This window comes from Ictidomys tridecemlineatus, chromosome 6 (genome assembly GCF_052094955.1).
Source record: "Ictidomys tridecemlineatus isolate mIctTri1 chromosome 6, mIctTri1.hap1, whole genome shotgun sequence".
Classification (NCBI taxonomy): Eukaryota; Metazoa; Chordata; class Mammalia; order Rodentia; family Sciuridae; genus Ictidomys; species Ictidomys tridecemlineatus.
The window spans coordinates 121,280,651-121,424,829 of NC_135482.1; positions in this window are offsets into that span (position 1 = coordinate 121,280,651).

The following is a 144,179-nucleotide window of genomic DNA, read 5'->3' on the forward strand; positions in this document are numbered from 1 at the left end:
ATGAAAAAAAATGTTCAACATCTCTAACAATTAGAGAAATGCATATCAAAATATACAAAGATTTCATCTTGCTCCAGTCAGAATGGCAATTATCAAGAATCCAAGCAACAAAAAGTGATGGTGAAGATGGGGGGGAAAAGGCACACTCATACACCATACACTGCTGGTGGGACTGCAAATTGGTGCAACCAAAATGGAAAGCAGCATGAAGATTCCTCAGAAAAGTTGGAATGGAACTATCATTTGACCCAGTTATCCCACTCCTAGGTTTATAATCTAAAGATTTAACAATATTCTACAGTGATGCAGCCACACCAATGTTCATAGCAGCTTTAATCACAATACATAAACTATGGAATCAACCTTCAACAGATGAATGGATAAAGAAAATGTGGTATATATACACAATGGAATATTACTCAGCTATAAAGAAGAATGAAATTATGGCATTTGCCGGTAAATGGTTGGAACTGGAGAATATCATGCTAAGTGAAATAAGCCATTTCCCCCCCTCAAAACAAAGGCCAAATGTTTTCTTCTGATATGTAATTCACAATGGAGGTGGGGACTAGGGAAGAACAGAAGTACTTTGGATTAGACAAAGGGGAATAAAAGGTAGAAAGGGGGATGGAAATAGGAAAGATAGTAGAATGATTGGACATTACTCTCCAATGTATATATATGATTACACAACCAATGAAATTCTACACCATTTACAACCAGAAGAATGAGAATTCATACTCCATATATGTACAGTATGTCAAAATACATTCTACTATCATGTGTAACTAATAAGAACACATAAAAAATGACAAGAAAAATAAGCAAGGAATTATATATTTAAAAAATCAGATGATAACTGTATATTATAATAACACAGCAGAAAAATATACCACATAGGAATCAGAAATTTAAAATTTCTACATCTAATCAACTGATTAGATAGGGATGAAGGGAGAAATGGATTAACTAAACAATCCCTTTGACGAAGCTCCCCAAAATGCAACATAAAAGATGTAAAATGTAAGCTTATAGACAAGGAAGACAAAGTGAAAATATTTTCTATACACCTAATCAGAGGTCCAGAAAGAAATAAAAGAAAATGGGAAGGGAAATATTTATAGAGTTTTCAGCCAGTAATTTTCCAAACCATAAACAATAAAAAGAAACAAGGAAAGGAGAAAAAATAACCACCAAAATCTAATGGTATGATTAGATAAACTACCTGTTTAAAAAGAGACAAAAAGGTTGACAGGGAAAACTGTTTAGTACTAACAGATTGTTACCAAAGGGGAAAAAATCTATATGGCTACATTTCTGAAAGGAAGAAACCAAGTCCCAAAGTCAGTCTAAAGCAATATTTCATAATTAAAAAGTTAAATAGACATGTTAACACATGTAATTAACTACTGGATGTATACAATTAAAATATTGTATGATTTAGGTGTGTTAGTCTTTTTTCAATAAGATTTTAAATTCTAGACAAAAATAGCATACAACTAAAAAGAGACAAAATTTAAGGTAAGTATGTGGTCTGGAATCAACTATTTACCATTATATTTTGTTCATTATACATACTGAAACTGATAACATCTAAGAGTTTGAATAAAGTATAAATGGAAGAGATAGGTGAAATAAATAAGTGTAAAAATAAATAAAAGTTTTAGAAAAAATATAGTATAAGCAAACTGGAAGTTCAAAGTTAAGTTAGTAAAAATTAATCTAAATTATGGTAGGTATCATTAAAAATGAAAGAAAACCTAAATTCTTCAGGAAAAAAAATGTGGGCAGAGCAAACACAAAATAATCATTATATGATAGAGACAATAAAATATTAATAATTTTAAAATTTGAAAATTATAGAATGGATGTTTATATTAGCAAATACTAATCTAAGGAAAATGTATATCTAAATTAACATCAGATACATACTCTTTCAAACAAAACATGCAATCCAAAATGAAAATGATTACTTCCTTATGATAGAAATTTAATTATTCATCCAGAAACTATACAATTCTACACTTGAATGCAACAAATAATTTAGCTAAAAATATGTGAAACAAAAACTGATAAAACTTTAAAATTAAAAGCAAACACACAATGATAGTAAAAAACTTAATGCAACTTAGTATTAACTCAACAGACAATATATAAAAACCTGTGACAATATCTGAATAGCATAAATAAACATCATCTAATGGAAAAATTGAACATGCATCCAACTCAGTAAAAACACATGGTTTTTCAAGGATACTTGTTTAATTTATAAAATTTGACTTTGTGGGAATATTTACATTGACTCAATACACAATAAATAATATCATTTGTTGTTGTTGTTACTGGGGATTGAACTCAGGGGCACACAACCACTGAGACACATGTCAGCTATATTTTGTATTTTATTTATAGACGGGGTCTCACTGAGTTGCTTAGTGCTTCGCTTTTTCTGAGGCTGGCTATGAACTTTTGATCCTCCTGCCTCAGCCTTCCAAGCTGCCGGGATTACAGGCGTGTTCCACCTCGCCCAGCTAAATAATATCCTTGAATTGTATTTTCTTCTGAAAAAAGCAAGGAGTTAGAAATCTGTTAACACAATTTATAAAACAATTATACATTTAGAAATTTCAAATTCATTTTAAGATGGGAATAAAAGTTAAAAAGAAAAAAATGTGAAGTATAGCAATTTGAGGTATAATGTAAATATCACATATCTAAACATTTTATTTTACACATCACATAAATTAGTTGTTTGGTTGGTTGGTTGGCTCGTTTGTTGTTCACAAAGAGTGAAAGCATTAGCCCTTGATACATCCTGATGGTTAGTTCACACGGCTGCTTCCTGGGAAGCCTCCTTTGCTCATCAAGGACATTTATCTTTCCTAGATTAACTAAAATGTTTTTTTCTATAGTTGAACTTTCTAAGACTTCTTAGGGGACAATCAACTGGCCTATCTTCTATGCTCCCAAAGTTTTGGATTTCTGAAGTCCTGGTTCCCACAAAGTTGTACAAAGTTTATTTTTTAATCCACAGTAGCTGTTTTACCAAGTTGGCTGCAATATCTTTAGCAAAGAGACCATGACTTATTTATCTTTCTATCTACACTGCTGAACACAAGTGTTTGGAATCTGTAATATTCAATAGCAATCTGTTGATTTACAGAATGAAATATTCTTTGTTTAAAAAGAAAAAAGAGAGAGAGGGGAAGTGATAAAAATTGGTAATTGCCCAAAGTCTAGGCTACAGGTTAGTTGTTTCTGAATTATTTTTATATTAAAAAATCTGTATACCTGTGCACCAAACTGTCAAAGCCATCGGCACTGGCAACAAACACATGTGAAGCTGGAAAAGGGGGACAGGGTATTTCCAACTGGTGAGACATTAGACTTGAATCTAAATACTTGATTTTAGATCTATCTATCTATCTATCTATCTATCTATATATATATATATATATATATATATATATATATATATATATAGCTTTGGCCAAGTATTTTGGTTTCTTTACATCCCATTACTTCATCCATAAAATAAACATGTTAGACAAGATCTTATTTGCAATCCCTTCTACCTCTGAACTTCTATACTTCTACCTTCCTTCTTCAGTGCCTGGCTCATATCTCTTTAGAAGTCTCTTTGAAACTGAACTTACTTATTCAGGCCACCTACAAATTTTCTAGAAAATGTACTTATTATTTTATACCATTAGAACAATTTTACCTTCAAAATTTAGTTGAATAACTAAATGGCAAATTCTGTCCTATTTCTTAATTTTCATACTTGTGAACTTTACTTCCATTCTGTGCTATTTCTTCACCATTCTGGAAAAATCTCAGCTTCTGGTATTTTTAACTTTTATTTCACCACAAAGATCATCACACATTTCTGAATCTCTCATTTCATGTTGTAGTGCTAACCAAAAAAAAGAATTTTTAACAATAATTGCTATGTAAATGAAGTCCAGGAGATTATATTACTAACTATATTTATTACAAGGAGCAGGGTAATTAATTTTATTTCTTTCAAAATAACAGAATGTATTCTATGTACATAATGAAAATATAATCCTAAATTAAAATACTGAACTAATAAATGTAAAATTAAGAACTCACCTTTCAAAGCCTATTAAAATCAAATAAGAGAATGACATCAGTGAAAATTGACAGAAATATTTTGAAAAACTTCTCTTCCATAGAACCAAGAAAACACTGGAAAAAATTAATATAATCAACTTTGCAGAACTTTGGAAATTAGACTAGCAGCAATTCATGGAAATGTGCATTCAAGAAAAATTGATGCATCTCAGTCTGAACATCAAACTTTGTGGCATTTAACTTGCTGTATTCCTTTTCTTTCTCCAGCTCCATGGTATTCTTTCAAACAAAAAGCTTGGATTCACACTAAAAACCAACAACCTGGCAGCTACAGCAGGGGAAAATGAGATTGAAACTCCTTCAAAGTCTAATTTCCAGAGAATTGTCATAATTTGAATTATCTGGGGATTCTTCATAATATCTTACTCACAAAGTGTTCTTTATTTAACCCAGGGTAACCACTCCTGCTGGGGTATTTGTTGAAAACAACCAGAAGCAATTGGCTAACATTGTGGCTGTCTGAGGCGATAGATAATTGTTGTGGCAAACAGTAGATTTAACAAAAAAAAAAAAAAAAAAACTTTATAAGCCAAGCCAAGAAGTGTGATTCCAGAGGATACTTTGAAATGTGCCCCCCAAATAAAATCAATTAAATTTAAAAATAAATAGATAAATGAAAAAGAAGACTTCATGCATGTATAGAGCTGTGTACATGCTCAGTTAAGACCTGAGGAGGTCTGAAGCTCTCATCGATGACTAATTTGAGGATATGCATAAGTAACAAGCAAAGATTAAAATGAAGTTGTAAAACTGCATGGCTGAGTATAGAAGATTCGCTCTGATATAGACAAAAGACGAAAACAGAGAAATGTATCCATTCCAGACATGGAATACTAGAATATTATTAATAATATGGGATATTATGCATAGATATATTCAACCATTTACTGACCACTAAGCTAACTGGGCATAAAATCTAGTGCTCATATACAAGAAAGACAGGTTTTATACACAATTAAATTTGAAGAATCATGAAACAAGGAACAAGAACAAACAGCACCAATGACAAACAATAGAGAAGGAGGAGAATCTGATTCTAAGAGTAAGGCAGTGGTAATGACTACATCATTTTGTTTTATTCCACCCTATTTGAGATTAGCTTTACTTTGCAAAATTACCCTTTGTAAAGTCAATCTTTGTGTGTTTTTTCCCCTTTCCCAGCATTGTAACTTCTAAAAGAAAAAGAAAAAAAATGTAAATGGCTGATAGTAACTATTAGAGTAAATTATTCCAGGAAAAGGGGACAGAGAAAAATATTGGTCCCTAGGCCTCCTAATCAGTAATCCTTCTTCAGAATTTCTACACTCTTAAAATTTGGTGGTCTTCACATAACATCAAAGTATAGGCCAAAAACTTGCAAATCCTATTCTCTAATTTAAAAAATAATAATGTTTAATTTGCACAAAAATAATGTTTATCTAAAGAACTACAGGATATTCCCTAGACAAGGTGATTTGCAATCATAGGAATGTTCAGACTGCAGATAAAAGAAAATGTTCCCTGAATGACTAAGATGATCTGGGGTGACTAGATGTGTCTGGAAATGCAGTTTTCCTGTACATTAACCCACTGCTCTCCTTTCCTCCTCATAAAAATCTATTTATATATACAAATTCTTTGAAATGAACATTAGGATAAGGTCTAGCCATTTTCCTGATTAGGTAGCTTAGAAAACCTGATTTCATTCCCAATTCATCTCCTGAATATTAGCTGTCATTCAGTAAAAAGAAATGAAATTTGATTGACAACAAGAGTGGCTAAGTTAAATTATTTTGAATGTTCAATTTGTAATAAAAAGTTACAAGATATGCAAAGAAACAAAGTATAGTCTGGAGACAAGATGGTGAGAAAAACAGTCAAGATTTCCCCTAAGGAAACCCATGTATTGAATGTATTAGGAAAACTTTAAATTTGCAATTTTAATATGTTCAAAAACTAAAGAAAGCCATATCTAAATAACTACATGAAAGCAAAAGAAACATTTTGTGTCATAAAAAATAGAAAATTAACAAAGAGAGAGAACTTATAGGAAAGAACCTAATAGAAATCCTGTAAATAAAAGGCATAATAAATAAAATGAAAAATTCACTAGAGCTTCAATAGCAGATTTGAGAAGGCAGAAAACTACGAACTTGTAGATTGGTCTGCTAAAATTATCCACCCTAGAGAAAAAACTAGAACAGAGTCCCAGAAATTTGCCACATATATCAAGCTTACCAACATATGAATAGTAGAGGTCTCAGAAGATAAAAGAAGAAGTAAGACTATTTAGTGAAATAATGTCTCCAAACTTGTCAGATTTGATTAAAACATTAACCTGCACATCCAAAATGTTTAAAGACTCAAAGTAGGGAAAACACAAAGAGATTCTTATCTGGGCATATTGTAGTCAAATGGTCAAAATCCAAAGATAAATCGATAATCTTGAATACAGAAGAATAGATGTGACTTGTCATATTCAAATAATCTTCACTAAGATTAAAAATTAAATTTTCATTAGAAAACATGGAGGCCAGGAGCCAGTGAGATAAACTTACTTAGTGTGTTTAAAACAAAAACTCTCAATCAAGAATTTTATATGTAACAAAAATATCTTTCAAGTAAAAAAGAAATTAAGTATATCTAAGAGAAATAAAAACAGATTTTATTGCTAGTTGTTAGAATTTATTGATATGCAATAATTCTGAAAAGTGAATTTCTGCTATAAATAAAAAGACATAGATATTACCTCAAATCCATAAAACGAATAAAGTACTAGTAAAGTAAAAATATAGGTAAATGAAAAGACAAAATAAATGTACCTTTTGTTTGTAATTCTTATTTTCTACCTGAATTAAAAATTAAATTTATAATTAATAATCATACATCTGTGTTGATAAATACACAATGTGTAAATATGTAATTCATCCATAAATAACAACACAAAAGAGAAAGAAGAAATAGATATCTTCACTATATAGGAGAAAAAATTGCTTATTATTGAAATTAATAAATAATTATTTATTATTTATTAATTTATTATTTATTATGATATTAATCTGAACTCAACTGTTCTAAATTAAGATGTTAATTCTAATACCTGGTGAAAGCAACAAGAAAATAACTTAAAAATAGTAAAAAAAAAAAAAGAATGAAAGAAACAAAATAGTTCACTATAAAATATCTTTTTTAACCAAAGTAAAGTAGTAGTGAAAGCAGAGAGGGGACAAAGACATATAGAAAACAAAATTTACAATAGTAGGCAAAAATCTTACCTTATCAATGATTGAATTAAATGGTAGTATATTTAAAACACCAATTAAAAGCAAAAATATTTTGTTCTTTTAAGAATATGGCCTTACTTGGAAAGAATAAAAAAGTAGTTCAGATATAATTATTTAAAATGTGGTCAATCTGAAGTAGAGTGTGTCCTTAATCCAATTTGACCAATATGTTCATAAGAGATGAGACAAACAGACAAAGAGGTAATACAACTGTGAAAGCAGAAAATACTCACATTGCCACAGGCTAAGAAATATTTGGGGCTGAAAAAGGCAATTATGGGACAATAATGATTCTAACAACATGTTGATTTCGGATTCTCTGGAATGCAAAACTGTGACAAGTTAAATTTCTGTTGTTTAAAAGTTTATGGGAATAAATTATGGCCACACTAGAAAACGATTACAACTAATATTAATTCTTTCTTAAAGTCTTATATTAAGAAATAGAGGAATAAATTTTTAAACTAATTAATTAAGAACAGTATTGTCCTGATACCCAAATCAGACAACAACACACACACTCACACAAATACACACAGTAGATCATGTTCCTTAAGAACTTAGACACCCACAAATTCACATAAAGAAAAAAATCCTCCAGAAAATTCTAGTAAAGTGAGTTCAGAAACATACAAAGTGTATTATACACCCATAAGCAGGTGAGTTTTTTAGTTTTGTTTCCATATATGCAGAAATGATTCAACATAAGAAATTCCATAAATAAAATACACTAAATAAAAAAGGAGAAAACATTATCATTTCAATAGATGTAGAAAACAATTGGCAAATCCAATCCCTTTTCATAATGAAAATATTAATTTCAGATTAGAAAGGAAGAAAAACTAGAGAGAGATACTATGCTCATATATATTTATATATACTCATAGAAATACACATACCTATACAACCATTAAAAATTAATGAGTACAGAAAGTTTATAGGATACAATATATAAAAGTAAGTTATATACTTCTATAAAAAATTTGTTTCTCACTAGGTAATATTATAAGAAATGACAAACTCCAGCTCTATTTTGCTGTTTTGAGAATTTGATTAATAAAACCAAATTCTTTAAAATATAAGACTAAATCAGAGTCTCCTCTAAATATATAAAACATATAGTGGTTTTTATATCATCCCTAAATGGAGTGTCCCAGATTTCTATCTTGGACTCTTTTTGCTACCTCTATTCCAAGCCACAGTGACGTCATTAGCATAACTTTTTACAGTGTCTCCATATTAGTAACTTCCAAAACTGTATTATCAAATCCAACTTCTCCTCTAAAAATCATATTTTCATGTACAGTGACATATTGTTATCCCCAGTTGTATTTCAAATAGGCATATCAAGGCTATGGAAAAAAGAGGTCAGAGTACCCTGGGATACTTTGTTAAGCCAGAAAGTAAAGAAATATTAAAATAATGATAGCACATCACAATGACACAAGAGCTGGTCTCCTTGCCCCACCAAAGACCTATCTTAGATAATCTGACATCTATGCATTTTCAGTTCCAGGAGGAGAAAACAGAGATATTGGAGATATTGAGTTGTAGGAGGGGCAATTTGTAAGAATTGCCAAAGCCCTTTGAAGTATGACTAAAAAATCATAAATCAACAAATTCAAAAATAAGATATCCACAAATTTCCAAAGTGATTTTATAAAAGATGAATATAACAAGAAACATCATAATGAAACTGCTTTAAAAAATTGAAATCTTTTTTAATGTACACAGACATACTCCATATAGAACAAGAATAACTATTGACTTCTCATAAGAAACACTGAAACTCAAAAGACAATTGAATATCTTCAAGTTATTAAAGAAAATAACTTGTCATTATAAACCCATATCCAGTGAATATATCTTCAAAACTGTAAATGACAGAAAACAATGAGAGACTTTAGGTCTAAATAACTAGTATTAAATGAAATGTTAAAGAAGACTCATATCTAAACAAAGGAATACCAGCACCGGTAAATATGTATAATAACAACATTTTCCTCCCTTCAAAACCTTATAAAATATAATTAACTGTTTGAAGAAAATACAGTAATTCCAATGGATAAAATTTATGTCATGTGTAGAAGAAAAATGTATGATAATTATAGCAACACAAGGGAGAAAAAGAGTATTGTAAGGTTCATGTGTTACATATGATGGTTAATATTATTTGAAAGTAAACATTGATCATTTAAAAATAGTGTAAATCCTAGAGCAATCACAAAAAAATTGAACTGGTGTGAATAATAAAGCAGAAAGCATGATAAAAATAGAATAATAAAAATATTTAATCCAGAATAGGGAAAAATGAGAGGTTAAAGAACAAAACACAGATAGGACAAACAGAAAACAGCAAATGGTAATCTTAAACTACCTAAATAACTATATTAATATAAATACAGCAAATGTATCAATTAAAAGATAGTGAGTCTTGATTAAAGGATTAAATAAGACCTCACTGTGTGCTATCTACAAGAAATACACTATAAATATGAACAAAAATGCTGAAAATTTAGGAACAAATATAAAATAAAAGCTGAAGTGCATGTATTAACTTAGATTCTGACTTAAGGAGTTTACCTGAGGGAAACTGGAACATTTTGTAATAATAAAGGGTTTAGTTAATCAATAAAAACATAACAGAATAGCATATAGACATTCATCCTTCCATTCTTCATTCCTCAGGGATACTTCATTGTTTTTCGTATCAGTTTCTCACATGAGCTATATTAATTGTATTTGATTGTTTCCCTCTTTTAGAATGTAAGCTTTTTAAAAGTAGTTACACAAATCCTTTTGCTTATTTTGTGTCCTCACCACCATATTAGTGCCTCAAATATAGAGTAAGTCAATAAATATTTGTTGAATAATTGAATAAATACTTTATTTAATTTGAAATAATATTAAGATCATTAATTTCATAGAATCAAACCATATTTTTTAATATTTTATTTTAGTCATAGTTGGACACAATACCTTTATTTTATTTTTATGTGGTGCTGAGGATCAAACCCAGTGCCCTGCATGTGCTAGGTGAGCACTCGACCACTGAGCCACACCCTCAGCCCCTCAAAACCATAATTTTATGATATATTTTTCAAACACTAAAATGATGAACTTCAATATTTAGAAAGTGTATAGATATAGATTATTATATGTGAGGTGGTAAATATAATTTGTTGTTTTCAAACAGTGTGACTATTCACTAGCAATATATAAAAATAAACCAAAAACCAAACAAACAAACCAGAACTTGGAATGGAGTGATAAAAATGATGTATGTATTGGAACTCAGCTCTTGGACCTTGTCGGGAGCAACACTATTAGTAATTACTCGGAGGCAGATTGTCTTTAAGTGCAAGAGTATATTAGATCACGCCAATCATCAAATATAAACGGTTAATGCAAAAATGTTGGGTGTGCTGGAGCACCCCACAAGCATTCAATACACACTAATTAAATACTATATAAGCAAATCACACAATCCTAGGGCAACCACAAGTTATGCGACATGCTTTCTCTTAGCCAAAGAGCAGAAGTTGCCCTTGTCTGGTGGTTCTCTCCAATGGCTGGACATCAAGGAATGGTAGAGTCACTTCAGGGTCAGACAGCAAGGAGGCCAGTCTCATCAATGTCCTTGGATAAAACTCTTAAAGGTGGCAGGACAAGCAATTTAAATACAGTTCCAAGTTGGTGGTGTACGTTGGTGATTGGTTACACCCAGTGAAAGTCAATGTCCATTGGTTATATACAGTGAGGTGATATAATTGCACCTGAGCATGTTCTTTGCACATGTCCATGGAGCTGTGCTCCTTATCAATTATAACCAGTCATTTCTAAGCATTCTTATGGCTAGTGCCCCTTATAGCTCTTTATCAATTGCAAGCAGACATGACTAAGCAGTTCAATGGCTGCTGCTCCTTATGGCCACCAACTTAGTGAGTCCCAGCATGTCAAAGCATGTCTATGGCAGATGCTCCTTGTAGACCTGATTTCTATAAGACCTAGAGCTGTCTAACTGAACTGTCTATGATTATGGGAATATTATTTATCTGTGTTATCTAATATGATAAACGTTAGTCATATGTGTCTATTAAGCACATGAAAGGTGAAACTTAAACAGTGAATTTTATTCAATTTTAGTGAATTTAAATAGTTAAATATGGCTATCTATTAATCTAAGTGTTTATCCTAGTTATTGACACATGCTACATTTTTCTTACTGCCTAATTTTTCTTATACTATTATACATAGGTAAAGATTTTTTTTTTGTTCTGGACAGATACTTTTTAGGTAGCATTTATTTGTCTTGATAAAAATGATTTACTTAATATCTATATTTCCCATTATATAACAGCTTGAATCTTTCTCATTTATAACTTTTCCACAAATCCTGATTCTTTGAACTGTGTCTGGGTTACAGAAGTTGCCCCAAGAATATTTGTTGGATTGGTGAATCCACTAATGACTACTTCACTGCCATTACTATTGAGGGAAAGACACTCCATTAGTCAGGCATGTTTATCTCAGTGCCACAGGTGGGTGAGTACAAACTAAAAAGCCTTAATTTGCCCCACCTGGGCAAAACATAATGGGTTCAGATAAAAGTTTCCAAGAATTAGTGAACCCACATTTGTTGCTTGCCACTCAAAAAGACCATCACAACCACAAGATCAATTCGTTCAGACAAACAGAAAGATTTATTTGGAAAATTAGCAAACAAAAAGAGATGGAGGCTATCACCAACAAACATGATCTTGCTTAGCTGTTGCAGATAAAAGCAAGACTTTTATAGGAATTTTGGAGGAGACATCAGATAGGAGGTGCCATGGTAGTTACAAAATTTAGGAGGCCTGCTTTTTTGATACACAGATAGCTGTTATCTGTAGTCACGGGAAGTTCTGGGTTCTTTAAACCTGAAGGAAAGTTACCGAGTACAAAGTCTTATGATTCATGTAATTCGAGTTCCTTTTTTCCAAGAATGTCTAACTCTGTATTTGATCATTATGGTACAAAAAATATTCTAAGAGACTGAAAGGTAAACATCCCCTGGAGAACAGGAAAAGGTAACGGAAAAGCGACTCTGGCCAGACAAGATAGTGAAATGCAACTTTTCACAGAACGGTTTAGTCCTTCAATCAGAGTGGTCATTCACAATGCTAGTGGGAGACTAATAACACATTGCTCAGCTGCATGACCTCCCAAATTAGTGAATGTTTGAAATCAACTAAAAGTATGTACAGCTAGAGGTTTTATTTAAGTTTTTCCTTGGTGAAAATAAGGGTCTTTGGGAGATAGCCCTAATCTAAAAAATCCCTAATATAATAAGAGGCCCTCTGAAAGAAATCCTTTTCCTAAGTTTATAAAAGTATTTAAAAATAAGATGAAAGAGAATCATATGGCAGCTAAGTCAGAACATATACCTCAGTGTGAAAGCCAAAGAAGCATGCTAACTAAACTCCAGAATTGGATAGCATTGCCCACCCACCTTTGCTAGTTCTTATATGTGGGTAGACAGTACCTAAGTAAGACTCAGTAGATAGATAGTGGATTGTATTCTCAAGATAAGTTTCCTTCAAAGTAGAACATGAAAGAAGCTGAGCGATCAATGTCCAATTTCTGCATCTCAATTAAAGGAACCAAGATTATTTATGATAATTGTGCTATTTAAGTGTTTTCTTAATTGTGTACTACATCCTCAGCACAGCACAATTATTAAAATGAACTACAAGTGAGATTCCCAAATAACTACATCTATGTCAATAAGTGAATCGTCTTCACAAGAGGTTTAAATTTTTCTATTAGTATCCCCTAAAGCCTTACATAAAATATTTTAGTAATATTCTGAATGTGATATTTCAAATTTAAGGTGCTTTGGAAAATAGGAAAGTATTAGAACCAATTAAAAGTGATAGCCAATGGGAGAGGCAGTGTTACTGACTGCCTTGAAGTGAGAGATGAATGAGGTGAGTGAAATAAAGTTGATAAATGATAATAGGGACATCAGAGGTTAGTCTGGCAGGGGAAAAAAACGAAAGAAAATTTAAAGAGGTATTGCCACAGAACTCAGCAATTCTCAGTTAAAGAAAATGGTGTCTAAATTTCCTTTTCACCCTCTGATGCCTGTGAGAAAACTCTTTTCCTCAGTAAATTCTGATAATGAAAAGAGGAAGATCTAGAAGATTCTGTTTTAGGGCTTCAAAATTGGGGCACATCTTTCCAGAGAAGTTAGGTATAATAAGCAGAAGAGACAAGGGAGGAAATTGAAGGCACCAATCACTCAAAAGACATACATGAATCATTTACTAGCCTAGTGAACAGTTTAAGTGCTTCCTCTAGGAAAGCAACAACTCTGAAATGGAAATGGGATGTTGGCCTAGAGACAGGGGAAGAGGGGAAAGAATGGAGTCAACATGCAGATACTCCCCAGGTATAGAAGCAGCAAGCCTGTTAGCATGTGGCCCATCTGCGTAGAAAGGATGATGTCTCCAACTTGTGGAAAAAAGCTATTTGTGCTATTTTTTAGCAATTTCTAAAAAATCTAATTCAACTGTTAGCCTTGCTAAAATATGTTTACCATTAAAAAATAATTATACTTTTAAAATGTATCTAATTATATAATTTTGGTTCCTAAATTTATGTACTTCAAATTTAAAAAGTCTAGTATACAGCAGCAGAAAACACTTTAGTTGAATTTAGAAAAATAAATTAAGTCTTCTGGTCCATTTCTCTCTTATTCTTTCCAATCTTATTTATACTTTTTTCAGAATACCCTGAATGAAATCTCTTCCAAAAGATGTATGCTATTCAATAAACTTAAATAACCAAGATACTTACACAATCAAATTAAAAGCAATTATACAATTAAATTAAAAGAGGGGTGCTGGGGAATGAAATTAATCAAATTGGGCTAAGTGCATGCACAAATACATAACAACAAATCCCACAATGTTGCATAATTTTAATGCACCAAAGAAAATTATGTGTGATTTTCATCTACTGTACTGGTAAATGTAATAGAAAATTTGGGTTAAAGAGAATATGTTCAAAGAGGATTTTTACTTAATTCAGTAAATTTGCTTACTGATGGGAATTTATCATTGACTAACTGACCCAAAGACAGACAAAAATAATAAAATTAAGCATAAATATGAGAATCGGAGACTTCAAGGTCCGAAAGAAGTGCTAAGATTTCTATTCCTTTTCCTTCAGTTAGTACTGCACTTGAATAAGCTCAGGTGCACAGATATGCATGCATCTTCCATTCTAGTGTGGTCCAGGGAGGGAGAACTCATACAGCTTTCCCCAAGCTATCATGCTCTGTCAAACTCTCTCAGGATGCAGTAGGTTTCTCTTCCTCAGAGGAACTCAAGTACATCCTGGCTGAGCCACTTCCACGGATGGGAAAGAAAGAAAAAAAATACTGAATTTTCAGGGTCTAGTTATCAAATCACTATTACTATAGAATATGTTATCATTTTGAAAACATTCAGATAATTTGAAACTTTGTCTTTAAATTCCTCAAGAGCAGAGGAGGTTTCTTTTTCATTTCTGTGTCATTTGTCATTCCTGTCATCCTGGCAGGAACAATAGTTTTTCAAGAAACATTTGTTGTCCTAAACAACTGCGTCACCTTACTTTGTGGGAGCCCTAATCTTCTCAACATTCATGAAGAGATTCCTCAAATCGGAATCTATGATATCAATGAATAGACAAAACAATGAATATGTAATGAGAAAAAGCCACACAAAATTCCAAACATGGAGATTGTTGTAAAATTGAAAATGATATGGGAATATGATAGATAATGTTGCTACTACCACAAATGAGGAGAATTTCTGTCCTAGAACTCTCCTTCACTCATCTGGTTCAGTGTCTCCTGTCCAAAGGTGTGTGCTCTGTTGTCATCAGGCTGACTTAGCATAATCTTTATTTCTTGGATTCATATTGCCATTGGGCATCTGAAAAGACAGATTTCCATCAGGTAATGTATACCCTATGCCTGTCTTACCCTTGTACCTTGGAAGCAGATAGCTTGTTTTGATTTTACTGACTCACCACTAAGTGTTTTCTTTTGAGTCTCAGATGAGACTCTGAATATCTGACTTGATGATGGAATTAGGCTATCGGAAGAGAATCTATGTATTTTGTACATGACAATTATATAAGTTTGGGAGATCTGGACAATGCTTTAGTTTGAATATCTCCATCAAAACACATGTTAAAATTTAATTCTTACTGTGAGGTATTAAGAGAGGAGAAATTAAAACTTAATCCAAATATGGCGTTTGAAGGTGGGACCTCTGGGAAGAAAATAAAGTCACATGAGATCATGAGGGTAGGACGCTAATCCAATTGGACTGTGGCTTTATAAGAAGATAGAGTGGCACGTGACACCCTGAACCATCTTGGTCTTCTACATAATCTCTGCCAATGAGCAGAACCTCAAAGTATGTAGCTGCCCATTCTTGAACTCTCCAGCTTTTGGAACTGTGAACTGAGTAAACCTCTATCCATCATAAATTAGTCTTTGGCATTCGGTTATTGTAATAGAAAATAGGCTAAGACATGTAAAAGAAAATAGGCTAATGACCACTAGGAGTTTGCAGTGTTTTCAAATTGCTTCAAGTCCCTAATTAATCTAGGTCATACTGAGGTTCATTGTATTTATTATATCTTTGCTGTAATCTATTCTGCTGAGTCATCATCCCTTCATTTAACCTAGATGCAATGTGCAACTTAGTCTACCCCTCTTATCTCTATAGATAACAATTTTATAGCTCTCACTTCTTTTGGAATTAGAAGTCTCCTTTGCATGCTATAACATTTAGGACTGGGAGAGAGACCTGTGTCATATCATAGAAACCAAGATATTCTGGATTGTGGAAGTATTTAATTATAATTGTGATAAGGTTAATATAGGAAAATTAAAAGGAAATTAAAATGTGAATAACAGGAGACCAAATCAAGACAAGAACTTGAGGATATGGTCCCTGAGTCTTTAGCATTGAGCATGGAAATATCCAGGCAAACTCTTTAAACCTAACCTATAAAGTGGGGATAATACTAATTATTTCCTGGTAAGTTTCTTCTGAGAATTAAAGGAGAAATCGTATAATGTAAAATACTTATAGGATAATAAGTAATAGGCATTACTCTCAAAACTTCATGTGTAATGAGTTCCTTACATAAGAGTCCCAGATGAGGAAGGTAGCTGGAAAGTGGTGGACCTGGATTCAAACCAAGAAAGTCTGGATCCACTGATCTATGCTCTCAACCATTACACTGTCTTGTTTTCTGCTTGCCACAGTGATTAGGACACATTAAAAATTTTATAGACATTAGCTATGGCACTTAGTGGATTTTTGTCCTTGAAAATATAACATATTCAAGACTATCCATTCTTGTCAAAACAATCCTTTCTTGAGCTGATATGCCCTCTTTAAATATCATTTGCCTTTCTGCTTCCATTCACAGCAAGTCTACTAAAAGAATAATGTACAGCCATATTCTTTACTCTCACAGAGCACACATTTTTAAATTAATTGTATTGAGGTAAAATTAATGTACAAAAACAATTAATCATTTTAAACTGAAAATTTCAGTTGCATGTAGCACATTTACAATGTTATGCAGATGCCATCTCTATTTAGTTCCAAAATATATTCATCACCCCCAACATAAAATTTCCTGCCCATTGAGAAGCTAGTCCCTATTCCTCCTTCTCCCTGGGAACCACCAATCTACTTTTGACTGTATCGATTTACCTATTCTGAAGATTTTATATAAATAGAATCATATAACAGGTGACATCTTGTGTTTGCCTTTTTAGACAGTATATTTTCCAGTTTCATCCATGTAGTATCATGTATAAGTTCTTCAATCTTTCTTATGGCTAAATAATATTCCATTGCATGAATATTCCATAATTTGTTTAACCATTCATTCACTGGTGGACATTTGTGTAGTTTTCTCATTTTAGCTATTATGGCTGGTGAAGTTGTGAACATTTGTGAACATTAATGTACAAATAATTGTTTATATGTATACGATTATTTGAGTGTACACTTAGTTGTGGAATTGGTGGGTCTTAAGGTAGTTCTACGTTTAACTTTTAGTGAAACAACTTAACTTTTTTTAGATTGAGTCATGTTTGTTCCTTTTCTGTTTGGATTTTCTATGTGCAGAATTATCTGTGAATACATTCAGTTTCTGTCTTCCTTTCCAATTTGGAAAGCCTTTTCCTTTTTTTCCCCCTGCCTAATTACTATGAGTAACACTTTCAGTAATAGCAGATGCAAAAGTGACATTATTATCTTTTTTTTTCCCTTTCTGATCTTGGAATATTTTCAGTCTTGAGTATATTTGCTGTAGGTTTTCTATAAATGTACTCCATCGGGTTGAGTATAGTCCATTGTTTTCCTAGTTTTCTGAAAGTTACTTTTACATCATAAAAAGATTATTAGGTTTTATTCAATTCTGTCTATGCATTAACCTAGATGATCATGTGATTGTTTTCAATATTTTTCTAATAAATTTTGATTTTCTTTAGATAAATTCTGAATTCTTCAGATAAATCCCACTTGATCATACTGTATAATATTTTAATAGTTTGATATGTTTGTTAGTACTGTGTTGTGAAATTCTGTATCTATATTTATAAGGGATATAGACTTGTAGGGATTTTATTTCTTGTGATAACTTTTCCTGTCTTTCATATTAAAGTAATTCTGGTCTTATAAAATAAGTTAGGAAAAGTTTATTTCTCCTTTCCTATATTTTGGAGACTTTTAGAAAAACGTATGTTGATTAGTCTTTTAATGTGATCCTGGAACTTTTTTTTTTTTTTTAGAGAAGGTCTTATATTACTGAAAACACAGAAAAATTAACATTTGTTCTTCAATCCACCAGAAAAGTAAGGTCACAGGGCACAATTCTACTTTAAAAATCGGCAGCAGGGAAGCAGATACAAGGATTCACAATTTAACTGGCGCATAAACCCACAATCAGATATCTCTGTGGGATCCAGTACTGGGGTAGGAAAATCTGAACTGCAATTGAAGTATGAAATATAAGAACTCCAGGTAAAAAATACATAGAAAGTCCTTCACAGTTTTGTGAGTTTTACCTCCAAGCACCTTAACCCATTCTCATAGTAAATATCAGAGAAAAAAATCCCTTATGTTTTCAGCAATGGGGAGGTCAGTGGAAGGAAGGAAGCATTTGGAAATGTTCCACAGCATTCCGTTCTTCTTAATAACACCCGTCTTCAGGACTAATTATTTAATTATTTTGTCAGAGCTTGATGATTTTATCAGGGTCTAATGAAGGGAAATACTAGCCCACACTGGCCATCCTGAACCTCAGGTGGGTGGGGAGAAACACTGGTAAGTTCACAGACCAAGAGCACAGGCTCACCAAAAGTCATAATCATAGGACGGCAAAATGATTCCAGGCTCCCTACATATGACCACCCCATCATTAAAGGCCCTTTACACTTGTTCAATTTACCCACTGCATTATGCCATCTTTCTACAAAAAAATTTTATAAGGCATACTAAGAGGCTAAAATCAGTTTGAAGAGACTGAACAAGCAACAAAACCAGAGTCAGATGTGGCATGAATGTTGGAATTATCAGCCCATGATTAAAAAAAAACTATGTTTAATAAGCTACTCTAATGGATAAAGTACACAGAATATAAGAACAGATGTACAATGTAAGAAAAGAAGAAATACTAAGAATAAAAGAAATTAAATGCTAGAGATAAAAAGTGCTATAACAGAAATGAAGATTGCCTTTGATGGGATTATTAGTGACTAGAACATGTCTGAGGAAGGAACCTCTGCCCTGAGTATATATTAACAGAAATGTCCAAAACTGGAAAGAGAAATGAGGAAGAGAGAGGGAGGGAGGGAGAGATAAGTTGGGGACAACTACAAAAATATACAGGTAATGGAAATACAAAAAGAAAAAGACAGATATAAGAACTGAGCAACAATTACAGCAATAATGACTAATAATGTCCCTAAAATTAATTCATACATAATACAGGGTTTATTTGAAGAGAAGTTACATCTATGTGAAGCATAGTCCAACTTCAGTAAATCAAAGATACAGGGTAAAAATCATTGGAAAAAATTTAGAGGAAAAACAGCTTACCTATATAAAAGGCCAGAATTACATTATTATCCTTCTGAGAAAGCATGAAACTAAGAAGAAAGGGGTATATTTAAAGTTATAATAGAAAAAAATCACATCTTTAATTCTGTACCTTTTGATGTTATCCTTTAAAGATAAAGGAAAACTAAAGACATTTCCAGACAAACAAAAATCATAACAATTTGTTCCCAGTTAACCTGCCTCATGAAACTTATTAAAAGTTCTACAGATGGGGCTGGGGATGTGGCTCAAGTGGTAGCGCGCTCGCCTGGCATGCATGCAGCCTGGGTTCGATCCTCAGCACCACATACCAACAAAGAAGTTGTGTCCGCCAAGAACTAAAAAATAAATATTAAAAATTCTCTCTCTCTCTCTCTCTCTCTCTCTCTCTCTCTCTCTCTCTCTCTCTCCCTCCCTCCCTCCCCCCCTCACTCTCTCTTTAAAAAAAAAGTTCTGCAGAGAGAAGGAAAATTACATAGGTCAAAAATTTGGATCTCCATGAAGAAAGGAAGGCCCTGGAGGGTTAATAAGAGTAGGTAAAGAAAAATTGGGGTTTTATTCTTAATTTATTAAACAGATAAAAGTTTATACAAAATGAAAACATGTATTTGAATACAAATTCTAATATATTTTAATATTCAGAATGATAACAGTGATACAAGGGATAGAAGAATAGAAATTAAAATATTTTGTTAATATGAGGTAGAAAATGGGGATATACAAAATGTTCAAATAAAGCAAAAAAGGTAGAAAAATGTGTAGAAGACAAAAGTAGGTACAAAGAACAAGGGCAACAAATAGAAAACAGTAACAATGTAATTTTGATCTAACTATATGATTACTTAAAGTCAATGATTAAAATACAATAGATATTTTTCAAAAGATTGTCATGGTGCATCCAAAAACAAAAATCAATCCTATGTTACCTAAAAGAAATTCAATTTAGATATAAAGAGACATATGGATCAAAATAAAGCATCAGGGAAAGATATAGAAATAACAAAAAAATGTCCTATTTTATTAAATTTGACAATACAAAATATCAGTTAAGAATGCTTTTGAGCTGAGTGTGGTGGCACATACCTGTAATCCCATTGACTAGGGACTCTAAGTCAGAAGGATTGAAAGTTCAAAGCCAGCCTCAGGAACAGTGAGGTGCTAAGCAGGTCAGTGACTCCCTGTCTCTAAATAAAATACAACATAGGGTTGGGGATGTGGCTCAGTGGTCAAGTGCCCCTGAGTTCAATCCCCAATACCAAAAAAAATGCTTTTTAAATGCTTCAATATAACTATTAATACATTTAAAACACAAGATGGAACCAGGCATGGTGCATGCACCCATAATCCCAGCAACTTGGGAAGCTGAGGCAGGAGAATCACAAGTTGAAGTCCAGCCTCCATAATTCAGAAAAGCCCTAAACAATTTAGTAAGAGTGTCTCAAAATAAAAAATTAAAAGGTCTGGAGATGTGTCTCAGAGGTTGAGCACCCCTGAGTTTAATCCCCAGTACCAAAAACATTAATAATAATAATAAACTAAAACAACAAGGTGGGCTTAGCAGATTTTTACAGAAGATGTAAACAAATGAAACATACAACCAAAAACAAATTAAAGGAAATAACAAGGAAGATAATAACCAGAAACTACTACATTATGGCATGCAAAAAATATTCACAATATCTTTTTGTAAAAAAAATGAGACACAGATCATGCATACTTCATGAATACAGTTTTACAGTGTATGAAATTTTTCATGTATGAAATTCTATAGCATGAAATATACAATTATGAGTATATAAAAAGTCTGGGATGAAAAAATGTAAGTTAATAACAATTATTTCTATGGATGTTTGATTCAAATTTTCTCACATAATTTATTTCATTTTCTAAATTTTTCTTAATGTTTATATGTAATATGCATAAACACAAAAAATATATAAATAAAAGCCCCAATTTAGAAATAAAATTCTATGAAGACTATTACTACATGTAATGATTTTTCAATACTATTTGGCCATCACTCTTTAAGCTGTAAGAGCAAATAAGGAAATGAATAAAACCTGAAACCACTGCATCGACCAAACCTGTACAGAAGAGGAATCACTAAACTAATGCAAGTCACAAAATTTAATGCCAAAATAAAATATTTAATAGTTGTTAAAAGCTTTTCTGCCAAATTGAAAGCCATAAACACAATTCCAATAAATGGAACAGGGTTCACAGAAAGCATCATCCTTCCTTCCATACAATGACTTTCAAATCATCCTAGATTCGGGAAATGCAGTCTCTCATGTGTGCATATCCAGGAACTTGGCACTGCACATATCACGGTTGGATATCACAACTTGTTTGGTGATTAATCCTTGCCTTTCTTGATTCTTTCTGTAGGCTCCTTTAGTGGATTTCAACAAAAAAAAGATCAAATTCCCATACTTTCACAGCAGTCATACATTGGACAGCAGGCTTTTGATGAATACACAGTGTTGGCACCTTTTTCATAGTCCGGAGGGACTTTGTTAAGTATCTTTTTTTCCAGGTGGGCTTAAAGAAAATCTATGGTGAATCCCAAGCCTCTTATCTTCTGCTTCAACTTGACAAAGACCAAGCTGGATGGTTAAACCAAGTCATTAATTGACTTCACTTAAACACCCTACTCACTTTTAGTGTTAAAACCAGGCAAAATGCAAGTAAATGTGTTTGAATGGAAAGTTAGCAATGGTTAATAAAACCTAATGATTACAAATGACATTTAAATTATATACTCAGAAAAATCATCCAGTTTCACTTCCTTTCTTTTCATCTTTCCTAGTTTCAGAAAACATCATGTGCACAAAATAGGATAAAAAGCCCATGGCAGCCCAGTGCTCTAATTTCCTACAGCCAAAAATGGACTGAAAAGCTCCTTTCTAAGGCCACACTTTGCTTTGCAAAAAACTCAGCATCAACCACTAATTAGAGAAAAAGATTGGCAGAACGCATTTCAAAATGGTTATACAGTGGGGAAAACTCTTCTAAAAAATTGTCTAACTACTTTGTCTTAAGAACTAATCTAGAATAAATTCTTTCATTTTTGTTTTCTTTTTTAGTCCTGACTCCATAGGGCATTCCTGGTTAGTAAAAACCTTCCAGTACACACACTTATTTTGTCCTAAAATAATAGTAACCAAAATAGATACAAAAATAATGTGTAAAAATAATGGCTAACACGAATTCTACAAGAATTTCAGCTGTAATTAGAATGATTTTTAAAGGCAACAAGCAATATAAAAATTCATAGCACATGAGACACCAGTGAATATTCAGTGGCACTGGGTACATTAATAATGTTGCTATTGCTCCAAAATAAAACTCTATACCAATTAAGTAATTACACCCTATTCTTCTAATCCCTGGCTCCAATCTATTTTCTGTTTATATGGATTTACCTGTTTTGAATAATTTATATACATGAAATTATGCAGTCCATGAACTTTTTATCAGGCTTCTTTAATTTAGCATAATGTCTTTGAGTTTCATCTGCATGTCATGCATCTTGCTGATAGTATTGCATATTATGCATATTTCACAGTTTGTTTCTCCATTCATTGTCAATGGATGTTTGAGATCATTCTACCTTTTGGCCTTTTGTCAGTAATGCTTCAGTGAACATAAACTTATAAGTATTTGCTTAAATGTCTGTTTTCAGTTCCTAGGGGTATATATTGTGAAGTGGAATTCTGTTTGACTCTTTAAGGATTCATAAAGATCCAAATTATTCCACATTCTCCGCATCTTAAGCAATACTTGCTACTTTTTTTTTTTTAATCCTAGCAATCCTCCGGGGTGCAAAGTGGGAATCTCATTGATGTTTGATTTGCATTTGCACAATGACAAAAGGTGTTGAACATCTTTTTAGGAGCTTTCTTTTTGGCCACTTGTATACCTTCTGTAGAGAAATATCTATAATAATCCTTTGTCTATTTCTTAAGTATGTTTTTGTCATTGTTGAAGAAGAAAATCACACAACCATCTCTTTTGACAGAAAGTCAGAAAAAGCATTTCATAAAATTAAAAATGCCATCATTATAAAGGCACTAAGAAACCAAGAAAGGGGCACTTTTTCAACATGATAAAAAGCATTTCTGAAAAGTTCATAGCTAAAATCCTGTGCAATAGTGAAAGTCTGAGAGCTTTCCACCTAGGTCAGGAATACTATAAGAATGGCTGCTTTTATCATTGCTATTCAACATTATACTGAATGCAAGCAAAAGCAATTAGACAAGAAAAACAAAATGTCTCCAAATTGTAAAGGAAGAATTAGATTTACTTTTATTTATGAATGAAATTATGGTATATCAAATACCAAAGATCTAATATAAAATCTAGAGTTAATAACTGATTCAGCAATTAGTAATGTAGGAGCTATAAAACATCAATTTTCCATATACTACCAGGTATCAGTATAGAAAGAAAATTAAGGAAGCAATTTCATTTATAATATCACATAAAGAATAAAATGTCTAGGAATAAATTAAATCAAGCAGGTAAAAATTTTCTATACTAAAAACTGCAAAACATTGCTGAGAGAAATTAAATAAGAATTAAATAAACAAAAAAGTGCCATGCTCATGGATTAAGAGACTTCATCTTGTTATGACAGCAATATTGCTCAAAGTAATCTACAGATTCAAAGTAATCACTATCAAAATTTTATTAGAAATGGTAAATAGTTTTTTTTTAAATTTACATAGAACTGCAAGGGATCCTGAACAGTCAAACTAATCCTTAAAGGAAGAAAAAAAATTGAAGGACTCACACTTTCCAATTTAAAAACTTGTAACAAGCTACAGTAATCAAAAGTATGGAATACTGGCATAAGGATCGACATGTAGATCAATGGAAATGAATTGAGAGTCTAGAAATCAACCACACATCTATGACCAATTGATCACTGACAAGGATGTCGAGAACACTCAGCAGAAAAAGAATGGTTTCTTTAATTAGTGGTGCTGGGAAAATTGAATATAAAACCTAGAGCTAATAACAGATGCAACAGTGTGCAAAAGAATGAACTTGGTCCCCTATCACACACCTTATGCCAAATTTAACTCAAAAATTCATCAACAGAAATACAATAAATACAAAAATTACATGGAGAAATATTCATGACCTGGATTTGGCAATGGATTCTTAAATTCTGACACCAAAAGCATGAGCAAAAAATATAAATTGGACTTCATAAAAATATCATTTACTTTTATATTACCAAAATGACTAATAAATATATCAGTAGTACCCTTAAAACTATATCAGGAAACTAAAAGAATGAACAAACTACTTTCACTTAAAACAGAAATTAACTTAGGCACTGTCAGTGCTTTTTCCCTATCACTTGTACTGCACTGAACTATCAAATGCCTATATCTGTTTCTCTATCTCTGAAGGTATTTCATTCTAAACTGTAGGAAGCCACTTTGGTCACAGCAAGACAGACTGGAAGTAACAGGGAATGAACATTCCTGGGAGTAGCCTTTAATCCACTTTCAGAAGTTGGTGTTTAAATATACTGGCTCCATTACCTCTTGGTAAAATTCTGACTCATGTGTTTTGCAGTATGCCCAGAATCTCTGTGGGGTTAATCTTTAGTTGCCTGTGATAGTAGAAGACAGCATAATGCACATTTTATTGCATTTTATTGACTGCCTTCTCTTATCTATATTACTTTCTCATTCCTCTTATCATGACCTGGACTTCCCTAAAAATCCCCATGCATTGAAATATAAATCCAAGCATCAAAATTTACAGATGTTAGAAAACCAACAGGAGAAGAAGACCTAGATTTCAGAGGATGATGTGAGACTGAGTAGCAACTGCTTTCTTGTTCTAGACTCATTGGAGAAAATAACAGCCTAAAAACCCGGGAAACATATGATTTAGAAACAAAGCCTTTGGGATTGAAGAGTGAATGTCAGTGTTGTGCTGTGTGACTGGGACAAAAGAGAACATGAACTTTTTGCTTGTATGTTGTACTCCAAAAAATTATAGCACATGCCCCCAAACAAAACAGTCATATAGCTATACCTACAATCAGAGTTCGAGATGTGTAAGGAGAGGTAGTCATTTGACAGAATAAAGTCCTCAGCATAACACATGACCTTGTAGACACAGCACTCCGAAGGTCCAAAGTCAACCACATATACAAAGCCTGTTGTGTGCGCTTAAAACTAATCTCAGCATCTCCAACTGCTTCTCTCTTTTTAACTGTTCAAGGATGCAGATGATGGGGCTGAGAAGCATAAAGCTCAACAAACAGAAAATACAGGAAGCCTCCATTCCTAACCAGACTGAAAAATCAGGTTTCTCCTTGCTTCCTAATGCATTTACTCTCACAGTGCCCTTTCTGCTATGAAGAATTCAAGAAGCAAAGAGACTTATTCTTAATATGGGCCAGAATTGAGCAATAACAGAAACTGAATTGAACTGTTGAGGGCTGGGGAGGAAATCAGGTATTCCCTTCAAACCCAACCTTCATTTTCATTTTTTTTATAGGAAGAGTTTCCCCAGAATCAAGATTTTTCTATACCATCTCCCTTGACCAAAGAAAACCTGCATTTTCTCCACCATATAAAAGTCCAGTTACACACATGCAAACACCATCAAGAGATAATAGAATGTTTAAATGTCTTTGGTTTCAAGTTCTGAAGAAAAAAAATAAGTAGTCACAGAGAGTTTATATAATCTTCATGTGAATTCTCAGGGTAGAAGAGAGCCCTGGGTCTGGGCCAAGCTAAGAAGTGTTGAGTTCTCAAGAATGACTTGGTTGGTCAGGAGGGTATGATAGTCTGCGACTAAAGCGGTTTCCATAAAGTGTTCATTGGCTCAGCTAGAACAGTTGCCTTCCTGTTGGCAAAGAAGTCGTAAGGGAAGCAAAATGTGAAGACCCTGCTGTTTCTCCCATCCATGATTGTTTTTCTTTGATTTGTTTATTATGTCAGAAGGAGAACTCTCCAGATGGGAGCAAGGGACAGAGTCTAGACACCAGTTATTGGCCTCTGACTGGTGGAAACAAGTCTGCAGCGTCTAGTATTTTTCTCCTTTTGGACTTTCCCTCTCAATTTACTACTTGTTTTACATTGCAGGCTCTGAAATATTAAATGATTTTGACACTTAGAATTACTCAAAAGCTCAAAAGATATTCCTAACTGTATTGGGAATGGCTGCTCCCTTCTCCCACAACAGTTACTCTGGCTAGCTGCTGCATCAGGAAAGACTGTGGGTGCCATCACTTCTGTGCTCTGTTTTCCTGGTACCCCTAGAATATGGGTAGCTAGTAAGCAGTAAATAAGCCAGCAGTTTATCACAACATACCAAAAAGCAGCTATTTCTCCCACTGACAATCTTCCCCAAAGATTCTTCGGGACTTTAAGTTGTTTTTCTTCATCCATTTCATAAAATTTTATGTTACTTTGCACACATAAGATAGTAATCCTAAAAGTACCAATTCAGCAAAGCAAAGCAACCTCAGTGGATTGACAATCAGTTTGTAGGACAATACCTAAGTCAATAATTTCAGGTTGTTTCTGTGTGGCCTGGTTGTTGTCACCACCCTGAGTTCACCTCTTACCACTTGTTGCTTACACACTGGGCTCAAACACACAGGGCTCTTCCAGTCTCTCCAGCACACCAGGTGCTTCTTGATCCCAGCTATAGACACAGGGTACTTTTGATGCCTGTGGTACTCTTCCAAATTCTTCATACACCAAAGGTGTATTTAGTCTCCAGGTCTTGACTTAGATAACACTTCATCAGGAAGCGTTCCTAGACCTCTGGGATTGGGTTGAGTGCTCCTCCAACCTATTCCCATGGAGCAAGGTACATGTCACCCCATATCATATGTGCTTAAGCTCTACAAGAGCAGGGACTGAGCCAAGTGATGTATTTCTAGAGCATGACAACATGTCTAGTACATAGTATGTAACCTCATAGGAGGTTGGGGAGTTTCTGTGTTAAAAACGTTCTCATTGAAGTATAAAATAGAATCTCAATGTTTGTGTCACTATTATATAACATTATTATATAAATATTTCCACACTTTAATAAATTTAACACTTTTTTGTTTGTTTGTTAACAGGGAATGAACTCAAGGGCACTTGACCCCCTTACCCACATCCACAACCCTATTTTGTATTTTATGTAGAGACAGGATCTCACTGAGTTGCTTAATGCCACACTTTTGCTGGGGCTGGCTTTGAACTCTCAATCTTCCTGCGCCACTGAGATTACAGGTGCGTGCAACCATGCCTGGCAAATTTAACACATTTTTAAGCCACTGCAATCTGACAAGAGAATAAAAATTAAATAAGTTAAACTGGAATGAGGGAAGGCCCAACAAGAAATGCTTGTTGAATGAGTGAATGAATAAACCAGAGCTATGGAGGAGTCATTTTCCAATGTCTATTTGCTCTGGGTGGTTTTTACCTAGTTTCATGAGTTCCTTCAGTGTGAGAAATCCTCTCATTATAATGATGTATGTTATTATTTCCAAAATGTTAGTTGGAGATATTTTTACAAAGCCAAGCAAAAAAAAAATTATGGTTAAATAAATTGGCCAAATTCTGAGTTAAAAAAAATAAAACATGTTTCTTTATTGTAAAAATCTTCAAACCTTCAAAATTACTAAAGGTTGCTCTAAAGAATGATCTGAGCTTGCTGGGGCCAAAGAATCCTTTTATAATCTACACATTTACACTATAAATAGTTCTTGGCTTTCTACCCTATTCTGGGTACTGCTTATGACACTGAAGAGAAACAGTGACCCAAGGCGTGCCTGTTCTCAAAAAAATCTAGCTGACCAGTGGGTGGATGAACAATAAAAAGCCAAATGAATCCATGATCAAACAAGCAAATAAGTAATGAGAAATCATTCCATTGGTGCTACTAAGAAAATCAAGTGTTCAATGCAGTAATGATGGGAAAGGGTGGTTTCTTTAGGAAGAGGGATCAGGGGAGTTTGATTCAAGAGGCAAATAAGATGAGAAAAAGTCTTTAATGAAAAAATCTGAGGGAACAGTGCCACAAATAGGGACGAGCAAATGTGAGGATCCTGATGTAGAAGGAGTTCATTATATTCAAGAGCGGTAAGGAAGTCGAGTGGGGTGGATCGTGAGGAGCAGGAAGTGACGGGAGGTGAAGTCCACCAGGTAGTACAGGGACATATGGCTCCAATTAAATATTTATTAAAACAGGAAGTCATTAAAGGATCTTAAACAGGGGATGTATGACCAGAAGAGTGTTGTGTTTCTTTCTAAGATCATTCTGTGACCTTTCTGTCATGTGAAAATTTATTATTATAGAATTGAAAGAAGTGTCAATTAGTGAAATACAAACGTGAGTAGCAAAGAGGAGCCATGAAATCATCAGAAATTATGCTGACATGAAGAAGCAAGTTGTAACAACAAAAACAATACCGATCACACCTAAAGCGGTAACTCATTTAGAGGAAGAGACAAGTTTCAAAAAGAAATGATAAATAGCCTTTTGGACTGTGCCCTTAATAAAGAGAGTAAATTATATGAACACTCTGGGAAAAGATTTAAATCTCTTGCTGACACTGACAAATACAGTGAGAACTCATAACACACTGCTTCCATGAGGGAATGTGTGTTGTCAGTTCAAAGAGTGTGTAAGATCAGTCATGGCTGAGGCACACTCAATATGACTTGAACTCTTGTGGCTCATATTATGTGAAAGAAACTTGATAGAGGATTACCCTAATTTAACAACAATCCTAAAAATCTAATGTTACCAGTGATGCGTTGGAAACTAAAGGTAATTTTTCCAAATGATTTTAATAATGCTGGGGGGAAGGGAAATGCTGAAAGATTCTTTTTCATCTATTTTCTCATAGAAACCAGTTTCACACAAAAAATGTTATATATGACAAGGCAAAGAACAAACAGTCAAAAACATTAGGAGGAAAAAATAAATGTCATGAAGGTGGATTACACAACTAATGAACCTTATTTGCCTGGATTTTATGATCTTTATAACCTTTATCAACTTTTAAAATTTGTAATTTGTTGTGTTGTTTCTTTCTCTCCCTCTCCCTCCAAAGTAAATTTCACTTTTGTAACAATTATATATTTGTAATTTTATATTATTTTTCTTGAAGAGGGCACTGCAAACCTGTGTCCATCCTTCATTGGGCATAGGAGGCAACCTAAAATAGATGGTGGGAGAGGGGTAAAGAGGAATAATAGACCCAAAATAAATAAAAGGGATGAAATAAATCCCCATTTTTAAAACTTAAAAATTTTTTCAAAGATTTAAAAATTACTTCTAAATTAAGAAATAGGTCAAAGAAGACAACATAACATTGGAAAGTTTAGCATGCATTTTGAAACTGTTCTGGAACAAAGACCACTCTCTGTTTTATTCATTGTGATGTTAACTTCATATAATGCATTATGAAGATAGTTCTAATCTTATTATTTAAAAGAATATGTTGCACTACAATAATGTTAGTAAAATTTAATTAATAACATTTAGTAAGCTCAATTTCTTAAAATATATTTCAATAAGTACTAGAGAAAGTATCGTCTGAATGCTTAGAAATTTTATTAACATTTTCTCTGAAAAAATATACATAATGGAATTACAAGTTTTTAACACAAAAAAATTAAATGCCATCTCTGTGTATTGAAATGTAGAGATAATAATCATATTTCAAAATTTACATTTATTTTTTTGAGTGATATAATCATTGCTTCAAAAATCAATAGGTACATAACATTTTAAAACAAATATATCCCTCCGTAGCTGTTTCCCAGTTACTAGTTTCCCCTTTTTAGTGGAAACCAGTGTTGTTTGTGTATTGTTTTTATTTTTGTTGTTGTTGCTATTGTTGTTTATTTTGTGGGGCTGGGAATGGAACACAGGGCTTGGCTAATGCTAGGCAAGTTCTAGCCCACTGACAAACATTTCTAGCCCAGGACTTTTTAAAGCATGTCAGAGATGTTCTACTAATTCTAAAAATGTGTACATAAATATACATGCATACATATACATGATACAAATATTACATGTATATATATTATGTATATGTACATTATATCTGTTATGCTTACTTTTCCACATTCTCTACCTTCCTTATTTCACTGAACAATATGCAACAAATTATTTTACATCAGTGTTTTAAAGTTCAAATTGATTTTTATGGATGTGTTGTAGTACATAAGATAGATAAAACAAGCTTCTTATTAATGGATATTTAGGAAAGACTAGGTTTACTTACTATTAAGATATATAAAAAATTATAATAATTGAAAGGGGCACAAGAATTCCTAAGAGATCAATAAAACAAGTCGGAAAGTAAAATTTTATATTTTTGGCAAATTTCTTATTAAATTTACTCTAAAGTGTTTTACTTTAGTCTGATATGGCAAATCAGGTGTTTTTTTTTGGCTGTATATATTATGTATATAATCTGTACCCACATCCATTTCAAATGCCTTTACTTATGCAAGTTTTTCAGTTAGTTCTCTAGAATATTTCTAAATATTATATTACACAATATGCCAATAAATAAAATTATAGCTTCATTTTTTCCAGTTTAACTTATTTAATTTAATTTATTGTATTAAATTTGCTGGGCATGGTGATACAAACCTGTAATCCCAGTGTTGCAGGAGGTAGAGGCAGGAAGATTGAGAATCAAAGCCAGCCTCAGCAAAAGTGAGGTGCTAAGCAACTCAGTAAGAACCTGTCTCTAAATAAAAGACAAAATAGGGTTGGGGATGTGGCTCAGTGGCTGAATGTCCCTGAATTCAATTGCTGGTACCAAAAAAAAACCCAAAAAAGTCTTAAATTTGTTAAAATGTTGAATAACAGTGAAATATATTACATAATAGTGCATAAACATTGTGATTCTATTTTATACTTCAATGACAACATTTTTAATACAGAAACTCCCCATCCTCCGATGAGGTAACATACCAATAAACCTATTGCAGGTTTAAGATATTGTAAAACTAAAATGCATTTTAGAGTCAGACATGGTGGCCCACACCTCCTAAGGGATTCCATTGACTTGGGAGGTTGAGTTCATCTTTATTATCTTAGAGAGATCCTAGCTCAAAACAAAAATTTTAAAAAGCGGGGATATAGCTCAGTAGTAAAACATTCCTGTGTTAAATCCCCAATATTGCAAATAAAACCAAAAACTTACTGAACATCATAATTAGCACCACCACTGTAGTGGTGTAGAATATCAGTTGGTTCTCAATGTGATCCTGGAGCTTACTGGGAGCTGTGACTTGGTACCACTGTCCAGCATCAAGAAATAAAAACTACATGTTGTTAGTTCAAAATTTGAAGTACAGTTTCTATTGAATGCATAGGGCTTATGCACACACCATCATTGTCAAAAAATCTTTTGTTGAATCCCTGAAGTTGGGAGCAATCTGTTTTTCCTTGTTAATCATGAGGCTAACTCTAGAGTTATTGTAAAGACATTTTATCATATCGATGAAGAATTTATCTACAGTAGTTCCTCATTATCTGTGGAGAGAGATTGTCTCAGGAATTAGCAAGATCACACTCATTGCAAAATCATGGTGTAAAATTGGAAAGTCACGTGGGAGATTGCACAGGATTGCCTAAAGAGATGCTTCTCAGGGTTTATTTCACCATGATGAGCTTCCTAGGTACTCAGAGGCCACTGCAGCCATGGTCCAAGGGGTCCCAGCTACTGCTCGAGCAGGCAGCAGCCCTTGATATCATCCACTTGATGCTGGTTCTACAGAAATGCAGGATGCTGGAGTTCAGCGGTTATAGAGGCTTCCACCAAGATTCCAAAGAAAGGTATGAGACACTAGGCAAAGTGTGGTAGGTTAGGAATCCTGTGGGCAGCCCCCGAGAGGAAGGAAAGCAAAGCTGCAGTAGAGACCCATAAGACTAAGAGATGCCAATAGTGTGGACTGTCTGCCAAGGAAACTTGCTGGCTGTAGATATAACCAGGCTAAAAGAGAGGCCATATTGGCTGCAACCTTCATGGCCAAAGGGAAGGAGCTGCCTAAGTCCTTTAGAGATGATATCACACCACCATGTGCTAGAGGTGAAACACAGGATACATTTGGCTGTTAAGGTCTTGATATCTTTCTATGTCCCTATTCTTCTCATTTGGAATGGGAATGTTTACTTTGTGTCATTATAAATTGTATGTATGCAACTTGCTTTTGGTCTTTTATAGGGGCTCACAACCAAGAGTTTGCCTTGAGTCTCAGAGAATACTTTGGACTTGGACTTTTGGGAAATGCTAAAACTGTAAAGACTGTGAGGACCCTTGGAGATGGACTGGATGCATTGTGCACTATGAGATGGACATGAGTTTTGGTGGGCAGAGGCAGAATGTTATGGTTTGTTTGAACAGTTGTCCCCAAAACTCCTGTGTTGATGCAAGAGGTAAAATGTGGAGATTATGAGAGCAGTAAGCTCATCAATGGATTAATCCATTTGCCGAATCAGTAATTTGAAGGACTCACTGTGGTAAGTGTAGGCATGGGGGGTGTGACTGCCAAAGGTGGGTTACTGGGGGTATGCACTTGGGGATTATATCTTGCCCCATGGCGCTTTCTTTTCTTTTTCTGCTTTCCAGCTACCATGAGCTAAGGGGTTTCTCTTTTCCAGCCTTTTCAGTAGAATGCTCTGCCTTGCCTCAGGCCTAGAGCAGTGAAGTTGGCCAACCCTGGGCTGAACTTCTAAATCTGTGAGCTCAAAATAAGCTTTTCTTCCTCTGTTTTTGACAGGTATTTGGGTCAGTGTGACAAAAAGTTGACTAACCCATCAGACCACCTAGTGTTTTTGTAGAATTCTCCAGTCATCAAGAGAGTCAGACCTGAGCTATCTTCTCAGGAGGGGTGTCAGGAAATACTAGGCCTGGGTGGCCTTCCCTTGCTGGATTTAACAGCCCCCACAATGAAGGACACCCAGTCCTTTCACCACGAGGATCCATAGTCTCTTTCTTCCTTTCAGTATTTTGCCTTGGTTGTTTCTAGAGTTTATAGCTATATTTAGCAGGGAGTAGTAGGAAGAGAGAAGTCAACATCCACTTGTTCAGTCAGAATTCCTTGAGGAAACTATTGTCCAACACCAGTCTTTTTATACTATTATTTGGTTAACTCATTTAATATTACATGAAATTGCAGCACACAAAAGTGATGTCATTACCATCTTTCAGTGACAATAGATTTAATTAGGAAGACATTTTTACTCCTCCTTTAAAATACATTTGATTTTTTAATGTCATCTTCCACTCTGTAAATCTGGAATAAACGAAATGATCAGAGAAATGAATAGGTTCCATTTGTTTCTAAATGTTAGTGATTTTGGCTTTTTTTTCCTAAAACTTATGTATCATTACAGCTGGGTAAATCGGCTTTTGAATTCTTACTTTGCTAGTAAAGAGCTAAAAATTTCCACCCTCCATTTTTTTCCTGTGTGAGTAGTCCCTTTCTGTTCATATGATATCCCATAATAATTTTGTTAACATGGTGTCAACAATGACCTTATATGCCTCAGCAGACCAGATCCTCATAGTGAGTACTCATATTTAGGCTTCAATAGCATTAAAATATTTTCATACTTGATGGTGCCTAAACTTATTGGGCCATGAGTGGAAATCTCAGTATCCTAGGGTATGGTTTTTTTAGTTATGTAGAAGGGTCACAAATATGTGTACTAGGGTGGAATATATGAAGACAAATGAAGCTTCTTTATTTCTGGGGAGTGATATAATTTCTCAATCCGATAAACTTAGTCTGATCCCATTGTTTAAATAATTGTTGAGGTAAATCCTCAATGTTCCATAGCTCCAACTCCTCTCCAAGACAACACATAGAATGTTGTAGCCTTGCAGTAACACACATGGCCAGGGAGTGGGTCCTACAACTAACTGCATCCTATTTTCCAGTGTCCACAGTATGGTGGGGGATCTGCTCGACCTGGGCCTACAACCACTGTGGTCTGCCTAATTCCATGACCGTCCAGGTATTTTGGTGACTCTCTGTACAAAAATCTGTGGTCCCTGCCACCTATCACATACTCATAGCAACCTGCACCCTTGGTCTCAAGACCAGATTACTCACTCCTTCACCATTTTTTGCACAGATTTTTAAAATGTCCTGTACACCATATGTAGGCAATAGCAGGAGCCCAGTCATATCCCTGTCTTCTTTGCCTCAGTTCTTCTGCAGATAATGCACCATGGTGGATGTCACCAGGAGCACAACTTTTACTGGAACAAGCAGCTGCCCCGCTATTGTACCCACTTTTGAGATGTCCTTAGGTTTTTATTTGTCTTTATTTCTGGGGAGTCTTTATTATCTGCAAATGTCATCCATCCTGATGAAGAAAAGAAATGAAAGGTGAAGACTTTCTATCTTAACTTTCTTTTCTTCTTTCTATCAGTTTCCTGAACGTAAAGAGATGAAATGGTAGGGCAACCCTTTATTCTGTTTATTATGGTTGGAATTTGAAGTGTTCTCCAGATTCTCCTGTGTTGAGGCTGGTCCACAATACAGCAATGTACAGAGGTGAGGCTTGGGGGAAGTGATTGGATTATGAGAGCACTGACCTCATCAATAGATTAATCCACTGACGGAATCATAATTTGATGGACAATTAGGAGGTGATGGAGACTAAGGAGGTAAGACCTATTTGGAAGAAATGGGTCATTGTGGGTAAGCCCTTGAGAACTTGGGGATCCTGTGCCCAGTTCCTTCCTCCGTCTCCAGTCTCTCCCTCTGCTTACTGACGGCCATGGGGTGAGCATCTCTGCTCCAGCATGCCCTCTACACCATGATTCTTTGCCTCACCAAAGGCCCGTAGCCATGAGGCCAGCTGACCATAAACTGAAACCTCTAAAATCATAAGCTAAAATAAATCTTTCAACCCTTAAATTGTTTTCCTCAGATATTTTGTAATGCCAATGGAAAACTACCACACTTCCTGTGTTAGGAGGTAGCCTCCTCAATTTAATATTTTCTTCCTTCTTCGAATGGATTTCATTCTTTGGGACTCTCATTCTTTAGGACTTGTTCTTACAAAGTTCTCTTACCAAGAAAGACACGCATACCAGAGATGTCCACAGCATGGGGCCTGATCCCCATAGATGCACTCACTGTGTTAGTTATTTTGTTCTGTCCATTTGAAGCACCCCTTTCCCACATTCTATGAACTAATGAACACTATCAAAATTCTTGTGCTCATTTAATGTTGTCTGGGGGTGGGTGAAGGTATATGCATGCATTTCAACTTTAAAAGCAGTGAGAATTTATAATGAGATAAAATTAGCAACACCAGATTTAATAATAAGACATACCACCTTGTCATTTTCCTGCCATAGGAACACTGGAGACATGTTCAAACATTGATTGCTATTTAGTATCCAGTTTTCATAAAGTATTTTACTGTCATCCCTAATTAATTCTACCTTTCAACAAGAAATTTAGGATTGGCTGCTATTGTTATCCCATTCATACATGTCAGGGAACAGAAGCAGAGAGGCTAATTAAATGACTTACCCTGATACCCGTCGGCTATGTTGGCAAGCCTGTGTCTTTACAGGGTTGCTGGCACGGATGCCCCAAAAGATCAAAATTTAACCAACCCTATTCCAGCAGGGGGCACCAGCTCCATTATAAATTTGGATACGCCCTAGCTGTCTGCTGGTACAAAATCTTACAAGATGGTATACCCAAGAAGAAAATAGACTTTAAGGGCCATGGACATGGCAGGCTTTCCCTATATCTCTGACACAGAATATAGTTGAGGGTTTTAAGCAGACTTTGATAAATCAACAATCACCTTCCTACTATGTTTTTTTAAGGTTCAAAATGGGGGGTCCTTACCCCCAAGGTTCAACCCATTATGATGTCTAGAATCCCAGTTATACTTTCATTCCTTTGGCTCTTCAGAATTTGAAGTCTCATTTTTAAAAGGCTGTCATAAAAAATCTGTAGGAAAGGCGACTCCATTCGTGGATATGTTGCTTTCAAGGCCTAGGGAATTCTTAGATGAGAACGAAGCATGAGGAAGAAGTGTGGTTACAAGGACCAGCAGGAGGGTCTACAAGAAGTTTGATGCAGGAAAGCCAAAAATCAATTTCCTGCTTCACACTCTTGCTCTGGGTTGTGTCTTTTAGGTTTATAAGTTCTAAACTCTTGCCTCTTTATATCCCTTAGGCAATATGGTTTAAAGTAAAAAACAAAAAATTAGACAGAGTTGAATTCAAATTTGGGGTCCCTTGTGCCAAATAATATTTTAATAATATATAGGAAGTATTTAATAATACTTTGAATAATAATTTGAATTTTTCTGTCCTTCTGCTAAAAAGAAGGCTCATTCAAATAGCCTGGAGAATTCTTTTTTAATTTAGCATAAGAAAGCAAATTGATAAAATGAACTCATCCAGTATCATAAACAAACACAAGACCAGTGCTTCTCCATTTTTAATGTGAATATAAATCACTGAAGGATTTGTTGAAGTGAGGATTATAATTTTGCAGGTCTGAAGAAAAGTCTGAAGTTCTGTATTTCTAACAAGTTCTCAAGTGTGGCCAATGTTGTTGACCCCTGTCGAATAGGTATTGAGTGGCAGGATGCTAGAAGACAAAAGACAAAACCCTCTCAAAAGAAATCAGAACCCATTATCTTCAGCTTTCAGAGAGATGTGGTGTTGAAAGCATTCTAGAAATCACCAAGGTACCCTGTCTCTTTCTCCCTCAAGAGACCATTTTTAAAAGGATTTCATATAAGCCAAGGACTTGAATGCTTTCAACTCCAATTTAAAGGTGGTGTCCGATGAATGGATTGCTTCTGGTTCTTCTGGAGAATGAAGGAAACATGAAAGTCCCAAGAGACATAAAGACTTTCTTTTAAATCCTTTTATGTCTTTTCCAGTAAGACAAAGATGCAAAAACTTGAGACATCTATTTCTTTGAGGGGATTGTTTCTTATCTAGGAAAGTAACATAGCAGATGCTCAACATTTATTTTGTTTTAAATGTAATGGAAATGTATCCTAAATAGTTCCTTGGACCAAACTAATTTAAACTAAACTCCTATAAATAGAGTCGATAGATTGGTCTAAGGAAAAGGGTGTGGGGAAGAAGGAAGAAAAATGCTGTGGATGGAAGAGGAAGAAAACATTTATCAAACAATGCATAACCCATGTTGTGCCATGTGTTAAGCTTGGTCTTCCTAACAGTTCAATAAGTGGATAATATTAGCTTTATTTATACAGATAAGGAAACTGAAGCTTGAAGAACTCAATCTATGAGTTTGCAAATCTCTCCTAAACCGTGGCACTGGGTTAACTCAAGCTCTTCAAATTCTGACTCTTGTACCCTTCTCATTCTTCTAAAAATACTTCTTTTAAAATGAACAGACACAACTTTCAAGGTGCTCCCATTTACCAAAGACTAGGATATCTGACATTTTTTTAGGCTATATTTCAAGAATTCCTTTTCTGCTGTCTACTACTTTCACATCTTTCAGATAAAACCTGTCCATTTTTGTATAGTTTGGTATAGTGTCTTTGTATCATTAAATTGTGTTTAAGAACATACATATACACATGCTTACACAATGCAAATATGTGAAGCATTCGTAAGCTCTTTTGTTGAGCTAAATACCATGCCAGGTGTGCAGAGCTAAAGTGGGTGAGGAATATTCAGACAGATCTCCTTTCTATATGGAGCAGAAGTTGATCCCTAGTAGCTTATAATGGTTACAAAGGGAAAAAGTAAATTTTTTTCAAACCATTCAAAAACATTTATTCTCTCTTCTCACCCATCCAAGGTCATAGACCAAGGAAAGGCAAGTTTTGTGCTCTAGGAGTTTGACTCAGTTACAACATGGAAGTTGTTGCATCTAAGCTGTAACATTTCCCTAAGATAATGGTTCTTAAACTTTAGGTTGTATCATCATCACATTTCATATTTTAGTCCATTTTCTGTTTCCATAACATCACACATGAGATTGAGTACCTCATAAAGTAAAGAGGATTTCTTGGCTTATGATTCTGGTGGCTGGCTATAGGGTCCAAGAAGCATGGTACTAGCACTCTGGTGAGGGTTCTCTGGCTGAGTCACAACATGATAGAGAAACAGAAAAGGAATAGGCTGTGTATAGAAGGGGTCAAGCATGCAGGTTACCCTTGCTTTGTGAGAATCTGATCTTAAAAGTACCACCTCTGTGAGGTCAGCATCAATCCCTGCTGAGGGTGCAGCCTTATGGTCTAATCACCTTCCACTATGCACCAACTCAGCACCACCTACTAGGGTCCAAGCTTCCAGTATATGGGTCCTATTTGGAGGACTAACGACATTCAGACCACAGCACCTGTTAAAACATAGATGTGCAGACTCAATCCCTAGAGTTTCACACTGATGAGTTTGGGGTAAGAACTAAGAATCTGCCTTGCAGACAAGTTCCCAGTAAATGCTGATGCTGCTGATCTGGGGACTACACTGAGAACCAAGATCTGTGTTAATTTGTTCAGTGGATGAGATCCAGCTTTGTAATTATCCCCACCCCCCCAAAAAAAAATCAAGTTCTCAAATATATACATCTGCTTATATACATTGTTTTCCCAAAAGAGAGTCCATGTTCTTAATTTGATTTTCAAAGAGGTTTTTACTCCCAATGGTGAAAAAACAATGCAGTTAGCAGAATAATTAAAAACCTGAATCATAAAGTAGGTGACCCAGAAAGCATTCATCTTAATGTTATTGTATTTGACATTTTCTGGAAAAGAAATTAAAATTCCCTTTGGCTTTATTCTTTGTGTTTTTATTATTGGTAGAGGAAAAAGTAAAGATATAGATATATATATATGGAACAGGACACAAACACAGACCCATAGTCTTTACACAAGAAACACACATATATTTGGGAGGAGTTAGTAGTTTTAGTCCTTATTGTGGAAAAACAAAAAGGGGGTATACTCTTCTTCTCCAGCTCAATCTTTAACCATCAGCCTATTTCTGTCTTTATATAGTATAAAAATAATCTGAAGAATTTTTTGAGGCAACTTTACCCCAAAAGACTGTCTCCTCCCAGCAATGATGAAGTCTCCTCTTCTATATTTCTATATTCTTGAGGAATATTTTAGAATTTGGAATCAGTCTACATGACAAGTCTGTGGGGATCTCTAAAATAAGGCTACCTCTATGTATGTGAGTATGTGTGTGTGTGTGTGTGTGCACGTGTGTGCATGCGTGTGTGTGTGTGTGTGTGTGTGTGTGTGTGTTCCAACTGGATTATCAGCAGAAACCAGTGTATATGAATGGTCTGTTCCTGAGTCAATTATATTCCTTTGTTTAGAGGCTTGGAAGAATAAAACCACAGCACCATCCAGTACTGTGATTTACACCTTGAAAGTACTCCAAGTGGACCAACCATGTTGCAATTCAATACACAATACAGAAGTTGCCTCTGTGAGAAAAATAAGAAGGAAAAAGAACCACACCTAAGTGTGGAGTGTTAGGGATCATGCTCTGTAAAGTAATGGTGGACAATGGTTTAATAATCATTTCTTCCTCTGCTAACTTCAATAAGCAATATAATTCTAGTCTACAAGCTCCTTGATGATAGCACAGCCATTTCTTGTGTACTTTGGTCTCCTCCTACTTTCCATTCTGGTCCTTGACAGGCTGCAGATATAGTACAGAGGCAAAAACACCCTTGGATGTTTCATCTGCTTCTGTTGTTTTATGCCATCTCCAAGCCAATATCTTCTACTATCCTTCTGTGCCTACTTACAATTCTTTGGCTTAGAACTGGTTTTAACAACGTGAGAACTGCATTGTTAGGCAGTTGCATCATTGTGAACATCCTGGAGTGCACTCTTACAATCCTGGATATTCTAGGTCAGTCACTCAGTGTGGCCTGTACTGTGCACAATCACATGTGCTACCCTTTTTTACCACTGGCAGCACAGTAGGTCTGTCTGTAACAGTGTCACCATAAACACATGAGTAATATGTTGTGCTACAACATCATGATCTCAGTAGGGAAGAGGAATTTTTCAGCTCCATTAAAATCTGACGGGAACACCATAGTATATAGAGTTCATTATTGACCCAAACATTGCTATACAGCACATGGTTTTATATACCCCAAACCTTTGGAGTTGCAATGAAATTGGGGGTCTTGACTTTGCTTTTGCCCCTAAGCATTGTCTTCAATATTCTCTTTTCTTCTTGCCTGATGATATGACCATATTTGTCCCCTGGGAACTCATACAAAGATCTTGGAACCATGGTACTGGTCTTAGCCCTGTCCTCTGCTGGCCCAAATGGAAGAATATGCAAGAGAGAAACAGAGCCTCAATAGCTAATAAGTAACTGCATGTTTTATTCAGCTTTTTCACTGCTGTGACCAAAAGACCTGACAAAAGAACAATTTTAGAGGGGGAAAAATTTATTTGGCACTCACAGTTCCAGAGAGCTCAGTCCATGGCATTCTGGTTCTATTGCTCTGGGCTGAAGGTATGGAAGAACATCATGGCCGAAGTGTGTGGTAGAGGAGAGCAGTTTAGGGCATGACCACCAGGAACAGAGAAAGAGAATCCGCTCATCGAAAGCAAATATAAAACCCAAAAGCATGCCCCCAATGACCCACCTTCTCCAACCAAACCCTTCCTGTTCTGTAATTAACCCAGTCAATCCCTGTTCAAAGATTAATACACCAATGAGATTAAGGCTCTCAGAACCCAATCCTTTCACTTCTGAACTTTCTTACATTGTCTTATACATGAGCCTTTGGGGGACACCTAATATCTAAACCAAAAAACTGCATGAGAAGAGTTTCATAAGAGATGAAGGAACAAAGAAAGGAAAGGAAGAGGGAGGATGGGAACATGAGACGCTATAAGGAAAGGTACTCCAGCATGCCTGGCTTATCTATCACCAACAAATGGTGATAGAAAAAGCCGGTAAACAAGGGTGGTCACAGGTCCAGAGCTGATATCCACGTGTCTCCTTTATCCTGTTTCTGCCTCTGCTATTAGATTACAAATTATGTGGAGATATTTACATTGATAAACTTAAAAAGGTATTTTTATAAAATCTTTGTACTTTCATACTTCCTAACAAGGCTCTCCATTCTATCCCCAAAAAGTCATTATATTTTGGTCATTTTTACTTAGATAAGTCTTAGGATAAATACTTTTCTTAATCAATGACCTTTGTAAATGTTTGTTTATCTTCTGCTGCCATTCACAATCACTTTGGGACCAAAAATTTTAAAAAATGAGGTTGATGATTCTCTCAATTCTCATACTTGTTCTTGAATAGTAAATGTTTCCCATCTCTTATCAGAGTTCATTTTATCAGAGTTCATCTCATTTATTAATCAGAGGAGCATCGTTGAAATACCAGATTGCCACTGGTGACCCCTTATGACTTAGAAAAGTTCTAGCTATTAAAATAAATAAATAAATAGACAAATTTTATTCATCATCTAATCTATGAAAATCACAAACAAAATGTGCGTGTATATGTGTGTGTCCATTAACAATGATATGGAATTCATAACTTCATTCTCAGCTATCCAAATCTGTTGATTCCTGTGGTGTATATGGAAAAAGATAGGATCACTGGAAATGCTACAAAGAATTTTGGAAATAAAATTTTAACTCAGGCTTTGACACTTACCACACATGTACTTTTAAAAAGCTGCATTACATGATGTTACAATTAAAAGGAAAACATCAAAACATGTTGTCACATCCAAATTTAAAACAATAGGCCATGTCTTATAGCATCTGCTTCAAGTTAACTGCAGATGTGAAATGTTGATAGAAATTATTATCAATGGTGGGTGTTTTGTACTTTACATAATATCACAATGTACTTAATTGCTTCAGACATATTTTAATAAATTTGATCTTAATCCAATCAGGCAGAAATGTTCTAAAAAAATTTATGTAATTGTTATAATACCTGAATATTCCCAAGTAAAGTGCTTTCAACAGTGTCTTTTATCTATAAAACTTTGGTGTTTGGTTTTTAGATAATCTATACAAATACCATGGACCTTATAATATAAAGTGTTTATTCTATTTGAAGAAATTTCTACTCCATTTAATGCAAAATCCCTAAAAGGATTTTGGGAAAAGACAAGAGAGGAAGACAGAAAGGCCCTTTTGTTAACATATTTGCCATCAAAACCTGTCCATATCTGATGTGACAGAGGTAGATCACAGCAAAACAGTCCAATTACCTAAGGCACATTGCTGAGAGAATCTTGGGGCTCCAGATGAGAGTTCTAAGAAAAAGCATGTTCAGGTCACCAGAGGGTCAGAGATAGTTTCCTATTAGCCTGGGTAACTAATGAGAGCTCAGAAATAAATACAAGTAAAAGAAATAGGTAAGCATCGATGTTGATGAAAATTGACTTTGCACATAATAAAGTACTTCATAAAATGAAACAAAATTAAAGAAAATGCCACCAGGTGGGATGAGACATGCTTCTAATCCTAGCAACTCAGGAGGCTGAGGCAGGAGGATCAAAAGTTCAAACCCAGCCTCAGTAACTTAGCAAGCCTCTGAGTAACTCAGTGAGACCCTGTCTCTAATAAAATATAAAAAAAGGGGGGCTGGGGATGTGGGTTGGTGGTTAAGCATCCCTAGGTTCAATCGATGGTACTAAAAAAATAAAATAATAAAATGCCATTATCAGTTCACATCCTCAATTTTAACTGAAAAGAACAATACATTAAAAATAAAGCATGTATTATCACTTGGTTTCTTAGCCTACTCTAACCAACAAGGTAATCACTTGTGACAATATACATTTTAAATAATTAAAATTCAGTGACATTAAAAATTAGTTCCCAGTTACACTAGACACATTTCAGCTAACTAGCACTGACATATGACTCACAGCCACCATATAGAGAGCACAAATGTAGGATATTTTCAACATCGAAAAAGACCTACTTGATAGCTCTTCTCTAAACATTTGCCTGGAAGATATTCCAGGGCATATAACCTGGCTCTAAAATTTCTGATGGAGGAAATAGATACACAAAGTACAGAGGAAAAATGTGTTATATAGAAAAGTTAATCCGTGTTCAGTGCCAAAATGAGCAAAGAAAAAATACATTTATATGGAGATGTACAGAACATCTAGAGATTCATCTAGAAGACCAAATTCTTGGGGCGGGTGGCGGGGGGAACCACTAAATCATCTCCTGCGTGTGTGTGTGTGTGTGTGTGTGTGTGTGTGTGTGTGTTGTAAAATACAAAGAGTAAAAATCATCTTTTTAAATCTTATGCTAATAAGACATTATTTAACTATTGTCATTTTTAGTGTTCAATATAGACTTAAAGTCAACACTTCTCAGAGTGAAATGATCTGTGATACTTGGTGACAGGCAAAAGTACAAGGAAATAAAAATTTATGGTACAAGGCATTAATTCAAATTTAGTTTTTCCTATTTTTCTTTCAGTGAGAAGATAGTGAGTCTCATCACTTACAGGTTTTTTTGTGTGACTTATGATGACAACCCACCTTAGTGGTTCAATGCACCATTAAATTTTATCTCCAGTATATTCCCCACATGAAACCTAAATCTCTATTAAGCCCCGGCAATATAATGCAGTAAATTTCTCCGGAGTAAGGATCACCATTACATCTCTGTAGAAAACATCATTTTTTCCACATATGAAAATGGTTAAACTAAAAATTTAATGACTGAATCTAGAAAAGCTCCTTTAGGCCATAGAAAATGAGTTTAATCTGTGAATGTGATTTATGGCTGTCAGAGCACCAAACTTCATCATGCAGCCATACCTCACAATAAAATGTGCTGTGGTACTTGCCCTTGTTAATGATGCCTGTCTTTGTCCTATGGGTGGCATTTAGTACCTTGGTGATTCTCTCTGAGCTGCAAGAATATCTATATCCACCACCTATCAAGATTATTGACCTGTGACTGAAAAATGGCTCAGAAGTAATGTTGTTCTACCCTTAGAATTAAAGCATTTTATCTCACCCTGAAGATAATGTAAAATACAGAGGGAGAGGGTGAAAGGATTAACACAATGAATTTAACAAGACAGCTACTTAAATTAAGTCACATACACACCCAATTAGCCCATGTGCTGGGAACTACAGCCACTTGCCATATTGTCGGGTATGTAAATTTATAACAAATTTTCATCAAAGAACAAATATCGTGCATGCTTTCAAGGAATTTGGAATATTTTTGTTATGGCAGGAAATGCTGATATAAGGGAAGGCCGAGGGACATTGATTTGATTATTTATACTGCCTGCTGAATAAGTGAGATTTAATTTAAACTAGGTATTCCAATGATTAATCAGGATTTATGTGATCTCTTAATCATTTTGATATGTGTTCATAATTTTCATGAAGTTAAATATACCAGGAATGAATAAAATATGGAGGGAAATATCTTATTGAAACATCAAAAGCAATATGAGCTAAAACACACTAGTTTAACACATCCATAGGAAGAGGTATTTAGAGATGATCACTAAGAATTTCCCTCATTAATAAGTTCACGAATTTCTAATTTTGATATAATAATAGCTGTGTCTGTTTCTTATTCCTTCTAGTAGCTATCTATCACTAGGAAACACATTAGTGCCCTAAAACTTAACACCCTAAAATACCACTCATTTGTTGACTTCTAATTGTCAGGAAAGAGGGTCTGGCTAGCAGAGTTCTCTGCCTCAGAGTTTCTCACGAGTCTGTGATCATGAGACCATCTAGAGTCACAGCAGTCTTGGGGTTTGACTGGAGTAATATTGGCTTCCTGCCTACCTTTTTTTTTTTGTAGTTGTAAATGAATAGAATGCCTTTATTTTATTTGTTAATTTGTATGTGGTGCTGAGGATCCAATGCTATGCAAGTGCTTTGCCATCCAGCTCCTATCGTGATGATTGTAGGCAGAATTCCTGTCCTCACAGCCGGCTAGGTCCAGGGATTCATTTCCTTCTGGCTTTGGGTCAGAGGCCACCCTTAGCTCCATACCATATGTCCCTCCCCATAAACGAATGCACAGGGAAGAGCAGGGAATATACACCAACAAGATGAGAGCTGGAATCTTTTGTAACCTAATTTCAGAAGCAACATTCCATGTCTACTATATATGTTAGAAGCAAGTCCCTGGAAAATAAGAGGATTGAATGATTCCAGCACCCTAAAGGAATAAGTGAGACGCAGACATTCTGACTCACATAAAGAATGAAGAAGAAAGCAATGGCTGTGGGTAGAGGTTCGACTGATTCAGGAAGTTTCTGTACAGTGATCAGGTGAAGCGTATCCTATAACTGCTGGATGAAGTGCCCGTGAGAGTCCAAGCTAATCACATGACAGGAAAGACATTGGCACACAAAAGATAGCTTTGGGAACCCTGCAGCAGAGTTAGAGCAGATGTGCACAAAGGCTAAAGACAGAACAAAAAAATATCACAAAGGTGGGATCTCCATCATAATAATGTGGCGGGGGGAGGGGGGACGGCGCGGTGGGCACAACACAAAACAGACAAAACCTGAAGCCAAGAATGAGGAGAATAACAAGGGAAAAAAGTCTCCATTACATTTCTGAAAAGCTGTAAAGAAGTAAGGCAAGACAAGAAATTAAATGTGTCCATTTGTTTTGATAACTAAGAAGTCATTAGAGACTATTAAGAAGTACATTTTCATTTGCTTAATGGGGTGGAAGATAGATGGTAATAGGTTTAGCAGCAAATGCAAGGTAGCAAAGTGAGACAGCACATACAGGCTGCATTTCAAGCTTAGTCAAGACAGGATATTGGGGGTATTTTGGGTAAATTGTTGTAAAGTGTGCTGGCAAAGTGGTGTAAAATCATTATATTATTCTTTCTGGAAGACAATGAATATTGACAGCTTCTCATAAGCCCAAAATTTCCTATAGAAATGACCAAGGGTATGTGCAAAACAACATGGATCAATACTATTTTAACAGTGGAAGCCTACTAAAATGCCTAACTGTATACAACATTTCAAACAAATTTTTAAAGTCTTACATGTAAGTAAAAGGAATAATTTCTACCTGTCTTAGTCAGTTTTTTTTGTCAGAGTGACCAAAAGACCCATCACTGAGGAGGAAAACTTAATTTGGAACTCACAGTTTCAGAGGTCTCAGTCCATAGGTGGCCAACACCATGGCTATGGGCTTGAGGTAAGGCAAAAACAGTATGGCGGACGGGTGGGGTGGAAGAAAGTCCATATGACTATCAGGAAGCAAAGAGAGCTCTTGTTCACCAGGGCCAAGATATATAACCTAAGGACATGCCCAGTGACCCACCTCTTCCAGCCATAACCTACCTTCCTAGAGTTGCTACCCAGTTAATCCCTATCATGCGACTAATGCACTAATAGGTGAAAACTCTAAAAATCTAATCACTTCACCCATAAACTTTCTTGTATTGTCTCACACACAAGCTTTTGGGAGACACCTCATATCTAATTCCTAACACTATCATAACAGAAAAACCCTGAATTCTCAGTGCCTTAACAAAGTACAACTCTATTTCTCCATCCAGTCACTAACGGATAAAGTCTGACAGAGGTTCCACCCTGTTCCATAGGTAGAACCCCAGATCATTCTCCTGTCATCATTCAGGCACACTCCGAAAGAAAGGTAGATTTCATAATGCTTTGTCATAGTCTCTGATGGAGGAAAAAGATTAGTAGGGTATGGTCACATAGTGTGAAAGAAAACATTAAGAAATTATTTAGTGGGTCTTTTATCAGCTTTTTCACCACTGTGACCAAAAGACCTGACAAGAGTAACGGGTAAGAGAAAAGGTTTATTTGGGCTCAAGGCTTCAGAGATCTCAGTCTATAGATGCTGACTCCATAGCTCTGGGCCCAAGGTGAGGCAGAACATCACAATAGAAGGGTCTAGCAGAGAAAAGCGCTCAAGACATGGCAACCAGGAAGCAGAGAGAGCTCTGCTCACCAGGGACAAAATACAAACCCCAATGTCATGCCCCTAGTGATCTATCTCCTATGGCTACACACGCTACTTGCCTGCAGTTACCACCCAGTCTACATAATTTCTTATGTCCATAAATGAGGACTGATCTTAGGTATGCATGATGCATGATTTACTTTGTTTCTCACTATGAGCCAGGATCTTTCTGAGTCAGATAAACTCAAATTTTCCAGTTTCCACACAAAGAGCTCCACCTGTTCTTTTTCTTTGAGGAAAAAGGACATCTGCTTTTTATACTTTCCACTTTGAATAAAGAGTACCTGCCAATGCTCCCAACATGTAAATCAATTGATAAATAAGTCTTAGATACTAATAAAGGGAATACAGTGGACTTCACACACTGCAAAAGTGCTAGAAGTCCACCTCTCCTTCTCTTTACTCTCTAATGTCTAGGACTTCTTCCGTTTGCTCCTTGAAGAAAGGTTTTGCATATTCTGATGATATATACCTACCAATGTTTATAGCAGTGCAATTCACAATAGCTGAATTAGGGAACCAGACTAGGTGTCCCTCAACAGACAAATGGATAAAGAAAATATAGTATATATACCTGAAGGAGTTCAAATCAACCATAAAGAAGAATGAAATTATGTTATTTGCTGGTAAATGGATAGAACTGGAGAATATCATGCTAAGTGAAATAAGCCAGATTCAGAAAGTCAAGGGTCGAATGTTTCTTCTCATATGTGGAAGCTAGGGAGAAATATGAAATATTTTGAAAAGAGGATCTCAACAAAATGGAAGGAAATGGGGAAGTAGAAGGAGGAAATCAAGGGGAGGGAGGAGGAATGGGAAAGAGAAGAAACTGCAGAATAAAATTGACCAATTTAATACCACAGTAAATTACACTTTACTGCATAAATATAATGCACCAATGTCAAAATTATATTAATATATGGAATATCAATAGAATAGAGGAAGGAGAGGAAGGATAGGGGTTAGTACTGGGGATTGAAATGGAGCAAATTATGTTATATGTGTTTATGAATATACCAAAATGAACCCTACAATCATATAAAACTATCATGCCCTAATAAAAATACAAATTAAGAAAAGAAAGATCTTAAGCCAGTCAATGGGGAAATTTCTTTTGTTGAAGCCATTAATCAGGGAGTGAATCCATTATTTGACCATGAATATTCCGCAGGCTATTAATACCGATCCAGGCATGGTATTCTGTGTTACCAAAGTGACTAGCTGCTCTCAGTAAACTGCTGCTATATCACAGCTTGTGCATGAAGAGTTATAAAGACCACAAGAAGTAAGAAATCCAAGCTGTGCCAAGAGTACTTTGAAGAGAATTATGATGGAAGTGTTTATTAAGATTTCTGATAAATAAAATACCATGTATGGTATGGTGTATTTGTGAATTTGAGCTGTTTCAGGCCAATTTTCATTATAATCTCACATGTGCTTACCAGCTGACCCATATCTCAAAATCATCTGCTGGATATTACTCAGATAGTAAGAACATTCTCCTGGGATGGGAGTGGGGAAACAAATCAGTTTCCTCAAAGTAATGTCAGTATGTGGGAAATTTACCATAACCAGAGGATTGTCAAATACTTATCATTAGATAACCCTGGTTAATTGTGTATTTGAAGCAAGCATGGGATGAAAAGTACTAGTGTATTCATAAGTGCCACAAAACACACTAAAAATTATCTAGAAGCACATTGGCAATATTAAATGTGGCCTCTTTATAAACTGTGAAATTATTGCCTTGTAGACACTACAGAAACCAATGAGTCCAAATTTTATGGGAAAAGAAACATCAGCTAGATGTCTGATTGGTAACAGTTGAGATTTTGATGGAAGACTATTAATTCCTGTCAGTATCTCTTTCAGACAATTATAATGCAGCTTTTACTGTCAATTTTGTATTATTTGCTAAATAATGTTTCCTTTTTAATTTACTGTGTAAAATTCATGTCATAAAGGTTATACCAATTTAGAAAGAAAGTAAAGGGGGAATTAAATCAGTTCTTCAGATAATTTAGGCTCCAATCCTATGCACCAAGATTTTTCTCTGGTGACCTTCTGATCAAATAAGTTAGGGACTTAACTCACACAGATAAAGCTTCAATTTTTCCTTTCATTTTGTTTGGGTAAACCATAGACATTATATTTAAGAGAAGACAGACATAATTTCCTGCTATTCATCTAAGGACAATTCAGGCTTAATACATGGAAGCAACATTTTTTAAACAATCACTTAACAAACTAAGCACTTGCTAAACAAAGATATTGACGTCTTGTAATTACCATGGGCTGTAGTCTGTCCCTTGTTGGAGCTGTGCACATCAATCTTAGTACATCTCCATCTTGCTTCCTATATATAAGCAAAGCTAGAGGAGCAGAGGTAAGCAATACCTAGTAACTCCTTCATGGGCTGTGCCCCTTAGTGCTCTGTCTATTAAAGGCAACTGGTTTTGAAACCCCATAGGCCCAACTTGCAAAGACAAGGAAACTAATCCAACCTATAGACATGGGCACTGATCCACCTTTCGAGGTCAGCAGCTGCTCCTCTCTGGTCTTGAAGACCAAAGCATGGGACCATGATGATGGGTCTGTGAGCACAGCATGCTTCACTCTTGCCACCATCACAACTCTAACAACCCAACTTCATTGTTGAAGATATACATTTCTATCTGATTATTTATGAGAGGATTCAGACAATTGTCTAATTTGGGTGAGAAACTCAAACTTAAGATATCAATAAAAGCCAGAGTTCCATGCTCAACAATCCACTTGATTAGTTTGTGAGCTCCCTCAATCTGTAGGAAAACAGGGTAGGGATCCATATATTCTGTAATAAGCCAAGAAAGTGCCAGAGTGGGTAGTAAGGAAAGCCTCTGATGGAATCACAATACACCATCATCAATGTAGTAACGTTGCACTGCATTCATTTGACAATATTAACCCAACTCAGTGGGACATTCTTCATTTGGCCAGTTGACAGCTTCTGCTGGCTTCTTAAATTTGAAAGATGTATTAAATTCATACCGATTGAAGACACTGGCAAATTACTCCTGACACTGTGCAATTTTACTCAACGATATCCGGAGAATGTGTCAGCAAGTTGGGTACAGTCACTTGTGAAAAACACTCTACATTCAAATAGAAAACCAAAACATATGTTACGCTTCTTTTGCAACTAGACATATTTAAAATTGCATGCTTACACATGAATATATGAATCTGGATTCCCATGTCTCTATAGTGCATATCCCACTAGAAAATGTAATCTTTTTAGATTCTAGAATCACTAGGGGTTTGGGAGAAATTTTTTTTTTAAAGCATTTTGGCTCAACTTGGTATTCTCTATAGCTGTCTTTTACTGACAGACAAGGCAGTTTGAGTGATTTTAACATCTTATGTCCTGTAGCCTGTTCATTCTACTAAAAGATCTGCTTTCTTCACAGCCATAGACATAGCTGTAAGCAAGTCTAACCACAGAAGAAATTTTAATTTTTAAGCAGCTGATGAGATGGCGATCTGTCTTGGTTGCTGCCATAATCTTCCATTTACAGCTGACATGTTTATTCTTGGGCCTTTAAACTGTGGCCCAGAAAACCATGAAGGGAGGCTGGTTATAAATGTTAGATTTGATTGGAAATGACATTTCAAAACAAACATGCCAAAGTGCAGCCGAGCATTCTAGTGTGCATCTACTCTGCATTATACACTGCTGTCACACAAACCCACAGACACACAAATGCTCACAGGACATTCTCCTTTGAAATAACACTACACTCATGCATACAAACACCCAGAGAGATGCACACAATTACCATGTGACTCAGTAAGAAAAAGGAGAGTAAAGTGAGCCCTGGTCAAGCAAAGGGGGTAAGGAAGGCAGTCAGCCCCATCTTCCAACATCATGAAAACATTTTGTAAAAACAGAGAGGGAAATATTTTCCCTGAAAGAATGGCTGGGAGGTCCCTTTTATATACCAGTCAATTCTTTGATGAGAAAATAAATGAATGAGAATAATAATCATAAAGGAAGGAATTATTTTGAAAAGAATATATAGTAGACACAAAGCAATAGAAACCAGACTGGGCTTACTGCCCAGAAAATCAGGCAAACAAAAACAAAAACTGGAGGAAAAAGAAAGAAAATTAAAGAAAAGGGGACATTTAAAAGGCATAGTTAGCAAACTATGGGAAAAAAAGGAAAACAACATAGGAGAATGTATTTAGAAAGTGGGATGACAAGGGACATCAAGAACAAAGGGAGCAGCAAGTAGAAAAATAAGAAAATACATCTCTTTCTCCATAGCATTCTACCTTTAGGAATTAGCCATTATATCAAATATCACTCAAAGAAGGAAATAACTGAGTTGGAAACACTTAACTAAAACTTTTTACACTCCAGGCCTGTGTTCATCACTACCTTGTCTGGGGTTCTAGAAGGACACATAGCTTGTATTTAAGTTATTTAGAAGATAACATTTCTCACTTTTAACCTTTTAGCATGTGTGAAAAGTGTGTGTGGGGGGGTGGGGGCTGGAAGACTTAACACTGGGAAAGGAATATTTTTGCCAATTTGTTAATATTTTCCAACCATTTTAAACCTTACTCCAGGGTGTCATTAGCTTCTTTTGCTTTCATATTTCTTCCAGGATCTCCTTTCCAGACAACACACACTCTACCACATACCCAAAACATTCTTCACAAAACATCAGCTAAGTGTTCCATGCAAACCTTGCACCATGGTTTGGAGAGCTCAGTCCTTACATTTTATTATGGCCATGTGTCATGCATTTAATATTAAATGCAATGTTTGGAGACATTAATTTAGATGATCCCAGTTAGGACTGAGTCATATGCAGGTGAACAATCTGTCATCTTAGATAAGCACATAGAAGGTTCAGCCTTGGGATGCAAAATAGAAATTTAAATCAAATAAAAGCATTGCCTACATTGTGTCTAAAGTAATAACTTTCAAATGAGTATGTTCCACTTTGATTTCACTTCATTTATTTGTTATTTTCTGGAATTCCATCATCTCTCAAATGCAGAGTTTTTCCTTTTTATCACTTTTCTTTAATTTTCACTTATTTTTTGACTTGATCAAACAAAGTGTATACATTAGACTGTATCTGCAAGAGGTTTCCCTGGGATAGTTAGATGGAGATAATATTATAACGAAACAAATTACCAAATGACCAATTTAGTCTATGGGGCTGTGGGCCTGGATGATAAACTGGTGAAATACTAAACTGCTATAATTGGGAAGAATTTCTGATAATGTTACATAGGCAGAACCATAAAATGTATGCTTTTGAATGAAGAAGGAATTTTTCTGCTCGGAGTCAAATGGGCTAATTCAATTCTTCCTGTATTAAAAGGAAAGCAAAGTATAAATTTTACTCTTCTAATTGTGGGCTGCATTCCCAGAGAACTCAGATTAGGAAGCAAGAGTGGACCTGAGGGATCAAAACTGAGGGACCAGAGATTTACCTATAAGCTAAGAAGTTGGTCTGATGTGATTTCATGGATACCACAGAAGATATGAGATTCTTGGATCAGAGACAAAGACTGTTATTATTCACAGCAAAACAGTAGCTGATATGTCAACATAATTGCTTAAATTCCCGAAGACCCAAGTCCCACTTGAGCATGGAGATATGGGACAACCATCCCCACACTGGTTGTTATTGCAGAAAAACTAGACACAAGAATGAGAGGAACAGAAGGAAACATCATTAACCTAAAAGACATAACAACATAATTTATCTAATATTAATGATAGGAAAAAATGAAAAAAAAATGAACAGAGCCTGAGGGACATAAGAACCTATAACAAAAGATCTAACATTCTTATTGGAATCTTGAAAAGGTGGAAGAAAGAGAGAGAGAAGCTGATAAGTATTCAAAGATAAAATGGTTGAAACTTCCCCAACTTGGCAAAAAACTATAACTTACATTTAAAGAAACTAAGAGAATTCCCAAAAGGATAAATCCAAAGAAATCTACCCCAAGACATAGCATAGTCAGTTTCTGACAAATGAAGAAAAGGGGAAAAGTGTTTTAAAAATCAATAAACACCATTTTTTCCTCAAGGAAAACACGTAACTTCAATGATAGCACATTTCTCCTCATTGTAAACTATGGAGGTCAGAAGGCAGTAACCCATCTTTCTAATTGTCCTGAATAATCAATCCAGTGAAAAATATCATCTTCAGGAATGAACAGAAACCAAGGGACTTTTAGGTGAAAAAAAAAAACTAATAGAATTTGCTACCTGTCGATCGAACTTTAAGACTAAAGACACATTTATCAATAAGTAAGAAATGATAAAAGAAGGGATTTCAGAACATTAAAAAGGAGGAAAGGGGGTTGGGATATAGCTCAGTTGGTATAGTGCTTGCCTAGATGCATAAGGCCCTGGGTTTGATTCTCAGCACCACCAAAAAGAAAAAGGGGGAAAGACGCCACACATGGTGGCCCACACCTTTAATCCTGGTGACTCAGGAGGCTGGACAGGAGGGTCACAAGTTCAAGGCCAATCTCAGTAATTTAGTGAGGCCCTAAGGTACTTAGTGGAGCCCTGTCTCAAACGCTGGGGATATAGCTCAGTGGTGAAGCACCCCTGGGTTTAATCCCCAGTACCAAATAAATAAATAAATAAATAAATAGGAGGAAAGAATAAGAGAGAGCAAAACTATGGGCAAATACATTTCTTTCAACTTCGAAGTTTCTAAATAATGTTGAAGGTTATGATAAACCTTCTGATGTGGTTCTGAAATGATGTATAGAAAATATTTATGACAAGTGGAAGAAGGCAAAGGAATGTAAAGAGATGTAAGAATTACTTTTGTTAATATTTAATTGATTTTATTTTTTAAATACGTGAGAGTGGAATGCATTGCCATTCTTATTATGCATAAAGAGCACAATTTTTCATATCTCTCTATATAAAGTATGTTCACACCAATTCATGTCTTTATACATGTACTTTGGATAATGATGTCTATCATATTCCACCATCATGGCTAACCCCCTGCCCCCTGCCCCCTGCAGAAGTAAGGATTTCTATATTTAATTTGAACTGTTAAAATGTTAACACCAATAGTCTGTGAAGCACTATGGAAAAATCATAATGGTATTATAAAAAATGTTGCAGTGACCCACAGGCAGGCAAGAAAAAGAAAAAAAAAACAAGTTAGAACAGAAGGAACATAGTGGAAAAAATAATAAAATATCAGACTTAAGCCCTAACATATTAATGTCACATTAAATGTAAATGGTCCAAATACATCAATTCAATGACAAAGATTAGGAGAACAGACTTGAAAACACAACCAAACTATATTTTTTCTACAATAAATTCTATCCAAATATAATAAGAATAGCCTGAAAGTAAAAGAATGGATAAAAACTCTATTATGCAACTATTAATCAAAAGAAATCAGGAGTGGCTATACTAATATCACATAAAGTAGGCTACATAGAAAAGACAGTTAAGAGTCAGAGAAGAAAATTACATAAGTACAAATGTGTCAATCCACCAAAACAGAGCTATTCTAAACATGTATAAACCAAAAAATAAGGCTATGAAATACATGAAGCAAAAACCAATAAAACTGATGAGAGACATTAAAAAACTCACATTGAAAATTGGAGACTTCAATATACCTCTCTCAACAGTTGATAAAACAACTTGAGGTATAAAAAAAAAAAAACCTACCAAAATCTAAACGAACTCAAAAAAATCATACCAACCAACAGAATATCATCGATGTTTATAGAACACCTCATCCAGACACATTCTTTACCAACACTCACAGACCACAAGAGACCATCAACTCACATACTACAAGAGACCATCAACTGGGCCATTAAATAAACTTCAAAATTTAAAGGAAGTCAAATCATACAAGGGTGTTTTGTGACTATAATGTCATCAAATTGGAAATAATAACAGGAAAAAGCCCCAGATATTTGGAAATTAAACAACATACATTTCTAAAAATTCACAAGTCACAGAGGAAGTCTTAAGTGAAACTTGAAAAAATAAGTTTACCAAACTGAATGAAAATAAGAATATAGTGCATCAAAATTCATGGGACATACTTAAAACAGCACTGAGAAGAAATTTTATGAAATTAAATGCTCATATTAGTAAAGAGAAATATTTCAAACAAATAATTTAAGCTTCTATAGGACCCTAGACAGACAGGGAAATAAACCCAATGCTATCAAAAGGAAGAAGATAAGAAATCAATTAAATTTAAAACTTAAAATTCAAGATAGAATGTGAACACTTAGAGTTGATTTGGATTCGGAGGCTATAAATAGCAGTGTCCAACCATGATCTTCCTTCTGCCTTACATAAAAGATAAAGGGCACAAAGGAGACCATGTTCTGTATTTTTAAATAATGATTCTATGTGAAGTATCATCTTTTATACTTTATGTAATCAGAAATAAAGTTCTATATTACATTTTTATATGGTAAAAGTGTAATATAGAACTTTATTTATCCTATTAGTTGATTGAATTACATGTATCCTCACTTAATATATTCATGAGTGAACTATAAAAAAAAAAGTCTGAAAATTCAGTTTATACCTTCCTAAGTCTGGATCTTGAATGTCCCCCAAAGGGCCATGTGTTAAAGGCTTGGTTATCAGCCTGTGACACTAGTAGGAGATAGTGGAACCTTTAAGAACTAGCACCTTGTGGAGTAAGTTAGATCACTAGGTGCATACCCTTGGAGGGTACATTGTGACCCAAGCCCCACTCACCTCCATTTCTCTCTCTCTCTCTCTCCTCTCTCTCTTCACAGCCGGTGAACAGTCCTCCTCTGCCACACACCCACACCACAATGCTGCCACCCCAGGCCCAAAGCAACAGGGCTAACCAATCATAGACTGAAACCTCTGAAACTGTGAGCCAGAATAAACCTTACTTCATTTTACGTTGATCCTCTCAAACATTTTGTCACAGTGATTACCTGACACACCTTCTATCATGGAGGAATATTGTGAGAGGATGTGATGATGTACACATGTGATTCTCTTCTTTAAATCTTTGTTAAGATTTTTTTTGATGCCTGGGTTGATGCCATGAGGTTGTACATTCAAACGAAAGAACAAAATTCGAAGAAAAATGAGGCATATTTGGCATGAATGCAATTTTGTGAATTTTTTCAGCTTGAGGCATATCCCTCATGGTACAAACCTTGCCATTCTGCCTTAGCTTTCAAATTCTCACTTATTAATATGCTCATTTTAATGATGACAGCATCATTAGAGACTTTTGTTTTTTTGAGGCTGTGTCAGCATTATTTAAATATTAGTTTCACTATGAACGTATTCTATCACATTTTTTCAAACAGTTCCAAAATTAATAAAACCAATGACAGCACCACTGTCACAGCTGCCAGAAAGGGGACTCTATATGTGTGAGTGCATCAGCTCCTACACATTGCAGTCATGACACAAAGTTTCCAAAACCCAACCTGATGTCAGTTAATGGATGATTTACACTTGCAAACTTTTAAACCACATAAAATTATGCAACTGAAGTAAAGATAAAGTATTATTCCTAACCATATTAGAAACTGTATTTATTAACTTTGTAATCTAAAGGTTGAAGTGAAATCTACTTTTATTTCTAATACAACAAAATAAAAAACAATGCAGGCTTTGGAGAGTACCGACCTGGGTTAAATCTCAGCTTTAGGTACTGCATCGACTGTATTTGAAAAGTTATGTAAACTCTCTAAACTAGGATTTCCCATCTGTTAAAAAATAATAACATACATTTCTGATGCTAATTTACTGTACTAAGTAAACTAATTTATTTTTTCTCATAATTATCCTCTCAGTAAGGTCTGTTCTGCCATGGGAGGAAAAAAATACAAGATTTGGAGCAGTGAATTGCATGTGGTCACATGAGTCATTTGGATAAACCAGGATTTGGATCTAGGATGTCTGATTCCACATCCTTTTCATGAACCACAATGCTCTGCTGTTTCTCTAACACATGATTTTATTTCTCAGATCAAATGTGGTACTTCTATAAAGTATCCTGCAAGTACCTGGTAGATAAGAGCTATCCATTATTAATAATGTTACCTGTATTACTCTTAGTATTAACAATATTTGCATGTACAATATTCCTAATGCCTTCTGAAATGAGCCAATGCCTATACTTATCAAATGGTATTTTGGTTTCGATGTGGTATCCCTCTAAAGCTCATGAGTAAGGCAATGCAAGATTTGGAGGAGAAATGATTGGGTTATAGCCTTAACTTAATCAGTGAATTGATCCCTTCTGGGATTTAACTGGAGGCAGGTGGGGTGTGAATAGAGGAAGTGGTTTATTAGGGGCATGGCTATGGGGTACATATTTTGTATATGGAGTATGGAGTCTCTCTCTCTCTCTCTCTCTCTCTCTCTCTCTCTCTCTCTCTCTCTCTCTCTTTCTCTCTCTCTCTCTCTCCTTCCTGATCATCAGGTGAGCTGCTTTTCTCTGTCACACCCTTTTTCCATCATGTTCAGCCTCACCTCAATCCCAAAGGAATAGATTCAGCTGTCTACAGACCGAGATCTCTGAAACCTTGAGTCTCCAAATAAACTTTTCCTCCTCTACAAATGTTCTAGTCGGTTGTTTAGGTCACAATGGTGAAAAACCTGACCCCTAAAACAAATGGTAATCATCCTGTAGCCCTTCTCAAACATAATTGAAGTAGTCAACCATAAATGTAACATAACTTGTCTTGATGCGGCTTGTGCTCTTCATTTTAAAGCTAGTCCTAACCTGATTCCACTTCTGTTATTCTACCTCTTTTGTGACACTTTTGACACTCATCACATTCCAGCTCAGTACAGAGACGTCTTTATATTGTATTAGACATGAAGATCCTTAAAGGTAAAAGAGCATGATTTTATTAAAACTTGCCAACGCTTCACATAGCACTACCCAGAGTAGTCACACTATGAAGACGTGACGAATGAATGAATGGTGACTCTTTCTAGCAACATCTAATTTTTTATTGTCAGGAACCAAAATGTCTAATAAAAACATTACTCACTGGGGGAAGCAAGGATTTCACCACATCTGATTTTTTATAAAGTGAATAAAATAATTTTTTAAGACAAGAAAGCAGTTTCATAACCTTGGAACAGCATATAAAGGTAAACATTTGTTGTAATAAGAAAAGAAACATGGCCTAAAAATGCCTGGCTGCTTCCACAGGCAGAGTGATACAGAAATTAGAGGATTTCTCCATGTGTCACATGTTTTGATGGAACTGAAAAGAAGCAAACATCCAGACAATTTTGTGATCAGTCCATGAATCCTTAGCCTCAATGCACAGAGTAAAATGACCAAGGCCAGAAACTTTGATGGAAAATTAAGAATGGAACAGCCAAGAAACCACTTCTCAGATGCCTATGGCACTAAGTGTTTCCAAGAAATTGAAGTCTATATCAATTATATTATATAGTGATGTATGCATATTATTTAATACACCTGAGGTTACAATTCAAAAGTTAGAAACAAATGTAAGAAATAAATTCCAAGTGCCTTTCACAAGAATGTTTGCTTTATGTGAGTGGAACTTGTATTTCAACATTACAGTGAATTCTTAATTCCAAAGTCAGTAATTTGAAAGATATTTTGTGATTATAGGTTCTAGTATGACATAATACAAGAAATAAAATTCCTAGACCAAAAAGGCCTCTTGTTACATTTCTTGGCATGTACTATAGAGAGCATTATAAAGATCAGGGATAGAGATTAATAATTTTGCACATAGGACATAAGCAACAAAGATTAAAGTCTGTCCTTTATTTCTCCATCCAAAGGTACCAGAAATCACCCCTACAATATAGGCAGTTATGTAGACAGAAACTGATTTGTTCCAGCCACAAAACCCTATTAGGTTCAGCTCCAACTCAGGCTGTCAATAAGTCAAAAACAGTACATGTGGTGTCACAAAATTAGTTGTGCATGAATGATTTCATAATTTTAATTACACTAATGATGCATTTTGCCACATTTATAATGAAATGATCAAACAGCCATGTGCCCCCAAACCTTTTGTAACTTACTTTTATAAATTTATTTTTGACAAATAATATATGTACCTGTTTATGGGGGTATAGTATGATATTTTGATACATATATTATTACTGATCAAATCAGAGCACAATTAACATATCCATCACTTCCAACATTTATCATTTTTTGTATTAAGAACATTCGAAATTTTGAATGTTTAGTTATTTTAGCTATTTTGAATTATTATTGATAACTAGGGTCACCCCACTGTACAATAGAAGATGAGAACTTGTTTCCACAGATTGGAAGAAAATAATTGAACCTGACCAGAATTACAAGTTTACTATAGAGAATATGAAGAAATTCAAATAACTCAATAGAAACAATATAAATAATTGATTTTAAAATAGGCAAAAGACCTGAATAACAAACATTTCTCAAAAAATGTACAAATGGTCAATGAACATGAAAAATGCTTGATATCCCTGTATTAGTTTATCATTACTATAATGAAATATCTGAAAAAATGACTTATAAATAAAAAAGGGTTATTTTGGCTTTAGTGCTGGATGTTCTAGTCCAAAACTGGACGATCCCATTACTTTGGTGCTGAGGCAAGGATAGCACCTTATGACTAGAGCATGTGTTGGAGAAAACTATTCACACCTTAACCCAAGGAAAAGGGGAAGAAATGGAGTCCCCCCAATTACTTTCCAGGGTATACACCCCATGACCTTGGGCCAATCTGGAAGTCCTTATTCCCTAAAGGTCCACAGCACCTCCCTCCAGTGCTACCCTGTAGACTAGTCCCTTAACAAGTAGGCTTTCCAGAGACACTCAACGACCAAACTACAGCAATCACTTACAATTAGGGAAACACAGATTTCTCAATCTTTAAAGCATCTCTTCTGTTTTCTTTACTTCCCACAACTTCCATCACAAGTCTTGGCCAATTGTGATGGTTCCTAGCTCAGACCCTAGTTCAAGAGTTGTCCCTCTACCACCAAGATCCTCATGGTCTTGGTGACTTTCCTAAAACATCACCTCATTATTTCACCTTCAACCTAAAACATTCAAGTGGTTCCTCATCCATTTTAGGACAGACTGCATTCCCTGAGTTCCATATCAATTCCTTGGCCTCTGCCTGCTTTGCATGTCTTTCTTACTTCCCTGTACTTCCCTAGATGGTGGATACTCCAGCCATACCAATATTCCAGTAAAACCTAGTTTTACACTCTTGAATTCTCTCAAGATGTTACTCTGCTTGTAATTCCTCTCCAGCCTGGAAAATATCTAGTCATATATTAAGGTTCAGTTGGAAGTGTTTGTTCCTCTTTGAGGTTTGCTGGATGCCATCTTCTTCCAGGTGGAACTCAACACTCTCATCTCTGAGTCTACTCTATGTCTTATATTTACTTCCATAGTTTCTGTAAAGTCTTACTTCATTGGTGTTGGTATTTATTAGTATATCTACTGAACAGTATGACAGGAATATCATCCTACCCGATGGCAAGAATGACACTGTTCATTTGTATTTATCATACATATAAAAGGTGAATAGGACCTATTTTTTGAATAAATAGATACTCCAACAATGCACCAAGTCAAACCTCTAAATCTAATTTCATGACACCCCTTTTCAATAGTGCTTGGTGCACTGGTATTTTAGTATATTTCAATAGATCTTGCAAAGTCTGATAAAATTCAGAAGTTTATGCTAAACAAGTGTCAAATCCTTCCCATTTAAATAAATTTGGAGCCTTTATGACCAATTAGACTGTTCTAGAGGTTTGGGTGGAAGGAAAGTCCTTATTTCCTCTTGGAGGGAGTATAACAGTAATCATGTATTCTCTTTTTCCACTGCCTCTAGTAAGTCACAAGGACACTAGAGGCTTTCCAATTCAGTAGAAAAACACTCGACCAACTAAACTACCTAGAGAACTTGGAGAACTCCTTGCTGGTATGAGAACTGAAGGGGAAACAAAGTAGTAGACCTTGTTATTAAACTTATAGTATTTTAATAGCACTCTATAATGTTCAAGAGCAGCGGTGCTCAAAGTTCGGTCTTATCATGAGATCTGGGAGGTTAAATCATCTTTATACTAATGCCAGGGTACCATATATCTTTTTCATTTTACTGACTTTTGCACCAAGGGTACAAAAATTAATGGATAGAATTTTTGGTTCTTGGGGCTGAGGATGTAGAGCACTTGTCTAGCACGTGTGAGGCCCTGTGCTCAATCCTAGGACTGCCAAAAAAAATGCATTTAAAAAAGCTAGATGTTATGGTTTAAATATGAGGTGTCCCCAGAAGCTCATGTGAGAGACAATCAAGAAAGTTTCAAAGTAAAATGATTGGGTTATGAGAGCCTTAACCTAATCAATGCATTAATCCCCTGATAGGAATTAACTGGGTGGTAACTGTAGGCAAGTGGGTATGACTGAAGAAGGTAGGTCAATGGCAACATCCGTTTGGTCTTTATATTTTGTCTCTGATGAGTAGCTTTCTCTCTACTTTCTGTTTGCCGTCTTCTGAGCTGACTTCCTCCACTACACCATCTCACCATGGTGTTCTCCCCCACTCAGGCACAGAGCATCATAGAGTCAGCCTCTATGAACTGAGCACCAAATAAACTTTTTGTCCTCTGCTATTGTTCTTGTCAGGTCTTTTGGTCAAAGCAATAAAAAAGCTAACTAAAACAATAGAATATTGAAGAAAGAATTAAGATTCAAGAAGCAAAAATAAACAGATTAATCATAATAAAGCAATGATAATCATATATACATATCAAATTAAGTTAAAATAATTAACAAATATAAATATAATCATAACAATAACAATGGCTTTTTATTGGGGGTTTTTTGTTGTTGATGTTATTGTTTGCAATTTAGTGCTGGGGATCAAACCTAAAGTCTCAATCATGCTCGTTCAGACAATGGCTATGAAGTGATGTTTAGGAGGGTCAATAAATTACATGCACATCTTACACTAAGCACTGGACTATTTAACAAATAAGACAAAAGAGTTGGGAATTGACAATCAAATATTATTTTTATTACTAAAAACAATTTTTAAAAACTTGATAATTAAGAAAGTAAGATAGAGACTACAATAGGTTTTTGTATGCTGAACCCAAGAATTGTACCTATCCACTATTGTAATCCCTCTTTCCCATGGAAAAGGGAACAAAATGGCCCTAATTTGGGGAAGCTAGATGCCAAGAGGAGGAAAGGAAGAAACAGTACCCTGCACCCTGAGCTCCATTCCCTAGCTAACTAGTAGGTAAGTTGGATGAGCTGATTGGTGAACATGGGTCAGAGGTGTTACAGATTGAAGTACCTTCCATAGAAGAAAATATTAGAAATGTAAACTATGTTATTTCATTCTGAAAACAACTAAATTGATATGAAAAATTGTGCTCTATGTGTGTAATATGATTGTATTTCATTCTGTTGTCATATAACAAATTAAAATTTAAAAATAAAACAGAAATGAGAAAGAAAAAAAGTCAGTCAAGGGACTGGGGTGGCTCAGCGGTAGAGTGCTTGCCTTCCACACATGAAGCACTGGGTTCCATCCAGCACCACATAAAAATAAATAAATAAATATTTTTTAAAAAGTAAAAAGACTACTACACAAAATTGAGATAATAAGAATTTAAGCCACATCATATTAAGATCTTGAAGGAAAAGACTCAAAAATGGGAGGGAAAAAGTTTGGACAAATATAAATAAAAAGAGGAATAATGTAAATTCAATTAGTCCATAAGGAATATGGAATAAAAGGAATAAAACACAAATAAAAAAAAGACTTGGTATATAAATATAGGTAGGTAGGTAGACAGATGTATGGATACTAAGTGGATAGATAGCAATAGTGATATGTAGACTGATCTTTTGATAATTTTAATACGTTGTATTACACATTTTGTATTGCACTCTCTTAGCAGGAAGTCTTTATTATTAAAGAGATTTTCAAAAGGTATATATAAAATATTACTATATTTCAGAAAAAGAGGCTATTAAACTAATAAAGACTAAAAATTCAATATTTTTTTATTTCTATTTTCTACATAGTCTAATCTATTGGATACTTCCAATAGATTGGAATACTGAATTTTTTATTTGATTTATTGTATCTTTCTTTTTAAATTTGTTTTAATTAGTTACACATGACAGTACAATGATCTTGACATATCATACATTTGAATCAGATAGGATATAATTTCTCATTTTTCTGAGTGTACAGGTTGCAGAATCACATTGGTCATGCAGTCACGTATACACACACAGCAATAATAATGTCTATTTTATTCTGCTGTCCTATAGACATCTCTCAAATACATATTGCCGAATTAAAACTGCAGCCAAAATACTGAATGTTATCAGAGGAAATTAAAATATCTCTAATTTATAAATATCTGATATCAGAACTAACCCTCATGCTTTAAATAATGCCAGAACAATAAATGACCACAAATACCTGAAGAATATTCAAAATAAAGGAGATGAAGAGATGTGAGAATGAAGTTCATGATCTTGGGATACACTGCATATTAGAAAGTGTTCTTATAAAAGAAATAATTGAGACAAATGATAAAATTGATACAGACACTGAAGATTATATAACAATATTGTATCCATGTCGATTTTACTAAATTTGATAATATACTTATTCTTGTTTTAAAAAAGAAAAGAAATACTGACATATTAAGATATCAAGACACATAATGTATATAACCCACTTTCAAAAAGTTTTAAAAAATATGACATATAATGGGGCAGCATATGTGTGTGACTATATATATATATATATATGTGTGTGTGTGTGTGTGTGTGTGTATTATATATATATATATATATTATATATATGATAAAAATGTGATAAAAACAACTCATCTGCTGAATCAACTAGCCCTGAAAATGGATGGTGCTGGAGCGTTGTACCATACCTGGCCATCACTGGCAGTCAGAACACAGGGGACCTGGACAGGGGCCAAAGCAATTCATAGAGCCTATGCCGTTGCTGGTGAGCCCTGAAGCCTAGGGCACCCCCCAGGTGGAGCTGCTGCAGGTACAGATCTTGGTGGTAGTAGAAAATATTTAAATAAGAACTTTGAAGGCTGAAGTGGAGAATAGTTCTGTGACAAAAAAAAAAATGACCTGTAATATAATTCATGTCTCTTTCAACTCTTTTTGATAAAGTTTTACACATAAAAATTTTAACTATAATATCATCCAATTTTTCAGGTTGTTGTTTATTTCATATTTTTTTTGTTTTCCATTTCTCTTCACAAAGTTACACAAATATGTTCTTTAAAATTTTTAGCATTTTATGCATTACATTTTAATATATAATAAATCTGGTGTGTGTATATATATATATATATATATATATATATATATATATTTTCTGTGATATGAGATGAGGTAGGTATATTTTACTCTCTTATAATTTAAAATCCATTATTCGAGATTCAAGGGTGGAAAAGATCAACTGGAGTAAAAATTGTTTAATAAGGTATTTATAAAGGTAAGGGCAAGGTTGAGGGTAACTAACAAATTTTGTGAAGCATCTTTCCTTCTGTAAACTTAGAAAGGTAGGAGGTGAAATAAGAGAAAGCCATTATGAAGAACTTGTAGGAGAAAGTGACCTTGAAGTTATTCCCACCAAAGCATGTAGAAACCAACTCACAGTCTAATAGAGTCTTACAGGGAGGAATAAAACACCTAACTCTACTCTTGTGTATTCTAAGTTTATCTCTTTGGTGTCCCTTTCTAATGGAACTCAACAAGAAACCACATAACAAGGGGACTTACCATGCAACCTACAGCGTATGTCTCACCAAAAGGTGAAAGATGGAGAAAGGAGCCAATATGGCAGCCATTGGTTACATGAATATTTGAAATGTGTCTAGTATGTGAAATGTGTCTAGGCCACTGAGTGTTGAAATGTGTCTAATCTGAATTGAGGTGTGCTATGTGTTAAATAGACATTAGATTCCAAAGAATTACTAGGACAAAGAAAATAAACATGAAATACCTTACTAACAATTATTTTATTTGCAAACTATGTTGGTAATCCATTGGGTTAAATGAAAATATATTAAAATTAATTTCTCTATTTGTTTAAAAAATTAGGAGAACAAGGTAACATTCTGTATCTTGACAGTAGTACTATCTATCTATAGTTATTTTATATTTGTGTGATCAAAATTCATATAATTATAAAACTAAATGGGGTAAATTGTACCATATATAAATTATATCTGAACAAATATGGCATTAAAAAGAATCTAGTTCATGAAGTGTTTTAACAGTATTGGGCATATACTAACCACCTGATAAATAATGACTATTATTACGATTCATTAAAACAACCAGCATCAAGCTCTTTCATAGTGGGGTAGGGAGGGGGAGCATGGGAGGAATAGACAAACTCTAGATAGCACAAAGGGGTAGGAGGGGAAGGGAGGAGGCATGGGGTTAGAAATGATGGTGGAATGTGATGGGTTTGATTATCCAAAGTACATGTATAAAGATATGAATAGTGTGAATATACTTTGTATACAGAGATATGAAAAATCGTGCTCCATATATGTAATATGAATTGTAATGCATTCCATTGTCATATATAACAAATCAGAATTTTTAAAAATGTGACAGAACATTAAAAACTGGCAAACATGAGTTAAGTGTATATGGGAATTGATTATTCAGATTACATAACTTTTCTTTTTCAATTAATACAAAGCTTTAAAATGTTAAGACGGTTTACAATAGAGTTAGTGATCATTTTAAACTTTAAGGCACATGCATATTAAGGTATTAGGAGCTTTCAACTCATGAGTGAGGATATCACTATATTTGGAATAATGAGCATTTTTTGGAGAGGGAGAAAGAAGGAAAGAGATAAAAGATAAATACAAAGAAATTTTCAACTATCTTTTCTTTCATTTAAAAAAATGATTAGAATAAAAATTAACAAAATTCTTACAGTTAAATCTGGGTGAGAAATCCTTATGTTATTTTCAAAGCTTTCTATGTGCTGAAATTTTTATTATTAAAGATACATTTTCAGAAATTTTATACAAACACACACACAAACTACTACCATACTTAAAAAAAAGTGATTATAATACTAATAAGGAGACTAAAACTCCCATACTAACACAGTTCTCAAGTACACGTTGTTGAATGAAAACAGGTACAGATAACTACACGTAGTAAAATCCATTTGAATCAACATTTTTTAAAGGTTCATATGAAAGAAGAAAAGTGCCCCATGGTAATGTGTGATGTCAGATGCACCACATTTTCTAACGTTATTCCCAAATGTCACTGAGTACCAAGAAAATATATTGAGCAACCTTTAAAAAAGTTCTTCCCAGTGACATTGAGAACACAAAGGTGGGTATACACAAGCTCTTCATTCATGGAGTGTGTAAATTAATAACAAGCGATGAGGAGGTTCTTCCCACAATGATTGCTCTCACCTTAGGAGACTTTAGTAATGAACATGCTAAAATCTTCCAGTGTGAGTGTGGAATTAAGGAGGTTTAATTTGGCTACAGAACTAGTCATGGACCATAGGATGGCCAAAGGGAAATGATGATACATGATCTGATTTTGGTGAGATCCACATCAAGGATATAAGTGGATAAGAGGAAGCAAAATAAAATAGCAGATTCTATCAGTCATGGCTCCAGAACAAAATATACAACAATCTCCATGGGGAGACTGAAAGAGTTTCAGGAAAGCAGAAAGAGATAGGAGGACCCAGAGAAAATGGCAATGGGAAGACTCTGCCACCTAGGACATCAGGGGGGAGGTGGCGTAAACCTCCAAGAGCAATAGCCCTGGGAAAGGGGCAGTCGTCTTGGAGCTTAAAAAAATGCACTTACTTTCCAAAATCATAACCTGACAGGAAAAATCTGTACAAATGAATGTCTAACACTCTCGCTGCTCACCAGCCAGTGCTTCTCTTTGACCAAAATCTGACCATGATGTTACTATAACAGAATGTGTGAGACTGGCTAATGTATAAAGAAAAGATTTCTTTCCTACCATTCTAGAGATTGGGAAGTCCAAGAGCATGGTTAGAATCTGGTGAGGGCCTTCTTGCTGCTTAACAACATGGTGGAGGGCACCACGTGATAAGGAGATGGGAGTGTGCAAACTCAGGTCTCTTCCTCTTCTTATGAAGCCACTAGTCCCATCACAGGAATCCTCAGGACCTCCTCCTAATCACCTCCCTGAAGCCCCACCTCCACATACCATCAACATGTGAACTTGAGGATTAGATTTCTAACGTGAACATTAGAAGAACACGTTCAAATCATCGTATGGGAAAAGTGGAAAGTGACCAATACGCAGGTGACCCTAAACTCCACCTGGAGGTCCCAAGTAGTCCGTTGATTGATTATTCCTGGACATTAGCTTGGGGCAAGGAGATAAGAGCCAACTAGAAGTGAGGTCATAGACTTGGCACTTTTTTAAAAGTCCTAGTCCATAGATGGCCTGTGGACTGTACTCCACACAAGGGATAGATGCCAAAAAGAAAGCCAAACAAACAACAGTCATGATGGTGCAGAACACACGATGAACAAGTGCCAGAGGTGCTGTTCTCGTAGATGTCTGTATGATGATGCTCCCTGGTCAGTGCAGTGCACCATCTGTTTGGTGGCACATGGGAGACTTGCTAACTCATTACCTAAACTATAAGAGATGATCAGATATTAGGGAAAGATGAAGGATGCTTTATCTAGAAAAATTTTCTGATTTTTTTTGTGCTAAAAGTGAATAAAGAAATGAGCAGTCTGTAGTGCTCTTGTTATCATTAATGATCTCCAAAGGCTACATAATAGAATGTTCTCATAACTTAAATGTGAGGATTTCTAGTTAAACTAAAATCCTTCTGAAACATATCACACTAGGGATCATTATTCCACAAAAGGATGATTTCAGGAATATATTATTTGCACAGAAATGCTTCTAATTCATTGTTCTTGCCTTAAAAACTAAGGAAAAATTGACTTAGATTCAGGTTATCTCCCTAAACCATGACTGCTAGAAAGCAAGAATGATCTTCTTCCTTAAGTATCCCCAAAGTACAATATTGGGTTAAAAAATAGGTCATTACTTAAAAAAAAGATATTTTAAAAATAGAAATAGCTGTTCCCTTAAAATTTGTATATAGAGAAAAATATTATATTTTTGTGTGTATGTATAAATATGAATGTACATATGCACTCCCTCTCTTGCACACACACACACAGCCACACACACACCCTCAGTATTCAACCATACTTCTTTCTTCCATAAATAGTTGAATGGCATTATGAATGCTAGACACTGGGGAACAGACTCAGAAAGGCCTCCTGGAAGACTTTGTTTATCTAATTGGATGATAACAGCAAGTCACTTGAACAGCCTGGGTCCCTACAGAGCTAGTTATGTGCTGTCCAAAACTGAGACTCCACGTCATTTAACTCAACCTTACTGGCTGTCACTAGTAAGTGACACCTCCCACTCATTCTGGCTACAGAGCTAGTTGAGGAATAATAGCTCTGAGTTATTTATGCTTTCTGCTTCATTGACAACTCTGTAAACTTAGAACGTTTGTGAGTTCAGTTTTGATTTTATGGAATTAAAAAAATAAAGAATCCCTGGCCTGCTCAAAATTCATATGTTGAAACCCTCATGGCCACTGTGATATGTTAGGAGGCAAGTCCTTAGGGAACATGGAGTTCTTGTGGATGACATTAGTGTCCTTATAAAAGTAATCAGAGAGAGCACTGGTTCTCTTTCCACTATGGAAGAATACAATCAGAGGACAGTAGTCTGCAACCTGGAAGAGAGCCCTTGTCAGAACCTGACCATCCTGACACCCTGATCTCAGATTTCCAGCCTTCAGATCCATGAGACTAAAAACTTGTTGTCTACGCTATATGGCTATATCCACACGATACCTTGTTATAGCAGTTCCAACTGACCAAGGACAACTGAGAGTTGAGGTATTTATGCAGAAGAAAGACTCTGAACCCTGGTGTATTCCAAATGCCTTCAATAAATGATTATTCTAATGAATGGTCATTAAACACACACGAATTGGCCAACCCATGGTAGCTGCTGGGGAGAGAAACCCAGCCTCAGAGACACTATGTTCAGAGAATTGAGAAGCCAGGATGGCAGAGATATGAGCCCACACCATCTGAGGTCTATTATGGGGTGCAAAGGAAGTAGAGCTGGCACCTCTCTGGGGTGGTAGCAGGGAAATGGAGTAAAGAGAAGGAAGGATGCTTAGTCTAAACTGCCACTTCCAAGCTGGGTAAGAACTGGCAGGTGGACACAGAGATGCACAAGTGTCCGGAAAAAGTGTCCTCTATGTGTAAACACTGCAAAGCCTGAGAGCACAGCAGTTTGAGGGGAAAAGGGAGGTGAATACAAGATAGGCAGGGGTCCTACTTATCCTGGATGAAGGGTACTAATATCTACCAGCAAAGAAATGATAATGTTTCCACTTGAAAATTGTCCCCATATCAGTTGTTGAGGCCCCTCGCTATCAGGTAGATCTACCACAATTTTAACCATCCAGTCAGGGAAATATGACAAGTTATGAGCAGCACGGCAGCTTACAGAGCTACATTGTACATTCACAGGTCCCGAGATAGGTTATGTTCAGGCTCCAAGGCAGACTAGTAAGTGTTATTATCATGATTTGAATCAACAGTTTCTTGTAAAGATATATATGTGTATGTGTCTGTGTCTGTTTTTCAAATGGAACAATGCTGAATAATGCATAAAGAAAACCCATACATGAAGTCTCACTTTAAATGTGTTCAAATTTTTAGAAGGTGAACATAAAGTGACACTTTTTTTTCAGTTTCCCAGAGCAATGTGGCTTCAGAATTTAGAGGTGGTTTATAAGATTCTGGGGCCATGCACCACACCTATGGAATTGGAATCAATGGAATTTGATGCCAGATCCATATTTTAATGTAAGGATAATAAACAGTGAATCTACTTTTAGGCCTCAAAGCCTTTGAGAGGCACTGAGCAGGTGAATTCTACTGAAGGTCTTTAGTAGGTAAACTGCTGACCACCCCCTGTACCCCCACTTCTCCCAGGAATTTAAGGATAATTCAAATATGACTGTGAACTGTCATGAAGGTCTATAGATAGCTTTTCAGTTCCTCCCAGATCCTGAGGCATTAAAGTTCTTTTGTTTGTTTTAAAGTATTTCAAAACCTTCACCCACAATTGCAGTGAACTGAGGGTCAGAGAAGTATAAGGAAATAGGAATTACAGATGTATCAAACCCAAACTAGTATCATGAGTGTACACACACATACATTCACAAACACATGCAGGCACATATGCACATGTCTACACACAAATGAATATGTACACACATGAATGCATACATGCACTTTTTTTGAGAACATGCCACAGAAACACAGAAAACTAGCCAAAAGTCACCATCTTACTTTCTAAAATGCATCACATTTCTTGTATAGAAGAGGGAAGCAACTGAGCGTGCCACAGTTATCACAAGTCAAGCTCAGTGTTTATTAAAACCTTAGGAGATTAAGGCTTCATAATTTGCCAACAGAGGTTAAAAAAAAGAGAAAGAAAGAAACTTATTCAAATGCCTGTCTGGGATCTTACAATAAAACTCTCAGTGCAGTCAGTACCTGCTTTGCAGAACAAAGCAATAAAGGGCATCCAGAGATATCCTAAGGACCCTGGTGTGAGGGGCAAAGCCAAGTCAAGCAAAATGAAAAACAGAAGCATCTTCTGCTCAGATCGCAATCACCCAAAAAGAGTTGCAATTGCTATGCTTGTGAGAGTGGCAGGTTTGGAAAACGTGTGGAGGGTTAGATGGTGGGAGGGTAGGAGAGTGAGAGGGTGGGCAGGTAGGCAGGTGTTCAGGTGGGCGGTGAGGGTGAGGAGAACAAAACAGAAACAGGGACACTCTTCCTGAATTAATAAAGCCAGAGGGCACTGGGCCACCACTGAGTGGCTTCTCTCAGTTGACCTGAGTCCCATTCTCCCGGCCCAACCCCTCAGCAAGGAGGGCAGACAAGGGAGAGAACATGAAGGAGGAAGAAGGAAGGGCAGCACTGAGTTCAGAGGGACCCACTACTGGGAGATGTTTGAAAGTTGAAAACCTAGCCAGCAACTCTGAAAACCCTCTCTTTAAAACAGTTCACAGCTTCACACAGAAACATACCCTCAGGGGAAAACAATGCTAAAACTGGAGGTGTAAGAATAAGACAGAGGAGCCTAATTAAGCAGATCACAATCTGTTCCTTGCCTGGGGTCACCAGCAGGCCACTTCTAACCTTTCTGTGAAATGATGCTGGGGAGCTGGGGAGGAGGGGAGGGAGGGCAGGAACCAAACACTTCAAATAACCCTCCCCTGCTCTAGTTCTCAATTAACACATTAATTAGGAAACCACTGGAATTTCAGCTTTGCTGGCTCTTCAGTCAGTCTCCTTCTACTTAAAAGTTTCTGAGATGCTGACACCAGCCTGGAAGATGGAACACCTCTCAGCTCTGCCAGCAGCGCATGCGCTCAAATGGGCGAAAAGTCAAATGCCTAAGATTTATATAAATGAGGGCATTGTGTGTTCAAAAGGAGATTGGTATGTTTGATCTTGGCCGTTGTTGATTTACCTTTTCCACATGATAACATTCATTAAGTCAGATAAGTCAATGTTTGTGTGTTCCCTTTCCATCATCAACAGGTAACACAGGGGCACCCATCCCAGTGGGTGTAACTTCCATCCATTACCAATGAACTGAGACAAAAACAATTTTCCTCCTGCACCACTACCTGAGATTCCCAAAGCATCTTGGTTTGTGGATTTGCATGGCAAGTTCAAAGGACTAAAGGCCATCAAGAAAGGAAGCTACTTAGTGAAAGTCTCCCAAGATGTTTCATGCTTGACTCTAATGTCTAATTAAAATCTGTATTGACCCAGAGCAAAGTTGCTTTTATGCCATCTCTCATTTGTTTATAGCCCTGGACCTGAAGATCCTCAATAATTTGTAAAACTGGTCACTTTTTATAACCCCACGCTTAAAATAATTTAGTGGTGACTGAATAGTGTTAATGAATGAGTCAGTTGGATTTCCATTTGGCATTTTTTTTAATCAAGCTGAGATATTTTAATGAGCTACTGCCATTTTCCAGGATCATTGTTAATTTAAATTAAGGCGTCCGTCCATTTCTCCATACAGCCCCTAAGGTAGTACCTATGACTCATCAGGTAGCACCTGATATCCAGGGATAACTGGTCTACCACCTAATAGACTCTGGAAGGAGAATAATGAAGAGGCACGCCAATAGGACTCACTCTTTGGTAGAACCTTGCACATGTGGGTACACCTTTAGTTTTCCCCCAAATCTTCATCTTAGAGTTGCAAAAACTATTAAGAAGTCAGAACATTAGCTATCCAAATAGTCCTTTAAAAAAATTCAATCATCTATATTGAGTTCTCCATTAAATTTCAAAGCTTCCGAACATTAAGCATTTTCTTTGTCCTTACATGTGCCCTTGCCTTCATTAAACTGATATTATTCTTATTCTTGTTTTTTGTTTTTTTTTGATTAGTTCCCCCAGGAGACTGTTGACTCCTAAAGACAAAGGACCTTTATTTCTCATCTCTGTGTCTCCTAAACTAAAGGCAGTACTTAAAGTAGTGCCTGGTACCAAGATTTGCTGAAGTGAATTGGGGCTGGAACCAAAAAAGCAGGTCTTCTGATGACAATGGGGACTAAAGAGAAGGGGTCTTCAAGTAGAAAACAATAATTTTAAAAAATGCTCCCAGGTTTCCTTCTAATCCAAGATGTGCATAGAACACAAATTATTCTGATTACATAAGTAGGTTAGGGTTGCCCACCTTTCCCACAGGCATAAAAATTAGAAGAGGAAAAAAATTATGATAAAGCGAAGGTATGACAGTGTGTGGAGCTGAGCAAGCTGATCACTCTACTCTCTTGATTCCACTTAATCCCAGCAAATTGCAATTTGCAATCTAGAAACATATGTGTACCTCTTTTAGGCCCCAGACTTTGTGAAATAAGCCAAAGAATAATTTGAGAAAGAGAACTGAATCACAAGATTTAGGTTCTACATTTAGTTCTGCTACATGACTTCAGGGAAATCACTTTATTGCTTAAGGCCTCAATTTCCTTAAGAATAGAAGAGTCTGGATTATGTCATTCATTCAACACATGCCACCTCATGGGCATTTATCATGCACCAGGTCTTGTTGAGATGCTGGGACACAGAAGTGACCAAAATAAAGCCCCTATCCTCAAGGAGTTCATTTTCTGGGGAAAACAGGTAATATCAAATAAATACCTAAGATGCTGAGAGGTGATAGGTTCAGTTAGGCAGCTTTAAAAATAAACTAAACTTGCTCTGTTAAGCCAGGAATCGAGTGCTTATTTGAAAAAAAGTATCATGAGTAGGATCACAAAATGTTAGTACCGGAAACTACCTTAGTGATTATCTGGTTCCACACTTAATTTTAAATTAAGAAGGAAGATAAGTAAGAAAATAGACAGGAAGGAAAGTAGGTGGGTGAGTAGAGTGAATGGATGAAAGGAAGAAAGGAAGAAAGATGAATGATGAAGGATGGACAATGGATGATGGAGAATGGAAGATAGGTGTAGGATGGATGGATGGATGAATAGATAGAAAGAATTCAAGTCATGCAATATGCATACATTTATATTCCATTTTTCCCTCTCTACAGGGGTACACGACCATTTTCTGTCATTCTCACATGATCAGCACTGGAGATCTGAGCTGGCTTGTACCTTACACAATAGCTGATCTCTTCCCAACTTCACAATCAGAGGAGTATTGACTTCATGTTGGCAGATTAAAATCAGTCATGGTAACATATTTGTACCATGGAAATTTTCAAATACCACACATCAGGGCTTTTTCTCTTTAAAACTTTTGGAGAGCTAGTTGTGTAATATTTACCAGCATTCCACTGATCTTAATGTCCCTTCCAACTCTATACTGCTCTGTTTTGGCATAATTTGAGCCTATTAAGAGAGTTAATATCTCCTCTGAGAACTATTATAATTTTAATAACTAAAGGGGCAACCATTTAAAAAAAAAACAAAACTTTTCATTCCAAAAGTTCTGCTCCTCTCTGTCTTGAGCTAATGTCAGGTTTGGTCCACTTCAACAAACTCCTCCTCCGTCTCTAGAATTTGTCTAGTCGTTTGAGTGTGAGAATCCTTTTTTTTTTTAGTTTTATTTAATTGCCTCCAGCTGTAGGAATCCCTTTTGCCTCTGATCTATTGAAACCAGCTTTTTGGTTAACCTCCCTGTTTATTTAAACTCCAAACCCACAGACTGTTTTTCCTTCTTTTGTTTTATCTTCTGTTTCAGACACTGGGAAGGTGGGATAGAGGAGGTGGCTCAAAGGCTATGGGCCGGCCATGAGCTCAAGGGACCTATTCTTACAAGTACCAGGGCTCATTCTTCTGGGGCAGAGGCAAAAGGTTTTCAGATCCAACTCTTATGGGAGATTGCTGATCAAGCAGTTCCAGTGAGTCAGAAAATCCCAGAAACTGAAGTTCATGGTCATATTGGCACTTTGATGCTACATCATGTGGCCTTGAGTAAGTCACCTGCCCTTCTTTTAACCTTGAATTTCTCATATGGAAATGAAAGAGATGGAATTGGATACCTCTCAATTACATTTGGCTCTAAAACTCTTAGATTCTCAAGAGGGAAGTGCAACTTTCCTAATTCAAAGCTCTGCTTATTCAGTAAGGGAGAGTAACCATTCCGGCTGGAGTCCCAAAAGCTCCATACAGCATTGAATTTACACAATAATGTTCCAATTACAGGAAAGCCTCTATTTTAGATGGTTCCATCTATTTCAAATGGATCCAAAACTAAAAAAGAACCCCAAAATAAGTTCTCAGCAGGAAAAACAGCAGAAGTGATGCTAAGTGGTGATGCCAGTCTCTCCCACGCTCACTCAGATTCTACGGACTCCTGACAGTCAACACAAATGGAGTTACATGCTTTCCCATCTCTCAGCAGATTAAAAACAGGATATGAGAAGGGATTCATGTTCTACAGTCAGACATGCTAAAAGATGCAAAAAGAAACAAAAAAGAACAACTTAGAGCCATGTGAACAGAGAAAGGAAAAAGATAAAATAAGATAATTAATTCTCAAAGCTAAAATCCTAGGCCATTTACTTTAAGAAACATCCGGCCCCTAAATCTGATTGATGTTTTAGTTCAATAATTTTCAAGAATGAGTAGTTAAGAAATATCACTAAATAATGCATAGGACTTTTATGTAGATAGGAAAAATTGTTTTTAAAAATTGTAACTATCTTTCAATATGATAAAAATTTTGCTACTTAAATAAGTAAGTTTTAAAGAACTGTAAAAAAAGGTACTTTTTCAAATAGTCCACATTTCCACTCCTGGAATCCCTTTCTTGTTACCTGTGACCTCCCTCCCTCCACCTGCCATGAGGCCAATTTCTCATCCTTAGGTCTCCTTAGCTAAATGTTTGTAGCACTCACTTTATGCTAAGCAGTGCCCTAAGAAATTTATCTATTAACTCATTCAATTCTTAAAGCTACTCCATGAATCAGTTATCAGCATCATCACTATTTTACACATGAGAAAACTGAGATCATATATAACAAGTTAAATGGCAGTGCTCAGATGTGGAGGTGGCAGGCTTACTCCAAAATGCACTGTCCACCACAACATTGGTATAATCCCCCAACACACACACACACACTCACACACACACACACACACACACACACACACACAGAGTTGTCCCTTTTCCCAGCATCTTCATGTTTTATTATTGTTCACTCGTTTAGTTATGTGCTTGTCTCTTGTCCTTCCTTCTAGAATGTAAACTCTAGGAAGAATGGGGCCAGAGTGGGCTTGTTCACAAGCACTTCCTGTGCATTTGGCATCCCTTTGCCTGGGCAATTGTTACAGAGCCAAGATCAGCCTCATTTCCAGGCCTATAGACAGCACCTAATCGTTGAAGACAAACTTTTCTTTATTAAAGATTGATTACTTGTAAGGGTCCATCCTTCAGAACAAAAAACCAAAAGCATGAACAAAAGGTAGTCTGTCTCCACAGCCATACTTTCAGTTTATTAAGTCCACCTGAGGGAGAGGGGGGTGTCATACATTTCATCTTTACCCAAGAAGAAATAAGTGAGAGACTGCAAGTTTTGCTTAGAGTTACTGAATAGTAAACGGACTATTTGTGCCACCAGGTGATAAACTGAGATGCACTGCTCAGTTATATTTCTATGATTCCATATGGTTCTAAGTGAGTCTCAGTTCTCAGTTTGAAGATTGAGAAAAAGGGGGTGAGAAGAGTGGATTTTCTTCATATATATATGCATATATATATATTGACTATATATATATATGTATATAGTCAAGAATGGCCCATGCTTTGCTAAAGCATGGCCAACATTTAGATTAGACGTGTGTGCATTATGTTTTAGGCATTAATTCTTAGCTAGGCAGCAGAGCAGAGTAGGAAGGAAAGCAGCCAGGAAGTTTTGCAAACCTGTGTTTGACACTGGCTTTAACAATTAATAGCTCTAAAGTTCATTTCCCTCATCTATGTGATGGAGCTGGTGATACTTAACCTGACAGAGTTGTTAGGATCCTTAAATGAAATGATACTTCTAACATACTTGGGATATACTAGGCCTTTGATACATGTGGTTCTACCATCTTCTGCCTGCAGTAACTTCTGCAAACAAGGATGAGTCATTAAGAAGAAGAAGAAAAAAAAACTTGCTGGGAGATAAACTTTTAGATCCATAAGTTTATAAAGTTTAGAATATTTAAAAAGTCACTTTAAACACAAATTGCCTAGGATCCTTAGTCTTGGAGGAAGATAGTCACACACAGGTGACTCTGGAGGGTGGCCAGGGGCCCTCAAGGCCTGGGGTCTACTGGCTTTGTGAACAATCCTTTCTGGAACAGCCTTGCTTGAAGGCATGGACACACACTGCTGGAGGGAGCCCTGGTTGCTTCAGCAACTCTGGAGAGAGTTTTATCGGCTCCATTACACACTCTTCAGAGTAGTGGAAGGTCCACAGGAAAGCACCTTTTCCTGCCAGAGTGGTAGAGATTTTCTTCTGCTAGCCATCAGTCTGAGAACTCTTCCTTGGTTCAGCTGCCCAATATCCAGGGTCAACCTTGACAAAACCAGTAAATAAATGACATGTTTCTTGAGTCCCTCTGTTTCACTCTTCTCCCATTTATTACAAATTGTAGCCCCTTGTTTTGCCAAGAGCCCTTATCCTATGTCCGCATCCCTATCTCACCTCTATGCTTTAAAAACTCTGCTGAATGTTTCCCCCATGAAGTCGACATTTTTGGTTTGATGTTCTAAAGAAAGCTTTCATTAGACTGATTCCAAGATAGAGAGGGCTTAGAGCCACTTGAGAGGAGTGCTGGCCTGTTAAAAGAGAATCTGGTTATCTGTAAAATTAGATCATTGGTTGATAAAACTTTCATCGGGGAAAAGTGAAATTAAGAATTTATGGATGCGCTGTAATGGGTTGTTGTGGAGGGAGACATCTCAGGACCTTAGAATGTACTTTCACAAGGAAGGACCACCTATGCCTCACACACACACCTACTCTAGCACCACATAGCGTGCCCCCTCAACAGGTGCACCTATGTAGAAATACATGCAAATACATGCACACACATACACAGGTGGACATACACATACACACATGTGGACAGCCAGACACACCTAGGCAAGTGATCTGTGCTATAGAAAGTCAGCAGGTACCACCCATGAGTGCATTACCTGAGTGACATTTCATTCTTCCTTGGACTTTGCTTCTGAAGCAAAATATTTCATCATGTTTTTCCATCTGATCTGTAAAGAAAGCCTGAGTGCAGTGACCAGGTTCTATGTAGGAAAGGATCTACTTCTGCAGACAGAGGAGCTGAATCCTCCTCCCCAGGATGGTCGCAAATTTTGTCTTACTTCCTACCACATCTTTCTTTGTATTCACTTGAAGATCAAAAACAAGAGGATCCCTACCGAGAAGTCTGGAGTTTGGGCTATTTTGGCCACATTCTCCTCCCCTGCACCTCTCTCAGCAAAGCCTACAGTTTGGAAGTGAGGTGGGGGCTGCTCCTCTCTGTGCTACTGGCATAGTTCTATCTACCCCTTAGGGATGAAAAACTGAAAACCTGTGTCCTCTGTATCACCTGACTTTGTGTTCATCACATGGTGGTGACATCCTCTCTGCAGAGCTGCAGAGCTGCTGTGGAAACCCCTCTTCCACCACCCCCACTCGGCCCCCCACAGAGCCAGCCCTAACAAGGGCCTGCAATGTCAGGGCCTTTGGGGGGGGGCGGAGGGAAGGAAGCCCCTAGTGTCCGGAGCAGCCTGGGCTTATAAAGCTGTCACCCAATTCCTCCGTGACTCAAAAAATAAAAGCATCTGTTGTTGTTGGTTTTGTGTCTTTTTTTTCTTTTCTTTTTTTTTAAGGATCTAGAAGAGGAGAAAGGGCTCTGTAACTTGATCCTTTCCTAAACCCCGCCCTTCTCTGAGTGTAATCAGGTAATATCCATTACACAAAGAATTTCAAAGGTTCCTTTTTGGAGACTCTCAGCCACAATGCTGCCCATTGTTTATACTTTAATTAACTTCTGTTTTACTGATTTATTAAAAAAAAAAAGAAAAAGATGAATTAGCCTTCTGCTTGGAGTTGAATTATTGCAATTTGAAACTGCTCATACCTATCTCGAGAACTTCAAAGAACAGCCAAGATTGTTTATGTGCAGGAAATCAAATTAGCAAGACGATTACAGTGGCTTAATGGCATAGGGTGGTCAGGCTGATGAGAAACAGTAATTGGAAAGCACCCCCTCTCCACCCCAGCCTGCATCTGACTGTTTCAAAGCGATTCTCAACTGCAAGTAGGTTTGTTGACTTCTGGTTGAATGGTTACAAAGACATGGATGCATTTCTGTTTGCACATGTAAAATCCCATCTATTTGACATGGAAAGGTCCAAATGAGAGAGAGGGAAGAAGTAGAAGTTGAGATTTGAGAGGGAAAAAAAAAATCTTTTGAAATGTTGTGAACGAAGACAATAAGCTGGAAAATAAGAAACGTATTTGAATGTGTAATGAAAAATGAATTGTATAATTCAACAAAAACAAATGCTGGTCCATTCAGAAATAAAATACCACAGACTGCAGAATATGCACTAGAAATCTAAAGAAGGCTGACTGACCACACTGGAGGCAGCCAGGGAGAATAATTATATTCTAGTGTCAGCACATCCTCTTCCCACAGTGGCCATCCACATAGAAAAGAAATAGTTATTTTGGATGGCTACACAGCTCCGAGGAAATGTAATTGTGGAAGACTTAGAAACATCCTCGTGGAAATCACACACCCTGACTAACAGTCTTGTCCAAAAGTTTGTGCGTAGGGGAATTTAATAGAAGGATGTGTTCTTATGAACCATGATGATGCCTGGTAAGGATTCTGGTTTAATGACATCAAATACAGATCTAATAACAATCATCATAGATTCAAAAACATTTGGCCCTTTATGACCAAAAAAAATAACTGCATTCAATCTGCTGTGGATGATGTACTTGCTACAGTCAGCGCAATGTCTATGCAGAAAGTGCCAAACCAAACCTTCCAAAACAGCCATGTGCTCTCCCAAGCACTCAGGTGGCGCGCTGTGAGAGGGAGTAAATGAGAACAGAAAATAAACCTTTGAAGCACCAAAGCATAAATTACCAGGTTCTAATCCTTAGTTGTTAAAATGAACAGATTCTCCGGAATAAACCTTTTCCTGTGACACTAAAATACGTAATTCAGTGTCTTAAGCTTCTATAAAGAGTGGCCAGAACTAAAGCCTCCATAGACGCGGTCAGACAGCAGTCTTCCAGAATCTGATACAGGCCTTAAAAAGATTAAGCTATAATTTGTTGGCCTCTGTATAATTTAGAATAACTTAACATATGCCTAGAAATCAGGCTAGTCTTGCAGAATTCTCTATAATAAACTATAAAGAAATTTCATAAACTGTCTCTCTTTGGGGTTGTAATAAAAGGAAAGCTAGGACTGAAGGTTGGATATTTGGGTTAGTACCGGTGGTTTCCTTCCACTTAGTTCTGTGACCTTGAGTAATTTTCTACAAATCTCAGTTTGTCTGAGATTTATCAAATGGGTATTTAAAATCGAAATCTACCTTCTCAGGGATGTTAAGATGATTAAGTGAAAGGACATTATAATCTGGAAGCACTGTATACCTGCCAGGGTTTTGTGTCATATAGAATCTGGTTTTGTAAAGATGTTTTTGAAGTTTTCTGCCACTGAAAACTGCACTTTTAAATTGTAATTATATGGGGAAGCATACATTTTGAGTCAGAAAATTTTTCGATAGAGCCGATTATTTGGAGACCAAGCATATAGCTCTTTTGAAAGACTCAGTTATATTTAAATAACAATTATATACAGGCAACAACAATGTGTCACAGGAAGGAAGGGACAGCTTTTATCAAGAAGCTATATTGGTTTGCTTTTGCTTTTGCTTTTGCTTTTTTTTCCCTTAATGTTTGAACCTGGATAAGGTCATGCTTTCTCAGAAAATTTTAGAAAGAACAAACTTAGAGACTAGGATAGCATTTTATAATTGACCACTTAGTCCCTGAATAAACTCGATCAAAATGAAAAGACTAGAAAGCACATATTTTTAAATGAAGCATTAGCCTAGATAACACACACTTAATAAAATAGACAACTACTTTCAAAATTATAAATAAAGAGGTGGGTAAAAATTTAGCAGGTAGATTATGGCCAACCATAAAGAAAAGTTTAATTGCATGCTTTAACAAATAATAAAGTTAAGAGTGTGTTCACATTGTTAAATAGTATTAAAGTGCTTTTTAATCCAACAGCACTTCATTAAACGGTATCAAGTGGTGTAATTTCCATTTATTGTATGGGAATCAGAGGTCTGGCAAGTTTGAGAAATTTACCCTGAGTCATAAACACAGGGGAGCTTTTGAGTTCAGATTTTCATTTGTTTGTTTGTTTGCTTGCTTGCTTGACTAAGTTGGCTTTTCTGCCATAATTTTTTTAATATTTATTTTTTTGGTGTAGATGGACACAACACAATGCATTTTATTTTTTATGTGGTGCTGAGGATCGAACCTGGGTCCCGCCCGTGCTAGGCGAGCGCTCTATCCCTGAGCCACAATCCCAGCCCCATGCCATAATTTTTAAATGAAAGGAAACAAGGAACATTTGATACATTCAGACATGATTATATATTTCAGATTTCCCCCAGACTGTTCAAAAACAGCATTTTGAGAAGCATCTAAAAACAAAATTAAACTATTATACCTAAAACACCTGGAGGAGTTAGAGTCCAGCTCCCATTATAAGTATCTAAATAAACATACATCCCTCTAGTGAATACTACATGAGAGAATCATCCATGACTTTTTTAAACCTTAAAGGAATGGATCCACAGAGAAAAGTCTCTAGACAGGAGAAAGACAAGAGAAAAGAATTTTTAGCTAGAAGAGAACTGGTATGGGCAGTCACTGTCCATGGACCAGCTGAGCACAGCCTGACCAGACTGCAGAAACCAACCATGTGTAGATGAAATGCACTTCCTGAAAACAAAGGGAAAAGACCCAGGCTAAGAACAGGCGGGACTCAGGAGGCTGGACTTTGAGCAGAACTAAGAAAATATGTCAGTCCGCTTGGCATTACTATAACAAATCTCTGAGAAATTAGCCTATGACGAGAAAAAGTTTATTTTGGCTGACACTTGTGGGGGTTTCAGTTTATATTCCGTTGATCCCGTTGCTTTTAGGCCTGTGGTGAGGCAGTACATCCTGGTGTAGAAGGTATGGTGGAGTAAGTCACTCACCTCCTGGCTGAGACAAGAAAGAGAAAGAGAGGGGGGTCCCACAATCCACTTCAAGGACACACCCCCAATGACCTGAAGACCTCTATAGTTTCTACCATCTCTCAATAGCTCCAGGCTAAGGACTAAGCCTTTCATGCATGGACCTTCGGGGAAATTCCAGATCCAAACTATAGCAAGAACTTTGCAGTACAGCTCTTAAACAGATGAAAACTCTTAAACGGAATAAACTGACCCACTGACTCAGAAAATGGAGACTGAAACAATGACCACCCAAACTCCTTGTATCATTAAGGCTATTTAACAGTATTCCATGGACCGTGCTCTAACACTGAGTTTATCTGACAGGGAATCCTCTTCAGCTCAGACCTCACTCAAAGAAATGACTTTTATAATCAAAAAGTGAATGAGAACAGGAAAAAAAAATAGACCACCTTCTCCTTCTTCCCAGAAAGAGGGCACAGAAAGCAAATACAGTGAAGCCAAGCCCGCTCACTCTAGACACAGAGCCCAGAAAGAAGAGGCCAGCTAAGACTCCGTTGCCAGGTAATGCAACATCGGCATCAAGTATTTATTGCATCATAGAAGAACCATTTCCAGAGGTACATTATTGATAAAGATTTAGAATTCAAGGGAACTTAAAGAAATTAAAGATCATATGCAAAAAGTGGTGAGGGTTTTGAAACCCAAAGAGAAACATCCCAGTGGGATAAAAACAATTTGAGCAGAAATTAGACCACCCAGAAAGCAGAACCTTCACCAAATCAGAAGTCCAATTCCTTAACCAAACTTGGCTGAGGGTTTTCACAATTGGTTGGTGAGTCTAAACAAATCACTGTGAACTTCAGAACCCCTAACAAAACTCAAGTTACCCTTATAGTTATGTGATTTTATTCTCCTGGCTAATCATTCAACTAGTTCCATTATGCAATACCTAGTAAAAGAACCCATCTGGTTATTGTTACAGATAACCATTTGATCTGGCCAAATCAGATCAAAGACACCTGAGGCTATAAGAAGTTTTGTTACTTAGTACAATACCCAAGTATTTTCTGTTCTGTGGACCACTTTATAAAGATGGGTAGGTGAATGAATGGATAGATGGGTGCATGAATGGATGGACTGACTTCACTTATTCTACAGTTACAGGTTTACCATCTATGTAAATTGATTTTGCTTCCCTTTTATTACTTTCAACCTATAAGATCCCAGGTGACAGGGCCAGGTCTCTGAATTCGCTCCATAAAGGAACAAGTGTAAAAACCACATGGATTTTGTTCAAAATTGAGAGTTTGATGGGATGATAAATCTACTACTAATTATGCCATCGAGAGACAATTTGCATTAGTTTCAATCACAAATTTGAAAGCAAAATGCCAAAGGAGAATTACTACTAGAAGGCTGGTTTATAAATGCAAGAAATACCAGTCAGTAAGAACTAGAGAAATAAATAACCCTGAAACATTCAATGAGAATATGGTGACAAGAGCTTACCTCTACATTCCCTTAAACAGTTCCCCTTGAAGTAAAACCATATAAAATAAGAAATTCAGCACAATCAAAATAATAACAGATGTACTTTAAGTGTTCCCAGACCTAAACACCTTGGAAAGCTGAGGTCGCATTCATTAAAACTGATCCCTATCTTAAACAACTTTGACACATCATCTTGGCTTTAGTGGTAAGCAAAAGGAGGTCTTTGAAGAAATCTACACCAGGCAAGCTAAGCTCTGTCATACACAGTTTTTCTGACCTTTTATTTCATATCACTTGTTCCAGTTTTGTCAAAATCATGGAGGTTTTCAAGTGATGTTTCATTGTAATGACATTTGAAAGCCAAATAGGTTGGCCTGTGAGCCTGTGCTTTGGAAAATCAATATTGTAGGTTTAAAGGAGCCCCCACTCCTACCTGGAAGCCCTCTCTGCATGGTGGTTGGGGATGCTAGCACCTTGATTCTGAGCTAGGAACCCACTCTTCTTTCAGCAACACTGCAGTTTCCTTCATTAACATCAGAAGGCCAAATCCACCTTTTATCACATCCTGAGAGGGTGAGTGTTCCATACGCATTCTTTACTGATTTTTGTGCACCTGAAAGCTTAGGCAATGTCTTGAAATCTACTTTAAAATGTTGCTAAAATGATTTCCCTGCTGAAGGAAGAAGAATGGGGAGACCTGTGGGTAATCAGAGGCCTAGGAAGGAAAACCGACTCTGGGCAACACAGTACTCAGGACACTGGGGATTCTAGCCCAGAAGAAATGGGCTCTGGGTGGAGGGTTATGGGCTCTTGAGTAGAAATTCTGTCTCACACTTCTTAACATTCTTGCTTTTTATCTTCACATGACATGAAAGAGATAGAGTCTCCCACGTCTGGAGATGGCGTCCCTGCAGCCTGAGTTCCCAGTAAGCCTGTCCCTCAGTGCAGGCAGGGCATCCCTGCTGACCATGCTGAGTGGTACTCATTTGAAAGGGAAGGGAATCCTCCTATTCTGTGTGTTTCATTGTTTGTTTGCTTCCTTGTTTTTTCCACAAAGTTTCCTAACTAGAATAGTTTGACCAAAAGTAATGTTAACGATGCATCATTTACTAAAGCAAAGATCCTGCATGTACTTGTATTTTTAACAGACTGGATATTCTCCTGTGGCATCCTATTCAACGTCTTCCTAAGTTGCTTGTCTCTTTTAAAATGGAGGTTTTTCTTCAAGAAGCCAAACCTGCCCTATGAAAGTGGGTCCTACCTGCAAAAAGTGGGTATTTTGTCTTAATGAACAGGCTGGAGCTTTCTAATGTGCATGTATGTGTCTGTGTGTGTGTGTGCACACATGTGCATGTGTGTGCACTGACAAGAATAGTGTTGGCAGGTCCAGTAAACAATTAGACAATTATGCATCTATGCATGTATAAGTTTCATTGAGAATTAAGGGTCCTCAAAGAGCCACATTGCAGGTGGTCATGATGAGTGTCAGTCCCAAAGCCTTCACCACCAAGCGGCCCATGAAATGTGCTGGGATTATGCACTGATGTCAGAACTCAAGGGAGACTGGCTTTGTCCTCCACTTGTTCCACAGGCCCTTGGTGTTGTCTGAGATTCAGCAACACTATTACCACCCAGGTAATTGTCAGAAACGCACAATCAGGGAGTGGGTAGAACAGCATCCACATGTTAACAAACTCCTTGGATGATGCACAAGCACATTAAAAGTGGAGACACACTGCTCCAACGTAGATGGCAGGACTCAGAATTCAGAAACCACTGGGCACATCCTAGAGATATTGTTCCACTGTCATCCCTGAGCTGAGACCAAACAATATTATGGGATTATCTACAGCATTTCTCCACCCTCTCCTTAGCTAGTCCTAGTTTTCCTAGCACAACTGCTCCTCTAGGGTTTCAGAATGTCTTAGACATAATGACTGGAACTGGAATATGAAGAGACAGCTCACTACCATCAGGTTTGCAAATCTCAGCAATCAGGATTTGCGAAGCTGAAGCTCAGTGCCTCCCTGAATTATCTAAAGGCCTGATCACTGGTAAGAAGTTAAAGAAAAGGGGAGAAATGGCTATTATTATTTGATCTTAAGAGTCCCCCAAAGGTCCATGTTAAAGGATTGGTCATCATCTTGTGGTACAATTGGGAGGTGGTGGAACCATTAGCAGAGGGGGCCTAGTGGAAAGAAGTTAGATCACTGGAGACTTGTCCTTGTGAGGGATATTGGGACTTCAGTCCCCTTCCTCTCTTTGCTTCCTGCTCACTGTGAGGGGAGCAGCCTTCCTCTGCCATGCACTCCCCAACACGATGCCCTGTGCCACCACAGGCCCAAAAGTAATGGAGACAACTGACCATGGACTGAAACCTCTGAAACTGTAAGCCAAAACTTTTCTTCTTAAGACCTTTTAATCTCGGGTATTTTGTCATAGTGACTGAAAACTGATTAACACAGTAATGGAAGATTGAAACAAATCTACCCAAGTGTCCAGCGAGATATGTTTTCAAGTTTCTGTGTAGAAGTCTAGGTCAAAAGGAGATTGATGTACCTGAGCATCATTTATTAAATTACCCAAGCATTCAGTCAATATTAATCAAGAAGCTACTCCACACTTGGCTATGTTTCAGCTGCTGTTATACAGCAACATTACTGATACAAGATTTGACCTGATCCACTGGAAAGCACCATCCTAAGAGCCACATGCAACTACATGAAGTTTCCTTCCAGATATGAACCCCTTTAAGGCAGTGTGGACTAAGTATATCATGGCCTCTTAAAAAAAAACAAGGAATTGTTTGGGGTGACTGGTTTTCAAAGGGTAACCAATTCATCTTTAGAGAAAATGCCCTTTGTGTCTCTGTTTAGGTGGCTCTTAAAGGGTTAACATCATCCTCAATGCTACCCTCAGATCTTAAGCAAAAGAATATTAAAGCACATCTCCAATCAATTGCTATTTTATCCACATGCTTTCCCCACCCCAGCCTAATCATGTCCCTACTCCAGTCTTTTAATAAGAAGGTTGGTGTAACAAATGGCAATTTACTTTCTCCTCCATGAGCAGATGCTTCTTCGCTGCTCTCCAGATTCAAGCGAGGCACCTGTCTGAGCCCCACAGTCTGCCTGCCAGTTTTTTATTCCTGTTCATTATTTCTTAGTTCAGAAAATTAACTTTATTTCATGAGGCAAGAAAAATCCCTGTCATTTTCTGGCATGATTAAGAATAAATTCTTTTTAGTCCTTAATCCCAAGGCCTGAACATCCAGTTGCCCACTGCAGGAGATAACATGTGTCCATGTGCATACCTGAGATAAGGGCCTGTCCTCTTGGCCTTTTTACAATGACATTATTTTAGATGCCTCTTCTTCCTTCACTGCTTCAACATAATTTCATTTCATGTTAATGGGAGTGGCTCTCCAGAAAACCCAGTCCTGGTGAGAGACACATTCAAGGACTTTCTGGGAGGGGTGCTGAATATGGCTCATAGCCTCCCACGCCCACGTGACCACAGGAACAGAGACTCAAGGGCAGCCTCTGAAGGACATACAAGGATTTCTCTTTACATGTCATCAGTTATGATAAGGACTATGTGGACCATACACAGTCTTCACAATAGGATTTTTCTCCCAATTCTAATAGGCATTTTTGCAAGTCATTTCCAAATTACACTGTGGAAATGATCTACTTATCAAATACATTATAACATAATTAGTTGGCTGCACCCACTTGCATATCTTGAAATTATTTCTACAATGACATCTAAAATGGAAAGCTCCTGTTTGAACAATGAGAACTAGAAAGTCACTTTTACTCTATTAAGCCTTTCCAAACTAAAGATATTTTTCTTTCCTATATACAATAAAGTGATTTTTGGTGATCATTTTCAGGCAAACAATTTGTATAACAAGAGCCAGCATTTAAATACTGTGTCTGTGTAGCTGTCTCCAGGCACAGATTAAGAATGTGGGGCTTGAAGATGTTTTGCCATTCTGTCATTCTTTGACATGAGTGGACAAGGTTTGGATGGAGCCTGGAAGTAGCATTTTCCAGAAGGTGCTGCATATAAATGTGGAAGTGTATGTACAGTATATCTGTGTGTATATACATATATATATATACTCATTATAACTGGTGGATTTTTTAGCTATGTCTCCATGTGCAAATTAGTTTATTTTAAAATGCTACATTATTATCAACATAAGGCAGTTGGAATGGAGATGACTCTCAAGATTAATTAAAAGAGATCAACTATTCAAGAGACTACAATAATCGTGTCTAAATTGGAGAAAGATTAGTTTGGAAGCAGACAGAGGAGTTACCCAAGAGAGTGCTATTGGCTTTCTGCCTGCAAGCCTCTGGTGGGTGTGAGCACAGGAGAGAAAGGCTGGGCCCGCAAGAGAAGGATATTAAAACTGAAAAACAAAGATGAACCCTCAGCTCCTGAAGAATGTTTGCTTCTGATCCCTGTAGGCTAAACAAAGTCCCCCCCCCCCAAGCAAATGTGCTGAGTTATAAAATCAAAACCGTAGAAAACACGAACATATGCACCTCAAAGGACGAGATGTCCTAACTAGTTTCTGCTCTCTGAGCCATGTGGGGCTCCTAGACATGGAGGAGAATCTTGCACGGCCTCACTCCTGCTCTAAGGTGCTACATAGTGGCCCAAATGCCAGCCCAGCATCCCACAGCTTCCTGGCTCAGAGTGGCAGGGCATCTCTGTGACAGCACTTGGCACTGAGACCAGAAGGCTCCACCCTTGAGGGAAACTTCTTAGCGTGCGTGTCCACCTAAGAGAGGGTGGCATGAGAGCATGCTTTCCCGAACACCTCCATTTACCTCTGGAGCAGAGATTGTTCCTGACTCCAGGGAGTTGCATGGGGAAAGAAGGCCTAGCTCCCTATGATAGGCTGCAGGACGGACAGCGGAAACAGCCTGGAGGATTAGTCTCAAAGGTAGTGCTCCCCAGAGATAACAGTAGAACCCACCCTCTGGGATGACTGAAGGTACTGCAAACAACACAGAAATCACTGGCCTCGGCCGCTGTCTCTAAAAACTCTGTTTTAGTCAACTTTTTCACCACTGTGACTAAAGGATCTGACCAGAACAATCATGGAGGAGAAAAGGCTTATTTGGTGGCTCACAGTTTCAGAGGTCTCAGTCCATGGACAACCGGCTCCACTGCTTGGGGCCCAGGGAAGCAGCTTACATGGTGGTCAGGAAGCAGAGAGAGACCCCACTCTCCAGATACAAAAAATAGACCTCATGGCCCTATCCCCCATGAACCACTTCCTCCAGCCACAACCCACCTGCCTCCAATTACAACTCGATTAATCCCTTCAGGGATTAATTCACTGATCAGGCTAAGGCTAGAACCCATCATTTTTCCTCCAAACCTTCTGGCATTGTCTCACATGTGAGCTTTTGGGAGACACTCCATCTAAACTCTTATTATTATTACTCAGGCCAATCTCATTGTATCAAGTTTACCCCAAATCCCTGCTATTTTGCTGCTGCTTCTCCCACCTGGGACCACAAAAGAAGCAAGAGTCCAGAGAGAAGCACCCAATATACTTGCTTCTCCAGTGACCCATGAAGAGACGGGAATCCTTGAGTTTGTAAACTCCCATGTAACATAGCAGGGATTGCAACAACTGATAGATGTCCCATAAACAGGATTTCCATTCCTGTCCCCACCCCAAATACACACACAGATCTGCCACCTAAATTCTCTTTATACCACATGACGATGGTTCTCAACACCATGAACTTTAAAACCAACACCCAGTAGCTCCAGACCTCTGATTTAATTGGTTTCCCATGATTTCTAATGTGTAGCCAGAGTGGAGAACCATAAGTCAGTTTGCCTATCAGATGCTTAACTACCAAAAGGTATAGGTGACAGCAGGCTTATCAGTTCCCATGTCAGGGGATCCCAGGTATCAAGTTTTCTTGAGAAACATCAATAGAGATTGTCATATTCTCCTTCCCCTCAATTTTCCTTTTAGAGACCAATGTAAGTTATACTAGACATGAATCAACAGGTATAGCTTTGGTTACTGAATATTTCTGAGGCTGTTCATTTTGTGTTACTATGAGCAATACATCTGAGGCTGTATACTTGATTAATAAAAGAGGTTGATTCACAGTTCTGGAGGTCCAAGATCATGACACGGATATCTGCTTGGCTCTGGTGAGGGCATGACAGCAGATGGCATCACGTGGTGGCAGAATGTATGAGAGAGAAAGCTCTCGTGGCAGGAGAAGAAGCAAGAGAATATGGAGGGACCAGGCTTACTCTTTTATGACAGCGAATTCTCCAGGAAACTAACACACTCTGAGAAACCAGCATTGATCCAGTCTGTGAGCAGTACACACATGACTTAATCACTACTGCTGGGTCCTACCTCCTAAATTTTCATCCGTTTTCAGCATCACCAACCTGAAGACCAAGCTTCCAGCGCATGAAGCTTTGGGAGTCAAATTCACCATATTCAAACCACAGTGATAGAAGAACTGAGGTAGAAAACTGAGCCATGCCATATCCCCCTCCAGGTGTTTACTACCAAGATCCACCCTTCTCCCAACAGAACAGAACAGTTATTTTCCTTATGCTGGGCAATGTGTGTCTATGTAGCCATACTGGCACAAAAGGGTAGTATTGATTAAAAAAAAAAACACAGAAACTTTAAGGAAAATCTCACTTCCCATCATTAGCTACCTGTAGAACCTGGAGCAACTCACCTACCCTCCTGTACCTCAGTTACCTCTATCTGTAAAAATGATATCCACAATGCAAGGTGATCCAGAAATGTGAATACCATGTATATAAAATGGTCACGGATCATGATGCTTAATAATGGCACTAGCATTTGCTGTAAGGAGAAGTGAGAAGACCCAAGTAGAGCACTTGTTCATATGCTGGGCACAGTAGTAGCTGCTCAGAAAACACTCATTTTCATCTCCTTTACTCTTTATTCATTTATCTAGCATTCATTTTAAAACAGGCTAAGTCACATTTGCCTCATTTGGTAATTTAGGATTTATACTTTAGGATCTAAGTTTTAGTTCTTTGTTTTGATTTCCATTACATTTGGCAGTATTAAAATAATCATTTCAACTTCTCAGACTATTCTTAGACCCTTATTAATTCATCCAGCATAAAACTATACCTTAAAATCCATGCTGTGGGCTGGGATTGTAGCTCAGTGGTGGATAACTTGCCTCACATGTATGAGGCACTGGGTTTGATTCTCAGCATGACATACAAATAAATAAAATAAAGGCATTGTGTCCATCTACAACTAAAATATAAAATATTTTTTAAAAAATCTATGCTATTGCAAACTTGATAAATACACTGCTCATCACTCCGTTTGTTTAAAAAAATGACTTTAAACCCTTAAAAAAATATTGTGCATTTCCATGCCATATCAAGCATTATATAACATACTTTCCATTTGCAGTGAATGTAAAGCTGGTTAGTCTAAAATAATTGGCTACATTTTCAAGGTCAAATATCTCGATCCCCAGTTAGATTATAAGCTTCTGGAAGCCACAGATAAGTTTGTATGCATTCCTTCCTTCCATAAAATAGGTACTCAATAAACTTTTATTGAACCAAGTGAGCCAAGTACATATAATCAACCGATTGCCACTGAATTGTCATCAATTTGGTAGTAAAACCAACCCTCAGTTTCCTCCAATGGTTTTCCCTCTTCTGTCTGCCTTTTGTGAGAATAGTGTTCACAACTTGCTCCTGAACCCCTGGACTTCTCAAACCATAGAAACAGTCCTTGTTTCTATCTAGTGGTAATAACAGTCTGATCTGCTAGGATGCTCATCTTATATACCTATTAGCCAATCTGCATCACTTTACCTAGTCTTTCCAGGAACAATCCCATCTAGAACATCTTTGCAAAAACAAACCACCATTTTCACAAAATGATTGCCAAATTTTCCAACACTCACTTTATCAGGATAGATTCAAAATCTAATTATTCCTGGTTAAAAGGCTTCTTGAGATTGATAATTTATAAGCAAGTGATTATTACAATTTAATAATTCTCAAATCTGCCAGGAGTATAAAATGAGTATAAAATGGCACAGTGATTTGGAGGTAAGTATACATGTTTCTCATGGACAAAACAAATTCATTCCATAGTTTCCTGTGACATAACTTTGGGAATAAATAAGGTGATGTGTGCAGCACTTTCGTCTCTGAGACACTGAGAAACATGGAGGTCATCTCCATCGGGACCTATAAGTGATAGACAGCATGTTTTATTCGCCTCCCAGAATTTAAAATCCTTTGTATTTTCTGTTCTGATAAGACCCACTTTCAACACAAGTGGATATTTTTTAATGAGTCAAAGATGGCACCTTAAAAAATGGACGCCTTGACACCATCTCAATTCTGTCCATTTAAACACATTGTTCCCGTACTTGACCTACAACTTCTCCTTTGGGTGCCGTGATGACACAAGCATTTTGCTTTTCACACCTGAGTTTTAACAATTACTACCAAGGGCACATCAACCAGAGAGGGAACTCACAGAGTATGAATGCACACTATGTCTTATTTGAAGTGGTTGCATGGTCCATCAGCCTATTTAGTCGTCTCTCTACCAGTTCTCCTTTTAATTAATAGACTTGTGAATAACCATAACTGCCTTGTGGGACATGCCAAACACTAAACAGATGACTAAGTTGCAGCAAGCAATCTGCTCAACACGGGGTGCCTTAATTTAAGCCATACGTGGTGAAAAACGAAGGCACGGCAAGCATGCGGCTCAATGTATAGCTTTTGGTCTGTTTCAAGTTATATAAGTCCCTGGCGTACAGAAAGTAACATTCATAAAAGGGAAAGCAACGGTTCTGATTTATTGCCACCTGTTAGCATGACTCTGACCTGCTTGAACAGGGCAGGCATCATGGTGCAGGAGAACAGGGCTTAGAGTTGGGCAGGAGCTGAGGTCTGGTGGGCCAAGGGAGCATTAGACCGTGGCTGGACCACAGCCCCTGGGAAGGCTTCCTACTGCGTGCCAGCAAGCAGGTAACTGCAGATGCCTGTCACAGGGTGGGCAGCCGCGAATGTGCCGCCACTGTCATCTGGCCCAGTTTATGGACAAAACCCATCTCCTGGGGGCTGCAGGGAGGGGTAGGGGTGGCGGGTCCTTCATTAGAACCTGGCCGGAGGGCAGCTCAGATCTGTAAAGGACAGCTGTCTAATTGGATTTGCTTGTGTGTACTGTCTTAGCTTTTACAATGGGAATAGGCTACCCAGCCTTTCTAATTAGATTGTTAAACATAATAGCTGAATAGCACAGCAGTCAAGAATTTGCCCTTCCCTTTGTGAGTGCAAAATAGGGCTCAGAAAAGATTCAGGATTTTTCCAGCCCATTTCCCCCATCATTGTATCTGATGGTAATGAGACGAAGTTTATTTCTTTTTAAAAGCTCCCAAAGGAGCACAGGCCAGGTTGAAGTTCAAACTAAATGTCAAAACACACACACAGGCAATACAGTAGCAAACTTCTGTTTCCCTTTGGCCCCTTGTTTCCCCTAATTGGTGCCTTGTTGGTAGTCTCTACTGAAAGACCAAGAATGGAAGGGGATTGGAAATTGAATTGCCCTGTCACCCCTCAAGGTGGTCTCCAAACCTGGGTTGAGAGAATCAGAGGAACAGGGTGGGAAAAAAAAAAATCCCTCGTGAGGACTCTGCGTCCAGTCTCCAGAGGCTCCTAGGAAGCAGCAGGAAGTGGAAAGAACACTGGGGGATAAAAGAGAAGGAAAGAGCAGGAAAAGAAGAGAATGTCAGTAGAGGGAGATCAAAGTCAGGAGATGCCATTCCAGCCTGCGGTGCTGCAGCTGTGAAGCCATTCCCATCACAAATGACGTCTTCCCTGAGGGGCCAGGGTTCTCCAAGATTCGGTCCTGGTCTCCTTTGTGGCTCATGGTTGTCCCATCCCTCTGTGCAGCATCCAGGGAACCTTTATCAGACACATGGCATGATTCAGGCTTGGTGTGGAGAGGATGAACCCACACAATTTTCTTTCTTTATGTAAAAAAGAAATACCTTACACATCCGTTTCCCCTTTTTTTCCTCATCCTTTAGCCTGTCAAGTCCTGGCAGGTGGCAACCGTATCTCCAGGAGCCATCAGAGCAGTCCCCCACCTGACATCCGAAACGCCACCGTGGCCTCCATCACAGACTGAGCTGCCTTGCTCCTTACCGAATGCAGGGTAAGAAAGGTCTCTTCTTTTCTGAGACAGATATGCCAACACTGTGTCCCCAGAGCGCCACCAGCTCGTAGATGCTGCAACAATAAAAATAAAAAATAATAAAGAAATAAATTAAGGACTCTCTTCTCAAATGCACTCAGAAAAGCAAGGCGTGAACCCAGCGTGACACGGTGCAGATGACCTGAACATCATCTTTGCCATTTTTATTCTCTTTCCACATCCTCCTGGAAAAATAACTCCTTGACTTTCAAGAATTCTACATAATAAAAGCAGGCAACATAGGACTCAAAACCACCTTATAGTTTTAGAAAATATAAATGAATGAGTAAACGAATGGATAAACGAGGAATTGCCCACCTTTCTGAAGCACTCGTACTGTCAGCCTGTCCTCCTCCCCTTGCTGATGTGAATGCCCTCCTTCTCTGATTGTGATCTTGAAAAATCTTTGCCAAGATTCATCAGTGACTTGAGAACTCAGCTCTATTTATAGTCCTTTGTTCCCCACATGGAGTTCAAACATTCTGTCTGTGCTTTGGGTTTGTGCTATTCTTTTGCTGGGATACACCCTGCCCACAAGGAGCCCTTGGCTCAGGACTTGCAAACTCATAGTCCTTGATTTTCATAAGGTCTGTACATTCATTCATTCTTTAAATATTGAATTCCAGTCCCTGGAGCCGGGAAAATGTTCTCTGGATTGCCGCAAGCCTGCCTGCCCACTGTGTGTGGGATTTGATCCCTTCTCACAGTCAGTTTACCTGTCCGGTCCCGAGAACAGTGATGTTTGGGACTCAGTTTTTTTCTCGATCATCAAGTACTTCTGTCTGATTATATCCCAAGGCAGATTTACCTTCCCACATCATGTGAGTCTACCCTCCACACTCAATAACTCCTCCCTCACAGCAATTCACAGAAAATGTGCATTTGTCAGTCCTCATGATTGTTTTGTAACTTTCCTTACTATTCATTTCTTGGGACTGGAGAGGTGGTAGCTCCACACATGCTTAGTAGGCAGGAAGCCCTGGGTTTCATCTCCAGCACCAAAAATACCAAAGCAAAACAAAACACACTTCTTAGGTTCCGCACCCACACCTGGAATCCCAGCGGCTCTGGGGGCCGAGGCAGGAGGATGGAGAGCTCAAAGCCAGCCTCAGCAAAAGCAAGGCTGCTAAGCAACTCAGTGAGACACTGTCTCTAAATAAAATACAGAATAGGGCTGGGAATGTGGCTCAGTGGTTGAGTGCCCCTGAGTTCAATCCCCAGTACAAAAAAAAAAAAAAAAAACACGTCTTTGAAATGTGGCTTGGACTTTATTTCCTACAAACTTTACATAGAGAAAGGGTGTAAGAGGAAAAGATGAAGGAAGTGATTCACTAGAATGGAGGTCTATCACAGCAGGAGAGCCATCCTGTGCCTCCCTGTGCTTTTTGTCTCCCAGCATTGTTGTGTGTCTCCTTCGGGTTATGGAAGCTGGATCTGCGTGGGACTGGATCTACTTATGTGCAAGGTTCTACATGATGCCCGTGTAGAATAAATGATTACTATGAAGTACATTTTTCTGCCATGACGAGAATAAATAACTATGTATAAAAATTGCATAAAGGAGTTAGAATGATCTTTTCCTTATAGCTTACAAATTTTTGACAATCGAACCATAAAATCAGCACAGACCCTGACCCCGGCTCTAAACCTTTGAATCAAAGAGCTCTGCGCCTGCAATGACACTTGTGCAAAAGTACAGTTGTGCAGCCAAGGAAAACCCAAATATTGGCTTTGTTTTGAAATGAGAGCCCCTTCTGCATTCTGAGGCCGTGTGATGTTTCTCATTCCATTCTTCATTCTGCACACATGGGTGACTTTCAATCGGCATTCATGGAAACAGTTTTAAAAGGTCCTGAAACTGAGAAGTGGATTATGTCAAGGACTAAAATTACTTGAGAACGTTTTGATCATATACTTTTTGGAGTATGATCAATTTGACACATGTGTCCATAACGATATGAAGATGTGTGTGTCCGTATTCCCGTGATCACACACAGGGTGTGAAAGGAATGAAGTTTCTCCCCATGCTCTCTCTCATGTTTTATTTAGTTTAGGACAGGTGTTGCAAATAGTGACTGAAATATTACTAGAAATGCTCCATGACACTCACATTCCTAGCAATCCTGTACTTTCCTTCCAAAAGCTTATTGACAGCTGATTTAGCTCCTTGAATTTCTCACAAAATAACTTTCCATCTATATGTGAATGCATTGTTCTTATTTTGCAAAGATAAGTATCAGACAGTGTGGCTCTGTGTAACAAATGGGAGCTGGGACAGGGGGCTTTCTAAAGGGCGGGGGGGATGCGGATAAATCTTTCCTTAGGTTTATCCCACTTCTTGGCCCAATTCTGGAATGAGTTCCAGAAAAATACTAATGAAATTAAAATGCCATGTGATGAAGTTGGTTTCTGATGATTCAAAGTCGTATTTTCCCTACATTTCATTTCATTTTCAAAAGTAAAATCGAAAAAAAAAAATTAAGGGCTAAAGTCTCAAGGATTGCTCTCTCAGAAACCTAGCCAGGTATGACATCCAGACTTTTAGCTAGTCTAATGGAAAAATCCTGGGAATACCTGAATTGCTTGATTCAGTCATTACTATCAGAAAAAAATGCTGTTTTGTGAAGGGGAAAACAACACTAAACTAAACCTCTGTTACCCTTTCCTATCCCTTATTACTACAAATTGTATATCCAACAACCTGCACCAAGACTGGAAAAGACAGGAAAGTGTGCAGGTGAACTCTATGACATTGAAGACATCTGAAGAGGACAAAGAGAATCTTAGCTGGACTGGCCTGTTTCAGTCTCCTCTCCAACAGCCCGGCTTTGATCTTTCAGTGTTGCAAATGCTGTTATGGTTTGGATATTGTTTGAGTGTATACCCCGAGGGTTTGTGTGCTGCAGAAACTTTGTCCTCAGTGTGGCAATGTAGGGAGGGGGGTGAGACCTTTATGGGGTGGGACCTAGTGAAAGTTGGTTGGGTCATTGGGTTCTGCCTCAGAAGGGATTAAGGTGGTTCTCATGGACTCTGAGTTGGTTCTTTAGAGAGTGAGCTGTTATCAAAGAGCCGTTTCCCACACTCTGTCTCCCTGTCTCACCCTCTTACACGAATTTCTACTATTGCGATGCCATCTCCCATGAGGTTCTCACCAGAGGCAAGCAGATCCAGGTGCCATGCCCTTGAACTTCCAGAACTCCCTCGCCTCCTTTATAAAAGTCCCAAACTCAGGCATTTTTTATAGTGATGGAAAATGGACTAATAGAGATGCCACAGGATAATGTTCTCCAATCCAAAAGCAACTCCTCCCTACAAGCAAAATAGGCACAAGAGTCACAATGTCATGTGACATAGCAAATTACTGGCAGCAATATGTCTTCCACAGAGAAGACACCAGGACTTCAGAGTTTTGACTTGTAGCCTATAAAAAAAAAACGTGGAGGATCAGAGGATAACACAAGCAAAGGCAAAGTGCTAAAGCCTGGAGCAGCCTTAAGAACCATCAAAAATTCGTTTGAAATCGATTGAAAGGGTAATCAACAATGCTGTTCATTCATGCTAGATGATTTCTGCCAGTAGGAGTGCTGTCATTATCCTGATCCATCTCATCTCAGGCTCTAGATTGGTTCCCCCTAGAACAGTAAGTGTGCATTTTGTATGCATTACAGGGTCCCAGCAAAATACAGCCCATAAGCTAGGAATGTTTTTTTTACATCTTTAAGAGATCTGGGGAAACAAATCAAAAGAAGAATTACTTGTGACATGAAAAATTGCAAGAAATTCAGATTTTAGACTTCCCGGAGCATAGGCATGCCCATTTGTGCACATGTATGTCGTCTAGGTCTGATTTATGCTACAACGCCAGAATGGAGGAGTGGTGACAGAGACCCAAAGAGAAACAAACTGTAATATATTTATTACCTTGCCCCTTACAGAAAAAAAGTTTGCAACCCCTAGGGTATGTGACTGCCAAACCACTGGTGAGGATTCCAACATGTTTTAGATTGTGGAACCATGCTAAGTGGCTTGATTTGAATTCCACATAGGGCCCCATCAACATTGGATGACCATCTTCCCAACCTGTCTGCATAGGTATTAAACAAAACACAGAAGTAACGTGTTACTTTTGCAAACAATTCTGCCAGGAAATAACAACAGTTCAAAAGCTGAAATAAACACTATTAGCACATGTGAAATAAATGTAATGAAGTATTCAGGAAAGCTTAAACTTTGGCTATTGGTGAGTTAAAGAAAATTATGCAACTCCCGAAAGAAAGTTATGAGTGCCTTTATCGGTTATAGAAAGTTGAACTGTACTGTTGAGATTCAGGACAGAAATTTTTATGTGAGTATATGTTGCTGCAGTTAAGAGAAGATGTGTTTATTCTGAGTGTTTTGGTGGGATACCTCTGTGTACAATGATGGTTAAGTTCCCCGATGACAAATGCAATTTAGTATTCATTCATTCGTAACATAGTTAATTTACTCATTTATTCATTCAGCAAATATTTATTAAGTGTGGATAACAGATGAACTAGTAAACAAGCAGGTTAGTCAATGGAAGGAAATAGACGCATAAGCAAAATAAAACAAAAATACAAATATTCCTAAATAGAAAAGAAGGCCACAAGTATAAAACACCAGAATCAAGTTTTCGTTTCTTTTGTCTGTTTAACAATTAGCCCCCACGGCCTGTCTTCCCAGGGCCAGGAAAAACTGTCAGTCAATGTCGACCCAAGAACAGCGCCACTGAGAATTTGATAGCTCTTGGAGTACTTCAAAACTTACAGCAAACATACCTGCAGAAGTCTAGAGTGGGGGAGACTGAAGAGATGTTCCCTCCCCCAGGCCACCCCATCACCAAGTACCCCTTCAATCCAGCACAGGAAATATATATATATTTTTTTCCACTTAGCAGCTGTTGGCATACAGAATACGCAGCCTAAACTAGGCCTCAGGAGAAAAGTCGTGCTGGATCTTTATTCATGGTATGTGGTTAAACATGTTTTCGTGTTGTCAAAGATTAAATAATTAGGAGAACATGGTCAAGATCAAAAGGCAGCACCATGTCACAGGCAATTAGGAGGCTGCTGCAGCTGGGACAGCGAGGGATCCCTGCTGGTGTGGTACCTGCCCTAGCCAACCATGTGGGCTCAATATGGAGCCTAGATGGGGTGCTTCAGAACTTTTCATTTAAATCTCATTAAGAGGGTCACGATCCCGTAAACACAAAAATAATAGTAAAATTGGTGTTAAGGTAGTCACAAAATAAAAGGGAGGAGAGAAAAAGAAAGTCCCAGGCTTATTAATTAACAATCTTTCCCCAAAGAAGTCCCAATAGAAATGTTCCACATATCTTAAAACAGATCCCAACCTGATAGACTTGTAAAATAAGCTTGCTCATCAGGTCTGTATATCCTCATCAAGAAAGAAATACGTCGATAAATAAAGCGAGTTCCCCCGGGGGGTCCCTACATTGTCATAGCCTCATGAAGTAGATATCTTTGGGTGACCCTACCTGTTGCCTAATTTTATGGATATGGATTTATGCTTTGAAATATGAACCAGGAACATCTCACCTGAAATTCTCCCCTACTTCATAGCATGACGAAAGTTCCATTTAAATGATATGGAAACCACAAGACTAGGTCGAAAATTAAAGTTGTAAAAATGATGTAGTCTCAAACCTGTAAGGTTTAACCAAGGTTTAAATATCTTGTGTGGTCTGATCTGGCCACCAAGTAGTTCCAATCTCCTAGACTTCAAATGACTTTCACTTTCAGGGTGCTTGGGGGGCTGGGTGGGGCTCTGCCATGGGAATCCAGTGGCTACTGAGAGCAGGAAGTGAATAGAATGACTAAGAGCTCCAGGATCCACCCAGTCCACACACACACAGGTTCATCCTGGACATGGCTCAGCTCAAGAAGTCACAGAATCAAGCAGCTATTTTCTTCTGCCTTATTTCTCTCCACAAAGCTTCAGTTTTTTTCCAATGTCCAGATGGCTACCGGGCGTAAGAAAATACCTAGAGATTCCCAGACCTGGTTATCCATGCCTCTCAGTCCCATCTACAGACTCGGATGTTCTCATGGACTTTGGCAGAACCTCATCTTTCCCTATTCAGCATCTTCCTTCCAGCTTCTCTCTGGACTGGAAATCAGAGATATCTACTTCAAAAACACTGTAGCCTACTACTTGTATCTGCAGGGTGGCTTTGATCCTGGCACTATCTGGAGCTCCTTCCAGACCATCATTTAGAAGACAAATAGCCACACAGCAAAGGGTGGCCTCTGCCCAAGCCAAGTGTCTTATGGCCTTGGACCATACCACCACTTCTCCCGCCCACCAGATATGGCAGGAGGCTCTTACAGTCCTGAGAAATGCCTTTCAGTCCTTGCCTTAGACTCAAGCAACTGCCATGTTCATGTCTCTGCAGGGCTCCAGAAGGCCTGTGCCTCTCTAGACAGTGGCAGTGCCCCTAGCTGCCCTGTGCCCACCTCTGTCCTCTCCTCCTCTTTGCCTTAAACCCAACACACCACAACAATGCCCTCCCTTGCAGGCCTCCCAATCAGACGGGCTGTGTTTCCCAGGTTGCCTTCCCTCTGCAGAGATGTGTGAACCACTAGGAGTGGAGCGTTTCTCCTTCCTCCAGGTGTGTACCCACCCCAGGGTACTGGGCCCCAAAGGGACCTCCTAACAGATATGATAGACCTCACTACCCTCAGTTCTATTGTGGAGGGTCTCCTTCCTACTGGCTACTCTCCGGGGGCCCACCATCCTGCGTGGGGGCTCTTTTTCCTGATACCCTGCAATTCTGTACCTGGAGCACAGACACAAAGCCTGGCCCCAGCTCTCAGTTGTAACTCCCTCACCTGATGAGTTTTAGGTATTGGAGCATGGGTTTGAGATGATGACAAACTTTGTATATATTATCTGTGTGACATAATCAGTGACAATGCTAGTGTTGTTGCCTTGAGCTGCAAACCTTTACGCAATGGCACCTGATGGGAAGAAGGAGCAGCTGTACCAGGCAGAGATGCAGTGCATGCTCACATCCACCTCAGGATGCCCTCCAGAGTGCAGGAAAAGCATTTTTTAAAAAAAGAGCTTTATTATTATACATAGTAGTTGGGTTTGTCCCAACAAACTCATAAATGCATGGAAATCAATTTCTGTTCATGATCCCCCTTTCCTTCCCTTTCCTCCTGCCCCCAGCCCCGTTCTCCTTCCCTCTACTCTACTAGACTTCCTTTCACTCACCTATTAATTAATATTTGATTGGTTCTTTATGCTGTCCTATATCTTTCCCTCTTCCTTTCTTTATTTTACTCTAGCTTCTGCATATGAAAAGAAAATTCAACCTCTAAGTTTCAGAGTTTGGCTGATTTCACTTAGCATTATATTCTCCATTTTCATTCATTTACCCACAAATGCCACAATTTCATTCTGTTTTATGGCTGAGTAAAACTCCAGTATATACATATACCACAATTTCTTAATCCATTCATCTGCTGATGAACATCTGGTTGATTCCATAATTTAGCTATTGTAAATTGTGCCGCTATAAACATTTATGTAGTTGTATCACTGTAGTCTGCCAAATTGAAATCTTTGTGGAAAATACCATTGAGTGGGATAGCTGGGTCGTATGGTGGTTTCATCCCTAGTCTTTTGAGTATTCTCCAATCTACTTTCAAGAGTGGTTGTACTAGTCTTGCAGCCCCACCAACAATGTATAAAAATTTCTTTCCCCCCACAACCTCGCCATCATTTATTGTTGTTCAGATTCTTGATCATTGCCATTCTGACTAAAGTCCGATGAAGTCTCAGTGTAGTTTTCATTTGCATGGGAAATGCCCTTCTAAAGGAGCATTTGACTACTACAGTTTGCTAACTCAAATGGTATGGGGCTAAAAGCAATCCCATCTAATGAAGAATTCAAGGAACTGAGGATGTGTAGAACAGTAAAGTAAAGGGGAAACATGCTTTGGCTTTCATAGTGGAAAGGGCGTCCAGCCAAAGAAGGGCTTGCCCAGTTCTGTGCTGTGCTGATGGGAATCCAGACCAAGTACCCAGAGATCCCCAGAATGTCAAATGCAAATAATCATCCATGTTTTATACCTCTCCCTCCACACTTCCTCTTCCACTTCTATTTTATATTCTTTCTAAATAGAGGGGTGCTCAAGAAGGGACGGTGACCTAGTGAGGTAGTGACCGCTCTTCAACTGGGAGTGCTCAGGTAGGGTGGAACCATGCTCTCCAGTGGTACACAGGAAACATGCTTGAATTAGATGGGAGCCTGAACTGGAAACCTCTACTATTTCTTCAAAATCCCAGATCCTATGACCAGGGTCATCTTAACAGAATGAACACCCTGAACCAGCATGGGCCAAATGATTTTATATGCCTTCTTTTTCAATTTTTCTCATAGAAAAATTAAAGGCAAAAAGAAGGAAATAGACCACTAACACAATTATTAGGAATAAACACTATTGATGATATATATGTGTTTATTATGTTCATATGCATACATATATTATAGTAAATACACATATGTATACATATATGTATCTATAATAAACATAATTTTGCTTTAACATATACATGTATATGTATTATATTACATCAATGTTATAGTAATATATAGCAATTATGCATATTATATATGTACATATACATAATAATAATGTTATTATGTATTATATACACACACATATACCTAGTAAAAATACATATAATCAATAATGTTTATATTTCCCTATATTTCAATCATGGCAAATTTTGCTAATTATGTTTTCTGACCCCCTCTTCTTTCCCCCTTGCAGAAGTTTTCTTCTTAACTTGTATGTACTGACATTTATTATGTTGGTTTTTTTTCTGTTGATGCTGTAGGTATTCCTTAGAGATCTCACAGCATAAATGGGGTGCTCTACTGGCAAGAAGGCAGCTGAGGAATTTCCAAATGAATTTCCAAATGAAATGAGGTCAAGGGGCCACGGAACTCTGCAATTCAAGCATGGAAAGGAGCCACAAACATGGGCAGTCTGGCTCCGCCCACCACCCGATGTGCTAAAGGTGTGTTGAACCTTTAGTAAGTAGTGACAGTAACTAAACACTATTTTTGCATAGACCCCACATCTGAAACTCCGGTTATGCCCATGAGAGGTAGAGGGGTACACCAGCAGAAGAGACACAAGCAAATCAAGCATGAGGAGGCCACATTGCTGGGCAGGTAGGTGTGTAAAGGAAAATTCTTTAATGCCTTTAACAGGAAGGAGGGTCACTTTGCTCCCAGCTCTGCGTGTCTCCCATCCTGGGCAGAAGAGCAGGCCGGGGAGAGAAAAGATAATCTCTGTGCAAAGAGCAGATCCCTCTCAGCCTTCCTTCTACCCTGTCCCATGAAGGTGTCACTCTCTAAAGCTCCTTGGGGGAGGAAGCTCATTCTTCACTAAGTTCTTAAGAGTCTGCAACTTCTCTCTCTCTCTCTCTCTCTCTCTCTCTCTCTCTCAGTGAGAGGCAAGAGTTCAGTGGGAGAATCAGAGAAGCCTTGGCTCCCTGGAGGGTTGCCTGGTTTAGTCAAGTGGATGGCCCCCAGCTGGCCCGCCCAGCCCCTGTGGAATTTTCTGGGGGCTTGCTCGGGCACCGGCTTTCAACTCTGCTTCCGAAGTTCGTCTGAACAATGGAAACAATTCCTTTCCATGATTAAAATCTTCCACCCTCTAAAATTAGTCCCAGGAAATTAGAACACCCGTAATTGTAGGAGGCTACACAATCCCCGCAATTTAAAGTGGAGTCATTTACGGAAAACACCAAAGCAAAGTCCTCAGAAGATATTTCCTCAGTAGTTTTTGTCCTATAACTTGAGGCCACTAAAGGGTCATCAAATCTCAATGGCTCTCAGTCCCCCAGTTATTAAGTCCATTCCAGTGAAGAGATAACACGGAATTGTTCCCCAAGAGGAGATGTGACACGCTGGCCTTTCTTTGTTCAAGGAGAGCGGGGGTGATGTAGATATACTCTCTGTGTGAGATCAGAGATTTAAGAATTCAAGATTCTGCCCTTTTACGTTTCCTTTTTTTTTAGTATTTTCTCAAATCACAAATAGAAAAACCAGAATCATAAGTTTTCCTGTCCAATTTTAAAACCTGATAACAAAAGAGCGTTGTAGAACAGAGACATGCCTGTACTTCAATCTACTAACAGACATCACCAGTCAGCTCCACAAATAAGCCAAAGGAAAGCGACTGTGCATTTTGCCTTTACTTTTCTAGAATGATCCACATTTTTCTTCTGTGTGCCTTTCCTGGCTAAAGAAAAGGGGTGGGGGCACTAGAGAGAAATTGCTGAGAGCTTAAAAAACACAGATGACTGAACCCTGGAACTAGGTGATGCCATTAGGGGGCCCAAGTGAGCCTGCGCACATTCAGGCTCAGTCACAGCAGTGGAGCTGAGGCTGGACAAGAGGAATAAGGGGTCAATCTCCACTTCCTCGCTTGGGATCAGAGTTGTCAAATCATATTCCAGAACACACTTTCCTACTTCGGAGGCCTTCCCACATGTTTATCTTGTTCCTTCGTTTTCACTCACTGAGTATCTTGTTTTCTATCTCTAAGGTGGTCATTTCCAAAGCAGTGGCTGCAGAACTGAAATACTGAGCAGAACTACCCCACCCAGCCCAGGTTGCCTTTCCTGGGTGTAACTTAGTATGTCCCAGTGGGTACGATAGACAGGAGGCACCCCCAGAACAAGCTCCATGTCCTGATTTCATGTATCCATCCACAAAACAAATATTTATTGAACATTTGTTGAAAGAAGCATGTCACTCAGGATGGAGATACAATACTAAACAAAGATAGACATAACCCTTGCCCTCATAGGCTAATCACCTCCGGCCTCCAGCTTACACAAGCAAATATAAAATCATAAATTGTTCTTGGTGCTAAAAGATGAGTCATCAAGTACTATGAAGCTGCACATAGTTGGGTGTTTTTACCTAGTTTGTATGACTGAGGGAAGTTCATGGTAACATGAAGTGTTTTAAAGTGTCAAAGATATGTGGACAATTAGGAAAGGGTGGGTGGGACAGCAGCCTTCCAGGCAGAGGCAACAGCTCTGGACCCTACTAGAATGTCCTTCCCACTTATATGTGCCTGCTGAATCCTGCTTCTCCTTCATGCACTGTTCAAATACTTTAGGAATCCTTCCTGTATTCTCCCAAACTAAACTTCCTCTTCTTTCTTCCATTGGCGACTTAATGACTGTATCTAATAATATATGAACAGTTCTCATATAGAATGCACTTTGAGGACCCAGAGCAGGGGGTGGTAGGGAAAGAAACAAAGCCCTTACCTTACTTGTTTCTAAAAGAAGGCTTTATTACTATTCCGGTTTGAGGGGCCAAAAGCCCAGAAGATGAGTGCCATTAAAAAGATAATGTTTTAGGCACAGTGGCACGCAGCCATAATCCCAGTGGCTCAGGAGGCTGAGGCAGGGGGATTGTGAGTTCAAAGCCAGCCTCAGCAACTTAGTGAGGCTCTAAGTAACCCAGGAGACCTTGTCTCTAAATTTAAAAAGCAGGGCCAGGAGGATGTCTAGGGATGTGGCTCAGTAGTTAAGCGCCTCTGGGTTCAATCCCTGGTACAAAAAAAAAAAAAAAAAAGAGAGAGATAATATGTTCTCATGAGGAAGGGGCGCAAGACACTTTGGGGGCCACACAAGAGGAAGGAAGCACCAGGGTCAGTCAAGAGGCAGAAAGAATGAGGGGGAAATATGGACAAGAGACTTTATTGTAGTTTCAGCAGGAAGGAACAGACCAGGCAGGAAGCAGGTTTAGGATTGGCTAGTTATAATAATTTCAGCAGGATGAGGGCAAAACACTGTCCCTAGTTATTGGCCCTGAGGTGACTGAGGAAGGGAAATGTGACCCACAGTCCAGAAGTCCCATAAGGAGGGGGAGGGAATGAGCCGTGGCTTGTGAAGGGGAGTGCAAAGTTGAGTCCTGACAGCCCTACACACTGGCTGGCCTGGAAGAGCCAGTCCCTCCAGGGCCAGCGTCAAAATAGAGCAACATGCTTAGTATGTCCCCCTCCAGGGCCAACTGTTGGCTAGGGAGGTGGACAAGGAACAGAAAGTGTAACACAGGTGAGCTGGAAGTCAAGGCCCATGGCCAGGCTGCAGAAGGTCGGAGCTTCTCACTAAGGAAAGGATTGGAGTGGGCTCTGAAGGACAGCCAGGAGCCCGTCAGGGAAACGGGGACGTCTAGGCTGAAGAAGCAGGAAGGCCAGAGACCCAGAGGGAGGGGATTGGTCAGGAAAATCAACACTGCTCAAAACTGCTGGGAACCCAAGCATGTGAGAAAAGGTACCCGTAAGAGATAGGGCAAAAGTGGGAGAGTCCAGGCTGGGAAAGGTGGGGTTCCACTGCAAAGACAAGAGGAGTCATTGAAGAGTCTTGAGAAGGTAAGTGATGTGCCTGGATTTGCATTTTCAAGAGACTGGAAGGGAGTCTGAGGATTTAAAAAAAGAAAAAGGAAAAACGTGCAAAACAACAATCCAAGGGTGGGAGTAAGTAGAAAAGGAGGGTATAAAGAGATTCAAGGGATATTAGCAGAAGAAAATCATGGGATTTGCAAAATGTGGACACAGGAGGGTGAGGCAAAGGGAAGGATCCAGGATGATCCCCATGTCTCTGCAGGAGCAGCCAGACAGAATACGAAGTTGTCATTGGGAATGTCAAGGCTGTGCAGCCAGCACAGGGATTTTAAATCAAATTCTAGAATGTGAGACTTACCTTACGGATTATACTATTTTAGATAATTTACAGAATAATCATGAGTATCTGAGTCACGGAGATAATGTTTACCTCTGAACATCATTGCAAGGACCAAGGAAGACAGTGGTTTTGCAAAGGCTTTGCAAACTGCAAAGCAATGCTTATGTGTTTATCGCTATCGTTATTGTCCTTGTGAGGTCTAGGCCTCCGTCTGCCCTGAGCAAGGGAGTCCAGTCACCTCATATGAATGTCCTGTCGAACAATCACAGAATACACAAGGTATGCAGAGAACTTGGTGATCTTTGGAAACATCATGCACCTCTTCTTCCTCTCTTCCTTAGCATCAGATCTCTGGATTTATTCTGGATGGCATTGCAGTATACTAAAGAATCATACTCTCCAGGCTCCAGAAATTCTACTTATAAATTCTGCCCTGTGAGACATGTATGTTAGTGGGTAGAACTTCCATTCCTTAAAAAGAAAGACTGGGACTTTTTTTTTTTTTTTAAACTCCCTCATTCACACTTTTGGTCAGGGCCAGGACTCAGATGAAATGACTGGAGTTCTTGTAGCCTCCTTGGACTATGAGGAGGTGGTTTTTGTTGTTGTTGTTGTTCGTTTATGTTTTTGTTGTTGTTGTTGTTTTTAACTAAGGCATCTTAGGGCAGAGATTTGGAAAAGGCTTGGATTCCCATTGGCTGTGAAGGCACCTCCCTGAGGCATCCTGCTCTCAGTGGATTTACATGAAAAATAAAAATGTCCCTGTCCTGTTTAATGTACTGTTTTTCAGATTTTTGCAACTCACAGATAAACATAATTTGAATTGAGACATCAGATATCCTAATAAGCCATAAGTACTTTCACCTCTGAGTATAATGAGCTAGGAAAGAGTAAAGTGGGTGATGTATTATTAAAAAAAAGTGATAAGTTTTAAAAAGGAGAGAAATTGGCCAAATTTAAACTTTAAACAATTCATTCCATTTACTTTGTCAGAATTTTCTAAGAGAAGTAGGTATTTTGAAATTTTTTTTCAAAAAATAATGGTAAAATGATCTCACTTTTACAGTAAAAAAAAAGAAATAAAGAAAAATCTATACTTTTTAATTTTAGTTTTACTACAAAACTGATTGTTGCAAAAAAAATTAATTTGGCTTATTTTGAAACTGTTTTAGAGCAAAGCTACTCCAAAGGATTCTTAAGAAAACAGAAAAAACAATGTTGCATCTCTCTGTCTCCTTAGAAAAGAATCAGATGAATTTCACTTGCCATTTAGACTCAAACATTCTTTTTGGATCAAGACAAAGTACGGAAAATTTATATGAAGTATTTGGTACTACAACAGGTAAGAAATAAGTTTTTCTAAAAAGTACAAGCTGTACATTTAGACTTCAGAATGTAATAAAATGACATTTTTAAAAAGCAAGAACTCAGAATCCTTAAAAAAAATCTTTAAAGATACCAAGTAAGGCACTGCCAGTTTCTAAAGTGAATAATTCATCTTTATCTACCTATGATAAACTGTACTGTGTTCCCCAAACTCCATGTGCTAGAGCCCTAACCTCCAGTACCTAGGAAGGTAACTGTACTTGGAGATAAGACCTGTAAGGAGAGTAAGGTTAAGTGAGGTCATGGCAGGTGAGGGGGTCGGGGGTCTCTGATCTAGTCTGACTGGTGTCTTTATGAAAAGATACACCAAGGAAACTTGTCTTTGTTTTTGCCTGGAGAAAAGCCCACTTGAGAACACGGCAGAAGAGGAGCATATCTGCAAGCCATGAAGACTTGCTCTCAGACATTCAGCCTCCAAAACCATGAGAAATAAGTGTTTCTTCTTTGACCACCCAGTCTACGGTATTTTGTTTGTCAGCTCTAACTGACTAAGACCCTACCTCACCTGGTTTTGGGTCCTAGCTACAGTTACCTTTTAATTCCATGCAGGCAAAAGTCTGTAGCAGAGTCAGGACAGCCATTGATTTGAGCAGATTTTCTACCATGACTTTTGTTCATTCTGCACGAGGATTGTTCAGTCCTTCTCCCCTCTCATCAGCACCAGTCACCTGTTTTGAGAGAATCCTGAAGCCAGCCAAGGGGAGCTCCCACCGTCTCCAGACACCATTCAGACGATTCCTACTTGTCGGCAGGCGGTCCCAGAATCCCTTTCTCAAGGGAAGCCATTTCTCTTCCAGACATAACCAGAACACACTTGTGCCTTGGGGTCTGTCTGCTCCACTCCCCTAACTTCTTTCACTCATTGACTCTTTCGTGTCCTCAATATTTACCCCCTCACTTTCAAACAGCAACTCTTCCCTCCTCTTGCTACAGCTTTCTCTCTCTCATGCCCTTTCTTCCACACAGTTAAGCTAAAATCCTGTCTATTCCTTGTCCTCTCTTCCCAGCTTCCTCTCACTGCTCAGCCTACTCACTGCTATGACTTAACAATTCTTGCTAGGGTTACATATAGGCTCCATGGGGCTGGACCCAACAGACACAGTCGGCCCATTCTCTGCATCATTGAGAATGTTTGATATATGATGTTCTTTCCCCCTTTCTTTGATGCAATAATTTTCTGGTTTTCCTCCTGTCTCTCTGGATGATCCTTTTCTGGGTTGTTTACAACTTTGTCATCTTCTTAATTCTGAAGTTTCTATAAGGTTCAGTCTCTGTATGCCCCCCGAACTCTACCAGATAAATATCAAACATATACCTGAAGCTGAGTCCTCCCATCTCAGGTCACAGCACCAAGTGACCACACGGGAACTTCAAAACCAACATGGAGCACACGGAACTCTTGCTTCCTCCTGCTTCCTCCCCGCAGTCCAGGCAACAATGCTGGCCTCTCCCAGGCCTGTCAGTTGTCAGTGGTCCCATGGCTGCAGTATTCCCTGATCCAGGAAGAAACTCACAAGTCAGCCTTGCGACCTCCTTTTCCCTGATCCCCATTTCCAAGCCATCTCTGTCGGTTCCTTTCGAAAAATGAATTGATTCCATTTCCTTTCTTTCAAGGCCACAACTCCCAGGCTTTTCCCAGCTCTCATGATCTTTTCCTGGATCCTCCTGATTTCCCTGGCAAAGCTCATCATCCCCAGCCTCTTCAACCTGTTCTCCACAGAAAAGGCTTTGGAAATGCAACTCTCATCATGTCACATGCATTTCTAGAGCCCCTCCAGAACCCTTCACTGTCCCTGCACTTAGAATGAAGTCAAAACGTGCCCCACAAACTGCTATGCAAGCCAGTCCCAGTCTGTCCCCCTTGTCCTTCCATGGATCCCAGTCATTTAGTTCTCACAGACATATGGATTTGAATTTAATTATTTGTAAGAGCACTTTGCATAGTTACGGCTTTAACTTTCTATAAGATATGTTGGAAATATATCCCAGATTCTGGCTCGTGGGACTAAAACAGCCATGCCTTCTGCACCCTCACAGAACAGCACAAATTACCCATCAGGAGTTGTTCCTGATGCTTCCTCATCCTCAGCAGAGTGGAAGCACCTGCCCTGCTTTACCTGGCTGGTCCCCCTGGGAGGGAACTCGCCTGGAGCAAGGGGTAGAAGCTACAGAATGAACCACAAATCCAGGAACCTGAGAAACAAAGTTTTAGAAATAAGCACCTTTAGAGATAGCAGGAGCAGACATCCTTCTTAGGAAGGCACTGAAATTGCAGGGAAGTGGCCCTCCCAGGTTACTTCACTGCAGCTCCTGAGTGTTATTCAAAGGAGACTATAACAATATGGCCCTTGATTGCCTGTAGTCCTAATTTTAGCTCAGATGCACTCAATACAACTGAATAGGCACGATTCTCATTATTGTATTCCTCCACAGCATTTTCGTTTGCCCAGCAACAGCTGTGTTATTCGTCTATTTCTTATAGAAGGTGAGCCTGGCACAACGGGCCCTTGCACAACAGGCCCTTGTTCCATGGCATCGTATGGTTCCCAATTATTTCCTTTTCCATGTCCAGACTGAAATTCAGTCCCAGCAAGTGGGCAAGTAGGAGAATTAGTGAAGAGACAACAGACAAGTGAGCAGCTGCCTTTTTATCCCTAACAGCAGAATAAGCTAGGTGCAGCAGGTAGCAGATGGAAGTACATTTAAATACCTTTATCATCTCAGGCTTTTCACTGAAGATATCCAAAGAGGTAAGACCAGCTTCTCTCATGCCCCCTCCTATCGCCCAACAGTCATCCAAAATGTCAAACCACAGAGGCAGACTTGGTTGCCTATGGAAGTCCCTGTAGCAAGTAAAATACTAATATTCAAAAATAGCATTTCACTCTGGGCACCTGGGACTGCAGTCACACATAACACTGGCTAGTTTATATTCTTGCATCTTTTGTACTCAGCCAATGTGTTTGCTATCCATTGTTCAAAAAGGTCCCAAGTGAAACCAGCAAGCTGGATTTTGCTGCTCTGGGTCCAAAATGCATCATGACCATCAAGGTCTAATGATATGCAATCCCAAAAGGACTAAGGAAAGGGTGTGTTGAGCTGGCAATTCACTGATTTTCCTCTTCAAGAAATATCAGAACTAAAGAAGGGTTGTAGAGCTCTTGAAATAGCTCCTGCAGTTAATGATCCTAACACTGCCTGTGTTCTACTGCACTAGGTGGACACCCTTAAAATTAAGAGGTGGCTGTGTGCCCTCCTGGCCAGGCTACAGCTTTAAAATCAAACAGGCTTGGATTTGAATGCAGATGCTGCCCCTTAATAGTGAAGTGACACTTTGCTACTATGAACCTCCAACTCCTCTGTGAGTTATTCTTCCTTTGTATAAGGTGTTTAGAAAATAAGTCAAATATGAAAAGCAACTTGCATATTGCCTACCCAACAACACATTGTATCGTTAAGGAAATTCAAGATAAAATTTTAAGAGCTGGGGTTGTGGCTCAGTGGTAGAGTGCTTGCCTCACATGTGTGAGACACTAGGTTCAATCCTCAGCAAAAAATAAAAATAAAATAATATTTTAAGCTGATACCCTAAAGATATTATTTATTTTTCCAAAATGAAATTACATCAAGTTTCCTATAAATGTCAAATACATTTTTCTATTTCCTCAACAAATATTTCTTGGGCACCAATTATATTCCAAGAACCATTCTAGGTACTTGGAATATGCTAAATGGTGTGCTGGTAAATATTTAATAACTAACTGGCATTCTCAGAGGCAGGTACAAGAAAGTCTTGATCTGTGGCATTTACCAAGTACCATGGTATAAATTTCCCCACTATGGTGAATTTCTAAGCACCTACAATATGCACAGTCAGCTCTGGCTTCTGCACAGCACTGGGTAAATCAATAAATCAACCATTATCTATCCATTCCTGCTGGCATAGAGCTTCCTGTCTGACAGTTCCCCTTATGGGAAAATGTGACACAGTAACACGCCTTCACAAATCTCTTATAAAGAAGTTTTTAGGGCTGGGCACAGTAATGTATGCCTGTAATCCCAGCAGATTTGGAGGCTGAGGCAGGAGGATTGCAAATTCAAAGGCAGCCTCAGCAACAGTGAAGTGCTAAGCAAATCAATGAGACCCTGTCTTTAAATAAAATACAAAAAAGGTCTGGGGATGTGGCTCAGTAGTTAAGCACCCCTGAGTTTAACTCACTGTATGAAGGAGGAGGAGGAGGAGGAGGAGGAGAAATCTTCAAAGAAATGACAAATTAAAAATCCAAAAAGTGATATAGAGTTGAAAATATTTGTTATCATCATTATATCATCATACACAATCAACTCAAGATCAACCTGTGCTTCTATGTGAAGGAACACAGCTCATTTCAAAACAAAAACTGAGCCCCCAAGGTCACATTCTCCCCAAACCATAAATGATTTACATGACTTACTTTACTCTGGCTTTGTCCAAAGCACAGGTGACCCTACACTCAATGAAAGAGAACCTGACATAATTTCTTTCTCTTGGGGACCATTGAAGTATAGAGTATGCTCAGTGTAGGCAGAAACCAAATAAGAAGGTGAGCTTTGTAGATACTATTCCTGGAGCTTTGCAAACACAAAAGACACAATTCATAGGTGACCCCCTGCCCCATCCTAAGAATAATCTCCCCAGGGCCAAGGCATATGAGGTTAAGGGACAGAAGAAGGCCAAAGATGGTGAAGTCTTAAGCTCCCAGAACACAGATCTTCTATGACAGTACTAAATATTTCCTGGACTTTCTTTTTTAACAGAAAGCAGTAAAACCGGGGGAGAAAATGAATAGAACAGAATTTTTGCCAGTCGGGGAATTCACAACTAACTATTTGCCACACTCCATTTTACAATACTAACATGGTCCCCTGTGGATTCCATGTACAGGAGCAGAGCCTACTAGCAGCCTCATGGTAGGCCTGGATGACTGGAACAGACCCGAACACTGGGTATGCCCAAAGCAAACACATCGGAACCAACATTTAGCCCAAGTCCTCTTACTCCTTGGACTTGTAATGACATCTATCTAGCTGTAATTACTCAATTTTACTCAACCTGCTCAAATGAAGTCATTCAGTCATAACTATTGCTTGTGGACTTGCAAATCACAGTGAGATTAACATGCTGTGCCTGAGCGTAGATTTGATGAGGCAAATGACTGAAGACAATGTACCCATTTTTATTGCCAAAGGCTCAGGGAGAATCCAGTATGACCTCAACTGCCCTACTCTTCCCCCATGACTTCCTATGCTAATCAAAGGCAAATAGTAACAGTAGAAACTAGTTTCTGTCCTCAGCTGGTTGATACACATTGATCACATCCAACCTCAGACAGTTTTGCAGAGTCAGTAAGAGCCTGAAGATGGTGGGCTTGGACAAACTGGGTCTAAATCCTGGCCAATTGTTTACTTGTTCTGTAACCTCAGGTCAGTTATAGTGAAGATCAGATAAATGACGGTGTAAAGCTTGTAACCCAAAACAATGTCTGGTGGAAAATATGTACTATATATGTGTTAGCTACTATAGGGAAGAATTATGGGAGATTTGAAATGGGTCCAAGGCATTGTTGGATATTATTCTTCATTGGAATGTTGGTATTACAGAGATTATTACCTTGTATAGGGCGTGCACATTTTTCTTTGACTAGGCTACTTTCCAACTTTGCAGGGATACAAGTTAAATTCTAGAAAATTGATAGCTATGCAAATTATTCTTGAACCTAGAAATGAATGACATGTTTCATGGAAGGCAATTCATATCACCTTGTAGATATGGACCAGTTTTGCCAGTTTACAGTCATTTGTAAATTCATTTCAGCTTTCCTTATCAGACTATAAATGAACTGCTTATTTGTGAACTGGCTGTAATTATATCTTATGGATTTTTTTTGTCAATCATACTTAAAATTTTTGACTCATGCTAATTACATATATTTGTAGGCAAGTCATGATCTCATTCTCTTTTAAAATTTGTAATTTATTGCTAGCATCAACATCTCCATCATTTCTCATTTATTTATTCCCCCATCCACTCAACAAGCACTGCTGAATGACCAGTGCATAGCAGGCACTATAGGCTTCCTCAATTTCTATATTACTTCAGTGTGCAGAAGGAATTTGGTATTAAAAAGCCAGGAGTTGCCTTTTGTTTTGAGCCTAAATATTTTCCTACAGATTTGTTTCTAACCACTTTGTTCAGGTATAAGCAATGGGCTCAGAGTGTTCTCCCAACAATCTGAAAGAGGTCTCCTCCTTTTCAGTTCCAAAATGTACAAAGAGTACTTAAATATACAATGTGTTTCAACACCATTTCAATTTCCTCTCCTCGCCATTTGTTGTTAACTGAGTGCCATTTTTAAGGCCTACCCTGACCCATACATAGAAAGCTATCTCTCTACTAGAGACAGATCTAAAAGTAAGAGAGTATACTGAGGACATTAAGTTGCTTTTGGATAAAAGTGTGATACCAGGGGTCACTGGTCCATTTGGTCTCTTAAGATTCTAAACATATAAATTACAAAAAATAAATAAATAAATAAAAATAAAAAGCATGCCACAGAAAAGCCAGTGCCACTGGACTTAGTTATAGCTTCGATTCTCTTGTCCACTCACAGGTGAGTTGAAATGAACCCAAACTTTCTTTGCCACCCAAGTTTATCAAAACGTGCCAACTGGGGAGCTGGGGAGGAATACTGGCTCGAAGGTGAATTTTCCACCCCTTTAAGTAAAGCCCTTCTCCAAAGTTGTGTTCATGGTTCGCCATCATCTGGAAGAAATCTGCTGATCCATCAGTTCCCAGACTCAAAGGCCAGGGCACACAGGGGACACTCAGGGGGCCCCAGGTGCAGGCCCTGCAGCCTGAGAAAGTTCAGGTGGGCTGTAGTTCTCAGACATCATTTTGAACACATCCTGACCTTCAGGGACTGTAAATGCTCATCCTGGTGGGGTTATTTTAAATCAAAGGCTGGCATGCCCACAGCTGCACAAGTCAGGAACGCCTAAGAAAATAAATACTAGTTAGGGGGTGATTTAATACAGTTAACTGCAGTGGGTGGAGGCTGGAGGCAGTAGCTTTTAACAAGTTTTATTTGAAAGACTAACTCGGTGTGGTTGTCACGACAGTTGTGTTTGTGGCCGGGGTTGTATTGCTAACAGATGGAAACCTGGCAGCTTTTCCTAATTCATGCAGATGCTCTACAAGAAGGAGTGACCAGGCTAAGTGATTCCAACGTTAACCTTACACAAACCGTTCTCCCCCATGTTAATAAACAGAATGTTTTAGGGCTGTTCTGGTCAAAACACTAGCAGAAACATTCAGCTGTTCCTCTCTTTTCATCTCCCTTCGGCCTCTGAGAATTCATTAAAAACATGAAAATTTTTCTGCAGAGAATCATAGCTGGAGCAAAAACGAATAATTTGCAAATATCCCCATCTGTAAACACCTTCTCTAGTCATCAAGTCACCTACCACATTAAGATCTCCAGGAAAAGGAGAATAAGCCAAGAGGATACCTTTGTTGGAATTCGGGTATTTAGGAAAGCCAGTTTTTACAGAGAATCTTCAATCCACCCTTGGCTTGGAGAGATCAAGTTCAGAACTACTTTGCAGTTCAAAATCCAACAAAACCAATGATGACAACCAAAAAAAAAAAAAATCCCTATGGAAAAGAGCTCAGTATTTCATATGGAATCACCAAGCTTGCTTTTAAGGAAGCAATATTTCTTGAACTTTGTGTATTTTAAAATGTTATGACACATGGAGACATACCCAAACAGAGTCAGAATCAGCCTGCAGTAGAAACTGAAGAGGCGAACACCCCACACAGGAACGAGTTCTGGGAACTCCTGCTACCCCCGTATGCAAATCTTTTAACAGTGGTGCTGGCTGAGCTCCCAGAGACAAAGATTTCCCTTTCTGTAGCTTCTTTACCTTTGTACCAAGGTGGCTGGCCACATGCCTCTTCTTTCTGGGCCAATGACGTGCAGGCTCAGATTTTCATTAATCCTCTATTATTTTAAAAGGGAAAACTGTAAAAGAACATTGAGTACACATTCTCAACAGATCTCCACGGGTAGATAATCATTGTACTTTTTCCTTTTTTTTTTTTTTTTTTTTTTAGTTTCGGATAATTTGTAGAATGACAAATACAAATGACTTTCAAATAGTTTCCTAGAACTCCACCTTTATTTTCAAAGACTACATAACTGCACCCAAAGAATTTGGTGAGTTTAACCATTTCTCAAGATTAAACTTGTAAAGTGTTTTCTCCTTTAGCACAGACTGATAGCATGCTGAGAGGGAAACTGCAAAAAAATAAGGGGACCTGGGGAATTTATCACGAGTGTTTTTCCTTTAAATCAATCACAGAATTATTATTTTAACAAAGACAGGAGGGGGGAATCAATTGTGCTAATTGCATGAATAGTTTAAAGTATTTCTTAAATATGAAAATAAGGTTAGGTAGCAGGAAAGAGACATCTTTGCCAACATCGTCTGTGCATGGTAATTTACTACTTAAGCTACTTTTGATGGTGCCCCTGGACAACAGAACACAAAATCAGTGCATTGGACAGCCTGGTCGTCAACAGGTGGAGGCTCTCTCTGACTCTTGGATATGACAATTGGAATCTCAATTGGTTAATGTTTTTTAAATGCCATGTCTCTGCTTCACAAATGGCATCTTGGAGGGAGGAGGCAGCGAGGTCAGGACACGTATGCTTCTGGCTCCTTCTCTCCTTAGGTCACTTGTGGCTGGCCCAGTCCCTGGGCTGTGTCTCCTCTCTCTCCCCCTGGCAGGTAATGCCCTGCCCTCCTCCCTTTATTTCTGGAAAGATGTACATCACTCCTCTGCAAGGCTATCCTACACTCTGCCCACACGTTGTAAATAACTGCTTATGAAATCCTCTAATGATCCTGACTTGACTGTGTCCCCTATTTCCTGCAGAGATGCTGATTGAAGTCCTATACTATCTGACATTGACTCTGAAACTGGGCCCCTGGAAACCCCCTCTGCCAAAAGATTGACCGGTTCAAGTCTGCATTTCCATAGAATCGACTTCCAATTTAATTTTCCTTCATTTATTTTATGAATTTAAAATACATTTCTGTGAAAGAAGCCTTGGGCTTCATCAGATCGGCAAAGGAGTATATATATATATATATATTTTAAAGGAGGGGGTGGGCTGGGGATATAGCTTGGTTGATAGAGTGCTTGCCTTGCATGCACAAGGCCCTGGGTTTACTCTCCAGCACCACAAAAAAAATATAGAAGATACAACAATGTGATCAGGTCTCTATTCTCTCCTCTCCATGGCTCTGTACTGAAAGTGGTTACCTGTGGGTAGGAGGTTGAAGTCATCTCCTCACATGCCCTTTTTCTCATATGCCTTCCCTTACTCTAAGATGAAGTTTTTAAAAAGGTTGAAAAGATGAAGATACAAGGATTATTATCAAGAGGTGCTATTTACTGGATAGATCCTACTTTCCTTGGGAGAAGGCCTAGTAGCTCTTTTACCAGATTCTCTCAGTCTTTCCATCTTTGGGGTGTATGTGTGTGTGTGTGTGTGTGTGTGTGTGTGTGTTTCACTGAAGTTCAAAGCCTGGCTAGTTCTTGTTTTCTCTTGTACTTGATTCTTTTCATCAAATACAAGTACATCAAGGAGCCTGGATCCTTTAGGCTTCATGGATCTCTTCCGAAGAGGCCTAGCCATTTCTTTCTCCTATTTCAAAATTTTCTTCTCTGATAAGACTAAGTTCCATGGAACTGGGAAGCAATACCCTGGCATCCTTAGTCTTCTCCCAACCACACTCATGGTTTTAATCTGTATAAACATCTGATTGTCATTAAACAAATAATCAATGCTAAATAATTAGATAAACAAAGACAATGGCATAGAAAGACAAGGTGGAAACAAGAAAGTAAGTCTCAGAACAAGAATGAGCAGAGTTTTCAGTCTTTTAATTGATAAGGAAATAGAGCAGTCACACACAAGGTGAGGAACTGTGGATTATAAGTCGGTCTATGATTGAAATTTGAATTTATAGCTAACATGAGTTTATTTTTTTTAAAAAAGTCCAAAAAGTAGAAAAAACTCTGGTGAGCAGTTTAACACATGCAACTATTCCAGAGGCAATGGAAAGATGAAACATATGATACACAGACTAGGATAAGGGAAAGTTTGACATCTGAAAAACAGCTGGAAGGAGGAACAGAAGACACCCAATTGTTTCAAAGTAAGAAACATACCAGGGAGCACAGAACCAATCCTTAAGCCTATATTTACAGGCTTTGTCTGCACAAAGCAAGCATTTCCAGAATATATTATAAGATTGTCACACACACACACACACACACACACACACACAAATGCCCTTCTTCCTTCTTCTTGACTGAATAATGCTAGAGTATTTGTTGAAAGGTTGAAGATATTTCAAATAGTAACCTACTGCCAGTTATGCCTCTTAGAGGTGGTACCGAAGGGGACCATAATTGAACCAATTATTTAATTCCGTTGTGAGTAAGAGAAGTAACTCTTAATAATAAATTTGTTTACTGATAATCAAGTCTTTACATCTGTGTGCCTCATAGAATTCCCTTTGAAAATATGGGTTTGTGATTGGAGAGATGAGGAATGGGATCCGGGAGAGAGTCTGTGTTAGTAGCTTTCCCTATCATAATGAATACCTGAGATCATCAACTGATGCCAAGAAAATGATTTATTTGGGCTCACAATTTGGAGGTTCCAGTCCATGATGGATTGGCCCTGTTGCTCTGGGGCCTGTGGTGAAGCAGTCACATCATGAGAGCATCCATAGAGCTCAGCTGCTCAAATGTGACAAGTTGCAAAAAGAGTTCCACCACTTCCAAAAAGCACAAAGCACAAAATTAAGCCTTTAACACATGGGCTTCTGAGGGGCCTTCAAAGAACCAGACTCTAGCAAAGAGGCTGCTGGCTTTCCCCTCCTCCCAGGCTCTGTGATCTCACCATTATGATGAGAGGCATCCCCTGGACCCACAGAGTCGCCTTGACTTTGCATTTCCATCATCCATGCTTCCTCCCAAGGGCAGCTGGCCACACTGGAGAGGTTCTCACTTGGTCAAGTGACTCTCTGATCCTCCATGAGACTCCTTCTTCTGACAATTGCCCTTGATATCCACCTGAAGATCTACTTCCCCATGCTTAGCTCTGCCTGTCGCTTCAACTCCCCAAGTGTAAGCCCATCAGCTCACTCTTTCCCTGGTCAAAGTGATAAGCTCAGGGGACATGAGTGTTATGGAAGCTCATAAATGTCCTGTTTTTGTTTAAGCCAGTATGGTGGCACTTGGCACAGTGCCCAGATCTAACCAAATCCTCACTAAGTGACAGCCACTTTATGATGATTCCTAATGTTGGCCCAAATGGAGAGCAAACAAACCTCTACCACCTCCCTAGTTTAGTAGTGATAATATTAGACTATCTCGAATCAGATATTTTATGACTTCAGTGCAGGAAAGCATAACAGAAAAAAATACTACCTATGACAAAGTTTATAATCTTAGATAGATTTTGGTTTGCCAAATTTAGTGTACACCTCGGTAATGTTCTTATCTAAACTTTAGACATTAAATAAACATCATCAAAGTTCTTGTCCACGGCATTCTTTGGCAGTTACATCTGTTGGGTGGGGGAGAAAATACCTGCTGTTTCTTATAAGCTCAATATGGGTCTCCATTTCCAGGTCTCCATTTCCTCCTCTGAGTGATATTTCATTATAAAACACTATGTCTGGTCTTCTCCAGTGACGTTTTTCTCCTTTGTTCTTAGGATGATAATACCCTTACAGGATCTTCTGAATTTCATGTCTTTCAGTGCTTAGTTTAGAGCCCCGTCCTTCACTCCCACTGAGACCACTCAGGTTAAGGCCATGGTGGCCTGTTAGATTCTCCTGGGGAGTTTTAGAAAAAATGCACTAAGAAAATCTTGCCTCAGACCAACGAAGTCAGTATCCTTAGTAATGAGTCTTCCCCTCAGAAGTTCTAATACACAGAGAACCACTGCAAAGGAACACAGGCAATGTGAACAATGGATCATCAGTTCAATAAATAGTATCCAGTGTCCACTGAGTGCCGCTCAAAATATGATTGCACATTAGAACAAAATGTCTGAACAGTCACCAGGAGCCCTTTATAAATGCAATTATTTAATAACTCAAGTATTGTGCTTTGTTTGTATTTACTTGTACTGTCATCCAATTGATCAATTCAATTCAGTACTTCAATTTATGTAATTGATTTTGAATCTATTTTTTAAATACTTCTCCAGTAACATAGATTAGAAATTCCATCAATCTGGCATATTTCTAAAATCTAATTAATTAAGAAGCCTTCTGAACAGAAATATGATTTAATATCTACACAGCAACCTTCCCATCCTACCACAGAAATCTATAAATCTAACATAATTTATTGGAAAGAAGCTGTAACTAAATGTTGCAGCATTACATTTACACAGACTTCTCCATGGACTCAGTGTGTTGCAAATTAATATTTTTTTCTCCATATATATTTATATGATATATTTTCCACAAACAAGGACTCGCTTTATGGCCAATTTCATAAAGCTATTTAAAACATTATTTCTATCACATTTAATGAAAACAATTACATCTAACTGCACAGAAGGGATTAAAAAAACAATTGAGTGAAATATTGGTGGCAATAAAAACCCTGAACTAATGTCTAAAATCAGCTTGAAATAAAAAATGCTAGCATCCTATATTTTAAAACCTGTTATAGTAGCAAAAAATTCTCAAATCTAATTTAACACAGATGCATAACCGCATTCTAAGTACCCCAGCGAAAGGTCAATGTGACTACATTCATGAATTTAAGAACTCTCTCAGAAAAATTCATTTTCATGGAAGGTAGTTTCTTTTTCTCCTGCAAATGGAAACCTGTCTATATACATTAAAGTCACTAAACATAATCATGATCCACAAACTGATGCTTATCTGGCAGTTTGGACAAGAAATGTTTTTTCTCCGCACTTTGGGCTCTAAGTCTCCATGAGCTGAGCCCCTTTTTATTTGATTTCCATTGAGTAAAAAGCCATAGTTACTGAAGCTTTAATGGACCACAAACTTTACATCAGGACAAAACAAACTACTTAGATATTTGTATAATAAAATTATGTGTTCTTAAAAATGTGCTTGCTTATTTCAACTCACCTTCAATTCCGTCTCTGCATGACTCTCTTTTTAATAAACTGTCAGGGAGCCTGACTTTTCTCCCAAAATGACAATCAAAATATTTTTCTTAATAATAGACCATTTCTTTCAGATTTATGTATGTATGAATATGAATAAATGGTTTTAGTATTAGACATATAATTTTAGCTATAGATATGTAAACTTTTAGATTCGTATAATTTTAAAATATTTATAGATCACATAATTTTTTGGAATGATGACTGAATCAGTTTAACTCTCACCATGAAGTATGGGAAGAGAAATGTTTGTACTCCCAGGAAAGTATGCAGAAGACTATGTAATATTGGGAATTATTCTTTTCTCCATCTTAAAGATATCAATTTCTATGGATATTCTCGGCAAAGAAAAATTAGAAATCTAGGCCCAGCCAACCCTTCCATATTATATTCCTGTGTTATTTAAAATTAACTCAGACCAACAAAGATTTCATCCTAAAAGGCAGTGTCCACAGAATCTTTTTTTTTAATTATTATTTTCTAATTTTATTTTGAGACCCTGTCTCCCTAAGTCACTTAGGGTCTTGCTAAGCTGCTAAGGCTGGCTTTGAACTCACTGTCCTCCTGCCTCAGCCTCCCAAGCCGCTGAGATTACAGGTATGCGCCACCGTGCCTGGCTCCACGGAATCTTAGTTCATGAATTATCAATGTTCTCCCACAAATCTTAGCCTCTATTAGGCCTTCACCTAAATAGGATAGAGGAAAATTGTGCAGGCATGAAGGGTTGTAGCAAGCCAGAGTTTTAAGAAAAAACACTTGAATTGAAATACCTTTATGGAAATGCTGTTCATCTCAAGGGATGTGTAAAATGTTTATCTTTCATAAAAATAAGTGAATTGCCAACCAACTTGATAGAGAATAGGTTTGTTTCCAGTAAAATGCATTCCTTTTTTTTTTCCTTTTGATACCTCTTATAGATCAAAGGTGACCCAAAATGGGTTCTGTTTTATGTGTACTTTTATTTAAAGTAAGTGTTTAAACTGTATCCATTGAACTAACAACCAGTAACTCAATATCTATTGCTCTTGGGAGAACAGAGAAATTTTGATGCTTACATCAGCTTTGAGCATATTTGAAGAGGTTACAGTGAGACCAATAAGTGTGCATGTATTCAATGCATTTCTGACACACATACTACATATGATAAGGGTTAGCAATGCAATCTGTCAAGCAATATAAGATCATTTCCTGTGATTTTATCCAGGGAGAAGCACAAATGTACCACATTGCTTTTAGGGGGAAAAAATGAAAAAACAAATCAAATAATCGTTATGATATGTTTTTAATATTCTCAAATGCCTGAAAAGAAGCTTATTGGAAAACAAATCTCAGAAGCACAGACTGGAACTCAGGAGTTGCTAGACCTCTTAATTTCTTTCAGATAGACATTTTGCTTGAAAAAAACAGCACTGTCAAAAGAAGGATGCCCCCAGCCAAGCTTGGGAGGGAACTACTGAAATTCCCCCAGCTTGGACTTATTTCTATAAAGGTCAGTCATCAGACGGCTGGCTGCAAATGCAGACTGAGGAAGTGTGAGCACTAGGGAACCAGGCTCGATGTCACAGATCCACACTCACACCCAAATCTCTCTCCCAAATATAGCTTACAAACATGGCAGCTCTGCCTTTACTTTTTCAACTCCTTTAACTTTTTATTGGACTTTTCCAAACACGAAAAAGCAAACAGCCACATTTCTTGCAATTTTTTTTCCCCTGAAACTTGTCTGTAATTCAACATCTGTAAAGAAATGAGTCCATGTTTTATTTTTCTCTGGAAGGTTTTCATCTCTCCTACACACACCCCACCCCCATCCCCACCCCCATGCACACACAGGGCAATTGCTCTTCTCTGCCCATATATTAGCAAATGTAACCAATAGGCTGCGTCACTGGGTCTTCTGTTTTCTTGCTCAGGCTCCGTGTTCTCAGGCACCACTACTCCTGGCTACTTTCCTTGTCTACTGCATAGTCTCCAACATGGCGGGGCAGACAGCCAAGATCTTTGCCATTTTAGTGGCTCAAGGAGTCTACCAGATAGTGTTCAGACTGGAGGGATGACCTCACAAGGAATTTATTTTTCCTTTTGGGTCTCCATTTTGTGAGTCGGACACAAACTGATGTATTTTTCTAAGTCAGGCCAAGGGACCTGGAACTATTGAGCCAGAATGAAAGTCTCTGAAAGTGTTCTACAGCTCCAGAGAACCTGTAAAGGGGAAAAGAAAAAAAAAATGTTTAAAGTTGGATTGATCTTCATCTGGAAGCGAGACAGGAGTTCTACCCTGCATACCTTCATCAAACATGCCGAAGCAACAGGTAAAACCTTCAACGCACCCACGTCAATAAATTCCCAGTAACGGTTTTCACAGCAGCTGACAATCCTGTGTGGGTAGCATTTTCCATTCCTGCCGTAGGTGTGAAATTGAATGGCATGATGCAAATACAGGATAGCCAAGTCAGCTACTGAGTTCCCTGATTCTCACTTTTAAAAAATTATTATTATAATTATTAACACAGACCGATTGAGTGAATTGATGGGATTCATACACACATTAGGTTGTGTGTTGATGGTACCAATCTACCCTTCTCCGCCTTCTCCCTTCCCCTTTCTCCGTGCTATCATTGGCCCCATTCCCATCCCTTCATTGTCTGGCTTTTCTTGACTTCAAACCAGTTGGGCTCATCATTATCCTCTCCATGCAAATAACACTTGTTTCAGTTAGTCTCTATCCAAAGTAGTCCTCAGGGCTCATGGCTTTGACTGAAAACAAACCCAAGGCTAACTTCAGGATAATCCAGTCACCCACTGATTCCACAGACGGGATTAGAAGCTCGGAACTCCCCAGTTCACATAGCCACTCTGCTTCCGATCTCTCTGCCGTGGATGGTTTGAGTTTTCTTTCTCGGTAAACACATGGAAAAGCTGAAGTACAAATGCTGGGGTGCTGGCATATTTGAGGTAGTTAAGCTGACTTTTTATAGATCTTTGAAGTTTTATGGACTTTCCAAGGATCATCTTAAGCACTGAATTGAGTTTCAACAGAAACATCAAATATCAGGAATAGAAAAGTTCAGTTTGTAGCCTGATACTTTAACTGCTTAGTTAATAGGATAGTTGTATTTCTTTTTTTTTTAATCAGTAGCAAGTTGGTAGCTGATAACATTTTCAATGAGCTCTAAAGTTTCTTCATAAAAGCACATAATCTCAAGACAAGGTATTGAGTTCTACCTGCCTAAAATAAAGAGGCAACACTATTTCCAGTGAAAATAGCATTTTTTGCCCCATGAAAAAGGTTATAAACTAACCTTGGAATTCCTGGACTCTTGAGACCTGGTTGTAACCCAGGCCCATTTCACAGGTGTGTTGGATAAGACATTAAGGGTTATGGACCTCTGTGTGAGTGATCCAGATAGGCTCATATTTGACACAAATGGTATCTTTGAGTGAAGCAGAAAAGGAACCCTGCAACAAGTCAGGTAAGAGAGAGTCCTCAATTCAAGTTATAATTTAATTTCAGTTTTTTTCTCCCTGATGACTGCCTCTTGCCACAGTCCAAGAATCCATCCAGCAAACCTTGGGCTGATCATAGCTTTGCTAATATCAAAAGCCAGGTGCCTTTGTGCAGGCATTGCCTTTGTAACCAACTGCAGTGACTTGGTAATGGAAAACCAGCTCTGACCAAGCTACATAGGCATTACAACATGGCTCAAAGGCTGAGCTCATTTATGTCTAGATATAAACCAGTTCTACAGTTCATTAATTACCATATCACCTAGAGTAACTGGCTTTCTCTCTCCAAGCCTCACTCCCTTCATATGTAAAAGTGCCATAATATTATTTCACAATTATGAATTAGTATATACAAAGTCCTTTGCATAATGGCTGGCACATATTAAGTGTCCAATACCCTGTAGTCTATTGGAATGATCCTGGTTTAGGAGATCGGAAGTCTAGGTTTTACCTTTACAAATAAATGTGTGGCCTTAATAATCATCTCATTAATCTTCAATTTCTTATCCTTCATCTCATGGGAGTTGAAATAATGAGAAGTAAAAATACCTGCAACAATATTCCCAGATAGTTGCATTATCAGTAATTATGTATTCAGTTCATCCATAACTTAAAACTTCGGTAAATCTTAAATGTTCAAGTGAGAATACCAATAAATATGGTTAGAATGTAGTTTACCCAAAGAGGGCAGAAGAGAACCAGGGTAAAAAGATAACAGTAGTTTTTCAGGAAGAAACAGCCTGGCTCATCCAGCAAGGGTAGTGGTTTCTTAAGACAAAAATAGCCCTGTTCAGCAATTCACTGCAATTAGCAAACCAGTTTTCAAGTTTGTTCTGCTACACTGGAGAGAAAGTTCTCACCAAGAAACTGATAAATATTGACAACAGCCCGGGAGTGCCTGTGCTTGATTTTATGAAGCTCATTTTTAAACTTTTAAATGAATCATTCATTTTATTGAGGTAAATTTAAACATATAAACTGCACAAATGTGAACCTTTAAATTTAATTTTAAAGTCGCTTGACATAATATCTGTGCATATTTATGGAGCAGAGCATGATAATTTGATACTTGTATACAATGTGCAAATGATCCAATTGGAGTAATTACCAGTTTCATCTCTTCAAGCATTTATTATTTCTATGTGTTGAGAACTTTAGGACTCTTCTAGTTATTTTGAAACATCAGAAATCATTGTGGCTCTAGTTACCCTATACAGCACAGTTAGAAAAATCTTTTTACATGACTTTATCAGGGCTATAAATCTTCCCAATGATAACAGCAAGATCTGAATGGGTTGCACACTCAGACAGTAAAGGATGTTTTGGAAACATGGCCATCATCCTTGGTTGAGATAAATGTTTTACTATAGGCATCTTCATTTGAGAGTAGAAAGGATCAGAAGGTCTCCTATACTTTTGACTCACAAAAAATGAAACTAAAGGAGGCCTAACATTGTCACTTCTTTTTATCATAATTTTATAGAAACTTTTTAAAGAGATTAGTTTTGTTCATTTTCCCCTCCCTGACTCATTTTTGTAGGCTTGCAATGGTGCTGCTTATTTTAGGATTCTCCAGCCTCCAAAAATTACACAACCATATATCCCCTTATTTAGACCTTTCCATCTAAGAAAAGAGAGAACAGGTCAGAAATTGGATAAGAGAAGCTGACCTCAAAGATGACCTCAAAGCTGACCTCAAGGTGATGGAAGCAACCTGAAAATCTTGTGCAAATTAGCATGTTTATAGAGTAGTACACACATCTAATCTCTATCTCCCTTGGGCCAGACAAGTGATAAAACCCCAGTACTGCCTTCTCTGCCCTTCATAGTCTGGAGAGATCCAAAGGTCAGGAATCTGTAGCTGCATTACTGATAAAGACAACCAGCTTATTAATTTAAAATGTCACTGAAAATAAATGAGGATTCCTTTCTATGTGTCATCATCAGCATGAGATTTATGTTATAAAATATTTCAGCATTCTGCTGTTGGACTTTGGAATATGCTGTAATATCTGGGACTTGATTGTTTTTTGTTTGTTTTGTTTTCAACAGTCTTTTATTATAAGTTTGCACATGAGTCAAGCAGAATACTAAGCACTAGAGGTGGAAAAAATAAGAGGATAATTATCATGAAATAGTAACATTTGGGGGGCTACATTTACAAAGAAAGAATTTTTAAAAACAAACTACTCATTTCTCAGATACTCACAGTGGTAGTTATAGAATTTAAAGCACATCAAAACAATATATAAGGATAAGTATTATAATAAAGAAGAAATGTTTTGTGTGAGCCTCTAAAGTAAGAAATAATGAACTTGCTAGGGATTCAGGTAGGACATAAGAGGAAATGATGATATTCATTTTCAGTAACATAAAAATGAATTAAACCAAGTGCAACTTGTTCTAGGTATGCAAGGCTGCACCAGCATTCAAAAATAAATTAACATAATACCTCATGTTAAGAGACTAAAAAAGAAAAATTATATCAATAGATGCAGAAACTCTAGTCTTATTCCTAGGTCCTTAATCCACTTTGAGTTGAGTTTTGTGCATGGTGAAAGATAGAGGTTTAATCTCATCTTGCTACATATGGATTTCCAGTATTCTCAGCACCATTTGTTGAAGAAGCTATCCTTTCTCTAATGTATGTTTTAGGCGTCTTTGTCTAGTATGAGGTAACTGTATTTGTGTGAGTGGTCTCTATATCTTCTATTCTGTACCATTGGTCTACATGTTTATTTTGGTGCCAATACCATGCTGTTTGGGTTACTATTGCTCTGTAATATAGTTTAAGGTCTGGTATTGTGATGCATCCTGCTTCACTTTTCTTGCTAAGGATTGCTTTGACTATTCTGGGTCTCTTGCTTATCCAAATGAATTTCATGATTGCTTTTTCTAGTTCTATGAAAAATGTCGTTGGGATTTTAATAGGAATTGCATTAAATCTGTATAGCAGTTTTGGTAGTGTGACCATTTTGACAATATTAATTCTGCCTATCAAAGAGCACAGGAGATCTTTCCATCTTCTAAGGTCTTCTTCAATTTCTTTCTTTAGTGTTCTGTAGTTTTCATTGTAGAGGTCTTTTACCTCTTTTGTTAGATTGATTCCCAAGTGTTTTTTTTTTTTTTTTTGAATGAGGTATTTTTCCTAATTTCCCTTTCAGTAGATTCAATACTTATGTAGAGAAATTCATTTGATTTGTGAGTATTAATTTTATATAGTGATACTTTACTAAATTCACTTATTAGTTCTAGAAGTTTTCTGATAGAATTTTTTGGATCTTCTAAATATAGAATCATGTCATTAGCAAATAGTGATAGTTTGAGTTCTTCTTTTCCTATACGTATCCCTTTAATTTCTTTTGTCTGTCTGATTGCTCTGGCTAGAATTTCAAGGACTATGTTGTATAGAAGTGGTAAAAAAGGGCATCCCTGTCTTGTTCCAGTTTTTAGAGGGCATGCTTCCGATTTCCCTCCTGTTAGAATGATGTTGGCTTTGGACTTGGCATAGATAGCCTTTACAATGTTGATGTATGATCCTACTATTACTAGTTTTTCTAGTGTTTTGAACATGAAGAGAGGCTGTATTTTATTGAATGCTTTTTCATCACCTATTGAGATAATCATATGATTCTTGTCCTTAAGTCTATTGATGTGATATATTACATTTATTGGTTTCTGTATGTTGAATCAACCTTGCATCCCTAAGATAAACCCAACTTGATCATTGTGCACCATCTTTTAAATATGTTTTTTATGTTGGCCAGGATTTTATTGAGAATTTTTGTGTCTATTTTCATCAGGGATATTGGTCTGAAGTTTTCTTTTCTTGATATCTCTTTGAAAAAGTAGGCCCAAATCTTCATCATGTCGGATTAGGCCCCTCCTCAACAAGACTCCTAAAGCAGAAGAAATAAAATCAGGAATCAAAAAATGTGATGGATTCAAGCTAAAAAGCTTTGTTTCAGCAAAAGAAAGAATCATTAAGGTGAAGAGAAAGCCTACAGTATGGGAGCAAATTATTACCACATGCATATCAGACAGAGGACTAATCTCTAGGATATATAAAGAACTCAAAAAAATTAATACCAAACAACCCAATTAATAAATGGGCTAAGGAACTGAACAGACACTTCTCAGAACAAGATATACAAGCAATAAATATATGAAAAAGTGTTCAACATCTTTAGTAATTAGAGAAATGCAAATCAAAATTACTCTAAGATTTTATCTTAGCCCAGTCAGAATGGCATTTATCAAGAATACAAGCAATAATTAATGTTGGCGAGGATGTGGGAAAAAAGGTACACTCATACATTGCTGGTGGAATTGCAAATTGGTGCAACCACTCTGGAAAGCATTATGGCGATTCCTCAGAAAACTTGGAATGGATCCACCATTTGACCCAGCTATCCCACTCTTTGGTCTATGCCCAAAGGTCTTAAAATCAGCATGCTATAGTGACATAGGCACACCAATGTTTATAGCAGTGGAATTCACAATAGCTAAACTGGGGAACCAACCTAGATGCCCATCAATGCATGAATAGTTAAAGAAACTGTGGTGTATGTATATATATATATATATATATATATATATATATATATATATATACATACATACATAATGGAATATCACTCAACATTAAATGAGAATAAAATTATGGCATTTGTAGGTAAATGGACAGAGCAGCAAAGTAAGCCAATCCCAAAAGTCTAAAGGTCGAATGTTTTCTCTGATTAGTGGATGCTGATCTGCAATGGGGAGGAGAGGAATGGGAAAAATGGAAGATCTTTGGATAGGGCAAAGAGGAGTGTAGGGAGGGGTTATGGGGTAGGAAAGATGGTGGCATGAGATGGACAACATTACCCTAGGTACATGTATGATTGCACAAATGTGTGTCTCTACATCATGTACAGCCAGAGAATTGAAATGTTTCACTCCATTTGTGTACAACGAATTGAAATGCATTCTGCTGTCATGTACAACTAAGTAGAACAAACAAAAATAATAATAATAGATAAAATAATAGAATGTTCAAACATTCTCAATATCACATAATAGTTCTTTTAAAAAGTAGATGCAGGAAAAAAATTGATAAAATCTATTGGTCATTAGAATAAAATCTCCAGGCAAACTGAAAATGGAGGGGAACTTCCTCAATTTGGTGAAGAGTACCTGGAAAATCCTACAGGACGATATCTTACTTAATCTTAGAAACTAGGTGTTTTGTCTCTAAAATCAGAAACAAGTTAAGGATTCCCCCTCCCACCACTCCTACTCAACATTATATTGGAAGCCCTAGCTAGAGCAATAAGACAAAAAAGGAAATAGAAGGTATATAGATTAGGAAGGAAGAAATAAGTCTTTCTACAAAATCCTACAGGACGATATCTTACTTAATCTTAGAAACTAGGTGTTTTGTCTCTAAAATCAGAAACAAGTTAAGGATTCCCCCTCTCACCACTCCTACTCAACATTATATTGGAAGCCCTAGCTAGAGCAATAAGACAAAAAAGGAAATAGAAGGTATATAGATTAGGAAGGAAGAAATAAGTCTTTCCTTTTTTCTATGTAGAAAATGCTGAAGATTTGACAAAGTAAGAACAAAAGCAAAACCCCACACATAACTTCTAGATTATAGCAAGTTCTTAGGATGTAATGTTAATATTCAAAATTAAGTGACTTTCACTTATACCAGATATCAACATTCGATTTTGAAATTAAAGACACAATAACAGTTATATTGATAAAATGAATCAAAGAAGATCTGAAAGTTGTAACATTTTCACCAGCAAAATTAACTAATTAGTATTTTTATATAGTGTAAAAACTAAAATAAATCCTTAAATGCATATTGATATGATTGAGGGATAAAGTCGTAGATGAAAAATAAACAAATCTCCCTTGCAGAACAATTCCAAATAAATTATATACTTTACCCTAAAACAAGGGAAACCTAACTTGCCACTTTTAATTTTGCTGTTTTTCAAAATTTATTTATTTATTATAATTTGTTATACATAACAACATAATGCATTTCAATTTACCGTACACATATAGAACATCTTTTTTTCATGTGTCTGGTTGCACACAAAGTAGAGTCACACCATTCATGTCTTCATGCATGTACTTAGGGTAATGATATCTATATCATTCCACCATCTTTCTTACCCCCATTCTCCCTCCCCACTCCTCCCTTTGCCCTATCTCAAGTTCCTCCATTCCTCCCATGCTCTTCCAACAACCCACATTATGGGTCAGCATCCACATATCAGAGAAAACATTCATTGGTTTTGGGGGTTTGGCTTACTTCATTTAGCATGATATTCCCCAACTCCATTTACCTGCAAATGCCATGATTTTATTATCTTTTAATGCTGACTAATATTCCATTGTGTATATATACCACAGTTTCTTTACTTATTCATGCATTGAAGGGCATCTAGGTTGGATCCACAATTTAGCTTTTGTGATCGTGCTGCTACAAACATTGATGTGGCTGTGTCACTGATGTAAGCTGTTTTTAAGTCCTTTGGGTATAGACTGAGGAGTGGGATAGCGGGGTCAAATGGTGGTTGATAAAATACAGCACCCCTTCATGTTCAAAACAGTAGAAAAACCATATCTTAACATTGTAAAACCTATCTATGCTAAGCCCAAGGCCAACATCATTCTAAATGGAGAAAAATTGAAAGCATTCCTTCTAAAAATTGGAACAAGACGGAGATGCCCTCTTTCATCACTTCTATTAAACATAGTTCTTGAGAGTCTAGCCAGAGCAATTAGATGAAAGAAATTAAGTGGATATGGATAGGAAAAGAATAACTCAGACTATCACTATTTGCTGTCAACATGATTTTATACTTACAGGATCCAAAAAATTCCACCAGAAAACTTCTAGAATTAGTAAATGAATTCAGCAAAGTAGCAGGATATAAAATCAAGACCAATAAATCAAAGGCATGTCTGTATGTCAATGACAAATCCTATGAAAGGGAAACAAGGAAAACTATCCCATTTACCCTGCACCTAATAAAAGAAAAAGGCCCAAATCTTCATCATATCATATTAGGTCCCAACTTCCTTAACAAAAAAAAAAAAAAACTTGAGAATCAACTTAATGAAGAGATGAAAGACCTCTACAACAAAAATTACAGAATGCTAAAGAAAGAAATTAAAGAAGACCTTAGAAAATGGAAAGATCTCCCTTGTTCTTGAATAGGCAGAATTAATATTATCAAAATGACCATAATACCAAAATCACTATACATATTTAATGCAATTCCAATCAAAATCAAAAGCAATCATGAAATTCATCTGGAAAAATAAGAGACACAGAATAGCCAAAGCAATCCTTAGCAAGAAGAGTGAAGCAGGTGGCATCACTATACCAGACCTTAAACTATACTACAGAGCAATAGTAACAAAAATGACATGGTATTGGGCACTAAAATAGACTTGTAGACTAATGGTATAGAATAGAGGCACAGAGACAAACCCACATAAATATAGTTATCTCATATTAGACAAAGGCACCAAAAACATATAGTGGAAAAAAATAGCCTCTTCAATAAATGGTGCTTGGAAAACTGGAAATTCATATGTAGCAAAATGAAATCAAGCCCCTATCTCTCACCATGCACAAAACTCAACTCAAAGTGGATCAAGGACCTAGGAATCAGTCCAGAGACCCTGCACCTAATAGAAGAAAAAAGCCTAAATCTTCATCATGTCATATTAGGTCCCAACTTCCTTAACAAGACCCCTATAACACAAGAAATACATCAAGAATAAATGTGATGGATTCAAACTAAAAAGGTTCTTCTCAGCAAAAGAAACAATCAGTGAATCGAAGAAAGAGCCTACAGAATGGGAGCAAATTTTTACCACATGCACATCAAATAGAGCACTAATCTCTAGGATATATAAAGAACTCCAAAAACTTAACACCAAAATAACAAATAATCTAATCAATAAATAGGTCAAGGAACTGAACAGATACTTTTCAGATGATTTACAATTAATCAACAAATTTATGAAAAAACGTACAACATCTCTAACAATTAGAGAAATGCAAATCAAAACTACTCTAAAATTTCATCTCACTCTAGTCATAATGGTAGCTATTAGGAATACAAGCAACAATAAGTGTTGGGGAGGATGTCGGGGAAAAGGTACATTCATACATTGCTGGTGGGACTGCAAATGGGTGCAACCAATCTGGAAAGCAGTATGGAAAACTTGGAATGGAACCAGCACAACTTGCCACTTTTAAGGATGGGCTATGTATAGTGACTTCTTTCCAGAGAGTAGAGTATGAAAAGGGGATATAAAAACCATTTTCCAGTGGGAAACCTGACAATACTACTTTAACCAATATCAATGTCAACGTCAACATCCACAAGTCATGTTAATAGTATGTGCTCTTGATATGATGTGGTGAAAATTGTGTCTGTCTCTGTGGTCTTCATTCCTTATACTAAATATGAGAAAAATATCATGCAAATTCCAACAGAGGGGCATCCCATAATATATCTCATGATTACTTCTCAAAACTATTAAGATCCACAAAACAAGGAAAGTCTGAGGAACGTCAACCAAGCAGAACTTACAGAGCTATGATAGCCAAAGGTAATGTGGTGTTCTGGATGGGATACTGGAACAGAAGAGACAAACCAGGTAAAATATAAAGAAATCTAAATAAATGGTGGCCTTCCATTAATAATGACATATACTAATGTAAGATGTTAGTAATAGGATACTATATTTGGAGGATATTTGGGAATTCTCTGAACTCTCTGCTCAAAATCCAAAACTGATCTAAAAATAAAGTTCATTAATAAAGACATAAATTGAAAGAAAAAATATTAATTTCTCAGTGATAAATTGAACAAAATATGTTGAAGACCTGCTTATTAAAATCTACAAGGCATTGATGAGAAAAGCCCATGCCTGTATCCCAGCTCTTAGGAGACTGAGGCAGGGGGAAAACTCAGGAGTCTGAAGCCAACATGCAACATAATATAACATGTTTTGCAAAATAAAACAAAGCATCAACTAAATAGAGAAATACATTTTTCAAGATTCCTAAGAAACAATTCTAAAGAGATAATTTCCCCTAAGTTGATCCCTGGTTCAAATACTTCAATCAAAATCCCAGAGGGATTTTGTAGAAATAGGCAAGCTGACTCTAAATGAAAATGTGAGTGACCTAAGATAGTCAAAACTACTTTTAAGAAAGAGCAACAAAGTTGGATACTTTCCTAAGTACTTTGAAGCTTATTATAAGACATAATAATCATGACAGATAGGTCCCAAGGAAGACAAATTATCAATTTGTCTCCAAAAAATATAATCAATTAATTTTCAACAAAGGTTTTTAAGGCAGTTCACTTAGGAGATAATTATCTTTTCAACAAACTGTGCTTAAAAGTGCAAAAAATAAAAAATAAAAGTAAAAATATTTAAAAACACCTTAACACTTACCACACAAGGTGTACAAATGAATCCAAGGCCTGAAAGGAAAGTTAAAACTTATAAAACTTCCAGAGGAAAACAAAGAAGAAAAATCTTAGTGTTATTGGGTTAGGCAAATATATCATCAATAAGACCAAAAAAGTCACAAACTATAAAAAAATCTATAATTTGGTTTTCATCCAAATTAAATCCTTGTATCTTCCAAAAACATTGTTAAGAATATTGGAGAGACTGATAGATCAAAAATAGGACACTTACAAAGTCAATCCAAAGAAAAGACTAGGGATAAGATATTTTGAAGTAAAATAATGCACAAGACATTGGGAAGTCATACAATTGCTCAAAGTAACAGACTAAGGAGTCTAATATTCATAGGAAAGAAAATTAAAACTTAAAGAAGGCAATAATGTCTACAGACATTACTTTGAGACATATAGGAGTATAGGACTGGCATCTCCATGGAGTATCTGTGTCCTCCCACGTGGCTGTAGAGACAGTGAAGATCCATGAGTGGGATCAGGAAGAAATAAAAAAGACTAGAAAATTACAAAAAGCCTAGTTCTTAAGAGTCTTGACCAAAGGAAGGTGAGTAAATTGAAATGACAAGTTATGTGAGAAAACCAAGGTATTACATTTGAAATTTCAGAATAGGAAGAGCTCCAGGCAATGGCCGAGTCTAGAAGGTAACTGAGAGTTTATGGAAGGGAAGTGGAAGCAATGACCCCTTACTTTTCAGCTTTATTGATAACTGCAAGGAGTCTAGTAGGAAGTCCTTAGGTAACTGGCAACATTCCCTTGAAAGGGATTGTGCTGTCCTGTTCTCTCCACCCCTCCCCACCTCCGGCTCTTGTTTGAGATGTGGATGCTCACTCCAACTGATGCTCCTGACAGGACGTTCCACCATCGACCACCCTCACCAGAACTGAGCCAAAGCCAGTGCCATGCCCTTGAACCTCAAAGACCATGAGCTAAATGTTTTTTCTAAATAAACAATTGGTTACCTTAAATGTTTTGTGATAGTAGTACAAAACTGATTAATAGAGCATACCTTCATGAAACCATTACCATGATCAAGATAACGAACATATCCATAATCCTAAAACGTGTTCTCACACCTCTTTGTAATCCTTCATTTCTTCCTACTCCATTATACTCACCCCATTCCTAATAAAAACTGATGGTTTTAGTCCTCTCCTGTTGTTATAACAAAATACCAGAGACAAGGTGACTTAACAGAAATTTATTTCAACCAATTCTGGAGGCTGGAATGTCCAAGATTAAGAGCCTAAAGATTTGTTGGTGTCGGGTGAGGTCCCACTTCCCGATTCATAAATGGCAGTTTCCTTTTTGTATCCTCACAAGGTAGAGAGGTCACACACAAAAAAGTTACCCTTGTCTTCTCTTTTTCTGCACTTTGCCTGCAATGCATCAGGAAATTCTCTTGGCTATACCTTAGAAGCTTATTCAGAATCCAACCACTTCTCTAATACTACTAATCTCACCATTTTGGACCCAGCCCTGGCCTCCTCACTTTGATCATGCCCATGGTCTCCTATCTCGTCTCCTTGCTTTTTCTGTTGCTCTCTCTTTGGTCTATTTGTTCACAATACATCAACAGAGTTGTCTTTTCAATATGTACACAGCCACGTCAATGTTTATAGCTGCTCAATTCACAGTAGCTATGGAACCAACCTAAATGTCCTTCAATAGATGAATGGATAAAGAAAATGTGGTTTATATACACAATGGGGAATTGTTCAGCCATAAAGAATGACTTTATGACATTTGCTGGTAAATGGATGGATCTGAAGACTACCTTTGCTAAGTAATGTAAGCCAGTCCCCCCAAAACAAAGATTTTATCTGATAAGTGAAAGTTAATCCACAGTAGAGGACGGGGGTAAGGGGAAGAACAGAAGTGCAATAGATTAGACAATGGGGAAGGGAGGGAAGGGAGGATATGCAAAGGAAAGACAGTGGAACCAATCTGACATAAATTTCCCATGTACAGACATGAAAACAACACAGTGAATCCCACCACCATGTACGTTCATAAGAATGAGACTCTAACTAGAATAAGATATAGTCCATGCTTGCATATTTATATCAAAATGGATTCTTCTGGTGAAAGGAGGGGAAGGCAGGGGATGTGGGGATAAGAAAGAGAGCAGAATGAAACAGACATTATTACTGTATGTATGTATGTGACTGTATGACCAATGTGATTCTACAATATGTATACTCAGAAAAATGAGAAATTATATCCCATCTATGTATGATAAAAAAAAACTAAAAATAAATAATTTTTTTAAAAAAGAAAAAATGAAAAGAATGTTCCTGACACTTCTTTGCTCAAAACTCTGCAGTGCTCCCCATTTCTCCTAAAGTCAAAGTGCCTCGCACTTTCCCCAGGATCGTCTGTGACCTCACCTCCTATGTCTCCCCTTCACCACCTGCCATATGACCCTCCTTGTTCCTTCAGTATGTAGAGCACGGTCCTGCCTTAGACCCCACAGCTCTTCTGTCAGATATCCACAGGCCTCTATTTCTTGTGATATCTCATCCCTCCTTCAAGTCTTTGCTCATACCTTACCATTCAGGTGAATCCTAGCACTACTTATATTTGTGCCTTCCTCAGCCCCTGAACCTGCTCTGTGTTTTCTCTTTTCTCTATACTGCTTATCATCCACTGCAAACTTTTTGGTGTAATTATTCCATTTCTTACCAGTATGTTTTTGTTAAAAACAAATATGAACACAAGAATCACCACTGATTTGCAAACTCAAATCAGTGCTTGACACATGCAAAATATTTGACTGATATCTGTTGAAGAAGTTGGTGAAATTTTGGTGCTTCATAGATACACTAATTCATAAAAGAACGGGTTATAGATACAAAATGTTGGGTTCAAACCTGCCTCTAGCAAAATACTTCATCCTGTGCCTTAGTTTCCTCATCTGTAAACTAAGGGAGGTTGTTTTATGTGGATTACAGAGTTATTATGAGGATTAAAATAGTGAATACATTTAAAGTAATTAAAACACTAGTTGAAGCACAGTAAGCACTTGGTAAACGTTAACGATTTCCTCTTCCATTCCTCTAAAGAGCTATATAAAATACTGTCTATCCTCAAGCCTACATACTTCATATTTTCAACAAGTAAATTTGTCCCCTATTCAACAGAAACAAATATACTATATCAAGCAAAAATCTTTCCTCCTTCCATTAAAATATACTGATAAAAATGGGAGTTCATAACCCACTTGAATCTAATGTATGAAATATGATATGTCAAGAGCTTTGTAATGTTTTGAACAACCAAGAAAAAAAAAGAATATATATATATATACTGATGCTTTCACTTATCTTTTCTCATTTTATTGACTAAATGAAGGAGGTGACCCTTCTCCCAGGAGCACCTGCCACCACTTGTGCTCTGAAATCCTTCTTCTTCTATCTCAGAGATGGTGTTGTTTCACTTATTCTCCCTTAATCTGTCTTCCATCTTCCTGCTTCTCCTGAAGTCCACTCTCAGTAGACACGCACGCGCGCGTGCATGCAATCAAGCACACACACAGTGTCCCCCCACATTTATATTTCAAAAACAAATTAATAAAAATTTGTGATTCACTTGCTTCAAATTGAAATCCCTTTCCAAACTCTTCTCTTCTCCTTTTTCATAGTGAAGAATCTTAAAGCAGCATAGTGTATTGAATATCCACTCTTATTTTCCATGTTCCTTCCAATGTGCCACGATCCACCATTCTTCCCACCATTACAGCAACATTGTTCTCACCAATGACACTAACGTCCTCCATGCTCCCCTACCCAGTGATCGGTTTTTTCTCTTCTCCTCTAACCTGTTCTTTGTGAATTTTGACTATGGGAAGCCCCTGTCCTTCTCCTTCTGTGACATCAATTGAGCGTTCCTGATTCGGGGTACCATGATCTGTAAATCTGGTACCGTGATATCATTATTTCATCTTTTTCCTTCCCTTAAATTTCCATGTCCTCCAGATCTTTGCCTTTGACTCTCCTGACACAACACTACATCATTTGATTCCTCACATCTGGAAGAAAATCCCAGACCTCATTAGACATGTCTCTTTAAATACATTCAAAATAAATTCATTCAGTCCCAAACTGGGTATATATCATCAAGATGTTTTTCTTTCAGTCTTTTATATCTCACTGAATGATGCTGCATCTATCGGTGCACTTGCCCACAGCAGAAATTTGGCAAACATCCCAGATTCTTTTTTTTTTCTCTCTTTTAGCCTTCAAATCAAGTTACCAAGTCCTACAGATTCTACCTTCTTAATATCCACTCATACCCACGCCATGCTCTCTATCCCCAAAGCCATTACCTTAATCCAGGCCCTCATCACTTCTTGCCTGGATTACTGCAACTGCCTCCTAACTGCTCCAGCCTGGCAGGACTCCAATCCCTACTCCACACAGTTGCCAATGTGTTATTTCTAAAACACAAATCTGATCATGTCATTCCCCTGCCTAAATTCCTTTAGTGGCTCCCCATAGCTTCCAGGATAAAATAAACTCTAGCTTAACACAGGGTACATCATGATGTGATGCCTGTACACATTCTACCTCTCCATCCCCATATCCCCACCGTCCATCCCCACAAACTCTTGGCATTATGCTCCATGCTGTTCATGCTAACTCCTCATGCCTCCACAAATGGGGGAATGGAGTGCACTTCCCTCATCCCAGCTTGGTGACTGCTTTTCATCTTCTAGGAAATCATCCCTGATTCTCTAAGGAATAGTCATTTCCATATAATTTAACACATCACTTTCATAACCAATATTTATTGATCTCAATTATATACCATGTAGTTTTATATACTTTTCAAATATTATCACCTCTAATTCTTGCAATGGCACTTCAAGATAGCAATGTTATTTTCCCTCTTGGTGATGAATAAATTAAAGTTTTGAAAACTTCTGTAACTTGCCAAAGTTTATAATAGCTTAAAAAGTTTAAAATCTCCCTTCTTAAAGCCCATGCTTCTAAAGCAGTGCTCGAACTGCTTTACCCTTGAGGATGTTCATGGTTGGATCTGCCACAGGGCAGGTTATGGATAGACAAATATGGGAATGGGTTTGATGCTGGATACACTGACTTTGAGGCACTGTAGGTCTTCCAAGTTGGCGTGGTGTACCTGAGGCTTTGGATCTCTATCAGACAATCTAAGTCAGAGGAGGCTTGTGACTCAGCACTAGAAACATCACAACCAAGCACAGGATCGAGGGGAAAGCAACAAGAGCCAGGGTCTAAACTTGGAGAAAAAGGACACTGAGGAAATTTAACAGAGGTAGAGCCTGAAACAGAGACAATGTGGAGATGGGAGGCACAAGTGATAACTCTAATAATGTCTCTATTGTTAACAGTAGGGAACTACCAATAGGAAGGATGAGAAGGAAACAGGCTCATTCCTACTCTGTTCTTGGCCTTGACTGATTGGCCAGGTCGCCTCCCTGATCCCAGAGGCCCTCTGGGGGTAGTAGGGGGCAGGACCACCCCAGGAGGAGAGACCCTGGATGCTCCCTGTGACAGGGATCATCAACACCCTCTAAGAAGGGAGAAAGAATTGTGATTTTACCTTCTTAATCAGTATGGTGCCTATTGAGGTAGATAGACCATACGTGAAATTATTTACATTTAAATATTGAGAAAATAAAACAAAAAGGACCCACATATTCTGGATCATAAGTAACATCAGTACTCCAATTTCCTGATGAAATTTTTAAAAATTTCTTTCTTGGAAGACAGAGGGTACATTTGGCTTAATACAATAAAGAAGCCTAAATCTGCTTTTCTATTTTTTGCCTCAGGTAGGATTACCACAGAGGACTTTTGCTTCATTCTGTAAAATACATGGACTTGTCAGCCTTTTCTCAACAGCTCTCTTGGTCTTGTTCTCACTGTTTCAAACATGTATGTTGCTGATTCCCAAATGTTCAGGCCTCACGGGTGAGATATAGAAAACTGTGCTTTCGTGGAAAATTCCCCCATTCTCACACATCCCTTCTTGGATGTCCCAAATGTTCTTCCTTCTGATGTGCTTGAAGTCATCAAAACCAGGAGGGGGATCTTGAGGTGGGAGTCACCCTCTGGGAGAAATCTTACAGGGTTTGAAAATGTAACTTGCCCCCAAACAGACAGACTTCTTATTCTACATTATAGTTTCCTCGCATATGTTCTTATTTTCATTCAGTAATGGAAGACCAATAGCAAAGATTTTCTTTTTTAAAAAAATGAAACAGATCTTAAGCTGTAGAATGAGATTTAAAAGGCTCTTCCACCAGCACAAGGCATTCTTCCAGGGCTATGCAGCTGTCCTTGAGGGTCATAGAAAGGCTCCATGTGGACAGATCCTACATGGTAATAGACTCAGCTGGTCACAGGATTGAAGGATTTTTTGCTAAATTTGGTGCCAAGTTTCCCTGCATGACTATGATCAGTCTCAATTGACCTTCCTGTTCCTTTGCCAGGATTTAGCAATGCAGCAGAGTTACAGACATGCAAGGCTTCCAAGGAAGTTGTAGTTGTGGAGGATGAAGCCTTTTTTTAATGAAAGAAAGAAAGACAGAGGCCAGTGGTATAGCACATGTTCTATCTCAGCTCTGTTTGCTGCAGATTGGTTGATTGTGAATGGTTTGTTTTTTTCCTTTTCAAATTTAAGACTTATCACATGTGACTCTAACAGTCCCAGAGATTAGAATTTCATAGTCACAGGCAGCAAGGGACAGGGATCCCTGCCACTGTGGCCTTTAGGAGAAATGCATGAAGGCACACATGTGGAAAGGGCCACCCTGCGATCAGGGCAGCCACAGTGTCTCCTAGTAGCTGAGGTCCCACCAAGAAAGGGTTTACCAGCAAAGGCATTGATTCCACGGATGGAAGCCAGTTTTATCTTTTTCTTTCAAGGACAATTATTTTGATAATCTTCTTACTGGTCAATTTTTATCTATCTACCCCTCTTATAGAATGTTGTTGCATTTTTTTTACGTTATCAGATCCAAGGGGTTGCTGATCTAAGTCCTTAGATTCCAATAGTCAATCTGACTTGCTCTGTAGAATAGAATTGTTATCAACTACCAACCAAAGGGCACTTTCTCAACAATACTTCCTCTGGAAGCTCTCCTTCAATGTTCTACCTGCTGCTTTAAAATAAAACACAAATTATTGTTCTATTTCATGACTTAGACCCTCATACATGCACGTGCTCATACAAACACACACATGCACACCTGTTGGTTCTATTGACCTGAGTATCTTACTAATGGGAGTAACAGCACAAATCCAACTCTTTTGTCCCCAGAGAGTGCAATGAGCTCCACAGACCCCATAAGTTTGTACTTTTAACCCCCCTTATATTCTTGATGTCAGATCCTTACTCAAGTTAGGATTCCTCTACATTTTTTTCTGGAAATATTTGTCAACTTGAACACGGCCAGAGGAGAATAAAGATGACTCATCAGAAACACACCTTCAGTTCTGGAAAAGAACAACTTACATTCCATTCCCTATGACTACTGGATCACCCATACGCCCTGGACTATACACACCACAGTTGCTCATATGCTTTACTCTTCTTTTTCACTACTAGAGCAATAATTCCATGCTGATTCCAAGGATGGTAGCATTTGATGTGAACAGGTTCATAACTGAAAGAACTAATAAGACTCGTCGTTAGAGAAAATGCCGGTTTATTGAGGAACAACTCTGCATATTTATAGAGCGGGGGTAGGGGGCAGTTTGACAGTTATGACAGTTTAACGATTTAAGGGTTTGACAGTTGGCACAGGGTGCTTTCTGATTGGTGGGTAAGGATCATGTGAGTCAGTAGGGCTCACCACTGGATGGCTCTTCTAGGGGGATGGGGAAGGTAGTCTTTAGAGTGGGATTGTTGGGGGGAGACTCCCAACAATAACTATCTTCCCTGGACAAGAATAACTTCTAGCAGCATCTGTTAACCTTAATAATATTGTATGTGAATCTGGGCCATGTCTTTAGTCCATTTAATTGCCTAATAAAGGGCTCATAATTTTATGAGGATAGTTGGTTAGCCAAAATCAAGGTTATTGTCTTAGAGTAAAAACAAAAAGAGGACGGGTAGACAGCAGGAAACAAATTATTTCTTATGGTCCCACAAACGCACACACATACACACAAAACAAACAAACAAACAAACAAACAAAAACCCTCTTCATTTCAATATGGTCTTAAAACTACCAGGGACTGAGCATGTAGCTCAGTGGTAGAGAGAGCTTGCCTAGCTCTCTTGACCCTGATTTCAATCCCCTGCACTGTGACAACAACTACCAAAGAAGCTCAGGGAAAACCGCTTCTAATGAATCATGAATGATAAACATGGATCCAAGCACCACCATGAAAAGTGACCAGTGATCTTTCATGCCAACTGGTGTGAACACCTGCCAAGAGATTGATAAAATCTCTTTGAAACAGAAAGCTAACTTTTCTTAGGCAAAACCAGCAGGATAGTAAAGAACAGCTTTTCAGACAACAAAAAGGGCAAGTATCACTGGGTTGCAATAAAATACTATAAATTTCCCTCCTGGAGGCTCCAGCCAAACGTTTTTTCCTGTGTGTTTAGCTGATGGGGTCAGCAGAGTTTGGGGTGGGGATTAAGGGGCATTAATCTTAAATTCTCACTTCAGCTGAGAAGAAGTAAACCAAGCATTACTGTGTGCAAAGCCACTGTTGCCTTTCCTCTTTACCATCTCTTCATTCGGCCTTGCTATTAGCATTTCCTTTTCTCCAAGGCTCACTCTGTGCAAAACTCTAATGATTTTATTTCTGTTAGACAGAGAATTGTGGTGCTATGTGTGGAGAACTGTTCCAAGAGTTCTAAAGACATTGCCATGGAGAAGAAATCTCTCAACATGGTAAAGATGCAAAAATCTTTAAAATATTTTTCAAAAGATTTCCAATTCGTGAATCTTTCTAGCTCATTTTACCCTTGGAGAAACATTCTGGACATCACACACGCCACATAAGTTCTGAAAAATGTTAATGTAAATCCAGTATCTATACATACCTTTAAAAATGTACCAGAGTAACTTTATCTAGCAAATATTTCTAATCAAGAAACCTTGTGCTCAGAAGTGTGCTAAGTCACTGATTGTACAGTCAAGAACCATGACATCTTCCCACCCTCATAGAACTTCAAGTCCTGTACAAAAGACAGATAAAGAAAAAAATGAGAGAAAAGTATGCAACGGGAAGCATTCAATGCCACACACCCCCTTCACAGGGAAAGCTAAGGTCAGGAATGACTTCCTGCAGAAAGAGAGTCAGCTACATGAAGAGATAGAGTTAGC